At 37.6% G+C, this 144,179-nt stretch overlaps 1 protein-coding gene across 3 annotated transcripts; it reads left to right on the forward strand.

The window, feature by feature from the left end:
- Positions 1–13,552: 13,552 nt before the first annotated feature.
- Positions 13,553–105,559, forward strand: Cdh7 (cadherin 7). 3 transcript variants are annotated; one of them, XM_048363139.1, is made up of 11 exons: positions 13,553–14,081; positions 53,016–53,310; positions 55,201–55,320; positions 62,772–62,939; positions 66,505–66,692; positions 79,259–79,512; positions 91,001–91,137; positions 92,062–92,183; positions 92,837–92,954; positions 96,440–96,691; positions 105,041–105,559. In XM_048363139.1, exons 1-11 carry the CDS (start codon positions 13,872–13,874, stop codon positions 105,532–105,534), a joined length of 2,358 nt encoding a protein of 785 aa, XP_048219096.1. In that variant the 5' UTR covers positions 13,553–13,871; the 3' UTR covers positions 105,535–105,559. The 3 variants fall into 3 exon arrangements, with proteins under 3 accessions (XP_048219096.1, XP_048219097.1, XP_048219098.1); XM_048363141.1 differs by lacking the exon at positions 13,553–14,081 and adding an exon at positions 49,624–49,653; XM_048363140.1 differs by lacking the exon at positions 55,201–55,320.
- Positions 105,560–144,179: the final 38,620 nt, after the last annotated feature.

Raw genomic sequence — 144,179 nt, forward strand, 5'->3', positions numbered from 1 at the left:
AAAATTCTAGATTGTAGGATACCACTCTGAGAAATTGAGGATGTTTAGTATGAAAAACCTTGTAAACACTGATCCAGATGCACTGTATTCATAACACGGCTTTGCTGAACAGCCACTCCGTTGCACAACAACTTAAAAAAACAAAGAGGGAGGGGAGGAAAATGAGGAAGGAGGCTGGAGGGAGGGGCTTTGATTGGGAAAACGTCACACCGAATCCTCATTTTCACAACTAACATATACTAATAAACACCCTTTTTAAAAAGTTTTCTTTCTAAAAGAAACATGTCCGAGAGCTTAATATGAAGCCACGTTTTGATCACGAGAGGATGAGAAGGTTTCTCACAGAGAAGCCCTCATTGGAGCAAAAGACGCCGGGATCTATGAAGATGTAAAGGACTTTGGGGCTAAGGCAGTTGAGTTTGGGTGATCCCTGATGGTGGAGCGGAAACAGATCCTTAAATGAACCCTCTAGCGCGTCCTGAGCAGGAAAGGGTGTGTGTTGGCGTTGCAAATTGTTAACGGGGGGTGGGGTGGGGGGGTGGGGGGGAGCGAGTTGAAGACTTTGCTCTTGCAATTGTTCGCCCAGAAATCTGCATCACTATGGAGGAGGTGCGGGGGGGGGGGATGGGGAGGGGAGAATACACGCCCAAAGGTCAGGAGAGGGTGAGACGAGGTGATGAACAGATCTGCTGGAGGGAACCAGAAATCCGAGACGCGGGCAAGGACGAGCGAGAGCGTCCAGGGAAGCAGCGTCCGGCCCCTCCGCGCTGAAGATGAGTCAGTGACAGGAGAAGGACCAGGGCCACGGGCAGGAGGGGGAGCCGGGACGCGGAGCCCTTGGAGATCTCTCGCCCTCTCTCACCCCGGGTGACGGAACACCTAGTCATCAGCTGAAATCCAGCACCCGGGGCTCAGGAAAACAACCCCGCACTGCACTCCCGTCTGCTGGCTGCGGCGATTTGTCAATAACCGATCACCCCTCTTCTTTGCCTCCGCCTCCTCCTCCTCGAGATGGTCTCCGGTTCCCCCCTGCGTGGAAATCACCCCCCTCGGAAGTTCCGCCTCGGAGAGCGCAGCGGGGGACCGAGTCTTCTGCAAGTACACAAAGTAGAACTAGGGCAGTCGCGGGAGATGGAAAGGGCGGAACTATCCAGCCGGGAAACTGCAAGTTGCGCTTAGTTTTACGACTCGGTCTTCAGGCCTCGGGAGCTCCATTGATCTCCGGCTTGCAGGACGGGCTGAGGAGGTGGGGGCTGGCCCTCGGGGGTGGGAGCGACTCTCCAAACTCTCCCCGCTTCCTGCTTGGGGATGCAAACACTTGGTGCCCAGCTCCAGGCAAGGAGGGCTGCAGCCGCTCCGCCTCTCCACCCTGGGTTTTCCTGCGAAGGATCCATCTGCACTGATCTGTCTGGAGGGACTTGGAGGAGGGTGAGCGTGTAAGCGTGTGTGTGTGTGTGCACGCGCGTGCGAGGGGGGAGCGCGCTCCCGCGCGCGTGCCTGCAAAGCGGTTCCCTCTTGGCATCCTCTGGCAAAAGCTCTCTCCGGTCTCCGGGAGCTTCTGAAGTCCCCCGGGCTCCCGGAGGCGGCCTCGGACCTCGCCCAGCCCGGGTGTCTCGCGCGCTTGCACCCCTGCGCGCTCTCCGGGATCCGCGCCACCCCCCCCCCCCCCCCCGCGACCTGTCGCCCTCTCTCGGGCCGCGCGCTCCCGGTGGTGGCTCCAGACCCGGTGTGCGAGCTGCCAGCAGGTGCCAGGGGGAACCCGATCCCCACTCACTACAGGAGGAGGCAGAGGGACCCGGACGCCCCGGGCTGGGCAGGGTCCCCGCGCCCCGCGGAGTGAGCTGTGATTGGAGGACGAGGCAGAGCCGGTGCCCGCGGTGGCCCCGCAGGTGCGGAGAGGGCGCCTCTCCGTCAGCCCTGCGCGCCGGGCTGCGCGCCCGGGGGTCCCCAAGCGCCCTCGGGCGCCGGGCGGCTGGACGCGCGCGTTCAGTCGGATGCGAACGCCACGGTGGCGGGCATCTGACCCCTCCGGGAGGGCAGCGAGAGCCCGGGTAAGTGAGTGTGTGCGTGCGCGCGGGCGCGTGTGCCCGGGGCTGGGAAAGGCTTCCCGGCGCGCCTCTGCCGTGCGCCTCGGCCCGCAGGACGGCCGCGGAGCCCGCGGGCGGGGCTCCGTGCGGAGTTCTCTCGGCGTTTCCAACTTGCCGTGTGCTGCCTTGAACCCTGGCTCTGCCCAGGCGCGGCGAGGGCGCGCGCGCCGGGCTGCGGGGAGCGGGGGGGGGGGGAGGTGGCGCGGCCCCGTGAGCGGTGTGGACACGCACCCCAGGTGTGAGCGGCCCCGAGCGCGGCGTGTGGACACGCGCCAGCCGTGACGCGGGAAGGAGTGGAGGGCAGAGCGAATCCCAGCCGTCTCCAGCGGCCGCCGTCCACACTGGCGTCCGGCAGGGCTGTGCTTCGGGAGGGGAGGAGGGCGGGGGGGTCCCCGGCGGGGCTCCCGCTCTTGACCTCACTCTGCGAGGGGCAGGACGGTGCGCGGCCCGGGGGTGGGGGGTGTGCGCGGGGCTCCGAGGCCGGCCGGGAGTGGGCGCCGGGGTGCGTGCGTGCGCACGGGGCCGCCGCGCCATCTGCGCGGGAGTCTCTCGCCCCGCTGGAACTCACCTCGGGCTGCGCCGCCGCTGCTGGCGGCGATTCGCGTGCCGCCGCCGCCGCGGTGCCCTGGCGCATCTGCAGGAAGCTTCGCCTCGGCTCGTACCTTCGGGGTGCGCCCGGGAAAGGGCGCCCCGAGGTTCCGAAGGCATGATGGACTTCCCTTGGGGTCGCCCGATTCAAGGGTAGTGGCTGATTACCAGCCTGCCACTGTGGATTCCTGATGCCCAAGGAACTTTGTTCCCCATGCCTCCTTGGTTTACAAGCCTGACCCTCCGGATCTCGCAGCTGTCCTAGTTCGGGTGAGTAAAGCTGGCCACGGGTTCACCGGGTCCTGAGCGAGGGCAAAGTGTTCAGGAACCGGAGGAGAACTGGGGGCTCAAGACTTTGGAGAATTGCAAAAATGAACCCTCCCTAATGAATATCCCTAAAACAGATTTACCTTCGCCAGAAACACGGTGTCTTTATCAGGCCATTTAGGAAATGAACTAGCTGTGAGCAGGACTTCCCCTTCCTAATAGCTGTAACCACACAGATGTGTGCATTTGTAATGCGATGGTATATGAAGAGTCATGGAACTTTTCAATAGATGGTCTTTGAAAGTAACAGCCGCCTTTTTAAAGGAAAGTGCTCATAGATACAATGACAGCAGCAGCTAAATAGTTTTTAGAGGATCTATGTAAAGAGATGTTGTTACGGAGAGAGGGGAAAAAATAGCTAAGGAAACACACAAAGGAGTTACGTTTGAGCCTTTCAGAAACTTGCAAATTGCACGCTTTTTATAAGACAACCAAGAAGACTTTATGTTGACCCAAGTTCTTTTCTGATTTCTCTGTGCAAAAGAGAAATGTGTGATTTTGTTAAAAAACACACTTTCCTTAAATTTAGGGCTATTTGGAAAAGTATGAATTAAAATGCAAAAGCATGGAGGCAGGTAGTCAGGGTAAGTTGGTGTTGGTGTTGGATACGGAGTGGGTGAGTGGAAGGAATTAGGCTTCATTTGCTGTTCATGTTTTCATCTGGTAAAGCAAGTTGAAAGACTGTGGAAGGAAAAATAACAGAACCAGTCATTGGTATACAGCCTATCGCTTGACTAAAAGCTATAAAGGTTTGCAGCTTTAATAAAGGGGCCTGGTGCACGTAAAATGTGAGATATTATTGCAATTAAGGGCTGCAATAGGTCATTAGAATTGTGTTAACCATCAGTTGACAGACCCACAAGTCTTCTTAAGACCACTTTTATTGATTGCATAGCACCAAGCTTTTCCCTTTCTTATAAAAGGGTTCTCCTTGTAAAACATCTATATTACTGCAATTTACCCTTGAATTGACTGTGGATTTTAGTACCCAATGAGAAAGAGAGAGGAGAGCACATTTACTTGGCCACTGTTCAGTCTTTCTTGGTGTAAAAACCAAACTACTATCTCTTCTCAAGCAGTTTCTCTGCCAGTCTCCCTATTATTCTGCAGTTCTTGCTCATGTTAGTGGCAAAGCTGATATATAAACTGCTCATAATGCATTCAAATCTGAAGTAGTAAATGGCTCTTTGTGTTGAGTTAAATAGTTTGTCAACGCTTTCAGAAATTATTTATAAAGTAATAAACCCCAACATTGTTCTTTGTTATGAGTACTTACTGCTGAGTGATTTTAGTCTGCTTAGATTTTATGAGATTTTTTTTAATATCCATTGCATTTACAGTTTGTCTCACGTCCTAGTTTCCTCAACACACAAATGAAAAAAAAAATCCTGTGTGTGGAAAAACTATGATTGGGAAGCTTCAATGCCTCAGCTTCCGTTGGGAGTTCAGAAACTTCTAAAATAACTAACTTGCATCGTTTCATTGCAAAGGGACTCTGATGGAAGCTCCCCCCACCCCCACTCCGGCTGAAGGAATCAGATGTTCTTTGGTGCCTTGAGAAAGGGGAGGTGAGGACAAGGATAGAAGGCATGTGATCAGAGTCCTGTGTGTGACCACGTTGCCAGCCGCTGACAAGCACAGCCCATCTAGCTGCAAGCAGTGATACACGAGTGCCTCCCCTGGGAATTCGCTGGTCTTGCAGAGAGATGACCGGGGAACATCATTTCCCGCCCTGGCATTCTGCAGGTCCCCTCACTGAGAAAATTACCAGTGCAGATGCATGCGCAGACATCTGTCCATACATTTATTCCAAAATGTAGGAGGGCTTTCCATCCTTGCTCTCAGCTTTTGCCTAGTGCTCTTTGAAACCTGCTACCTTTCCCCCACTCAAGATAAACACAAGGGAAGGTTAAAATTTATACTAGATACAGGTAAGATTTCTCATGAGTAAATTAAATAAAGATAACCCTCCCCCCCCAAGCTATACCATTAGCATTTGTTATTATCTAAATTTTTACCTGGTTCAGAAGGATTGTGATTTGTGGCTTTATTTTCATGTAGATTTACTTAGGTTTCTTCTGGTTAACTCTACACCTGTATTCCTTACCTTTTACCTGTTTTCACTCATGGTAGAGGTAGTTTGTGCTTAGTTGAAACGGACTCTCTGATCTACTTACAGAAGTTTTCTTTCTGGGTTTCATAACCAGATGTGCACTACAAGCTATGCGATTCATTTCCATGGCCCCTGCCTGCATATTTAGGCCAGTTAACGGCAGGAGGTTGTGGTCTGTGGTTGTGCTGTTATCTGGACCAGGGATCTAATGGATTTGATCATAGTTGCTTTCAGTGAGAAGTCACATATCACAGAGAATCCCAGCATTAATAACTGAAATGTGTGTGTTTGTGTGTGTCTCACATACAAAGGAAAGAGTTCTTTCACCAGCATCGAAATTACAGAGTAAAATGGTAAATCTTAAGTAGTACAAAGATGCCTGTGAACTTAAGTGTATATTTTCTATATTATATACTGAAGATTGCAAATTTAAATCTAGAATAATTATAATGAGAATAATTTGAGAAAATCATCTTTTATAAGGAAGTATTTATAGTAACACTAAAAAGTGTACAACTTTTGGTACTTCGTTTGCCAAACAAAACTTTCGTATTCATATATATATTCATATGTATGCTCATACATATATATACAAATAGGTGTACACATATATACACATATTGTATTCTGAAGCATATTTTGACTTGATACCTAATTTCTAAAACTTTCAATCAGACATTGCTCAATTTTCACAGGAAATAGCGAATGTCTTGCTACTTCATTGCAGTAGGAAGTTATTTCTTTTTATTGCTGTGGTTAATTAGAAGGGTTAGTGCAGTTTTCAATTTGGATAATCCTTGCTTTCAATTTTTATACCTAATGCACACACAGAGAACTCTAGAGGCTCCTGTGGCCTTTGGCTCACCTGTACTTGTCTTTCTGAATGTTAATCACCATGATGATCCCCTACTTTGAGATTCATGGTCACAAACAGTGTTGATTATGCTTTGCTTTGAGGAATGATAATGTGTTCAAAAGATCATTCCTTTGTCTAGAATCTGGAACCAACCCAGATGCCCCTCAGTAGACGAATGGATCAGGAAAATGTGGTACATATACACAATGGAAGTTTATGCCTCTATCAGAAAGAATGACATTGCCCCATTTGTAAGGAAATGGAAGGACTTGGGAAAAATTATACTAAGTGAAGTGAGCCAGACCCAAAGAAACATGGACTCTATGGCCTCCCTTATTGGGAATAATTAGTACAGGTTTAGGCAAGTCATAGCAGAGCATCACAAGAGCCCAATAGCTATACCCTTATGAACACATAAGATGATGTAAAGATATTCATTATCAGAATGAACAGTTTTAAGCACTTAAAAATATTGATCACGTTCAGTTTTGCCCAATGCCATTACTTACTTCTGTGACTCAGGGATGTCATGAAGAATTTTGTCATTGGTTGTAAAGACAGAATGGGATTGGTGTAGGTTTTTATAGAGTTTATTTTAGGTCAAATATGTTTGTGGTTCTACCACTTCAAAAATCTTCAAACAGTAGAAGCAGCAGCAGAACTACCAGTTTCTTTTGTGTGTGTGTGTGTGTGTGTGTGTGTGTGTGTGTGTGTGTCCCTTCTGTGTTGAAGTGACATTCATTTGTCTTAGAAGACATAGAAACTATTCACAGTTGCTTAGATTATAATCTTAAAGTTGCATATAAAGTGTGGCTCACTCTCTTGAGAGGTTGTTTCTACTAGTGATCTTTTCTCTGGTATTGCGTTCTGACAATTGCTCCTTGGAAAGAGATCAAAATGTATCATTTTCCTTTGGGTATTTAAAAATGGATTATATCATTCCATTTAAAATAATTAAAATCAACACATTTTTACTTCTTTTTTTAAACTTATTTGCTGATGTTAAGCAAACTAAAATTGTGGACAGAGAAAAATCACATGGCAGGCATTAGTGGTCAGAAGTGGACTCTATCTAGGAAAAGGAAAACACTTGGGCAGGATCAAAGGATGGTATCTCTGTGTCAACAAAACCACCTAAAGGCTGGAATGTACCCATGGACCATACCTTTTTCCCCTAGATGAAACAAAAATCTAGGAAGTAGGAAATTGTTCTTAGAGAAATGATAATAGTTTTCATAGTGTCTCTAGCCACTGTGGTGTAGGTGGCAACCTTTTCCTTTTTAAATGAGGATGTTTGTTATTCTTCATCAATATTGGTTATCCCAATGTAGCTTATCTTTATAACAGTTTTGGTAAATTTTGTTTCCTCTCAACAGGCCAAGAAAATGGATTATTCTTTCATTTCGAGTTTTCGGTATACCCACAAGATCTGGTACTATTATGTTTTATAGATGAATCAGCAAGGTATCCAAGAGAATGTCAGTTACATTCTGGAGTCTTGTTCATCTTTATGGATAGCTCTAATTCTCATTGAATGATCTATTAAATACACAGAGAGTACCAAAACACCATTGACATAATTGCTTTCCTAGAAACACCCAATGGTTCTATCTATTTTGAGGTAATTGTGTCCTACCTAACTTATAGCTATCTTGTTATATTTTTAAGGATCTGTTGAGGCATATCTTCTTGAAATGAATATTATGAATTTAATCTAATCTCTGTGTCAGTGAGGCTTGAGGTAATTTTATGTCTGCAAACATTTTTAGACCTATATCGGATGCAAACTCCAGACATCACGAACAGTTGCCCCCTGCACTATTGTTTAGAGTAACCTTAGGTGTGTGAGTAACTTTGATTAGACATTGTCTATTTGAGTTGCATTAAAATAAATACCTTCCAATTTAACTACAAGTGCCAGAAAATCTAAACAGGTAATACATTTCCTTTTGGTATAATTTACAATCCGTTAAGAGCACAAATTATTTTTAGATAATATATGGCACTGTGGGTTTAGATGTGGATCTTTGGTAACTGAATGTGATATATTTTATTCTATTGTCATACTATTAGCATGCTCACTTTAATTGAAGTGGGAGAGAGTTGCAAAACTTTATACTTATTAACAATTGGTATGCCAGTGCATAAGAACATTGTTTGGTTAGCAAGTGACATTTAGACATTGTTTTTTAAGGAGAAGCAACACATTAGATTAAGAGCATGATCTAAATTGGCCTCATTTTAAAAGTGGTTTTGCAAAGATATTAAGTGAACTAGAACTTCCAGGATATTTTTATAATCATGAATTCATTTTGGTAAAACAATATTAGCTGTTCACATTAAGTGAATAAAAATAATCTATTCCGAAATAATTGTTTGACATTTAGTTGAACACAAAATAATTGAGGCAAAACGATAGCATGACACAGTGTTTTCAGTTCATATACATGATTAAGTTGAGTGATGGGCCTTGAACTGTCACAGTGGGGAAAAAAAATGTTCTAGATCTTCAAATCAACCTCTTTGGTTGACCCCTTTGGGTCTTCTGCTCAGATATCACCTGGTCCTTTTGCATTCATCTCAGATACCCTACATTTCGAGCTCTCCAGAAGTGAACACAGTTGAGCAGGAGTCATCCCAACCAGATGCACTTTATTCTGAGCCTTCTGTAGTGAAGAGGTGGCTAGTCTCAGCATTCCATGGGTCCTTCTTGACGTTTTCCCAGAAGGTCCAGATACACACTGCACAGTACAACCACGGAGGTCTCTGCTTCTCCCTCATGGGACTCCCATTTTGCCTCTTGTATGTGTGACTCAGACAGGAGAAGAGAGAAGCGAGACAGTGAGCCATGCAGAACTAGAGGGAGGAGGTAGAGGATTTGCTTCAGAGGGGAAATATTTTGGTTAGATTTTTTTGTTTGTTTCATCAGTCCATATTTAGCCCATTGTGTAAAGTTAGCATCTGTCATCTGTCCCTGTTTAGGGAGGCCTGAAAATACAAGAGAAAGCCTCAGATTCAGGCCTGGTGTTTCCATATAACAACCACACACACCAAAACGTAAAGGCTTTGTCAGCTCTCCGGGGTCCTTTCCTAGATGATAGCTCAGGCCAGAATGCGGTAGGTGGACCTGCTTTACCTCCAGATTCAGCCATGATTGAAAATCAGGGGTTTGGAGAAAGCTGGTGGAGAATGGAGACAGCTAACCTGCATCAGAGAACTCTCCTCTGCTGTCCTGAGACATATTCCTCATAGAGTTTGTAGTGATTGAAAGTGTTGCTAACTGTGACTTGAACGTGCTCATTTTGGATTAGTCCCACTGACAGCATTTTCTTACTTTTCCAAGTGCACTCCACAACAGATATTACCAATAATATACACAGAGCCAGTTAAATTATCCTGGTGTAGTATTGTAGATTCCAATGCTTAGTTTAAAAAAAAAAGGCTCAACACTCGGGCAAATTCTCCAAATAATGCAGAAAAGAAATATAGTAGATTTTTCCCCCCAAATGGCTCTGATTCATAAATGTGCTAGAATTACCAAAAATCTTGCTAATGTATTAGGTTTTATTCTTCCATATTAAAAATGAAATTTGTTATGATGTGAACATTATTTAAAGATGGAAAGGGGTTTTGAATGTTGGTTATACCCCTTAGTGTACATACCATAGATCGAAAGGTAGAGTGGGTTAAAACTGTTCTTCAAGGTTTAGGTTGACTCTGGCTCCTGTGAGAACCCTTAGATTAAATGGAAAAAAAAATTCTTAGGTGTCTTTCCTTAATTTTCTAGTATATCAAAGTTGTCACCTCTGGTGCCTCCTACAATTCCCTCCTTGTGTATGCTCTAGCTGCTTTGATCAACCTCTAGTCTTGTGTGAAAGAGAAGTAATAGTCAAGAGGATAGATGAGCCAATTAAAGACTAGCATCTCCTTGTCGAGAACAGTCTGTGTTTCGTAAGCAAACCAAATGCTTCTTTAATATTCTGTCCAACTTCTTAAATTTTCCTATCCTTTATATTTAATTATTGGACATATGCTCTTCATCACAGCTTTAAAATGCCAGGAAAAATCCGTTTTATATAATTAGCAAAAGCTTTTATTTCATATTAATGAGAAGTCTAGTATCTGTCAATGTGATTCTGGCAGACTCTTGATCAACACTTTGACCACTCTTCAGTCCTTTGCTCAGATATAACCTAATTCTCTGGTTTTACATCTCAGGGTTAGAAAGCTCCACACTTAGATGCATGCTAAAATGAACACACATACATAGAAGTTAGCTTCTTTCTCCGTGTTTGACTTGGCAAATCCAACAAGACTTTGAAAAACAGGTTACTCAAACACATTTATTTTGTAAAGGTGGAAAATAAAATTCCAGAGGAACCAAGGTCATACCTCAAGGTTGTGGATTATAGCCACAGTGCCCCGTGTTCATGTTGCTAGTTCAGAGTATTGGTTTTTGCTCTTTATGCATGGGATTTACTCCTCATCACCAAATGAACCAAAGCAAACTTCTGTCACTTGGACAGCAGTACAAAAAGTAATGGAGGGAAGGCATTTAGGAAATAATTACGTTGCTTTCACTGAAATTTTCTGATGCTTCTGTTTCTATCTAGATTTCTTGACTCATGAGCATAATTTTTATTTTCTGACATCAAGTAGAACTATCACGAATATTTTCATTTAGTACAGTAATTGTCTAAGATGTCTTAGGATTGGTAACATTAGAACAGAAAATAATTTCACTTCACTAATTAACTTTCCTTTTATCATCACAAGTTTCAGACTCAAAAATATCATGATAATAATCTTAGCAGCTATGTTTGATTTGCTTTTGGCTATGGCATATACTATCTTAGCATTGCTCTCTTGGTAGCATATAATAGATAAAATTATTTTCATTTACATTTTTGAGAGGTTGAACTGTTGTCCCAGGACTTCTTATAGTCACACTAACTCAAACCCTCTCTTCTAGAGTGTGCAACTCAAACGTAATGGACCCATGTTGGACTGTTGATTTAATGCAAACATCCACAGTCTTCACCAGTGTACTATTATCCAAATGCCTCAAGTTTTAATTTCTCATCTTCTCTTAATTCTATTAGTAGAGAGACTTATGATCACACCGAAACTCTGTTACCAAATCCATTCTATCCATACTAAGTGTGGCTAACATATCCTGACTATATTGCATTTAAAAATTACCCTTAGGAAACAAAAGATGTTTTTAATTTTGAAAGATCTTTCATTTTCTCTAGAGAAATGGGTGGGGGGGGGGGTGGAACTGATTATGACTCTCAGGTTCTCATGCTGAATTCAGCCCTCTGGCGAGAAATCCAAGAATCTCTCCCCTGCCCCACTGACTCGGTTAGATATTAAATGAAGGAAACAGTGGCTATGGCCATTATGAATATGGCCACTCCCATGATTCCTTCTCTCCGTGGCTTAAATACATACCCAATGCTTCATTTCCTACTTGTTTGTAGTACCTGCTTCTCTTCTCTTCTGTATCTCTTGATGTATCTCTTCTGTATCTCAGGCCTCCCGGGATCACAGTGAGATCGCCACCTAACTGAGGGACTTGCAATGGGCTTTTAAGACATGACACCAAATAACTTTAAGGCAGGGTAATTTCTAAATGGGAAACGTTGTGTTTCCTCTCATTTTAACATTATTTTAATCAATACATAATGATTTTAAATATTGTGATACATAGAGAAGATACTTAGGCACTTGTGTACACTATGTAATGATCAAATCAGAGCAATTCCAACATATCCACCACCACAAATGCTTTTTTAAATTGGATTTTATTGTCAAGGTGATGTACAGAGGGGCTACAGTTACATACATATGGTAGTGAGTACATTTCTTGTCAAACCCGTTTTCACTCCCTCATTTTTCTCGCACCTCAAATGTTTATCATTCCTTTATTTTTTGAAAATTCCAAGCCATCTCTTTTAGCTAATTTTGAAATATAGATGGGATTACTGTTACTATGTCATTTTATTGTGTTATTGCACACTGTGAATTCATCTGTCCATCAAGCCAAAATGTTATATCTCTAACCAAATCACTCTCTTACTGTCAACACCAGCCTGACTCATATTACCAGATTTGGGAAGAACATATTCAACTAGTTAATACGATATTACTAATCACTCTTTCTGAGGTTCTCAGTATGCATGGATATTGTGATAAGTCTATCATTCTGAAATGCCCATTAGAATATCACAACTTTATAGTTATTTATAATACGTTTTAATACATTTCAAAGCTAGTGGAGTCACTTTTGTCTAATATGTATACCGTTTAACCTATTTTTCATTCATATTTCTCCTACTATGTCTAACAAAAATAATATTCTACTGTATGTATTTTTTCTTAAACACTTTGACTGTCAAAACTTTTTCTTTTCAATAGCAGACATTTACATTTTTCCCCCCCACAGGGAAAAGTACAAAGATCAAAAGCTAATAGTAATATCTCATTTTCTCCTCTAGTTGGGAATTATCTTTTGGTTTTATATGGTTAAAATCAAATCTTTCCTTCCTCAACATACACACACACACACACACACACACACACACACACACTCTTCCATACACACATACTTCCACACACAAATAATTACCTGATCATCATTTTCCTCCAGTCTCTATCATATTGATTTATTTGTAGGAGACAAATTGAACTCAGAAAGTGAAACACAGTGATTTAAGTGAGCTACTTAACATAAACTCTCTCGTGAGTGAAAGTTTGTTTTGTAATTGTTTTATACCTTTTACGTAATTATAGTTCTGTGACTTTGGGCCATACACATTTAAAAAATAGGATTTTTCTGTGTGGTCACAAAGCAGTTCCTCCTGGGTACTGGCAAACCATGGATGGGGGGGGTGTTAAAGAATAGAGTTGTTTCCCCTCTCAGTTCCTCATCAATGTTAATTTAATTCCATTGATGATCATGGAGGTAGGCCCTACTATGCACAAGACAAGCTCAAAAATATCCCACCACTATGCAAATATTCCACAAATGTGCAAACGATTAGAGCAAAATAGCATAGTCTCACATGGTGCCCAGCTTCCATGACAATAAGAGTGGAAAGTATCGAGCTTTCTGTCTGATCACAATCAAATAAGAACACATCAAAACAGCTGGTGTTCTGTGACTCAGAATCGATCAACTGGTTCTGAATCACCTCATACTTCTTTATTTGTTTTCACAGTTTCACAGAAGACATTAAAACCAGCCTCTGTCCTAACCATTCGATTACATCGCTGCTTTGAGCTGCTAGGCTTTCACATTCTGTACCAATAAGCAAAACTAATTGGTATGCATATATATGCGCGTATATATGCATATAGGCTGATGTTAAAATGGTCTTTGTAATAATGCTGCTTCATTTGTGTGAAATAAGCCATATGCTCAAATAAAATGCTCCAAAAGTAACATGAAGTTCTAAGGCTGTGTGATGGAATGAAGATTGCAATGCATCAAGATTGTAATACTTCACACATATATATGTATAGGTGTGTGTGTGTGTGTGGTTTTAAATTGTGACGATTGTTGTATTTCTAAGTGTATCACTAATATATTTGTGATTATAAAGACAACACGCCAAATCAAGTTAAGTTAGTAAATAAAAGCACAATGTTCTTCTGTGTTCTGATTGGTGACCCGAGCTCTTCTCTTTGTTCTGATAGGAACTTCTCACACCATTTTTTGGCAAACACTATTCCGCACTGGTGACCCCTACCAATCCACCACTCTACAAATTATCATCTCTGGACTCGCAGCTGACACCCTGCCGGAGGCAAGAGCTACTAAGCCAACTGGAACTGTGCCTTTTCCTTTGTCAAGGTTTTTTTCTTACACAGGAAAAAGAAAGAAAAAAAAAAGGAGATGAAGTTGGGCAAGGTGGAGTTCTGCCATTTTCTGCAGCTGATAGCTCTTTTCCTGTGCTTTTCTGGAATGAGTCAAGGAGAACTCTCAAGATCCGGATCAAAGCCGTATTTCCAGTCAGGGAGATCTCGGACCAAGCGCAGCTGGGTGTGGAACCAGTTCTTTGTGCTGGAAGAATACATGGGCTCAGACCCCCTCTACGTAGGCAAGGTAGGCTTTTGGCTTGCAGATCTGCCAGTGGTTATTGTCAGGGTCTACAGTTGTATGAAGAACGAATTGTTTTTTGTCTTGTGGATGGGAAGCAGAAACGAAGGAGTTCTATAAAGTGTTGTACCATTGTCTACTTTGAAGTTGTATTCAAGATGTCATCTAGTTCAGTGGAAGCACATCTTAGAGAGTGGTGTTTTTACCCTTAGAACAGGAGAGGCATTCCATTGATGTTTCTTTTTGAGATTCTCTACTGTGTAAATTATGTTTACATATATATTCATATTATGTATGTATTTACTATTCATATATACATTTGTTATATAGCTTAGAAACAAAGTAAAATATATCTGTCTCTATTGTCTGTCTGTCTGTCTGTCTACCTACCTAATATAGCTTAGAAACAATGTGAAACAATTGAACTTAATGTTTCCAAAATATGAGCAAATCAGACTCACATTTGCAAATGGTCTTGTGGTTCATAGATCTCTGGGTTTTGTTTGTTTTCCATCCTCTTTAATTCTCCTTTTAGTTAAAGTGACTGTGAACAGAAGTCATCAGAAATGACATTACACAAATGACAAGCAGTTGCAGGGCATTCATTTGGTGGTCTGATGGAGATGGTTTTCTTAAGCTTTGTTCCTCATGTGTGTTTGGGCAGGACACTTTCATCTGAAAACTGGCCTGAAGAAGGACATTCTCTTTCCCTTGCAATCCTTAAATAATATCTGCAGTTTCTTCCTTTTAAAGATCTGTTAAGATTTTTCTGAATTTCTCAGATCGGTGTTTAGTACTAGTGAAAGTTTTGAAGGCAGGGCATAGTAAAGAGAAATCTACACATTTATATTACTTTTGTCATTTTAATGCTTCAGCTACTTATAAAATGAAGTAGAGCTAACTGATTAATTTATCCATAAATCAATTTTTCAATGGAAAAATCAAAAGAGAATCATGGCTTTATTATTCTATGGGCCAGATTTTCATATGAACACAGTTAAAAAGGGTAAACTTATTTTTGTGGATGGGAATCTACATAAACTAAGATAATTTTATTAATATTTTTATTACTTTTATTACCTTTGATGTGCTTTCTTATAGTATCTCTGTATTCTATAAATAGTTACAGGTACTACATAATAAAGAGCTGTTTAATAAGTTAATTTATCTAAGTAAATTATTTTTGGATTCATGCTAAATAGCATTTTTTCTTCTTTAAGAAAGCATACGTAAAATATGCAAACATGTTCTAATTTTTCCTAATGTTTTCTCGTTATCTTGCAAATATATGAAAAACAGCATAATTCAATCTCTTGACCACGAACCTAGCTCTTAATTTCATTGCTTTCAATGAATATTTAACAAATTAAGAATTTTCAATGTACATATCATAGTATACAATTAATTTTAAAGTGGTATTGACTATTAGGTGATGCCAAGTTCTTGGGAAAACAAACTTTTTTTTAGTTGTGGTGCTTGAAGTAAGTAAGGTTCTGGGCACTTTCCCAGAACTTCTTTGTACTCAAGGTTAGCACTCTACCACTTTGAGACACAGCACCACTTCTAATTTTTGAGTAATTACTGGGAGATAAGATTCTCATGGGGACTTTTCTGCCCTGGCTGGCTTCCAACTGTAATCCTCAGCGCTCAGCCTCCTGAGTAACTAGGATTACAGGCATGGCCACCTGTGCCTGCCTAAACATTTTTTAAACAATAATAATATTCACAGCAATTTGTCTGGGCTAGTTTGAGGTTTTAAATATCAACACAATTATACAATAGTGCAATAATTTAAAATTATTATTCAGAATAGTCTTTAGTCTACTCATAAGTATGAAAGTTGGAGCCTTCAGCTTATTTAAATTCCATGTATGTATGATGTGATTGGACAACATTGTTTGGTTTTGCAAGGAGAGACTGAATGCTTCCTTGATTGTCTTAGTCAAATCTGTACAACAACAACATGAGTTTGTACATATTTCTCTTTGCATGCTGTTTGGGTTTGAAACAGATGTTCTCTGTGAAATATTCAGGATGGAAATATGTTTTTTTTAAATTCTTTGTTTAAAATGCATAAAAGGTCAGAAAAATAATCTGAGATGATACTAAGATTCATAGCCTAGGAAAAAATTTAAAGTACCAGGCTCTCCAGTACCAATTTGTGATTCCTTAGAACGTGACAGACTGGAGAAGGTGAGATTGAGAACATGAGCTGATGATGTGATCCTTCATAGTTAGACAGACAGATGTGTGTGTGTGTGTGTGTGTGTGTGTGTGTATGTTAATGTGTGTGAATAAATACAGGGGATAAAGACCCTTTGACCTCAGTACATTTCTGATTTCATTTTCATGAGAGTACTGGGGCTAGAAGTCAGGGCCTAGGGGCTGTCTTTAGATTTCTGCTTAAGGTTGGTGCTCTACCACTTGAGCCACAGCTCTACTTCTGGCTTTTGGTGATTAATTGGAGATTGGAGTCCCATGGACTTTTCTGTCTGAGCTGGCTTTGAACGGTGATCCCCAGATCTCAGTTTCCTTAGTAGCTAGGATTACAAGTGTGAGCCATCAGTACCTGGCTTTTAGTACATATTTTATCTCTTTGATATATAAAATAAATGTATTTTCTTTGACTGTTAAGGGCTCTAGCACATTGGGGAAAAGAAGAACAGGACATGGAATTTTGGAAACAATGCTTTGGGGGAATGGCTAGGGAGAGGAACACAGGAAAGGACTTGAGAAAATGTATGTTAAACTTGTGGTGAATAGATTTTCAGTTGTTGATCATGGAGATGTGGCCTAGCTACTTACGTAATTTGCCAAATGTGCTGAAGAATTTGATAAATATGATTGCCTTTTTATCTTATAATGAAGAATGTAATGTATGTCAATTACTTCAGCTTTATTGGTGGCTTTACCATAGCCTATTGGTTGTACAGCTTGGAGTAAAATGCCTAAATATTATTATGCTTCAGTCCATTCACCTATAAAAGTGGCATAATGATATTTACCATCTAATTCTGCTATTTAATAAGTGAAATCAAAATATTTGTAGTATGCATCTGACTACTCTAGATATATTTTCTACTTCATTACATATTATTTATAAATTGAGAGTATAGACCATCCACTGTGTATATATGTGAAATGCTATATGTGTGGTCAATCAAAGTGGACACTATCCCTATATTGCATAGTATGTGTTTACCCTAAGTAATTAGAGGAATGATCTGTTTTGAGTGTATGCAGAAATTCAGAAATCATATCTCTAAATTTTTGCAAGCTTTTAAATTTGGAATTGGTATTAAAGGCTTTTGCCCGACAAGATCATTAGATGACTGGGGAATGAATAAAATTTGGTCATTAAAACAGGATAATGAGGCAACAATATGTCTTTCAGCCTTGTTATTTCAGCTAATTTACTGAGTTACAAAAGTCCATTGAATGGAGCTAGGAATACTTCACTGCAAACACCCAAGGCACAGATTTCTGGACCGTTTGAGATAATGGTAATCTGACTTTTACCATTGACTTTATATTGTTTTCTTTCACGTGATTGATGAGCTATTCCTCCAAAATGTGTAAGCTTAAGGAAAGTGTGTAGAGCTTACACTGACTGATTCAAAGAATCAGAGCTGAATTTAATAATGGATAGCACATATCTTCACTTGGGATATAATTTGATCAGCTGCTTAGCTTAAATGAGTAAGACTTAAGGACAGAGGAAATACTTTGACAGAACTCTAATTCAAAAGAATGATGTCAATTTATGCATACAGTACCTCTTGTTCAATGTCTCCCCTCCAACATTCTACCCCACCTGTCACAATGCCCTCCATCCTTCAAGTTACCTGGTTCTGTTGTCACACCCTCACTTTGGGTATCCTGACTCTTCACTCGCCTTCCCTTTTGCTCTCACTGCTTTTGCTCTTCATTGTACACAGAAACTCACATTTCCATGCCTTTCATTGCTTCAGAGTGAAATTCTCCAGCCAGTCTTTCCCTCATTGTCCTGTTGTTCATTCAAAGTCCCCCAACCATCTGACAAAAACAAACAAATAACGAAAAATCAGCTCTCTCATACCACCCAGCCTCTGTTCTAGGCATTAAGTGTTTTGCTTGTGTCCTTAAGGTAATGAGCTGTCTGCCTCGCTTGGCCACGCCCCCTTTCCTCTACTCATTGGGGGAATATGTATACCTATTTCTCCATCAGAAATGTAATGCCTAGAAATCTGCTGCGGTGGAAACTGTTAGGCAGCAATGCCCATTTGCGCTGTGGTACCCCAGAGGTGCCTCTCCCCGGGGGTTCTCTTCTCCTGGAGACAAAGCTGCATTCGCTGGTCTAGAAAAGCAAACTTCACATGAAAAGAGATGGCCTTAAATAAATACACTGAAAAATTACAATCCCCAGCAGGAAGATTGTACGTTAGGTACACACAGAAAAGAGAATAGTGAATTCCAAAATTTAATTACTTAAGAGAAGAATGTATTCTGCAGAGTAAAACCTACATTGTACATATGCTGGAGAAAAACAAACAGTGTTTCCTAAATATGCATTTTTCCTCAAGTCAGATCAAGTCTTAGGAGGAAACAAAGACAGACTTAAAAAAATGAATGTCTAGAAGCATAGAAACTTTATAACCAGAGTTAGGCTGTGAAGGCCTTGTTCTTATGTACTAGGTAGCCTGCTGATAATAGTGTGGAACCCCTACTGGTTTCAAAAGGCATCTGGACATAGATCAGCTCTGTGGGAGGCAAATAAGTTCAGATTTCTAGAAATTGCCCCTGGCAGTCATTTTTAGCTTTTATAATAATCCAGTACTTCTATAAGCTACTAAATGCATTTTCTCCACAAAAAAATCAATAATTCACAATGTTGGTTTTTTTTTACCTTATAGAAAATAGAATATCTTACATTGTGATACAAAGATACAGAAGGCCAAATTATATAAATAGGATGGGGCTTATTTTCAGTATTATCTGCAGTACAGTGAAGATAATTCCCAAAGGCTTTAGCAAATGGAACTGTGTAGATACAGGTTGGAGAAAGTTGGGAAGTTTCCATTAGATTCTTAATTGTAGCTACACTAGGTAGTCTTGATTAGGCAGCAGAGTTGCTCTCCTGTGCTTACCAAAACCACCTATAATTCTGTCTGTCTTATTAACTCTGTGGGATTATGCACAGTCAACTTGATACCTGTTAGGTGGCGAGAGGCTATACTTAACCTTTTGTATTATATTCATGATGTTTTAAGTATAAAAAGCAAGACATAGACTGACTTTTGGTGGTTCTATAGAAAGTATACTGTAATTGTTTGGTAAGATGTTTGTGCCAGGCCTATAGAAAGAACCAGTGAATCTGCCAGTGTCTGTGATTAAGACAGAACCAGATTTTTCTGGACAGTAGAGCAGGCTTGGCTGGTGGGAGGGCATGAAGCCTAGTTAGTATAAAACACGCATGTTGGCTTGATCATTTTTTTATGACCTCTTCTGACTGTAAGTCTTACATTGACTACCAGAAGAAAGCTAGTGGTATACTTAGTCTTGTATCCCAAATCTTTCCCTTTCAGGTGCTGTTAAATCCTCTTCCTTCTTCCTTCTTTCTGCTTCACATAATTACCAAATTCTTACGTCATGACAGACTTCGTACTTGACGGAAAAGTTAAAACTAATGTGATTGTTGTATACAAATCACAATCTGCTTGACAAACCAAGCTGGTAACCAGGTGGCAAAGAGAGGCAGTCAGTTTTGAGCCTAACTCCAGCTATGGCCATGGATCAGACAGAAAGCTAAGGCAGGGACCCATGAATTAATGTTGACGTGGAGGATGTAACTTTACCTGCAGCTTTTTTAAAGAATCATGCTTATGTAGCCCTCAAATAAAATAATTGTTTTGGTCTCAAAACTAGGGCAGAGCCTTCTATTAGAAGCTTTATGTAGTAAGGAGATGGAGTAGGGAGACAACCCTTACTATGGTTGCAGTTTCCTCATTCTGAGCAGGTCTCTAAAACAATTCGATATTTTTTCTCATTTAACCAGTTGCAATAGGTAGGATTTTTACATCCTTTTATTTCTGTTTATTTTTTATTTATGCAGTCTTAGTGATGAAATGTACAGTCTTCTGGCTTCTAAGCAAATCTTGTGACTCATGTCTAGTGTTTGTCCTTTACTTTTGTACTTTTGAGATAGGGTCTCACTGATTTTTCCTATTCTACACTCAACCTTGTGATCTCCCTGCATCCCTGTACTGAATAGCTGGGAAGACAGTTATGTACCACCATACGCAGCCAAATCTCACTTTGAAGTGATCTTGGATTTACCAATGACTTGAAAATTTTTATCCTTAAATACAGGTTCCCATCCCAAACTGTAATATCTTCTGTGACTACAGCACCAATTTAAAGCAGGAAATTAACATTGGTGCAACATCAATCACTACACAGGCTTCAAGTTTTACCGATCATCTCAACAAAACATTTCTTTGGGTTGGGGAAGAATGTCTAGTATTTTATGCTGTCTTACCTCCGGTCTGCTTTGGTTTCATGATCTGGAATGTTCCTTTATTCTTCAGTTGTAAGTACTGACCCCTATGTGTACGAGAATCTCACAATGTGAACGTGATGCCAATGTAAACCTGATCTATCTTTTGTCACTACTGAGGATTGGCCCCACAGTTTCATGGCTTGTTCATGAGGTAGACACCACTTTAGCCATTTCCCCCTACCCTTTTATACTTGAGTTTCTTTTGACATCGAGTCTACTATTTCTGCCCAGGCTAATTTTGACGGACACTTTCCTTTTAATGCTGAGATCGAAGCCAGGTGCTACGGCTGATGTTTGTGATATGGGTCTTACTAAACTTTCACCTGCCCTGACTTGAAACTGCAATCTTCTGAACTTGACCTTCTAAGTATCTGAGAATACAGGCCTGAGCCAATGTGTGCCGTTATTGTGTCTCTTGAATGAGACATTCCACGACTCATCCTTTTGGCTAGAATACTACAGACGTTAAGCCCTTCATTCTCATTGACTGGCATGAGGAGCTGCGGGATGAGGGTAGATTTTATTCCCGGTGATATTCACTTTGATTGCTTGTTTAAAGTGGTGCCTTCCAATTTTCCCCTGCTGGAAAAATATGGCATGAAGAAGTTTAGAAATTTTGAAAGAGAAAAATGATTATCCAAGGTACTACAGATGATACCAATGCAGTGATGCCTCAAAGAATGCCATGAAGATGCACTGAAGATGCATACTGGGCTTATCTGAAATCTGGGCAAACCCTCAATCTGTGAGGTCATTACAACAGTGCATACTTCTATGTAGGAATTGATCAGGGCTTTCAGAAGTATATCAATTGAGTTTGTCTCAGCAAACTTGATTATCATTTTCTTTCTGAAATTGTCAGCAACACGGCTCATTGTTGAGGATTCTAAGGGAGTGTTCTACTGATCTGAAGTTAAAAAACAAAAGCTCCTATTCAGTTATTTACAAAACACAATGAGCCTTTTTACATTGTAAGGATGAGAACTAGATAGCCTTTTATTAATAAAGCATGATTTCAAAAATATAGGACAGAATCTATAAGTTAAAAGAAATAGACAAGAAATTTCAATGTAATATTTTCAATATTTTATGCTCCAATCTATTCAGACACAAAATATAAACAGAGAATATGATTATATTTAATGCTGAATAGATTTAGTAGTAATGACAGTTCCATATAATTATTCTTCTTTAATCTATGAGATTATGTTTGAAAATCATTCCCGAGTAAATCTTCAAACGCCTTAGAAGTCAGAAAGCATATTCTTTTATGTTAGAGAAGTAATAAGTACATTTGAAAATAAAATACATGCATTTGAAAGGAAGTGAGAAAATTAGAAACAGATATTAGAATTGACTCTGAAAAAAGCTAGGATGCCTACCAGCATGTGTTTGTATGATATAACCCCTTTCTCTTTAAGTTCTAAATCTTTGAACAGTTTAAGCTAAAATTAACACTAGACTCTTTTCATAAAGAAAACCAGTGATACTTTGGCATGTTGCATCACGTGTTGGTGTCTGTGAGCTTCCATAACAAAAGACGAGGATAGGTGGTTTGAACAACAGGAGTCAATTTCTTGGGGGAGATGTGAGATCCAATATCAATGGGTCCAGAATCTGCGGAGGACTCTTCCTTGCTTGTGGAATGGGGTGGGTATCCTTAGACGGCAAGAGCTGGTGATGTCTCACCCCCTTGTCAGGCTGCCTGCTCTGTGGGTTTAGTTCCCCTCACTTCTGACCCAGTTCAACCCTAACTGTCCTATGCACAAATTCCATCCATCAGAGCCTAAAACATACGAATTTTAGAGAGCTGGAAGTCAGCTCACATACCTAAACTTTTGATAACTCATAAAAGTAGTAGTTTTAACAGCAATTCATTTCACCCTCTATATCTGCTTATTCTATACCTACTTGTTCAGCTAGCTATGGGTCAGAAATATTTGTATCAAAGACCTTCCATGTCATGATTCTCTAATAATATAACCGTTATTTTTGTAACTTTTATGCTATGTCACATATTGTAAGAAATCTAGAAGTGACATCATATGGGTACTCTTTGTAAGTTATATACAAATTCTCTGTTGATTTGAGAGATTTGAACTACGATGTATTCTTATACTCACAGGGGTTTTGAGAATAACGTTTCTCCTGAATACCATTGTTTTTTTGAAATTATCTTTAAGTAATTGTACAAAGGAGTTGCACTTAACGCAGTTTATGAATACAATATATGTCACCCCTTTCAACATTTCACCCATTCTCCTCTGACCCATCCCTTCCCTCATTCTTCTTAATTTTGTAGGATATACATGGACTCTTGACTGCATTGTTCTTCTCCTCTCTTCTTCATCTGTCCACCCCTCTCCCGTTGACCATATCCTACCCCCTTTTGTTGCCTGCTTCCTGGTGTTTTATTTGGCTGAACTTTGACTTTATAATGAATCGCACTATTTGAGTTTTTCCTTGAATCCACGCTTGTTACACATTCATGTACAATGTTATTTAATTAAAATATAATTTCCTTATTATTAATACAATGTGTATTTAAAGTTCACTGGCAATTAAAAGTTCACATAACACTTTAAAATATTTATTGGAAAAATAGTTTCATGAAAAGGTTTATAATTTTCACTCCGTTTTGCTTGAGAGTAGGTTGAGAGAGAATTGTCACTGAGCAGTCTTCTGTCCAATTGTCATGGAAAAGGAAAGGAGAAAGCCAAAAGTTATGGGTTGTGAGTGGGAGGTTACAAGCAAAAGAATATGATTCATCCTTGTCTATATTTTCACTATGCTTCCATCCTTGTCTTCTGTAAGAAAAAATGCAGAAGGGTAATTTCTCAGGATGTGGCTGTTTTACTGGAACAGTAATTAAAGCACCAGAACCAGAAAGATTAGCATCATGCCAGCAAGTTGTGTGTGCAAACAGTGCTCAATTATCTGATAAGAATGCTTCCCTTAGAATCTTTATTTATCTTCACAGTGAAAATGCTGACATATTTTAAGGTATTTAGCCCAAAACATACAAACAAAATTTGGCCAACACATACATAATGTTCAACAGATGTGAGTTTGAAAGGTTTATGATGATCACTCGTGAAATTAGTCAAACCACGCTTAAATTAGATTTTTTTTTCTGATTTGTGAGTCATTTAGGGTCCACACTGGAGCTGAGTGTGCAGAGAGGGAGAGATTACACATTATACACTGGGTTCTTTGGAATGAAAATGAAATAAGAGAAAAACTGGCATTTTCTTTTCCATAGCATATGTAAGAAACTCAATTCCGTATCGTACATTTTTCTCTATCCCTGACATAGTTTACATAATTTTCTGAACTGAAGCATAACAGAACTGATTTTAGATAGTTAACAATTCTGTCTTACTTGTTCAGAAGAAAGCAAATACTGGTATGCTCTAGAAGCTGAGATCTTATTTAATTATACCTGTGAAAGTCAAGCTTATATAAAGAGCTACACATTTTTTAACCAATTAAAATGAGTATTAAAGAAATAGATAAGAATGATCACACTGTGATAGCATATCAGGCAGGCTTTGTGGAAAAGCTAAAGTCTTGTCCAGAGACTTATGAAGAAAATGTCTAAGATAAAAAGCAAGTTTGCACACAACATTGTAAAGGCAATTTAACGAGGAGAATATTGAATATGAACTTCACATTGAAATGGAGATGGGTCTTTAGTACGGTGGAGAGTTATCTTTTTGGCAGATTGCTTTAACACTTGAAAATTGTCATTTACTTGGGCCCAAGCAGCTGTGTTCAGTGAATTTGGTGATGCACTTGTGATATGTAATGATCTGAAACAAGATTGCTTTACCCATTGATTAGATCACTTGTAGGAATTTTGAGCATCATTGATGAGGGAAAATAAACACAAATAAGGAGGGAATCAGGGTGAGCTTTAAACCTAGTGAAGTCACAGCGCCTGTGCACATTCCCAGACAGTGCGTAAAGATGGATGCCTTGTGATAATATATCCTCAGTGGTTCTTTCTGCATGCCGTATTTTAGCTTTTTTTTTTCTTGTGAAAGTTTGTTTTCCCTGTAAATTTTGATTGCATTGATGATGACCAACAATTCACAACACTTTCTTGGTAACTTTCTACTTTCCCAGAACACAGGCACACATCAGAGACAGAGAAATCTCATGGAGTCCAAAGTCCATCTTAGTCCAGAAGCTTCTACTGCTGTTTAACAGCTTTTGATTATTACTATTTTTCCAAACAATGAGTTCTCTTGCAGTTTAGTAAAACATTAAAAATGTGTCTTATATAATTTTGGTGTTAAGACCCACTTATGTCACACACACATATGATTTTTTTTATCACATTCTATGTTTTCTTAATATATCCAAATATGTGTTAATATAAAATATTTTCGTCATAAAGAAAAATAGCATAGTCTCTCCTTTTGAAAAATTTTAATATTAGAGCAGCTTGAGGCTTTAAATTTCATTTTGTCATTTTCTCGAACTTGAGAATTCTTTGCATAACCTGCCTGGTGGGGCGTGCTCAGCTCTGCTTCTTAGTGGGAGCAGCGTTGTCGTGGAAACGCACGCTGCAGAGTTAGAGGATCTGAGTTTGCCTATTGGCTCCACCACATAGAAATGGTGCAATTTCAAGCAAAGAACCTATTTTTCTCATTTTATTCACTTGTAAAATAGGTACAACAATGCTAACCTCAAAAGGCAGTGTAAACACAGGAAGGAACACAGAAAGAATAGGAAAAGCATAGAAGGAAGTAGAAATAAGAGAAGGTTGATTTCCAAAAGTCGATGAGCTTCCTGAGGAGAGGGGCATTCTCAGCGCAAGCGCAGTGATCCAGTACCCAGAGCTTCATCCTGGATGTCCGTGAAGAACACGAAACTGTGAGGCACTGTGGTTCAGGACTACTACCACCCTTAGAAATACATATCTAACCTTTACAATATTACAAGGCAAACAGGGTTCACTCCGAGCCTCCTCCAATTTCAAATGACCGCTTGAAAAGTTTAAATATTCTTGATCTCACGCAATTCATAAGCTACGATTTTCAGAACTGTTAGGTGCGTGCCTCTTTTACTTTCTCTCTCTTCCATTCTTTCTTTGCTTTTTCCCTCCTTTCCTTCCTGCCTCCCTCCCTCCCTCCCTTCCTTCCTTCCTTCCTTCCTTCCTTTCTTCCTTCCTTCCTTTCTTTTCTCTATCTTTTTGTTTTTTTTCTCTCTCTCCATCCCACCTTTACTAAGTCTCTCTCTCTCTGTCTATGGCAATATTAAGACTTACATTCAGGATCTCACAGTTTCTACACAGGCACCCCTTCACTTTAGTGATACCTCCATCTTTGTTTTAAATTTAAGACTGGTTTGAGTAGGTTCCTCAGCTTTTGCCTGAGTCAAGCATTAGTCCAAAATCTTCCTACCTTCACCAGCCGAGTTGCTAGGACAACAGTGAGACGCTGTCCTACCTAGCCTGGTGCTTGCTTGTTGAGAGTCTGCAATGGAACCATCAGAATTCAATTTCTATAATCTTTAATAATCCATAAGCACTTCAACACACAGAAATTAAGATTATTTTCTTAAAAAATAGTTATGAATTCTATCTTCTTTTAAAAACACTAAACCATTATTACATTAGGTGTTATTTTATATTTAATTTCATAGTTTTAAAGACAGCAATACAAGAAGTGGAAGTCGTTATTACATTAGGTGGTATTTTATATTTAATTTCATAGTTTTAAAGACAATAATATAAGAAGTGGAAGTTGGAGTTTGAGTTTAAAAATATGCCATAAAAGTAAACCGGTGAACATGTTAAAAAGGAACCTATGGTGAAATTAATATTAACTTTGAAAGACAGAAATCGATCTCTCCCAAACATTCTCCACAGAAAAATGTTAAATGGTGAGTGCAGTATCTCTTCTTCCATGAAAATCTCTGAAACTGAAAGCTGTTCACTTATGTTTCTTTTAGGTCTTTCAGCAGTCTCCTTCTCCAGTATGTTGAAACAACCATTTTCACTCACTGTGTCGTTTCTCCTCCAGTCTGAGGCTAGCCATTGCGGGCTTTACGCATTTTTTGGCTTCAGGCTCAGACTCTGCCTTCTACGTGACCTCAAGATCTCTATTATGGGTGTGGTTGCCTACTCAGATGTCTCTGGCTCTGGAGACAGGGAGCTAAGGATCTGAGATCTGGTTCTACCAACTTGACAATGTTGATTCACCAATCTTGTCATCCTCAAAATTGGTTTGATAGTCTTGACTCTGTTCCAAGATGGCACACACAGCACACAGAAGAAAATAAAAGGAAAGGACGCAGTTGGAGAAAGACCTAAGTATTTTTGTGGTTGTCAGGAAAGTTCAGTGCAGAAAACACAATTTTTCAACTGGTTTTCTGATCCGTGTAGAAAATAACAGGAAGTGGAAATTAGGTGTAAAGGACTAAGACTTTTAATAATATTATGTTTAAGATCTGTTTTATTAGCTCATAGGAATTGGAAGGGATCTTTGGAGTAATAATAAATGAGTAGATGATGCCAGTGTTTCACTTTGAGGAGATACTCTAGATGCTAACTTCATGAATCCAGGGTGTTCTGAATATGTTTCAACTTAACCACTCACCTAAAATGACTCAGCTTCTCTGGAAAAGTGGGTTTAAATAAGTCTAGTACAGTACAATGCTTCCTAGAACTCTGTGTAAGACACTCCATGTTCACTGCATAGAGAGCTTTCGTTAGGGACTTGTTATTGTTAATAATAGTAATACTTATTTTACTCCGCATTTGATTACTACATATACTATCACTGACCTGATTCAACTGTTTTCTTGAGAGCATATTGTACATACCTTGTACAGTCTAAAGAGAAAACAAGGAGAGGTCCAAGAAAAATTTCCGCACAGGATTCATAACTTGCTGTGCTTTAAATCTCCTGCTGTGGTTGTCTCATCCGTCACACAGGGACAGGAACACCACTGCTCCCTCCTCCAGTTAACCGCTGCTAAAGGCTTCCTAATGCCTACAGTGTTAAATGTTATGTTAAGAGTATTGCTCTTTGAAAGAGCATGTCCACTGATAAAACATTAAGACAGAAACAGAATTTGCAGCCCAATTTTATGGAAATTATTGCTGAATAATAGTTGGGCAGTGTGTTTTGCTTATTTCAGATGAGCAAGACTCAAAATTTGCTTGTCTAGTTTACAGCTCATGGGTTAAGAATCAAATCAGATTTAAAATGACCCTTGGACCCCTTTCCAAACCTTCGAAATAAAGTGTGGATGCATGCACCAGCACAGGTGGGTATGAGTACCTTTTAAGTCTTGAAAGACAATGCTAGCATTGTGAGTTTTCCAAGGGAGCAGAGATTCTAGAGCCATTTAGATTCAACTGCAATCAAGTGATTCTTAACCAAACTAGATACACAGGATTGTGCTATCCTCTTCCCATTTCTCAGTTCATTTTCTTCTCCCTCCCCCCCCCTTTTTGAAGACTATGCCTTAGGTCAAACTTCATTTACAAAAGGAAGAAATGCTGCTCTCTTTCTGTATTTTTGAGGGCACAATAGGCTAATCCTGTACATTTATTTATGTATTGCCAAATAATAACATATACAGGGTAGATTTAAGAACAGAAGCACATACATTAGTGAAATACAGAGTAAAGCAATGCTTTCTCAAAGGCTGGGAGGGTAGAGAGAAGAAGAGATATGGAGGTGGCTTCATATATACAAAGACTACCTGGTTTCTCATGCACTGTTACATGGAAGGATGAGGTTTTTGTCAATGATAGATCAATTTTCTTTCTTAATAATGATCTGATTTGATTTTCATTCTGTTTCATTGCTAGATAATGAGTAGTATATCAAAGAATTGGCACTGAATCTTCGGAAAGATGTATTTGATGTAATTGTTTAGGGCCCATTAATTAAATTGGCTCTACTTCAACTTCCATCTTCCTACACATGTTTCAGTTGTATTCAAGTTTGTGTCACTTACATTGAGAAGATGATAGCACACAACTGATAATGGAAACACTGATTACATTAAGAAATGCATCCACACTGAGATCATATGTTTTATACAGGGTTGCTTCAACCCGAACATCCAGACACTTTCCATGCGAGCGTAGATAACTATTTTTATCGGAAGCACATTCTATAGCTAAATCTAGATTTTAGTGTAAATTTGGAATTATTTTGAGATTCATAAGACTTTGAGATTCATGAGATTTCTTGAGAAAACTAAGATTGTGGGTTTACAAGTCAACAGACATTTAAAAAAATTATATCAGAATGAAAAGATGCAAATACAATTTATGAAATTCAAACACTTTTCATTCTTTTCTCCCTACTCTCTTTCCCCTTCCATCTATATTTTATTCACTTTTGCCATTCTTCCATGATATTTTAATACAGGCTTATAGAGGATATATATTAGAGGTAGCTTTTGTTCTTAAGGAGAAGAACCTTCTGCTGTTAGTTGATTCCTACTTATATGTAGCATTGGAATTTGTAGGGTGATGTTGTTGCTAAATTGACCCCATTGTTTATTGGATGAAGGATTATGGAAATTTGACTCTCATTTATGGCAAGGCCACTGAGAACACTGTAGTGGCTAATACTGACCACTGGTCTGAGGGAAATGCAGGGTTAGAATCATGTAAGACTCAGCACTGGGGTACAGATGGAGTAAGCTCTTGATCACTAGCAAATATGATGCTATGGGGATAAACTTTAGTCCATTCCCTCCTGTAAAGGGACCTTAGGAGTTTCTAGCTCCGCTGTTTGTTTTTAATGTTTGTTTTCATTTTAAAACACCAGATTCAGTAGCAATGATGGGTTCATTAACATTGAGCTCACCCACAGTAGACCATGACTCATGCGGAGCAAAGCTGAGCTGAAAAAGCACCAAGTGCCCTGATTAGTTACATCACATGCTTTTTGTCTGAAGACACCAGATACCATTTTATCCTCGGGGGGTCATTTTAAAAAGGAAGCGCACGAACAGAATCACATATTAGATATAGTAAGACATAAAAAGTGATTTACACTTTAAGAACTCAAGGGACACTGCGGCCTGCTGTACTGGATGGACCTCAGTTGTGTGTGTACAGCAGGAGATTGAATGCTTACACTCTGTGAGTGTGTGTGTGTGTGTGTGTGTACGTGCACGTGCTTGCTCACATGCATGTGCCTGCGTGCAGTACTACTGGAACTTGAATCCGAGGTTTTAAGCTCTTACTTGTTTTAAGCTCATGGCTGGTGTTCTACCCTTGTGCCACACTTCCACTTCTGCCTTTTGTTGTTGTTGGTGGTGGTTCATTGGAATTAAGTGTTTTCCCAGACAGCTCTGCCCAGACTGGCTTCGAAGTGTGACCCTTAGATCTCAGCCTGCTGAGTGATCAGGATCACAGGCAAGAGTCACTGGTGACTGGCTGAGACGTTATCATTTCTTTATAAGGGTGTTGAACTTCCCTGAAAGTAGTATTACAACAAAGCAAATAAGAAGGGCTGGGAACATGGCCTAGTGGCAAGAGTGCTTGCCTCAAATACATGAAGCCCTGGGTTCGATTCCTCAGCACCACATATATAGAAAATGGCCAGAAGTGGCGCTGTGGGTCAAGAGGTAGAGTGCTAGCCTTGAGCAAAAAGAAGCCAGGCACAGTGCTCAGGCCTTGAGTTCAAGGCCCAGGACTGGCAAAAACAAACAAACAACAAAGCAAATAGGAAGGTGGAGGAAGGCAATGTAGACACTGGGACAAGGTGAACCCAAGTCAGTGGAAAGAGACACCTGGGCAGTAGTGCCCCTGATGCATTGGGAATTGAATGCTAAGGTGCCGATTTGCTGGTGTGGGTGGGGAATGGATGAGAACGAAGGAAAGGGAGTCCATTTCTTCTAGAAGAGCTACATTCCCTGAGCCACAACACTATTCCTTTGAGAAAAGCGTTCTTTGCTGCAGCGGCATTGAGCTGCAGTTGCGATGTGCTGCAAGAACACAAAGGAGTAGAAGCCACACCGAGGTGCCTGCTGAGGGGTTGTCGCCATGACCGCTTTCATTCTCTTCCCTAGAAGTGCTTTTATGGATTTCTTGGGAAAAGCCATTAGACCGCCTTACTATCAGGAATCATTAGGTTTAATATCAGTGTTCACATTTCACATCTCTGTGCTTCCTCCTTTTTATTTTTATTTTTATTTTTACCAGAATACTTAGAACTTGATTTACTACCCATCCCTATCAACAGGGTCATGGAGTCCTGGGCATCGCCTTTCACTACGTATGACTAGAGCCTGTCTCTAGATTTGCCCAGCGAATGTCCCCTTGCTGGGCCGGCAAACCCTAGTTACTCACCTATGACTCACCTGCCCATCTGGGAACAGTGTTTTCAGGAGAGAGGAAGTTGAAAAAAAAAATAAACCAGACCACAAGGATGTTGAACTTCTGGCCTTTTCTATATATGTCATGCTGGGGAATCGAACCCAGGGCTTCATGTGTACAAGGCAAGCACTCTTGCCACTAGGTTATATTCCCAGCCCTCTATCACTATTTTGGTCAGTCATGGGGCTTCATCTCTGGGCCTGGGTGATGTCCCTAAGCTCTTCAGCTCAAGGCTAGAGCTCTACCGTTTGAGCCACAGCACCACTTCCTGTTGTGGCAAATTGTTATTTATCCTAACAACTACATTATCTAATTCAGAGCACTTGGTAATTGAAACTAAATCTTAGTAATCCAAGAGAGTTCCCCTTAATATAACAGAAAAGTAAAAATTCTTGAAGGTAAGAAAGTGACCCAAAAATGGGGGGAAAAAATCTAATGTTGCTTAGGAAAGAACATATATCACGTCCCCAGTGGCATTAGTTTCATGGTTCACCATGGAAGGGTTATATTACTTGTGTCTGCTTTTTACAGTGTCCAGGAAAGAGCACAACCATGTTGGTTGAAAATATTTTTACTTAGAAGACTGCCTTCTAAACAGAAAAATAACAATTATAATAAAAGTACACGGTTTGAGATGTGAACCAAAATGTGTATAAATTAAGGGATGTAATTTTAAATAATCGTTAAGATTTAATAATTGAACAAAGTAAGCCATTTTTATGACAATTAATACATTCACATAAATTTACTTTGACCACACTCACCCGGTCACCTGTCCCCTCTTTCCTCCTCCTCTATCTTCCACATCCCTAACAGTCCCTTTTATTTTCACGTTGTCTCCTGTATTTTTCCTAAATTCTATGAATAACAACTTAAATTCTTGGCTTTATGAATGCAGCTTATTTCACGTAACATCATGATAGGTACCTTCATCTATTTTCCAGCCAATAACTTGATGTCTTTATTTTTTATGGCCCAATAATGTGTTTGTATGGGGGGGTGCACGCGCATGCTATATTTCGTTTATTGTTCTGTTGATGGGCATATGAACTGGAAAATAACAATTTTTAAGCAACAGATTATCCTAAAAACTAAATACTCTATTTGAAGCATGTATTTACATTGTCTGTATGAAGTGTGTGTGTGGTGTGTGTGTGTGTGTGTGTGTGTGTGTGTGTGTGTGTGCATGTGCTAGGTGGTAATGAGGCCTTACTTGGTAGGCAGATGCTCTGCTCTATCCCTGGAGCTAAGTGTTGGTTCCAGCATTTCACTTGTTAACTCGAGATGGATCCTGCCTGGATTGGCTTTAAGCCTCACTGCTCTGGGTCTCCTCTATGGGGAGCTAGGATTTTCCATGTGAACTTTCATTATTCTCCAGTGTGTCTTGCACTTTGTTGTATGGAACTGATCCGGAACTCCAGGCTTGTGCCACCATCCCCGGCTTGTTTATAAGGTTGGCTCTCATCAACTTTTTGCCTGAGGTGGCTTTGAATTATGATCCTGTCTCTAACTCTCAAATAACTGTGTTTATAGGCATGAACCACCATGCCCACAGGTACACATGCTACTTGTAATATTAATTAACATGCAGCTTGAACTGACATGTAATATTTATTGCTATTTGGAGTGTTTGGTTCTGTCAGCCTGCTATATTGCATAGAATCAAAACCATGATGAGAGTTCAACTAAGTTGAAGCTGCCCATTAATACAAGCTGTAGCATGAGTCACCCTCTATCAGTTTGATTATAACATTCAGCATATTTTAATCTGGGAATGCATCGTAGAGGCCAGAGAGGAAATGTTTTTCCATTTCAGCCGTTTCACTGATGTCTGACTTCAGAACCTATCTTACATGTACAGTGATAACTGGGGACAGATAAGAGTTTTGTGCATTCTCATGCGGTCATAAATATGTGCATTCTGTAGCTTCAGTAATGTAAAAATTTGTCTGAAGATTTTATAAACCCCTGTCTTTGTGGCTAAGCCTAAAGCTCCCTCGTTCCTGGTCTAACAGATGACCTGTGAAAGCAGGGGGCTGTAAATCTTTAAATGCATTAGATTCTGAGCCAATTCCTCTGCCTAGAAAACCATAAATCTGTAGTGAAAATGTTTAATTGAGTAGATTAATATAATATCTGCAAAGGGATCGAGTGCCTGCTTAAAACATTGATGGAAAAGGACAGTTTGGGGGAATGACGGCTCTCAGGGTGCGATAATTTCCTTGAATCCATGCACATCAATGCTAACTCATTATTTCTCACCCAAAGATTGTCACGTCTTCTGTGTGTAGTTGAACCAAAACACATTAAAGATTGTCATCCTTAGAAATCTTTATTGACTTACGCTAGCTGGACGTCATAGGTGAAGCACAAGGAACAATATGTATAAATCCATATTTGGAGGGTTCCCATGAAGAGTCAGCGTGCACACAGGGAGGGTTGTTGAAAAAGCACAGGTGGGGTTGGCCATCAACAGTATGGAATAATTCCTTTCCTGGTGGCTTTTGTGGATACCATAGCATCTGCATGGTTCATAGAGGAGACTGGGGGACCCATCCTACTTAATCTAACAAGGATTTATTGCACATTTGGCCCTCATTCTAAAAGACATGACAAAAGACGACTTTGCACAATGAGAATGGAGATTAATTATCAATAAATGAACAATATTTTAAGAAATGCTTTTAATTTAATTTTCAAGATGATGCTCAGATGCGTGTAGTTACATATGTAAGGTAATGAGTACACTTAAGAGTACTCAAACTCTTTACTTCTTCCCTCATTTTTCTCCCACCTTCCCTCTTCCCCACCCCCAGTTGTACAGTTAGTTTACTCTACATCTCAGAAGACTTTGGGAGAATAGTTGGAGAGTAGGGAGCAGAGGAGTGAAATTAGCACCGTTTTGCATTCTGTGTCATGGAGTGGCTGTGCTCCCCACATCGACCGTGTCAGAATTAAAAATGTGTCCTATATCAAGAAAAGTAACAATAATAAATGGTGGAGGGGATGTGGGGGTTCCAAAAGGGAACCCTACTTCATTGTTGGTGGGAATGTAAACTGGTTCAGCCACTCTGGCAAGTAGTACGGAGATCCCTCAGAAGGCTAAACGTAGAGCTCCCCTATGACCCAGCAGCCTCACTTTTGGGCATCTACTCAAAGATCACAAACAAGAACACACTAAAGCCACCAGCACAACAATGTTCATTGCAGCACAATTTGTCATAGCTAAAATAGGGAACCAACCCAGTAGACGAGTGGATCAGGAAAATGTGGTACATATACACAATGGAATTTTATGCCTCTATCAGAAAGAATGACATTGTCCCATTTGTAAGGAAATGGAAGGACTTGGAAAAAATTATACTAAGTGAAGTGAGCCAGACCCAAAGAAACATGGACTCTATGGTCTCCCTCATAGGGAATAGTTAGCACAGGTTTAGGCAAGTCACAGCAGAGGATCACAAGAGCCTAATAGCTATGCCCTTATGCACGCATAAAATGATGCTAAGTGAAATGAACTCCATGTTATGGAAATGAGTGTTATATCACTGTTGTAATTACTTTCAACATGCCATGTGAAACCGTAGCTTCTATTGTTGATGATCCTCTTGTATCCCCTTCCTGTGGTTGTCCCCGCACAATCATTGTATCTTATCTGAGTACATTGGAAATCGTATATCAAGGTATTAGAACTAGGAAAGTGAAAGGGAATACCAAAATTGAGAGACACAGGATAAAAAGACAAACGACTACAAAAGCAATACTTGCAAAACTGTATGGTATAAATGAACTGAACAAGTCTTGGAGGGGGAAGGAGAGAGGAGGGGGAACAATGGAGGAGGTAACAATTAAAAGAAATGTATCCAATGCCTAATGTATGAAACTATAATCTTGCTGTACACCACTTTGACAATAAATAAGGAAAAAATTATAAAAATAATAATAAAAAGGAATTATAAAAAAAAGATAAAGCAGTTACCACCTAATTACTGCCCCTTGGCACTTCTGCTGTGTGAGGCAGGCATATCCTCTAGTTTTGTATCCCCAGTGTCTACACAACAAAACAAATATAGCCAAACAGCTACATTTCTGAAGCGACAGAGAATTCAGCAAATGTCAATGGGAAATAGAGGAAGGGAAGGGAAAGCAATGGTATGGAGGAGAAGAAAAGAGGGGAGGAGAAGGAAGAGGAAGAAAGGGAAGATGAAGGAAAGGGATAGAAAAGAGGGGAAATGGGAGTAGAATGGAGGGAAAGAAAGGAAGTGGGAAGAAAACAAGAAGGGAGTGGAGAGGGAAGCAAGGATGGAGGGAAGGGCAAGGAGGGGGCGAGCCTGAGTTTGTCAGCTTATGTGTACCACTCACTGTGGTTGTGTTGGGCCTGCTGTGGATATGAGCAGGTATGTTTATCGATAATCGCTTCGAGTGTCGAGATCATAGGGACCATCTGCTGGTTTGCTCAGCTAACACAGATGCTTGGGTCTCCAGTGGCTCCCAGCTTTGTGAAGTCACCATCTCACCGACCAGATAGAGCTTACTGATGAGGCTATTTGCCAGACATCTGTCCAATCCAGAAAATGCAGCAGTGAAAGCTACTTTATCTTTAGAGAAAGGAAATATATTTAAGATTTTTACCTGATGTTTGGAGAAGATGCAAGTGCCCAGATTATTATTCAAGTAGTGTATCAGTATTTTCAGGAAGAATTTATTCAGTTCTGCCACCCTTACTATTTCATTGATTTGAATGAATCTTCCCTAAAGTAGTTTGTCTCATTAAAAATCCTAATAGCGAATTAAGGGAATACAAAAAGCAACACATTCAGTCTCTTACCATCCTTTTTCTGTATTGTTATCATTAAATAGTTGTACAAAGGGGTTAAAATTCCATAAGTTAGGTTATGAGTACATCCTTCTTAGTAGCATCACTTCATTCTCTCCCATTTCCTCCCTCCCCTTGCCTACTCTCGAATTACACAGTTCCATTTGTATATAATGTGAACTGGATATAATGTCTGCATTTGGTCACCTCTTTTCCCACTATTCTTGTGCCTCTCCCTTTGCCTATTTCTTCATACATGCTTCCATTTTCTGGTGTTGGTGTTGATAAACAGCACGTTGTTTGTTCAGGGAAGTTCTACCTCTGGGTTCCTGAGTGTACCCTCCTGTAGTCAATTCGTTAAGTTTAAATTCTAGTCCTATTTGCTGGTTATAATACCATGAATATTTTTTCAGGACATTCCATTCCATTAATTTACTCTTTGAGCAAATAGTCATGGTAACACAGGCTATAATGCCCAGTGACTATGCAGCACGGATATAAATATGCAGCTTTCGTTCTCTTTCATAGAGGTTGAAATACAACAGACAAATAACCTGATAGGAAAGTTTTTAAATGCTCAGGTGGAGGATAGAGCACTCCAAATTGACCTGGGTATATCAGGCACAACATGGAACAGGAAGAAAAATTTCAGGTGAGTGTTGAAGGGTAGAAAAGGGTAAAAGCAATGTGAAGGATAGTGGGAAAGGGAGGAAAAATTGTTTCGTCCCAAGGGAGCAGCATACATGAACACTTGCAGGAGTGGAAGAAATAAGATTTGCATTCAGGTCCAGATGACTTAGATGATGAAAGAAAGCATGAAGAGAATTAGAGGCAGACACAGAGTGTGGGGCACGCCCGCATGGACGCCATGCATCATTATGAGGCTGTTCTAGCTGGCCCATCTCTTCTCCAGCCCTGGGGCCACGTGGCTGCTAGCCCCGCCTGCCTTCTCTGGGTCCAGAACCAGAAAGGCGGCTCTAATCAGCCCCGCCTCCCACCTCAGACCAGGTGTGCGCCAAGATGGCCAAGGTGATGAACCCAGAGGTGGTCCTGGGGACCGTGATGTAGATGTAGGCCGCCCCTTAGGGCGGTCCCTCAGAGCTCTACCCTGATGGACAGCTCAGGCATCAAATTCCAGTCCCTACCTAGGTGCACATACCCCTCCCTTTCCACCGCCCTCTGACCCATGTAAAAGAACAGCTCATTTTCTCAATAAAGGAGTCTTAGTGCTGACTGGCTCCCGGGCTGTCTGTGTGTCCTTCGTAGAGAGGGGGGCTGGGTGGCAGCCTGTCAGCCCTCTTTTCCTCTTCTTGGCCCATCCTGGTGGGTCGTTGTTTCCCGTCTGTCCTGCAGGACAGGAGAGTCCGGGAGGCTAAAAACCCCAGACAACAGAGGGGGACTGGAACCTAGCATGAAGTTGAATGACATTATACTGGCCGTTTTTGTTTGACCTTTTTCTTTAGTAAGTGTGGGGTATGTTCCCTGTAATGACTCAGAAAATCTGATTCCACAACATTCGAAGGCAACAGTGTTGAAGGAAGCATTGCTAGAGATAGTAAAGTAAATTTGCACTCAGTCACTATTCTAGGCAAGAGCTGGTAGGGGCTGCTGGCATGTGGTAATGGAATATGGTAAATAAAAATGCTGTGAGCAGAATAGCTTTGAGATGATGTAACAGGTAAATCTTGTCATGTTGGGATAAAACGTGGAGGAAGAAAAGGAGGTAGGCTGTGATTGGATCTTCAACAACAGCCAGTTTCTCCTTCATGTAGTGGATAATGTCAAAGAAGCAGATAGGATACAATGCTCAAATGTGGACATGTTAGATTTTATATTCTTTTTTTTCTTCAAATTTTTATTATCAAACTGATGTACAGAGAGGTTACAGTTTCATACATTAGGCACTGGATACATTTCTTGTACAGTTTGTTACCTTGTCCCTCATACCCCCCTCCCTCCTCCCCCTTTCCCTTCCCCCCACCCACAGAGGTGTTCAGTTCACTTACAACAAACAGTTTTGCAAGTATTGCTTTTGTAGTTGTTTGTCTTTTTTTACCCTGTGTCTCTAAAATTTGGTATTCCTTTTCAATTTCCTACTTCCAATACCAGTATACACGGTTTCCAATAAACTCAGATAAGATTACAGAGATAGTGTAGGTACAACCACAGGAAGGTGATACAAGAACATCATCAATAATAGAAGCTACAGATACACATAGGATGTTGAAAGTAGTTACAACTGTTTCCATAACATGGAGTTCATTTCACTTAGCATCATCTTATGTGTTCATAAGGGTATAGCTATTGGGCCTTGTGATGCTCTGCTATGACTTGCCTAAACCTGTACTAATTATTCCCAATAAGGGAGACCATAGAGTCCATGTTTCCATCTTCCTTCCTTCCTTCCTTTTCTTCCTTCCTTCCTTTCTTTCTTTCTGGAGAACCATGCATGTGACTCACCTCCTAATGAAGCACTGGCTATTTAAGCCTGTTTACTGACAGGGTCTCCTGAGAGTGAAGAGGAGTGGGAAGTACTCTGTACCCCACTTAACTTTGCATTATCTTTTCTCTTCTCTCTCTGTTACTATTCAATGAAGTAGTCAGAAGTACTTTTAAAACACTGTAGTACAGGATTTGAAGTCCCTGTTGAAAAGCCTTTGTTGTGGTCTGTTTATGAAAGTGCATCAATTAGTTCAAAGTTTTCCTAACCGAGTATGAAATATGTAGAAGACAATGTGCTCGTATAAGTCCATTATTTAGGCACTTTGCAGAGCAGAAAGTCTATTATTTGTATAAAAAGAAAGAAAGAAAAAAATGTCATTCAGAATCTTTTTTTTCTTTTCCTTTTTTTTGCCAGTCCTGGGCCTTGGACTCAGGGCCTGGGAACTGTCCCTGGCTTGTTTTTGCTCAAGGCTAGCATTCTATCTCTTGAGCCACAGTGCCACTTCCGGCTTTTTCTGTTTTTATGGTGCCGAGGAATCGAACCCAGGACTTCCTGCATGCTAGGCAAGCACTCTACCGCGAAGCCACATTCCCAGCCCCTCAGAAACTTTTTTTTTCAGAAACTTTTTAAATGAATACTTTCATTATTATTTTTGCTTACTTAGAGAACAACTAGCCTATACATTTTTAAAACTATTTTAAGGAATATCGAATCCCAACTTTCAGAATGACACTTCTATCTTAATCTCTGTGCTTATCATCTCTACTTGAAACAGGAATGATCTGAGTATACTTACACATATGGGTTTTATATGTGTACATATGCATATATGTTAATGCTACAAATCAAGTTAGTCTACTCTTTGCATATATTTATGTATCCTCATTTAGTAAAATGAGTCTGATCTGAAAGCTGCCTTTTCTATGTGATATTGTTAATCAGTAGCACCGACGGTATGAAGTCACACCTTCCTCCAGTGTCCTTCCGGGTGGTAGCCACCCTGTATTACAGTCTTTTTAGATGTTGCAAAATCTTGAATAAGACTTTATGAAGACTCTATAGTGGGTGATGAAGCATTATTATCACTAATTTCCAACTCTATATAAGAAAAATAAAACTACAAGTAAGTTTTCCACATTGTTAAGAAGCAGTAGAGCCATCGAGACTAGCTTCTCTCGTCCCAGCATTCCACCAGAGGCCACTGTGTTTGAACTTTCAGCTTCCATCCCACATAATCCCAATTCAGTAATGTTACGGTGTAGCTGGCAACAGTGATGTCTTCTCTCCTTTGCAAAGATGCAGATCGTTTTGAAGATTGGTAAGGAGCTGTGTGACTTGGCATAGCCCAGGGTGTAGCTTCATCAGCCTCCAATCTGTTCAGTAATTCTGTTTAAAATTTGTTTAGCATAGGACAGAATTCCCGAGGAAACCACACAACTTGATCAGCTAGTATTTTTCTGCTCTAATGGCTGTATACATTTTCCTGTACAACTTAGCCATTTGTTTCTCTTTCTAAGTTGCTATCTCTGTCTTTTAATTAAGTGGCATTTGACTACACCACTTGCTGTGTTTGGTATACAACTTTGTTTATACTGTACTTGTATAGTAGGTTTTAAAATTGTACCAACATTTTTGTAATGACATCTTAGATATTTTTCATAAGATCCCCTGAGGCTGACAATCTGTACAGTAAAACAACCCGTAGATGTTCTAACTGTACCTCATAGGCTTCTGCAGCGAGTCTCTTCCCAAAAGGAGTAAAAAATGTGTAAGGCGTCTTAAGGAATTTGGTTGATAGAATAAGAAAATGAAATGAACAGTTTTCTAATTTCTGTACTCTTCTTTCCCTTCCCCCTTTCTTTTTCCTCCCCATCCTCTTCTCTTCCCATCCACCCTTTCCTCTCCTCTACCCTACCTTACCATAGCTCATCTTCCCCACACCATATTCTTTCCATTTCCCTCTCCTTCCTGTCTTCTTTTTCTCTACTGCAAGATTCCACAATCATTCATAAATTAAACATTTATGTGGAAGTTATTGGTGTCTCAATCTCCTTCCTACAAAGTTTATGAGACATTTATTCAACAGAACTCTATAATGAGAAATCATAGGTGTGAACTCTTTCCATTTAAGTAAAATCAGTATTTCTCATAGTGCTAAAAACGATACTATTTACCGGCCAATCTGTAGACTATTGTTTAACAATTTAAAAAGGTTTTGATTGATGTTGTTGGATGAATAGATTACAATATCTGATCATGTTGTACTTATCACTAAAGTATGATTTCAGTCTGTGGTGTGGCGATTGAGATGATTTTGTCAAGAAAATAAGATTATCAGAAAAAAAAATCAACCTGTAGGAACACAACTAAATAAAGTGCTAACAATTATTGAAGCTGTTGTCATCATTTTTCTTTGGGTAACATATACTCTACTCTCTTTTATGTTCTCCTTATATGTTAAATGGAATTTTCTTGATTTTTTGCTTTAGGTAAATGCCAACTGTGGATAAGTATTATGGAATCCAATGGATTTATTTGTAGAAATGTTCTAGGCCATGTACTCTTGCTTTGCCAATTTGTTTTATTCTGAGGGCATACAGTGATGTTTTGAAGAATAGGAAAAAGTAGAGGCAGGAAAAAGACAAGACAAAGCAAAAAACAGTGCATGCAAAAATTACAAATCTCATATCCTTATCAGGATTCAAGATGCCTGCTAGAATAAATGACATCTTGCAATGGACACAGATAGCTGTTTTTCTTCCAAGGAAGTAGATAGGGGGTGCATTCCACTGGACACCACACAGCCAGTGGATCTGATCTTCAGTTTGGAAAGCTATTATGAGGATATCCCAAATTCTGAGCTAGAAAGAGATGAAACTATTCCATTGTAATAAGATGTGTATATAAATTATGTAATACTAGAATGATAAGAGGCCAGTTCAAGGTGTAAGCCGTTTGTTTGTGGCCTCATGCTCGTGTGTGTGTGTGTGTGTGTGTGTGTGTGTATGCCCATGTGCATCTGTACAAAGATCCCATGGCTGTGCTGTTAAATCTCTGTTATAAATAAAGAAATGCTGATTCTGCCTGTAAATCTTGATTTCTAATGAGAAGTGACACAGAGTGAAGGATACAGAGAGTCTGAGGACCATGGAGATAGAGTTTTGGGAGCTGCCAGCTGATTCGGAGTGCAGCCAAAAGAGCAAGGAGAGGTCAGAGATTAAAAACCTGAAAATACAGTTAGTCTAAATCCACCTGTAATGGTTGAACTTTTTTGATACAGAAAAGCAAAAGCTCCAGTTCTTTTAGATCATTGCTTGTGAGAGGAGGTGAGTCGGGGAGGGATGGGACACAACCAGAGCGATCGAGTGGGTAGAAATACCGTACCCTGTCATTGGAAAGTCTCAGATCCCAGCCTGTCAAACTATTGTGTGACATTTGGAATGATGAAATCATAGCATTCTTATGTAAAAATTTAGAGCAACCATGCCCGCTGCAGAAGAATTTCACTAGATGACTTTAAAGCTCTTTCAGTCTCACATATAGTGACACTCAGTCAATATTAGCTGTGACTATTATTACTGAATAAAAGAGATGCCAACAACATGGGAAACAGAATGGATAAAGGTTGAGGTTGATAAAAAGGAACAGGAAAGGACACTTCTTATCAGTAGCACTGGCTTTTCAAGTTAGATTGGATTGAGCTTGCACAGACATTTGGCATTATTTTTCTGTTATTAGAACTGCCCATTTCACATAGTATTACAAATCCAGGGTCAAGTAGCTCAATGAATAATCTTTTTTCTCATGTCTGATATATTCCCATGTGTGCCCATTGAGGTTTATTTTTTAAATCATCAAATGGTGCAAAAATGGTTTAGCTAGTATTTTTTGTTCCTTCATAGCAAAAGATGTTTAAGCAAATGGAAATAGCAATTGTAATTGCAATGCACCCACCCCAAATCATAGCCTCAGGCAACATTTTTCTGTGTTAGTACTTTTCTGTAGCACTCTCTACCAGGAAATCATTATCCTCATCACACTGCTGCAAGGAGTTTTGAGTAGTTTGAATCGAAATCGGATAATACATCTGAACCATGTATCTCTAATGTGACAGAGTGGCATACAGAGAAAATAGACAGCATTGTAAATTCCCAACAATGAAAGAGCCAAATGGGCTTTCTTAGTGTGTGACCCCAATTGGAATTGTGCGGATAAATTACAAGAATATACATAACATGCCCTGTTAAGTAAGGCTACTGGTCCTGAGAATTGTATGTTTTGGGCCCCATATTATATTGACAAAGCCTTTCAAGATACTTTGTGTATTTTCTTGACATACATTTTTAAATCATAAGCTAATTTCTTCTGTAGAGGGATTTTTTAAAAGTATATATCGGTATACATAAGTAAAAAAAAATCCTCATCTCTCCAAATGCCCACAAATAAATATTTTAATATCTTGCTTTGATAAAGCCATTTGTAAGCAGTCATTGTGACTTAGGGAAGGAGAATCTTAGAAAAATAGATGTTTGTGGTTCTCTGACAGTGGAGTATTCTGTATGTATTTTAGAATGTCCCTGGTTGTACCAGGATGTAAGAATTCCACGCATTCTATCATTTTAGAAATTATTAAAATGAAGTCTATCTCGGACTGGGTCTAGTGGCAAGAGTGCTTGCCTCGTATACATGAAGCCCTAGGTTTGATTCCTCAGCACCACATATACGGAAAAGGCCAGAAGTGGTGCTGTGGCTCAAGTGGCAGAGTGCTAGCCTTGAGCAAAAACGAAGCCAGGGACAGTGCTCAGGCCCTGAGTTCAAGCCCCAAGACTAGCAAAAAATAAAATAAAATAAAATGAAGTCTATCTCATGAACTGAAAACTCACCCATGCCTCATGCTGGTCCTTGATTTACTTTGTAAATCATTTACTGACTCCATATTTATTGACTAGATGAATGATTATAGCTCACTTGCGATCATGTGCTGAATAGTCTCAGATGGTCCAACATTAGAAAACATAGGTATCTCCTCCTGTCCCTGGATGCTCATTCTGTGTCTTTTTGAGAGGAGTTGATTTCACTATTACTAGGATTCTCTCCAGTGATTGCTGAAGACTTTATCTAATGCATCTTAGACCTTGATTGGATTAATGGATGACAGAGTAGGGTTCTAATATTTGCTAGTCATTTCAAAAAAGGACATCGAGTATACTACAATGAAATAAACGCGGCTGTTAAGAGATTGGAGAGCCTATTAACTTCAGTGTCTGACAGAACATCATCACTTTGAAAGCTAAACAAACCTGGGCAAAACTCAGTCATAATCCATCAAGAACATTATTCACCCTCTCTCAGGCTGTTCCTCCATATTTTGGCATGACCACCTTTCCCTGGGTGGGACTGTGATGGTCAGAAAACATTTGCAAAGACAGAAAACCCCTAACCATTCTCTCCAAGGAAAATCAGAGATGCCTTTCCAGGCACCCTTATGAGGAAGCCACGTTGGTGTGTCAGCCTACTGATTAAGTATTAGGATAGTTTCTGTCCGTTCTTTCTGTGCTACTATCTACTCCCATCCGATGTTTATCCCATTTGCTTTAGAAAAATTCATAAGATTTGTTTATATAAACTTCAATAGTTAGGTCATTCGATGCTGGGATCCAAATTGTTAGAAAGCAAGTAAACAAGAATGTGAAGATGGTAGAGGTGCAGAAATAAGGGCTCAAGGGGAAGATTTTGAATTTTGTCTTCACTTATTTCCCTATGCTTATTGTTAGTATTATTCCTACTTTATTCTGTCCTGGGGTTTGAACTCAAGGCCTGGGCATTGAACCTTAGTCAGTGTGTGCTCAAGACTAGTGTTCTACCATTTGATCCACAGTGCCACTTCTGGCTTTTTTGGAGTTGTTTATTGGAGATAAGTCTAAGACGCTCACAGACTTTTCTGTCCTGGCTGGCTTTGCACCACAATCCTCACATCTCAGCCTCCTGAGTAGTTAAGGTGTGAGCCACTGGCACAAAGCTTCTCTATGTCATTTGCTTGGAGGATATAGTATCTTTTGGTATTTTAGGTCAACTGAGTCAGATCACGGTCGTATCTATCCTCACACCTGCTGTGTTTTAGATGAAATAATTAAATATCCCACTGAAAATCCTGTCACGTGAAGCAGGTTCATTTATTTTTTTATTTAGGAAATATAAGTCTTGGTTGGAATTATGTTCTGTAAAATTTAAAGTATGCTTTTCAAAATTTGCATGTGTTCAGCAAATGGTAGCCCCAATTTTTCTGCCCAAGTTTTCTTTCTTTTTTTTTTTTATCGTATCGATAATCCCAAGTCTCTTCTGCCTTTGAAAGTAGCATCAGTAAAATGGAAAACATCTTCTTCCCAGAGCTTCTATGTCCTTTTTTCTCGTTAGGCCAGTGGTGCTTTCTTAAGGTGTAATACAGTTTGACCCCCCCCCCAAAAAAAAAGGTTTGACAAATGAAATAAAACCTGTCCTATACACACGTGTTCTTGGATTATTGTGTATTGGCCTCTGAGAAGCCTCCTGCGTGAGTGACCATACAGTGTCACTGTGGAGCGCAGAACTGAGGAGGAAGGCATGCAGGTAGACTTCCTGGGTTCACTGAGCTAAGACAAGTTTACTTTTTGTGCTTCCAGAAGGGAAACCCCGCTGTAACGTGCCCCCCGCCCATTTTGTGGGCCAGTTCATTCACAGTGTGAACTTGCTTTACAACAGAACATTTGGGAAGCATGGAACATGCAGAAGACATCGGGTGGCTACTGAATGACAAGCGGGCTCTCTATTGGGGTCATGACTTTTATGAATCTTGTCTCTTTCAGCGGTTGCTTCTCACCCACCATCTCCTACCCGGTTATGTAAATGTTACTCTGGGGTGCTGTCCACAGAATGAGAGGGTGTGGCATGGGGCCCGTGAGCACGAGTGTGCAGAGCAGCTCTGCCACCGGTAAGTAAGTGTGTGAGACCGGGCATTCATGATCCCAGAAAGCTCGCTTGGAAACAGGGCTTTTCCTGTGGCCACGGAGTGGGAAAATTATTGAAATAAATACCCATGGTGGAGAAAAAGAGAAGTGGGAATAAATTAGGCAGGCCAGCGTATGACACGAGGAGCTCGGGAGGAGGGTAGAGCCTTCAGACCCTTTTATGAAGATCTTCCTAATAAGCCTATTTGTTGCTTGTCCCGGTAGACTCATTGTACTGCCTCTTGGGCTTTTTCCTTTTCTATTTGCTAGCTCAGTGTTTTCTCCAGCAGTGGGTTTGCTCGTGTCTTTTCCTGCAAACTAGCACCTGCCACATTGCACTGGACATATTACCTTTCTATTACAATCAGCTAGATACTTCCAAGTAGCTCAGACTTCCCCAAACATAGACTCTTAAGAGCACATGTCCACTGTGTTCATCATTACTGTTTCGTTTTCCTAATACATGAGACCATTCGATGCAGACCACTGAAAATTATTGTCAATACACTAGGCTGTTTTCGTATGCCATGGGTGTGAATGACCTCTCAAAGGGTGAGGCATGAACTATCCAAGCAAGTCTTAAAAATGTTCTTGGGGATTCGTTTCCCCACATGCTGTCCTCCACTGGGTTGAGTATGTTCTCTAACATTATGGTGGGAAAATAGTGCTACAGGTTTGCTGCAGACAAGTCTTCAAAATAGTCTTCATAGAAGGGTTTGATCCGTTGGTCCAGTAGTTCCCAGTGATCTGAGAAAAAGGGTCAACTGTTCTCTTGTTGTTGAAGTGTTTTTGCATGTTGATTTGATTTTTAATAACAATACATTCTGTTGTGACTTCCTAACAATTTTGTAAAATGAAATGGAACTGAATTTCTAAATGATCTCCATTATTTTCATTGCGACATTGGATTCTTGTGAAATTACTTGGTTCTGTGAAATTACTGGAATAGTTGCTAATGTGCCTCAGTCTTTAACTCTATTTGGAAAATCGGACCCCTTTCTCAGTCAATGACTTCAGTGGGCATTGCTCCGTCTTCATGATGAGTGCTGTCTCACTAACCAAGCCCCTGTTTTTTAAAAAATGCCATGACTTTTCTGAGGAAGAATGAGTAGCTTTTCCAGGGGCTTCCCCTTACCCGCTTCTGTTTATTTGTTGCATTCCCAGCTCAGTGATTAGGTTGCTGTCCTACCTGTAAGCCATCAGGAGAGCATGTGGTCTGTTGACTACTGGAGTAATGTTGAGGTCCTGTTTAGTTGTCAGGACAAGGTCTTGGCTTTAGGGTGATTTCTCAGTGATGTGGAAGTTTTAGATCTGAATTGGTAATAGCACTTAGAGATAATATAAGGTCACTACTGTGGAGTTTTCTGCAAAGGAAATGAGAGACAGAGAGAGGGGAGAGAGGGAGGAATGGAGAGAGACAGAGATCCTCTGAGTTGTTGCTTGATCTGTGGTTTAAAAAAAAAGCAGTGGTTTTGAATGTTTAGCTCCTAGTTATCACATCATAGGCACAGATGTACACACTTTTTGAACAAAAGCAAAATGTCTTTCTCTAAGGAACATGGTAATCGACTGTGGCAATATATGCAAGCTTATAAATTTGAATAAAAAGTTTCATTTTTACATATTTTCTTCCAAAGACATTCGTTCATGTTATCCTTCCTTTTAGCTTTCAAGCCAAAGTGTGCGTGTGCAGATATGGGCCCGTATCAGATGAATAATCTGAGATCTAAGAATGAATAAGACATTACAGATGGAGGAGAGAAGAGATTCAATATCATACCCAGAGCTCCTTCATTTGGCCTTGAGGTGATGACATTCCACCAAGAAAATAAGTGAGGACCCAAGATTGAATGTTTATTACAGCTGAATAAGTTTGAGAATAAAAACAATCTGAGTTATCCTGTCCTTTTATTTGTGGTTGGTTAAATAAAGAAATGAGATATGCTTAGCAAGTTTAATATCACCTATGCATTTCCTAAATTATACCTTTTATTACTCTATGTATAGTAATTAATATCTAAACCTCTTAAACCAAACATCTTAATCAAAGATGCGTCACAGGTAAATTGTGTTCCATTATCCTAGACCATAATGATAATTATAAATTAGCAATACTTCAACCAGAAAGAAATGACTCAGACCCTTGTTTTCCTTTGCAATATTTCTTCAGCAGCTTGATAATTACAAGTTATCTAGTGGCATGTGGAAAATATTTATTGGAAGACGTAATGAGAAAAGAGATCTTGTAGGTAATGTGTGTACTTAAGAAGTATCATTTGTTTCTACAGTTTATATTTATGACTTTAACCTTGTAATAATCTGACATATGCCTTCTACATTTATTATTTTAAACTTGCAATAATATGGAATATACTCTTAACTTTAAAAATAAGGACTCTATAGTAGGTAAATTAAGATTAGAATGTTCATTGTGAATATCCTTTTTGATATAAATCACTCCCCAGTTGATAATCATACTGTGTAGATGATGACATCTACTTTGTTTTATTTTTAAGATGCAAAGGGATTTCACTGTGATAGTCTCATGCATGCTCACAGTATACAATGAACAAGTTCACTTGCTCTATTTCATATGCCTTCCTCCCTTCTCCATTCCCCACAAACTCTTCTGTTAGTTTTATTACATTTCAGTACTCTTAACCCTCCCCCTTACCGTGAGGCCCCTCTCTCAGTCTCTCATTTACACTCCTGTCACCTAAAATGCTGGTGCCACATCATCATCATCATCATCATTGCCCTCATCAATCATTTCATATCTCCTTATACAAATGAGCAAGAGCAAATAGCATTGACCTTGTAAGCTTGACTTAAATCAACATGATGATCTCCAGTTCCATTCATTTCCTTATACATTATGTAATTTTATTTTTTTCCCTTTGGCTGAGTAATATTTTATGGGAGCATGTGACTGTTTGCAGGGGAATTTTTTTAATCCATTCATTACTTGTTGGGTACCCTGTCCAGCAACAAAGTTTGGCTATTGTGGGTAAAGTTGTAGTAAACATAGGTATGCAGATATCAGGGTTGTACATTGATTTGCACTCCAAGGAATATTTTCCCCTTTAGTTTTAACTTTAGTTTATTTGTTTCTGTTGGTTCCTATGTTTGAACTCAGAGCCTTACTTTCTTTCCCTGCTTGCTTTCTACTAGAATGTACTCAACCACTGACCCAGGCCTCCAAATTGGCATTTTGCTGTTTAAATTAAGATGGAGTCTTGTTGGCTTTCATTAGTTTACAAAATCGAAGTCACTTTGGTGTTCCTCATATTTATATATACACAATTATAAAATAATGACCTTCTTTTGGGTGCTGGTGGCTCACACCTGTAATCCTGTTTAGGAGGCTGATATTTGAGGATTTTCTAGCATGGGTAGGAAAATCTATGAGATTCTTATTTCAAGTCAACACAAGAAAAGTGGAAATCAGGATGTGGTTCAAAGTGGTAGGGCACTAGCTTTAAGCAGAAGCGTTGTGACTAACCCACAAAAAAAATTACCCTCTGAGTTTATAGAAAATTTGTATGTCCCTCTGTGATTGTTTTTCTGTCTTATCAGTAAGGAGAATCAACTAAGAATTCTGTATCAAATATTGTGCTTACTTGAAAAAAAGTTTAATGTAATGAAAATATTTACTTGGGATACACAACACATGCTTTGAAAGTCATCAAATGAAAGTGAATTTTATGTGATGATTAATGAATTGTCCAAGTTTTAAATGAATATTTAGACTATCCTCAGGATCGTGCTTTAAAAGGATGTTTGGATGTGAAATACACATAACATTTAATGTTCTGTTCTGCCTTAAATAGGGTATGGATAGTTTTAATTTTATTCGTCTTATTTGTTTATTCCTTTACCTTTATTATAGGGGTAAAAAGTAGTTTTTCTAGACTTGGGTTTCCACTTTGGAACCTATAATGTCTAGGTATTTACAAAGTGTGTGTGTGTGTGTGTGTGTGTGTGTAGCTACACGGACATATGTGAAATGAAGTACCTCATTTGCTATTTCCAAATTATAGCACTTTTCTTTAGAGGATTCATTTTCAGCCAGAAGAGACAGCAGTTCTTCATTAGCAGTATGGATTTCCTACACCAACAAAGATTAGTCTAACTCACATAGTCCCAGATTTTGAATGTCTGAAACTGTCTGATAATTCGGAATCCATCTTACTGCTCTAAAGTTGGTTATTGCTTTTAGCCACAGATGCTTACAGTAACCTTGCAAGGACACAGAGTTTAGGCTCCAAGTAATTTTCTGCTTGTGAATTTTTGGCAGTGATTACAACACTATTGATGGTACCAGGTGGAGGGGAAAAAATCAGTGATAGGACATATTGCAAACTGCAAGACTCTTGAAAAAGTATATATGAAGTCTGTATGGGTATGTATGTACATCCATATGTATGTAAATACGTATGTATTAAAAAAAAAGGAAAGTAATAGCATGGAATCCTCTGAATAGAGAACAAAATAGCAAGAGTTTACCTTTAATCTCTTACACTGTCAGTAATTGGAAACAACTAACAATGCCACAGCAGAAAATACAGAATCAGGGGACAGGTGAAGTTCAGTTGTTGGTGTCTCTGGGACCCCTTTTCCCCCTATCTCCTGTGGGAAATACCTGAATCCCAAACTATGAAAGAGCACTCGGCTTTGTCTCCCGCCCGCAGAAGGCAAAGCGCGCTCTTGTGGATCGCGTTCAGCCGAGAAGAGAGTTGCCGAAAACCTCCCCGCATGTCCCCTCTCACGTGTCAGAGGTCGGCGCAGCAAGGAAGGCTCCGGGGAGACAGTCTGAGGTTTGAACTGGTCTAGCCCGCCCAGGGGGCGGGCAGAAGAATTTATTACAGGGACAAAGGCGGAAGGGGAGGGACTTGGGGTGACTAGCTAATTGGCTGAACTGGGCTGCCCATCAGGTGATGTCATGAAACTTCCTCTGTGGGCGGAGACCACAATCCCCCAAGGGCCAGGCCTCCGCTATTAGACATGTGGCCAAACGGAGAGAGGCGGGGACCTTGCTTCTCTTCCGGTTAAGGCCGGAAGGTGGGAGGGGTTCCCTCCCACACTGCTCCAGGGCTGGGGGAAGGGCAGCGTGAATCCCCAACATTCAGTCACTGCTAAATATTCTGAGAAACAATGGACAGCCTCCCTCCCGACCCTACCACAGGTATTCCTACTGTGTCCGTGGTCACCTGCGTGACACCCAGTCATCCCGGGCTGTTGCCCAGCTGGCACAGAAACTGCTCCATCAGGACAGAGACAAGGCAGGAGCGTTGAGAGTCTGTGAGTAGAAGGCTAAAAGCAGCTGACTTATGTTTGTTATCCACCTTTGTCTCAGGACTCAAGTGTTTCGATTTATGTTGCTGGACATGGTGCAGCTTTTTGTTATGTAATGGCAAGCAAAGACTCTTCTGGAATGTTCTAAAGAATGTGGATAGATACCATGAAGAAGGACTGAGCTAGCTTCAGAGGGTGCAGAGATGGAGCTTTGTTCCCAGCCCCCTTCTTTCCGCCGTTCACCTTTGCAGTGACTCAAAGTCCTTGCCTGAAGGCCTTGCTCACACAAGGCAGCCACTTCTGCCACCATGATACTTAGTACTTCCTCTACCTCATTCTCTTCCTCTATTAAGGGGATTCATGACCACACTCCTGAAATTTAAAGGATAGAGTGAACATGAAATAAACTCGGAAGTTCTTGATAATTCAACAGTAAAGATTTGCAAGTTTTAAGGTCCTAAATTAAGAGGCACACGTGTGTTTGTTTGTTGTTGTTGTTTTGTTGCCAGTCCTGGGGCTTGAACTCAGGACCTGAGCACCGTCCCTGGCTTCTTTTTGCTCATGGCTAGTACTCTGCCACTGAGCCACAGCGCCACTTCTGGCCTTTTCTATATATGTCATGCTGAGGACTCGAACCCACAGTTTCATGTATATGAGGCAAGCACTCCTGCCACTAGGTCATATTCCCAGCCCCCACACACGTGTGTTTGTAATCCTGAGAGTGACTCACAAAAATCGAGACCAACACCATAGCCACAGACTCCACCTGCACCCTTGTGTGTTAGCCACATGCCAAAAGTGCTCATTACCGAGTGCTGAAAACAAAACTCAGTCACAAGGTATGCCTGGGAAACAAAGGGTAAGTCAGGTATTCAAGTCCCCAAAGCAGTACCTAGGCCCAGCTCTCCGAGCAGGGTGCACAATCTCTTACAGAGAAGCATGGGGAAAAATTTTAAACCCTCTTCCACCCTCATGGTGAGATGAGAATGCTCTGTGCACACATTCATAAGGAGCTTTCTCTCTTTTTTTTTTTTTTTGCCAGTCCTGGGGCCTGAACTCAGGGCCTGAGCACTGCCCCTGGCTTATTTTTGCTCAGGGATAGCACTCTACCACTTGAACCACAGCCCCATTTCCGGCTTTCTCTACATGTTATGTGGTGCTGAGGAATCAAACCCAGGGCTTCATGTATACGAGGCAAGCACTTTACCACTAGGCCACATTCCCAGCCCCCAGGAGCTTTCTCTTTTTAATACTTTTAGTACCTTGTCTTTTTTGAAGAGAGCAAACAGACCTCTGTAGGTCAGTGGAAAGCCCAGGAATTTGGAAAAAAATGAGTTTTTAACATTCATGTTAACCAAAGTCCAGGATGATGGCCTTTAGAGAGGATGAAAGATTGTTGAAATGACGGATTGACTAGCGTGTTTCTTGGGTTATGTAGTTCAGGAAAATGTGTAATTATTTCTGAGTTCCCTATGGCTCTTCTGTTCAACATAATGTTCTGACATGCAGCGGGAGAGTTCCAGATAGGAAATGCAAATCCGGAGGTGCTGGCCGGTTGCGGAGACTGGGGTTAATCATGCAAATCGAATGCAGTTCTTGGTATTTCAAGAAAGGGTTTCATTGAAGTCCCATGCACGTATTCATTTAAAATTCCTACTTTAGACAGCAGTGTTGTTTCAGGGTTTGTTTTTTTTTTTTCAGCCTCAAAATTTAAAATACAGAACAGAACGAATAGACAGGTTTTAAGAATGGACATCCATCCACATTGGTTAATTACAGAAAGGAGTGTAAGGGGTCTGGTACGGGAGGGAGGCTACAAGGCACTTAAAGAAGGTGAGCTTTGCCTGCCCTGGTGCCTCGAATCTATCATCCCAGCTACTTTGGAGGCTGAGATCTGAGGACCACAGGTCAAAGCCAGCCCCTGCAGGAAAGCAAAAGGCTGCACGCAGAGTTGTGGATCAAGAGTTAAGACGCCAGAATTGAGGGGGAAAAAATCAAATAAACTAAGGAACAGAGCCCCATTTCTGAGTTCAGTACCAAGTATTAGCTCAAAACAAACAAAGAAGAATGCAGGGAATTGATGGTAAATTAAGTATTACAAGAAAACACAATTTATAGTCTATGGAATAACCCTTAGAATGGAATAGAAAAATTTAGTAATTGCACATGTTTACTGAATAGTGGCTTAGTTCAAAGAAGATGGCTAAATCTGGCAAGAGTAGAACAAATCGAAAGTCCCAGGACACCAGTTTTCTGACTTTGGGAAGAATATAAAATACCTTTGGAATTAAGACCATTTACAAGAAGAAATGGAATCATTTTGTTCTCAAGTGCGCAATGACACGTTGTAATCGCCTTTCTGCTTTGCACAATAAGCCTTCAGCTTATCTTTCCAAGAACAATAACAGTTCTTGTAGGCTGCCTGACATCGGAGTTATTTTTACACATGGGCACACGGCTGTCTCTCCTGTAAACTAATCTCCTCTCGCATAAATTTTTCACCAGCTGCACTCCGATGTTGATAAAGGCGATGGTTCCATCAAATACATCTTGTCGGGAGAAGGGGCCAGCTCCATATTCATCATTGATGAGAACACGGGTGACATCCATGCGACCAAGAGGCTGGACCGTGAGGAGCAGGCCTACTACACGCTCAGGGCCCAGGCTCTGGACCGGCTCACCAACAAACCCGTGGAGCCCGAATCCGAGTTTGTCATCAAAATTCAAGATATCAACGACAACGAGCCCAAGTTTTTGGACGGTCCCTACACCGCGGGCGTCCCAGAAATGTCTCCTGTGGGTAAGTCAGATGTGTGAGGCTGTAGTTAATCTTAGGTGGTGTGTCCATGGCCAGTGACCTGGAGAAAGGTTACAGGAACCCATGGGTGACACTCGTCAGTGAGGAAGCAAGAAATTGTGATAAGCATGATAGCAACCGGAACTCCCGCATTCAATGCATGACTTTATTTACGTGGAAAATTAGGACATATGGCTTAAGTATTTCTATCACATGGGTATCTTAAGGATTTGAAGAAGTTAAGTCTGTGTTGCATTTTCCCTGCAACATTTGTTTTCTTCTTAGGAATAATCATTATAATTGTGCCTAAGTTAACACCACACTTCCAGACAGCTTGGTGATGGTCTTTCGTGGATCTTTGTTCATCAGGATTAAGGTTCACTCACCCATGTTTCACTCCATCTTCATCGCACTGGGGCCTGCAGTGCCTGGCAGGGCGGTTCGCCTACCTTTGTGTCAGCTCACATATCCAGAATACATGCGTCATCAGCCATCATTTTGTTATTTTTCCCAAATGAGAATCCAAGAGCGAATTGTGCATAATAATGGTAAAGTAAGTAAGAGAATGGAGAAGGATGTTTTATTGGTAGCTTTTCTGGCATTTCCCCATTACTAGAAAAGTAGCAAGCAATGTGCTCCTTTTATGCACTTTATCCCAAACAGCATAAAGTCTGATGTTTAAATTTCTGGTTTTTCAGATACTTCTAGAATGATTTATGGTCAGTATGTACTTTAAATATGATGATTTCATAAAACAATGAGACAAGAATGGAAGCCAGTTAATTTATATACTTATTTTGGTCTCATCGTTTGTATTGATGGGGAAAAAAGTTTACTTAAAATATTATGAGAAATTATATCAGAACACATAGGAATTTTAGCCAATATTATTTGATTTAAGATAAAAGTTATTTCATTGGTTCAATTATTCAATAACATTTTCCACATGAAATTTCTAAGATGTATATCTGGAAAAGTATGAGAATTGGTGTGTCACATGTATACACCCAACCTGCATGAGGTACTTAATCATATTCATATTATAGTCAGAAAATTGTTAGAAACAGACTAAGACCTTAAAGAACTCATGATATTTTTTTGGCCAGCAGATAAAACTATATGAGTATCCACCTTTATACAATTAGGTGTGCATAAACATATGATCTAAATAAATATCAATATGATACTGAAAAGATTGCATTCAAAATGGAAGTAAAATGAGCAGATCTGAGTCAATGCTGTCCACATTAAATGAGCAGAAATATGTAACATATAATACAGAAACAAGGCAAAGAATTCTTTTTTATGTTGTCATTCTTTCCTCCTTTGGGAAGGGGAGATTAGTAGTTGTATTTCATAGTTTGTCTTTAAATGACTTGGCAGAAATAAATAATAACTAAGGAGATTGGAGAGCCTTTACGTATCCTGCTAAAATTCTTTGCACAATTAATGCAATATTAGTTTCTGTCTGATCTGTGTAAGCGACACAAGGAGGGGGCCCTGACTGACTTTTGGGTTCAGCCTGCTCTTACATCTTGCTTTGCCTTTGGGAGAGCAACAGAAAGTAGAAAAGACTCCTATTCCGAGAATTTCAATTCTTCCAAGTGCTGATTTTGTCCCACCCCAATATAGGCGTCATCATCAATAGTATTTTTGTGGTGGAGGGGAATATTTATATAAACCCTTTATGCAAAGTGCCTTCTTACTGTTAATTATTTATTTATTTAGAGTCAACTTATCCAAACAAAAAAAAAAACTAGAACAACTTTTCAGACGTATCGATTGAAGATAAAAATTAATGTAGAATAGAGCTAACAGGTAGCATTGGTGGTAGCTTGGCAGTTCTGCATTGCTGGCTTTGAAATCAGGTGTTCCTTGACAATTGTCATCTAGGGACTTCAGTGGTCCAAGTGACAGCCACAGACGCTGATGACCCGACCTACGGTAACAGCGCCAGGGTGGTCTACAGTATCCTTCAAGGCCAGCCGTACTTCTCAGTGGAGCCAAAGACAGGTAACGTGCAAGCGTGGACGCCCTTGAACTTGTCTCATTCCTTGGCTTAGAATTGCTGGCAGTTAATTTGATTGCCTATAGTTCGCAACAGACACCCTGTTTTTCATAGGTGTCTTTGATCGCACCAACTTCCTTCAAAATAGCATTTATAAAGGACCTAGCAACTTAATAAGAATCATTTGGTACCATCTCTCTGTGATTCCAAAGAAAATAATGAAAAACAAGAGCAATTGCTATACATCCAACAGCATTTTAGGTGCTATTAGAGATAACTTTATAAGAACATTTTAATTCTTTACCTGTGAGTTTTATTTTTTTGCATATTTTACTTAGCGAATGCTGGCAGTAGTCTCTGCCACAAAATAGAAGAGCATGTCAGTTCAGTTTGTAAGATGATGGATTCATTATTTTTTTCTGGAAAACCCACTGAAACAATGAAGATGTTGATCTGCTTAGTAAAAAGCAGTTATTTTGAATCAATTTGAAAGAAATATTTATTAGCTACAAACCTGAGGAGTAGAATATGTATTTCATGTGGTTTATTTGGTTTGCTTTTGCTTTTAAGCTGAAACTGCTTACATGAAATTTAGTCCTATCATGGAACATTATTGTTTTCATTACTATTAATACATTCGACTTTTCTAGTTCTTCCTATGTAGAATAGGTGCTTGCAAATACTTGGAAGTATGTGCTGCTAAGATTTTCTCACTGAAAATCAAAAACATTTCTAATTGAAAATAATTCTACCTGTATCAGAGTGCAGAATTCTTTAAGTATTCACATATATAATTAGGAATATTTGGTAGTACCTGACATCTTAGGTGAATAATTTAATGGTTTGGTTATGTTTTCTCTATTTACATAAAGAGAGAAGGAAAGAAAGAGAAAGAAAGAAAGAAAGAAAGAAAGAAAGAAAGAAAGAAAGAAAGAAAGAAAGAAAAAGAAAGAAAGATTATATCAATTTGCTCACTGCAGGAGGTATTTCCATTGCCTTTTGAAATCAATACATGATATGTTCCATAAACACAGAAGCAAATTCAATAGTAGTAGCTCATGCATTAGAAGTTTCAGGCATTGCAATGAATATTCGAATAGAATATTCGAATATTCTTTTGTGTGTGTTTGTGTGTGTGTGTGTGTGTGTGTGTGTGTGTGTGTGTGTGTGTGTGTGCCAGGACTGATGTTAGACTTGGGAGACTTGGGTACTTACTTTCCTGGTGCCTTTTTGCTCAGAGTTGGAGCTTTACTAATGAGTCACAGCTTCACTTATGGCTTTATGATAGTTAATTGGAGATGCCATTGTCATAGACTTTTCTACCTAAATGGTTTTAACCCCAGTCCTCAGAGCTCAGCCTCCCGAGTAGCCAGGATTACAGGTCTGAGCCACTGGAGCCGACTTTGCAATGAGTTTATCAAGGTAAAGCTAGATCTTGGAAAGCACCTGGAAAGCCTAGAGAAGGACTAGGTATGATAAAGGAAGCACTGAGGGAGAAGCAAATGAAGTAATTGCCTCAAGTCAGGAGTCCTGTGAATGCAGGAAATCTGCTCATGTTTGACTTAACTCAGACATCTACCTTTTTGTCTTATATATCTCCTTTTTTAAGACTAAAAAGACATTGACAAGTGTCTGGCAATTTGCTCAGAAATTACACATTCTGCATTAGGTAACCTATCCAAAAATATCATATACTCATCTCAAGGGTTAAATATTTTGCTGCTGCTAATGAGTGGTTTGTGATTTTCGTCTTGCAGTAAGATAATGGAATTTTCCTATGAACCCATGGAGGTAAAACAGCAGTTTAATGACTAGATCAGATTATTAGTTAAATACATAAACTTAATTTTAGGCAAGCCCTGTACCAATTGTTTTGTGATCATTTTAAGGTCAGTATGTAACTAAACTTTGCTCAGACTAGAAAGGCCTTGAGTTCTAGAACCTTCTGTTTCAGCCTCCTAATTAGCTGAGATTTCAGAAAAGAGCTACCACATTCAGCTTAAGTAAATGTAGTTTTAATTTTGGAATCTAGAGGATCATATCCAATTAAAGAATTTATTTCGTTAATACTGTAGCCATGGCAGTTATTGGAAACTCTCCCTCCACAGTTTTTTTTTTTATTGCAAAGAATATATAACCATTTTTGTCCTCTCAGCTAATTCATGATACAAAAAATACACTTTCTGAAAGTAAAAATAAATTGTATCTTTTCCGACAAAAGTGCACTTTTAAGCCCTCCAGGGCACAGGGAGCTGTAAATCAAGTTTCATTTAGTCCTCTTTACAGGGTGACAGCAAGATTCTTATCTATGGGAGAAATAACATTATTTCCTACTTCTCCAGATCTAGAGGTTTAAAAGAATAAAGCAAGATTTTGACAGGGAAAATGTTGAAAATATGCTAAATAAAGAGTAGTAAAAATAGGTTGAGTCAGTCACTGTAAGATACGTTTGCATAAGTTTGTTTAACTGCTAAGAAAGTAGAGTCTTGAAACCGTAGAGAATGCAATTCACTATAGCACTGTTTACAGACCAAATGACCAGAAGGTAAATCTGTTTCTCCCTCAATTTCTCCTTCCAAAAAGGCAGAATAAGAGCTTTCTCCAACGCCAATGCTAACAGTTTACCTCCACAGGAAATAAAATCACACTAGTAACAAGCTAATGCAACATTAAAAAAAGAACTAGACCATTCTCACCTTTGTAATGTCCACAGAATTATAGGAAGATAGGTTATTGCTAGGTTTGTTGATAAACTCTGTAACCTGTGAGAAAATAAGGTTCCACTTATAGTTCTATTTGGTAAATGACTGTGCTACTTAAACAATTCAGAGTTCAAAGTATACAGCAGAGCCCTTTAAAAATTGTCAAAGATTTATAATGTAATCAGTAGACCTTTAAACCAAGCAAATGATCAGTATGAGCAAATTCTACCACTATCACGCTAGCTCTGGACAATGGATTCATTGCAGAGATCAAGTTCATTTAGGAAAACTTTCTTGAAGGTAAAGTGGTGTCTGCATTATAGGTTGCATGTGGAATTTCTTCTTATATTTTTATGGAAGTAATGTCACCATTATGAATCACTCTCTCCACATAGGACTCTCACTCACATTCCAGTCTAATTTTATGGCACGGTGCATCTTAGAGAACCTAGGCAAATGTTGCTAAAGAGGAACCTGCCCCCCATTCCCCCCCCCCCCAGGCCCCAGGTGAGATGCCAGGACTTCTCTTCTCATAGGCTCTTTCTTTCCTGACAGCTTTGTGGACAAGTGTAGGGTTTTCACAACTGTTGGGTTTCTCTGTGTACACAGACACACTTATACATACACACATTCCTTTTATCATGTTTAAGTAGTTGTACATGTGAGTTGCCATTAATGAAATAGTTCATGAACACAATATATCTTGATCAATGCCGCCCTTTTCAACATTTTACACCCAGTCCTTTATCTACTCCTTCCCTCACTCTTCTTAATTTTGTAAGATATGCATTCGATTCTTGACTGCATTCTGTATACTTCTCCTATATGCTACTCTTACAAGAAGATGATGTAATAAAATTTTGAACTAAAAAAATGGAGGGAGAAAAATCACACTTATTCAGGAGAGATTACCCAAAGTTTTTGCTAATTCTAGCTTTGAAAATTTTTATTCCCAAAATATTTCTTAGGTAATGAGAAACATTCTCTTAAGAGTAATATATATGTGTGTATATATAGATAGATAGATAGATAGATCACTTAATTTTATTGCCTATTTTAAAATGAACTCAAAAATTTTATTCTAGTATTGAAAAATTATCATCAAAGAATTCCTTGTAAATGATACATATGTCTTAAGTTTTTATGCTCATTCAAGTTTCTGTATTCCTTTAACATATAACTTTCAAGATTCATGAATAGTTACTTTCCTTAAAAGTTAAGGCTGCTCTTTTCAGGATCTATTTCACCATGACCCAGTTTTTCTATTTGTTTTCTGAGCTTGTATTAGTTCTGCAAATTTTCATCTATAACCCAATATATCAAAAAGCATTGAACCTAAAATCTCTTTTATATAAACTAATACATTTATTTGTCCAATGCCACTTAAGTCTCAAAGGTATATTCGACTAAGAATGAGGTATATTCACGTAAGAATGTTTTGTCTATATCTTTTTCTACTTTCCTTTCCATTTACTTTCTAATTAACTCTTTGTATTTTAAGGTTTGGGATTTAAAACATTCTTTCCTAATTTCCGTATTTATTAGTATATTTCATCCCAGAAGAGGGTCTTTGGTTTATTATGCTTGATTAGACATTGAAGAGTGATACAGATAAACATTTAGGGCTCCAAATTGACACGAGTGACCATTGTCACCTGAGGAGATTGAGGACTGATGAGATTGTATTATCAAAATGCAGGTGTTACTTTAGAGCAGTGTTTGGCATCTCAATTCTTTCTTGAATATGTGTTGTACTTGTAGCCTTAGCTCACATACTACATATTAATGGAAGGTAAAATTGAATAGATTCATTTGGGTAGGAAGCATTATTGAGTAACTTTAAATATTAATTACATATATTGTTAAAAAACAAAATACTGTGTATCAAAACGTACTCAGTTCATAGCCTGTTACATGGAAATTTATTTTGAAGTTATATTAATTGGCAGATTTATATATTCACATAAACTATCATTTTTAAAGTAGGTAGCAACAGATCTGAAATAGTGCCCACGTAAAAGAAAACCAACAGTATAGATTATTCACTAATCTTTCACTTGTGGACAAAGACTCTTGTCCACCACCACTGTCTGTCAAAATTTGATTGCGTTCCCCCCCCCCCACCCCCATAGCTGCAGCAAGTGGCAGTAGCTCATTCATAGTCCTCACCTCTGACTCCTGTTATCAAGTAGATAGATAGGAGCCTGGAGGGAGCCAATGTCTCTTATCTCTAATTCTGTGGTCTTGGAAAACACTTTCTCTTACCTATAGCCAATAAAGGCTGTATGGGAAGAGCACCAGGATTTTGGAAAGTTAATGAATGCAGATGACAGTTGCCATTTCTAACTAAAAAAGAAAATATGTCTTCACTTGATTAGATACTGGAAAAAAAAGCTAGCACTTTACTGGAACATGAATTAGGTTATGTCTTCCTCCGGATGGGATCCAGTGATTGTGGACACACTTACTTCAAAGTTGGGACGCACAGGAGCCAGGCTCCAGCAAGCTGTCCCTGTGCTCTGGTGATCTCAAGAATGATTCTTATTTGTCAGAGATAGCTCAAAATCCTAAAACGATGCTATAGCAACCAAATATGCTCTAAAAACAAACAAAAACAAACAAACAAGCAAAAACGGTTCTCACGTGTCATGCCTATACTCCTGTCTACTCAGGAGGCTGAGATCTGTGTATCAGCACTTCAAAGTCAGGACACACAAAAACATTTATTTCTGATTAACCAACAAAAAGCCGGAAGTGGAGCTGTGGCTTAAGTAGTAAAGTATGAGCCTTTGGGGAAAAGCCAAACAACCCAAACAACAACATGTGCTCAGGGACAGCCCCCAGGGTCAGAATTGAAGCACCAGGACAAGCATAATAAAAATAAAATAAAATACACTTAAAAATCAATAATTGCTTAACATTAGAGTATTGTGAGATTGTTTTCCTGGACTAAAAAGCATATAATTTTGGAACAAAAGTAACACACAACAATATTTTTGTATTCACAGAACATACATAAATGGGAAGTTCATGTTCACACTTCATTCTAGCCTTCCGTGTATCTATGTGACTATATATCTGTCTAATAAGTAAATATAGTGATATCTGAGAATTCTTCCTCAATATTTACAATTTACATTTAAATGTAAAAATAGCATCATCCACAGACCACTAGTCTCTCCCTCCCTCCCTCCCTCCCTCCCTCCTTCCCTCCCTCCCTTCCTTCCTTCCTTTACTTCTTTCTTTCTATTTTCTTTTAGTGTGTGTATGCTGATCCTGATACTTGAACTTAGGGCCTAGGCACTGTTTTTGATCTGTTTTGTTCAAGGCTGGTGCTCTACAACATTAGTCACAGCTTTACTACCAGCTTTTTGGTGATTATTTGTACATAGGAGTCTCATGGATTGTTCTGCCTAGGCTGACATTGAACTACAATCCTCCCATCTCAGCCTCCTGAGGAACTAGGATTACAGGCATAAACTACACACCCAGCTAGAAATCTAAGCTGACGGAAAATTCTTAGTCTAAATTCAAATTTCCCCAATTATTCAATTTGGAATATGTTCAGTAGTTGAAGGACATGGAGTTATCCTTGCCACGTGCAGTCATTTGCAAACTTGGTGATGATTTTTAACATTTGAAAAAAATGTTATTAAAAAATCCTTTTTATGCAGACAATTAGAGGTGTGAAATCCAAGAAAGTAACATTGGTTAGCAGAGTTCCATCAAAGTATGCTGTATTTGCTTTACGTATGAAACTGTAACCTCTCTGTCTGTACATCAGTTTGATCATAAAAATTTGAAAAAAAATTACAAAAACAATTAGGATTTTTCCCACTGTTTACTTGGGATATTCTAGATCACTAGGAATCACAGTAAACCTGAAAATATCATTCTTGGCTGAAATATACACAAGGAATGAAAACAAAAGAGGACTTGAATTTTAAAATTAAAACAACAAGTAGACATGATAAAATCCATATTTTTAATATATCATATGGGTAAAATATATTCATTGGTCAAATGCTCAATTATGGTTGCTCAATCAAAATAGTTACATAGAAAATGTTAAGAGCAAAGAAACTCAACTCTTACATTACAATTTTTTTTTTAAAGTGAGAGGGGATTTGGGAGAGTGAGAAGATAATTTTCAAAAATTTACAGTGTTAAAGATGCGTAGTATTCATAAACTATTCTTTTGAATGACAACTTCTTTGTACAACTCCTGAAAGATAATTTTACAAAGAGAGACAAAGAAAAGCAAAAATAGATATGTAAGCTCTAGACATCTTAGATAAACTTTTGTGTTGTTTGAAGGCAACAAGCATTCATGAACCCAAGCATTGTTGTGGAGCAACTAGAATTAGAAACACTAAAGAAAAAACATGAAATATTTATAGAATATTATGACACTGACAAGAATACTTAGGTGGTAGACACTCATTGACTAGATACTTGTATAACCTTGCAATTTTCACTGTACTATTACAATCAATTACAAGCCATGGATAGACAGTGAAATGAAGTCAGTAAAAACTGAAGATAATTTTGTCATTTTCAGTATAAAGAAGGCCACGTTTTCTGTCTCTCAGTGCTGCGTGTAATTACCATATATATTTGATCTTTACCTGTGCATCAAAATGATTAGAAGTAAATAAACCAAACAAGAAAAGGCAGCCACTTGTATCAGTGTTCATTGTTAGTACCAATGCAGTGATTCATGATGCATTTTACTGGGGTTTGAAATCTTACAGGAGTCATCAAGACTGCCCTCCCAAACATGGATAGAGAGGCTAAAGACCAGTATTTGCTTGTCATTCAGGCAAAGGATATGGTTGGCCAAAATGGCGGGCTGTCAGGAACAACCTCAGTCACTGTGACACTCACTGATGTCAACGACAATCCGCCTCACTTCCCACGAAGTAAGTGTTCATTGCCTTCAAGAACTATTTTTGTTTGCCTAAGAAAAACATTCTAAATTATAATTTGAAGAATATTTATTAAGCAAAAATTGTCCTACTGCATTCTCCCACAACTGTTATGTATCCGGCAATAATGTTAACTATACAATATGTGTTTATCAGGTTACCAAGCCACATGGAGCCAAATGTCTTAAATGGGAGTGATTTTATTTTCTTTTTGGACATATTGAACATGGACAAATGTTAATGGCATTTATTTATTTATTTATTTATTTATTTATTTATTTATTTATTTATTTATTTATTTATTTTTACCACAGACTTAATTTGTGTTTGATTGTTAGAAAGATGATGGTAATTCCTGTAACTGTTCTTCACCCTGAGAATATTACTTTGTTTGTAAAGACTAAATCAAAACTTCTTCTTCATTCGTGGAAGTAATTTTTTTTTTTTTTTTTTTGGCCAGTCCTGGGCCTTGGACTCAGGGCCTGAGAACTGTCCCTGGCTTCTTCCCGCTCAAGGCTAGCACTCTGCCACTTGAGCCACAGCGCCCACTTCTGGCCGTTTTTTCTGTATATGTGGTGTTGGGGAATCGAACCTAGGGCCTCGTGTATCCGAGGCAGGCACTCTTGCCACTAGGCTACATCCCCAGCCCGTGGAAGTAATTATTGACAGGTATTAACTATAGAATGTTAATGGGATTCCCTTCAGCATATTCATAGATGTACATTTTGCATATTGTATTAGTTTATCTATATGGTATATTCTGTTGTAGTTCGACCACATCATTCAATGTTTCAAAAGAAATCAATTGAAAGAATAAGAAAAACACATTTCTTCAACCTCAGTTCTTTCTTGACCAAGGTGGATTTTGATTTACTGAAGCAAAAGACAACAAACAAACAAACCAACAACAACAAAACCCTCTATATAGAAGTGTCTCAATGTCTTCTTTAAGACATTTAATCTTGATTTTTTTTTCAGTTGCTCCCTTTTTTGGCATGTTCTTTGATTTTTGTAATAGTGCTGAAGAAAATAAAACTTTCTCATTCCACTGTCTCTAAAATGCTAGTCCAATAAAACAGGGAACTACATTTAAATTTTGCAAATATTCCATAACAAGGAAGCTTCATGAAGAACCATGGAAACCCCTTTATTTCTTCAAATAGTCTTTTCTTAGATATTTCATTTTATTCTTCTCTTATTTTTTCATTATGTATATTATGCAATGAAAATCATAGTGCCTCTGGCAACATAAAAAAAGTTATCTCAAACAGAACAACACAATGCCTATGTGGCCCTGGTCATATGAAATAATATTTATGGCAATGAAGCCCAGGAAATGGAAAAATTAGTTGTTTGTTTTGCTCTGTTCATTTGTGTATCTTTGGGATTGTAAGTAGAAGCACAGAAATGGAGGGACAAATAATAAACAAATGCAGAAATAGTACTCTCTGGACAATGTGTTGGAAACGAGCCATGCAACTTGTGGGTGCAGAGGGGCAGGAAACACTTGGAGACAGCAAGGGAAGGGTTGACCCTGTCCCGAAAGAAATGTACTCATATCTTGACAGTGTTAACTGTAACCTCTCTGGATATTACCTTTATAATAACAATATTTGTTTAGCTTATCTCAGGATTATAGCAAGCAAACTGCTAATCTCAAGTGTGCCTATGATGATCTGTCAGTAGAAGTTTAGTGAAGGTTAATAATGTAATTGTCTTGGACTTATGATAAAATTAACTGCTTGATGTGTCTTTAAATCCGGATGACAAGAACTGATCCTCACAATTCTTGTGGCTTCAGTTTTCATGCTTTTTGGGGTCACATTTCTAGCTTACTAGGGTTTCCCCTGTGTACTAAATGGAAGAGAACCAAGGCTTTTCCATTGACTTTTTTTTTTTTCCTGCTACCTTGGATTTTCTCCCTCAATTTAATTCCCATTCCAACTTGGGAAGTTTCAAATTTGACAAAGGACACTTCCATGTATAGAAATAATAAACACCCACCACAATCATTTTTATAAACATAGGAAGTATTCACAATCTTTAGAAAACACAAAAAGTCTGAGCCTAAAACTAGAAAGTGATTCTTCAGCAGAAGAATGCTGTCTACATCCCTGTCAAAGAATCCGTCCTGTCTTCATAAAAAAGTACAAATGAACTACACTTAAACAGACTTGCTAAATGGAAATGGAAATAAGACCCAAGAGGCATGAAAGTAAATGATCACAAAAAGGAACTAAAGAAGAAGTTCACTGTTCTGGGGGGAGGTTGTGCTTTCCCCTTCGTCTTACTCTGAAATAATGTTGTGTGCTTTTTAATTTTTCTTAAGTTAAAGTATGGTGAAAAGAGTTATAAAAAGATTTAAACAGGGGGCTGGGAATCTGGCCTAGTGGCAAGAGTGGCTTGCCTCGTATACATGAAGCCCTGGGTTCGATTCCTCTGCACCACATATATAGAAAATGGCCAGAAGTGACGCTGTGGCTCAAGTGGCAGAGTGCTAGCCTAGAGCAAAAAGAAGCCAGGGACAGTGCTCAGGACCTGAGTTCAAGGCCCAGGGCTGGCCAAAAAAAGATAATTAAATAATATTTGAAAGTTATTTGGCCACTAATTTTGTTTATCCTTGCTTAAATAATATCCCCCATGCTCTTGTACTATTGTGCCTCAAATCCATTCTCTATAAAACCCACCAGGATAATTCTGATCACTGGTAAATTTATTTATTTATTTGTTTATTTATTTATTTATTTATTTATTTTGGCCAGTCCTGGGCTTGGACTCAGGGCCTGAGCACTGTCCCTGGCTTCTTTTTTGCTCAAGGCTAGCACTCTGCCACTTGAGCCACAGCGCCACTTCTGGCCATTTTCTGTATATGTGGTGCTGGGGAATTGAACCCAGGGCCTTATGTATACAAGGCAAGCACTCTTGCCACTAGGCCATATCTCCAGCCCCTCATTGGTAAATTTATAAACTAAAGAAAAGTTTAATAATTTCCCTCTCATCCTTTCATATCTAGTACTGAAAAATTCTTAACAAAGAATACTAAGTAAGATGGCTGCTGGTTGCTCAGACCAAGAATCCTGGCCACTCAAGAGGTTGAGATTTACAGTAGTTTTGACGCTAGTCAAGCAAGAATATGAATCCCTGAGATAAACTAACATTAACTTGTTGGAAATATTCAGGCATACTCTTGGCCAAATAAAACCAAGTGTATATTATTTTATGTGTTAATACAGAATATCCATTATATACAATGCTTATAGTGATGATATTTTAATTACATTGAATTTATTTTTAGTATTAATAAAAGTTCATTTCTTATTACTAGCAGTAGGGGAATAGAGCCTCTGGTCTTGTCTCTCTTCAGGCTATTTATTTCTCCACTGAATCCCTAAAATCAATCACTGAATGCTTTGTGAAATTCATCTCTCATAGCATCTTGCTTATTGAAACATGAAAAAAAATAAATCTGGCAAAATTGCTGCATTAAAAATTTTAGAAATTAATGATGGTGGTTGGCATGGTGTAGGGTTTTATTCACATCTTGTTTTGAATTCCCCAGGGTCTTACCAGTACAATGTCCCCGAATCCTTACCCGTGGCCTCTGTTGTAGCCAGAATCAAAGCTGCCGACGCAGATATAGGAGCTAATGCAGAAATGGAATACAAGATTGTAGATGGCGATGGACTGGGGATATTCAAAATAGCTGTCGACAAAGACACCCAGGAAGGAATTATTACTATACAGAAGGTAAGGCTGGCTGCATCCTTGTTTGTGTTATTTATTTTTTTCTTTCTACAAGGACAATACCACAGGCAATTTCATTCTTGTGTGAGGGAAACCGTAAGAGGCAAAGGGAATGGTTAGATGGAATCATTGCTCTTTTACCTTAAAAAGTCATGTATTTTAGGTCTCCGTCATAAGGAAATGTGAATGACATTTGTAATAATTTTCATCAGTTCTGCTGTCTGAATATATCTGTATGCATTTCTATAGCACTGTAATGATTAGACATTCTCAAATGTGCTATTTAATATGCCTGCTTGAACAGAGAAATAGTTTATTTCTTGATCAGTCCAGTAATGAAGCCCTGTGTTCGACTCAAAGACATTTTATGTAAAGTAGACACAAGCACTACTGTTTATATATATAATTGCTACATTAGCAATTATCACTATGTAAAACTCCTTTAAAATATTAAAAAGGGCTGGGAATATGGCCTAGTGGTAAAAGTGCTCACCTCATATACACAAAGCCCTGGGTTCGATTCCTCAGCATTACATATATAGAAAACGGCCAGATATGGGACTGTGGCTCAAGTGGCAGAATGCTAGCCTTGGTCAAAAAGAAGCCAGGGACAGTGCTCAGGCCCCAAGTTCAAGCTCCAGAACTGGTAAAAATAAATAAATAAATAAAATATTCAAAAAATCCCTATCAGTTGCATGTAGAAGTTCTCAATTGCTTAAATAGAAATAAAAACACAGTACAATTGACAACAGCGTTTGTATGCCACAGTAAATTTAAATATATCACCATGACTGATAAAACAATAGATATATTTTACTATATCTTCAATACATAGAATGATACCTGATGTATTTTAAATAAAAAAAGAAGTCAAAGGTACTATATATAGTGTCATATGTAATTTGATATATAGCAGTTACTTAAATGCTAAATATTATAAAAAAATCTGGCTTCTTGAAAATTAAATCTGTACCAGGATGGCAAGCTAGGTGTATAGCTCTGCAGTTAACACTCATCAATAATTAACATACCAATACAGAAAGTTTTATTTTAGTTGTTATAATAAATCATGTGTGATTTCAGGCCAAAAGATAAAACACTGCAGTGATGATTTCCAGTGGGTAGCTGCTGTTTGTGCTCAGCTGTTAATAATCTTTGAACAAAAGTTTTAATAAGTAGGATAGGGAAACAGGTAGCAAAATGTATGGCTTGGGGGTCTAAAATAAAAGGTATGCTATAAGGTAACACCAGTGCCCCAATATTTCAAAGATGTGTGTGAAATCAATCTGCCCCAAGTTGAGAATTTTTGAATATATTCTGAAATTATTTTTATTGAGCTTATACATGTATGTTATATAAGAAGATGGCAGGAATCATGTTTGTGTATTTAAGCAAGTTTCAAGAAATTGTTGTAGTAGTCTCAAATATTTACATATCTTAAAACTATGCAAGGTGTGAAGTATGATACAGATTCACTCACATGTATATTTTTTGTAACTATATGCATAAATGTCTTATCTGAGAAGTGGGGAAGAACATCAACTCTATTCTTTATTGAAATAAAGAGTTACAGATTTTTTTAAAATAGAATTGTGAGCGATTACTCTTAAATATGTAAGTACTGTTCCAATGACTACATAAAATAGATGATATCATTAAATTTGCAGAATGAATGAAACAAAAAGTTTATATGGAAATTCATATAATATACAATTTAATCATACCTTCTCTACTAAAATAAATTTAGCCTAGGTTTTAAAAACAGCTAAAAGAATAGTGTTAGTTAAAATAATGTGCATAGTATTTCTTGGCTATTTACAAATGCTGGCATGGTGATGTTTACAAGCAGTGTCACAGGGATTGCAAATTCACAAAGTGAATTTCGCTTGAGTAAAATCTGTGGTTTTCATTCCACCTAGAATTCCTCCCTAATACATTTTCATTTCTGAATCTACAACTTAGGGCCTTTAGTAAGTTTTGTCTCCTCCATTGAGACAAGTCAATTCTTCCTTTAATATAGTTTTGTTTTCTGTATAAATTCTCAGTTGGAATTAACTATGGAATTTTTCTTCAGTGTAACACATTACTAGAGCTAGAGTACAGGAAAATAAATGAGCATGTTCAAAATGCATTTCCTTTGAAGGATAAATACACTCGCAATGCCTGGCACCTGAACCACTTGTTTTGTAGCTCACATTGTCGCACATCCAAGAAGACAAACATTGCTCTCCCGAGGACAAATGTGTGAGATCTGCACAATGCCCCCTTATGCACACACACAGCAAGCTAAAGGAGGTCAAAGAATAAATACAATTGGGGAAGCAACCACAGTGCTATCTTCCTCCAAGTGCCATGAGGGAGAGTTAGGTGCATACATGTGGGATACGTCAAATCAGTTTTTGTACGTACTACTTGCAATAAAGAGGGGCTGATTCTAAAGGCACGTGTGTTATCACACTGCTTCTTAAATGTGTCACTGATGTGTGGTGGAGGAAAATCACACTGTTGGCATTTGCAGTTTATTTATTTGTTTCGTGTCTCATGACCTCGTTCCTCCAAAGACTTTACTCAATTAATTTAACTGCCAAGTATAGGTCGTTCACAGGGTGTATACCAAAGATACTCCTCCATTTGAGGAAGAAAGGAATAAGTTTTTGATTATTTTAGTGAAAAGACTGAGATTTAAAGAGTAAAAAAAAATGACACTGATTTGGTGGACGGTTGAATTTCAGGCAATTTTTTTCCATTCCATTATTTGGAAGCTACCATGACTATGTGCTTCCACGTGAGCATATTCTTGTTTCAGTATGATCATTATGCACATGTGTCATCAGCAGAGGCTTGTTATCTGCTTATCACAACGTAAGATTAGCTGTGTTCAAGTAACCAGGATGAGAGATTAACAAAAGATTCCATGAAGAAAGGAAGGAACAATATTAGCTGAATGATGATGGTAATCTAAATGTCACGGCATGACAGATACAATTAAAACAGGCCAAAACTTAGTACACGTGCAAGTATTTTCTGCTTTAAAAAAATTGACAGCAGGGGCTGGGGATATGGCCTAGTGGCAAGAGTGCCTGCCTCGGATACACAAGGCCCTAGGTTCGATTCCCCAGCACCACATATACAGAAAACGGCCAGAAGTGGCGCTGTGGCTCAAGTGGCAGAGTGCTAGCCTTGAGCGGGAAGAAGCCAGGGACAGTGCTCAGGCCCTGAGTCCAAAGGCCCAGGACTGGCAAAAAAAAAAAAAAAAATTGACAGCAATGTTCTCAGCATCTGTGAAGAAGACATTTTCTAATAAATGCATCCTGAAATTTACATGTTTAAATAAAAGTAGAAAAATCCTTACTTCTGTCTTTTAGTGTGGTATATAGATTAATAAATGAGTTTCAAAAAGCAGAATTCCAAGAAAGAGATGCTTAAGAAATAGGTATGTAATAATTTAGCCTTAAGGACAAGGTAAATGTTTCAAGGTTTAGTCAATGTTAATAGTACTATGTTGTCCTCTAGAATAAGAATGTGAGGAATGTGTGGAACATGTTATTTCTGATGTGCATGCATACAGACACCCTGACTATACAGTTGTAAGTAAAGGTGTGAAGCTCAAGTAAATGATCTGGAATAAAAAAATTATAATGAGGCATCACATGCAAAAACCATGGCAGTCAAAATTAAAGGGTTGATTGAGAGTGTACTTGGAAATCATATATGTATACATAAACTGAACCTGACAATTTTGTTTCATGAAATAGGGGAAAACTGTGAAAACAAAAACTGGCCATAAAGCAAGAATTTCCAGGATGAAAGTATATTTGAGGGGTTAGAAACGACTAATAAAAAAAAACCCAATCCTACTCAATAAGATTGAATATTCACGTACAGAAAAAGGATTGAATATTACATCAGCCATTTAGAAGAAAAACAATTGATCGATCTTAGATTGGAAGGTTCGAGAGACTCAAAACTATTTCCATATGTATACTTAACCTCTTCTTCAGGAACTCAGTTTGGTCATTCAAATCTCTTCTTGCCCATTTTCCTAAATAATGCTTCCATGCCGTGTCAAAATCTGAAGCTATCTTTTCTCAGCCCTTTCCTCTCCCACATTTTATCTGTAATTTATTGCTGCCTAACAACCAATCCGAGGTCAGTGCTTCAAAAGAAAACAAACATTTTTCAGGTTAGCCCAGGCTGGGCTTTTTTTCTCTTCATCTTCCCTGTTCTCACACAGGTAACTGGTCATTACCTGGGGTGTGCAGCTAGGGAGGTATTTGTCCCCAGGAGGGAGGACATGTACCCGCACAAGATACTCAAAAACCTAGGCTTGAGCCTATGACTGATGGTAGGTAGTCCCTTAAAGCTGATATCTAGTCATGAAACAACAGCGTTCTGGTACATCATATTGACAGAATCAAGGAAAGGAAAAATCCAGTTTCTGGTAAAGAATCAAGGAGGACAATGCATGAGAAGAGAGAAAATAAAAGCAATTTTAAGCACAGGAATAGACAAAAAAAAAATACCTGAGTCGCCACAATGATACAGAGAGGCTCAATAGCTTTAAGCAAGTAAGATTATACTGCCAGGAAATGACATTTCAGGTCCCCAAACACCTGAAAAGCAATACAAAATAAAACAGAAAAATCTTCAGGGAGAAAGGATTTCTTTGATTCCCACTCTCAGAGATTTCAGTCCTGGGAGCCCACTGTGGTGGGTCTGTGATAAGTCAGAGCAGGTGTATGGCGGAGAAGTTTGAGCAGATCTGAGGACCTGATGGTAGCCAGGAAACAAAGGGAAAGAGCAGGGCTGTCAGTCATGAAACACCGCAAGAACACCCTCCAACTGGGTACCACCACTGGGAGTTTCTTAAAACTCCCAATGATGCTCTAAATTTATAAATTTGTCAGTAGATTAGGTGAAGGGCCTAATGATTCATTCAACAACTAGATTTGTCACCAATGACTACAATTGATAAGCTTTTCTATGGACATTCCATATACAAATAATGGAAAAAATGGCAAAAGGAAGATTATAGATAGGTTTTGCTAAATTCCACCTCATCTTCTTTCCTCCATCAACCCAAGTTACAAAGAGTTTATTTGGATAAAGATCAATAAATATTTTCCACTGTTTGATGAATGTCTCTAACAAAATATTTGCTGAAGTATCTCTCGATCATAATCTGGATTCAAACCTCCAATAAAATGATTGCCTGTGACAGTAGGGACTGAAGAGGAATGCATACATCAACATAGAAAATGAATGCCGGTCCGGTTCTGTATTTGGATAGAAAAGCAGTCATTGTAAATGTAGTCATTTAAGGTTTAAATTTTTGTGTTATTGTTTTGTTTTATTTTTGCTTGAAAATCCTAAAAGACTACCTAAATTTATAGTATCTGGTTCTCTTAGACCAAACAAAGAGAAACATGGAACCTGTGAATATTTTACCTCACGGGAAAAATGCAAATGTGCTGGTGTGATTTCATTAACCAGCCTTAAAAAGGGTAGATTATTCTGGGCCATATGATTTTACTCACTATAAACACAAAGATGGATATCTGAGGACAGCAGGTTAAGGGAGGGTTAAAAAGGAGAGATGAGCATAAAAAGATTAAATGCCCAGCTTTTAAGATGGAGCCAAGGGCTCAGAGCCAAGAATACTTGTCTCTAGAAATTGGATGAATTCTCTCATGGGGCTTCTAAGAAGGAATGAAGCCCATTAATATCTTGATTTTCAACTTCTGACATTCAAACCTATAAAGTAATAAACTTGTTAAGTGATTATATTTGCAGCATTTTTATCGTACCGGAAGGAAATTAATACGAAATCTAAGTGGGACATTTCAGTGGGGGATTGAAAGCTAACCCAGACAACGTAACACAATGAGAAGGGAAGGCGGGAGGAGCTGAGCGTCCCAGACAGCTGAGCCAGGCCCACTGCATGCATTGGAGCATCCTATGTGGTTGCCTACACAGTGAGCTGACAAGAGCTCTAGCTTTGTCTTTGTCTGTTGAGCTCACCTGTCCATTACAGCTGGCTCTTTCCTGCATCGTGTTTATAGGATGTTTTCCTGTATCCTCCATACCATCACCTTCACCTTCCCTTCTACTGTTTCTTTTTAACTGGAGACGATCTGCGCTGTTTCCGACTCACTCTCATTGTTTGTATGTCGGTGGAACACAGCTTTTGAGGCGGCACTGGAAAGTTTGCTAGCATGTGATAGTCAGCAGGAAATCCACACTCGCTTGACTCCATTGCCAGATCTTTCCAAAGAGCCTATGTAGCTCACATGGTCTCTTAAGTCAACCTGAGAGCTAATAAATAGTCAACAGTTACTAGATTCATGTTATAAAATTACCACAACCGCTTTGACAAGGTGAGGACTGTAAAAATCGGCATTGTTAATGGGAAAGGCACTTAAAGATTTGTGATGCTAAGTGTGTGTGTGTGTGTGTGTGTGTGTGTTCATCTGAGAATCTGTAACATGCAATGTGTTATGTATTTGTGGTCATAGATTTGAGGAATCATATGTATACACACACACACATACACACACATCAAGTGGTGGCATGCAGTAGATAGGCAGGTAAGAACTCCATCACCTGAGCTATTGCTTGCAGCCCACTTTGTGTTGTGGGTATTTTCAAATTAGGCCTCACCTTTTTGCCCAGCCAGGGATTGCTGTTTTCCTAAGGACATCTCCCATACGGGTAGATTTACAGCATGAAGCACCACATCCTATTTACATTTTGAGATGGGAGCTTCCTAACTTTTTGCCCTGGGTGCTTTGAACAATTATTGTTATGATGGGGTTATAAATGTGAGACACTGTGCCCAGTGAGGATATTATGCTTAGAATAATTTGGAAAAAATGTGCATAGCTTGTTATAGTTAAGTTACAATGTTAATTTAAATATTTTATGTTAATTTAAGCACTGATTTTAATAATTATAAAATATTATTGAAAACACTTATCTGGAAATTGACATTATGACCAATTAGAGGATTGTTTTCAACCAAAATATTAAATTATGTCAGCTTATTAAAAGTTAGGTAAATAAAATTATATTAATGACATCTACCATGGATATGCAAAATTTATAGCTTGGGAGGTCTTATCTCAAATACTTGGTATTTGAGTCCAGTGTAATGACACAGACAGGAAAAAGTTAAATTCCTCAAGAAGAACCCACGTAGAATAATTAAAATCTACAGAAACCACCCCCAGTCTTCCTCCTCCCACCAGACACACGAAGCAGTAGAACTCTAGGAATTCACATGTAGTTTCCATTCAGGTAGAATGATATCTGATAACTAATGATCCTATGCAATTATAGAGACATATTTCTGTTGAGGTACCTTATTCATAGCTGCAGATCATTTTCAAGGTTCTGAAGGGATAATTTTTTTGGAGTAAAAATTATCTTAAAAGGAGAGTTTATAATATATATTTATTATTTAATGTTACTAAAACACATTGCAATTGTCACAGTAAAAATTGTACTGGATAAGATTAAACAATTAAAGAACGTTTTATTCAAAGCTATTGCTACAGAGGAGAAAGACAGGTTTAGACTCAGTCTTAAAATTTTCACTTTGCTAGCATAAAGGGGCTGGAGATATTTTAGAAGCTGACACTGGAAAAGGGGCTTACTGTCTATATATATATATTTTTTTTTGGCCAGTCCTGGGCCTTGGACTCAGGGCCTGAGCACGGTCCCTGGCTTCTTCCCGCTCAAGGCTAGCACTCTGCCACTTGAGCCACAGCGCCGCTTCTGGCCGTTTTCTGTATATGTGGTGCTGGGGAATCGAACCTAGGGCCTCGTGTATCCGAGGCAGGCACTCTTGCCACTAGGCTATATCCCCAGCCCTATATTTTGTAATCTGCTTTATCCCAATATCAAACGTTTTAATAAAAAGAGGTACTTTTGAAGGTGCAATAGGATTCCTTTCCTTTAAAGATAACCATCTCCTTTTCCACAGAAACTGAGGTAGAGAAGGTAGGGGCCTCCATCTTCCTAACTTGTCTCTGCTTTTTTTTTTTTTTTTTTTTTTTTTAAGGGAGAAAAGCATGACTACTTTTCTAAAGTAAATGCTCTGAGGAAAGGGAATTTTAAATATATTTAGGCTGAGAGGAACATTGAGGCTGTTTTGGTTACAACTCAGGCAAGAACAAAAAAAGTTCCAGCAGTTCAGTTGAGCATAATAAAGACATGTTTTGCTTTTAGAAAGTAATTGGCAAGGACATTAGAACTCTTATGATTATATATAAATGTGAGAAATATTCTTGTAGAGATAACTTATTCAACGCTGTAGAAATACATATTTGGTTTCTCGGTAGGTATAATCTCATGTGAGCCATCTGTTTTGGAAAAAAAAATGTAGGATTTATATATCTTTGGTTGAGAAGTAGGGAGAATAGTAAACACTACAGAATGGACTTGATCTAACAGAGAAATGAAGTCTCCAGAATCGAAGGAAATGCATAGAGTTTCTGTAAAAATGCAACATCAACTATGGTATATGAAATATGTAGATATCAGCAGACATACCATATTGCCAGTAGATCATAGCATATTAAAATAGCAACTCCAGGATGGAGAATTTCCTGCTGGATTTCATGTGGGTCAGTTTCCAAAACAACGACATCATTTTCCATAAGCAAAAACCTTCTAGAAAATATTTTGGTCCTGACTTCAAAATAAAAAAGCTAAAAATGGCAAGAGGAATTTTTGAGATTTTATTAGTTGTTACTGTCTTTATGTTTTAGTTCATCAATAAATGTTATAATCTGACTTTGTCAAATATAGACCTAACTGCCAGACAGGAAACACAATATGAGCCAGTTACATTTACTTGGAAAGTAATTTTGTCTTTTGGTTTTGTAATTTCAGTTGGATTTTGATTTACAGTAATTCAGAAAAAGGTAGCAATCTTACTCATCCATGATTCAGTCTTTGTTTTCTGTTTTTCCCCAATTAGAAAAAATAATTTTTTTCTTTCAAATTTGTATTATCAAACTGATGTACAGAGAGGTTACAGTTTCATACGTTAGGCATTGGATACATTTCTTGTACTGTTTGTTACCTTGTCCCTCATACCCCCCTCCCTCCTCCCCCTTTTCCCCCCCCCCAGGTGTTCAGTTCACTTACACCAAACAGTTTTGCAAGTATTGCTTTTGTAGTTGTTTGTCTTTTTTTACCCTGTGTATCTCAAATTTGGTATTCCTTTTCAATTTCTTACTTCCAATACCAGTATACATGGTTTCCAGTATACTCAGATAAGATTACAGAGATAGTGTAGGTACAACCACAAGAAGGTAATACAAGATCATCAATAATAGAAGCTACAGATATACATGGGACGTTGAAAGTAGTTATAACTGTGATATAACAATTGTTTCCATAACATGGAGTTCATTTCACTTAGCATCATCTTATGTGTTCATAAGGGTATAGCTATTGGGCCTTGTGATGCTCTGCTATGACTTGCCTAAACCTGTACTAATTATTCCCAATAAGGGAGACCATAGAGTCCGTGTTTCTTTGGGTTTGGCTCACTTCACTTAGTATAATTTTTTCCAAGTCCTTCCATTTCCTTACAAATGGGACAATGTCATTCTTTCTGATAGAGGCATAAAATTCCATTGTGTATATGTACCACATTTTCCTGATCCATTCGTCTACTGAGGGGCATCTGGGTTGGTTCCAGATTCTCGCTATGACAAATTGTGCTGCAATGAACATTGTTGTGCTGGTGGCATTACTGTGATTTTGTGTTTGTGGTCTTTTGGGTAGATACCCAAAAGGGGGGCTGCTGGGTCATAGGGGACCTCTATATTTAGCCTTCTGAGGAATCTCCATACTGCTTGCCAGAGTGGCTGAACCAGTTTACATTCCCACCAACAATGAAGTAGGGTTCCCTTTTGGCCACATCCCCTCCAACAATTGTTATTGTTAGTTTTCTTGATATATGACATTCTTACTGGGGTGAGATGGAATCTCGATGTTGTTTTGATTTGCATTTCTTTTATGGCCAGTGATGTAGAGCATTTTTTCATATGTCTCTTGGCCATTCTCATTTCCTCATCAGAGAAGTCTCTTTGCAAGCCTTCAGCCCACTTGATGAGGGGGCTATTGGTTCTTTGCAGTTTTGTTTTGGAAGAGAGTAATTTTTTTAGTTCTGCATATAAGAAAAAATAATTTTTAAGAACTATTGGAATGGAATACCAAAAAGAATACGTTAAAGTACATGGAAATTATATAGAATTTAAATCTCCATATCTGTCTATTAAGAATTACTGACACACAACTGTGTTCATTTTTTTTACACATAGCAGAACATTTTTAGTCCTCAAAGCCTTAACCTACCTAAACAGCTCTTATAGGAAACTGGCAAGCCCCTGTCCCAGACATTTATTTTACCATTAAATTTTATCACCCTTGGTGACAATGTTATGAAGAACTCTCCTTCATAGTTTGAGTACAAACTGCTGCTTCTATGACAGTGATGTCACTTGACAGATGAACAAGCCTTTCTGAGAAGCCCCTGAAAGGCTCTGAGACAGCTCTATTTTGGATCTAAGTGACATATATCTGATTTCTATGTTTTATCTATCCTGCTTGTTATTTGCTGTGTGGGTGACAGAGTAACAAAATTTGAGGTTTAATTTAATTTCATAGTTTTCAATTACTTGTACTTTGAAAGACTGAAGAGAATTTGGTTAGTACTTTTATTCTTTCCCCTCTGTTTATCTTACCTCAATTATCATTGCCAAGTTTTGAGTGTAAACTTTATCATGAAATATAACAGTTGTATGATTAATTGCTCATGTGCAATTCAATAATGACAAAGAAAACCAGGAATTAAAATATTCTTGCACAATCATTTTCTTCAATTTAACAGACTTTTCCATCACAGCACTCTGGTTTTGAAAAGCAGAATTATAGCTTACTGTGATATGGACTGGAAATACTCTCATGTAGCAATCTCTTGTCTGTAATCTTGATTCGAAGCCTTTCATATGTATTATTTTATTGTTCTATAATAGGTTTTGTTCCATAATAGGTTTTAGGCAACCAATCATGACGCCAGCATTGCATTTCAACATGACTTTGTAGTGTCCAGATGTTGGTGCCTCAAGCATCTGCCTTTCAGATATGCTTAAAACATAATTTGGTACAAAATAATTGTACTTACTTCTGTATTAAATGTTAAAATGTTCTGTTGTGCAACAAACTTTTAATTGAATATAGACATGATTATCTCACACATAGTTGTGGATTTATATTCATTTGAAAGGGAATGATAATATAATTTTTAATACATGATTTATATATGTTTGTGTAGCCATATGAGGCATGTATATATGTGCTAACACTTTTGATGTGAAACATAGTACATAGCATATGCTACAGTAGATGCCATATATATGTATATATATATATATATAATGTAGCATATATTCCTTGTATTCTGTTCACTTACCTATATTTTACATTTTATGTTGGTTGATACTTGGAATGAGTTGGTATAGTTGTACACTTATGTCTGGGCTCAATCGTATTCTTAGATGTATACTAGGTGCGTTTTCCTTATACGTGGTTTGTTGTACATAAAATAGAAGTAAGTAAAACATTTATACTATTTGATGTCATATATTTCAAGTTATTTCTTGATTTTAGTAATTTCTGTATTATATCATTGTATAGAGAGTGATTGGGAGTGGAATTTGTAATGGTCATGTTGAGATTGAAAGCCATGAAAAAAAAAAACCATGGAATTCAGGTCCATTAGGGAAAGCCGATTACTGTCACAAATATTTCCACATATTATGCATATAATTATTACTGTTATTGACAGATGGCATTTCAGTGGTGCAACACTTAGCTACTTTTGAATTTCTTTTGGTCAGTTCCTTTATGATTTATCTGTGAGGAGCTCTTTATCATGGTTAATCTTTTCTGAAAATTAAATATGTAATAGGGAATCTAGACCACAAGTTTCAGTCATCTAACATAAGTATTCAGTGCATGTGTATGGATTGGAGAAAAATGAAAGCAAGCTGAGAAAGCTTCACAGAGCATAGCTGTTTTCAGTCTGGACAATCTCAGTGTGACTGACACCAAAACTACAGTTTGAACTCCTGACTGTTCAGGATCTCCATGTAGGGCCCAAGTCAGTGTGATTCCTAATGCGAAATTGAATGGAGAGTTACGTTTCTCTTCCTTTTGCTTGTGAACTTGAGTAATACGCTTGCATGATGTGCTTGAAGAACATTAATAATGATGTCTTGTTGGGAAATATTCTTCAACATGATGTCTCTCAAATGAAGATTTCCATCTGTCCCACAGAGAGCTCTAAGTTAGCTCAGTAGCACTTACCATTGTCTTTGAGCCAGAGCAGCAGCCGGGTCCTGATTGGCATAATTACTTATTAGTTATGAATGCTGATGGTGCAATTTTATGGCAAAGTCCTTCCTATGCTTATTGACATTCATAAATGAAAAGGCTCCGCTCTGCTGACTGTCTAATTGGTAATTTAATTTTCCTAATAACTGTCCTTACAGGAACTGGATTTTGAAGCCAAAACAAGTTACACGCTCCGCATAGAAGCTGCAAATAAAGATGCCGACCCCCGTTTTCTGAGCTTGGGGCCCTTCAGTGACACAACGACTGTGAAGATAATTGTGGAAGATGTGGACGAGCCCCCCGTGTTTTCTTCACTCTTGTACCCCATGGAGGTGTCGGAAGCAACCCAAGTTGGCAATATCATTGGCACTGTCGCGGCTCACGATCCAGATTCTTCCAACAGCCCTGTGAGGTAAAACCTTGATCTCCTCTTCTAGTATTCTGCGTCAGTGTACTCACTACTTCTGGAGCAATAATGATACTCTGTCGTGATTCTTAATTCATAGCAAATACATACGCACTTATGTATGTACAGAAGCATCTCATTTACGTATGAAATCATCTCAGCAGAAATGAAACGGGATCAAAACCATGTAGGATTTTTCTAACTCAAAAAAGTCATCTAGTTGCCTCCAAGGTCATTATCGTGGAGCAGAATTTTTAGGTACCATTGACATGCACAGACCTTAGCTGATAGCTGTTTAAACCAGGGATTGATTAACTCACTTTTTATACTGATCTGTTTGGACAGTATGTGAATTTTTTATTGTTGCTACATACAAAAAATGAAATAATTTGGGGCCAGGAATGTGGCTTAGTGTTACTGTGCTGGCCTCGCTTGCATGAAGCCTTAGGTTTGATTTCTCAGCACCACGTACATAGAAAAAGCCAGAAGTGGCGCTGTGGCTCATGTGGTAGAGTGCTAGCCTTGAGCAAAAGGAATCCAGAGACAGTGCTCAGGCCCTGAACTCAAGCCCCAGGACTGGCAAAAAATAAAATAAAATAATTCCTTATATATGCATAAAGAGTTCTTAAAATACTTGTTGGGCAGCCTTATAGCTAGATTTTTCATATTTTATAGTCAAATAATTTATTTGGGTCTAATATAGCTGTTTCAACTTTTTTCTAATATGCCAAATTTCAAGTTTGTTCATTAAGCTATCAGTCTAGAATCTGAGGTCTGTCTGGGAGCAAATGAGCACGGATATGTGTTTCACCTGTTAAGTGATGCAATCATTTCTTCAAAGAATGCTATGAATAAAATGTAGTTGAAAAATATAGACAGTGTGTTACAGAATTTGCGCTTTCAAGTGTGAAAATGTAATTTTCAACAGAAATTATGAGGCTATAAATCAACTAGTTACATATAATATGTTTAACTTATAAGCTAGCCTCAGATTTTTAGGTTTACTGTTTTGAACTAAATCGTGGCATTGTCTGAAAAGTTTCAGGGAAAATATATGTAATTCTTCAGTGAGTTTTTCCTTGTCCTAACTTTAGTAGGACCTAAAAGAGTAGCTATGAACTCATATTCCCTGTTTCCCCATCTCTACAAAATGCTGGAGGTATCTGAATGGTTATATTCCGCATAGGAGGATTAACACTGTCTAATCATACAGTCTGTATGCTAGAACAATTGTGAGTCCAAATTACACTTTCTCTTTCACTGTAGTAAAATAGATCCCATTGTCCAAAATAGTTCTCCATGTTCATCTTTGTCCAAGCTACCTGGGCACAGGGACTCGGACAATCTTCATTTTGTGTTTTGTTTCGACATTCCATGTTTTGTAAGAACATTCAGGCCTCCTGCCCTCGTGAACATTTAACAACAGCAATGTAACAAGCATGGGTGTTGTGTGTCCTTATCCCAGCACAGAATGGCTGGTTGTCTTCATGGCCCCTTCTCTCTCTCTTTTGTTTTTTGTCAGCTATGGGACTTGAACTTGGACCCTGGCACTGTCCCTGAGCTCTTCAGCTCAAGGCTAGTGCCCTAGCACTTGAGCCACAATGCCACTTTAAGTTCTTAGGTGGATAATTGGAGATAAAAGTCTCACAGACTTTCCTGCCCATGCTGGCTTTGAACCATGGTCCTCAGACCTCAGCTTCCTGAGTAGGATTACAGGCGTGAACAACCCACATCTGGCCAAAAGTGTCTTGTCTTTCCTTTGCTCTTCTTTTCTTCTCTTTCTTTCCCTTTTTATTTTTCTTTATTCTTGCTGGTCCTGGGGCTTGAACTCAGGGTCTGGATTCTGTCCCTGAGCCTCTCAGTGCTCAATGATAGTGCTATTCTACTTGAACCACAGCACCACTTCTGGCTTTTTTTCTGTTTATGTGGTACTAAGGAATCCTACCCAGGGTTTCATGCATGCTTGGCAGGCTCTCTGCCACTAAGCCAAATTCCTAGCCCTTCCTGCTCTCGTATTTGTTGAATGACCTAGGAGCTGTTACTAAATATCCTGTGATTTTCTGAAACAGTAAAAAGAAAAGGTCAGTGCTGAGTGCTTTATTCCAGGAGCTTTGTGGAGTGTTTTTTGTTCCATTGCATAAGAAGGAGAGGTAGATGATGCATTACATTGTGAATTTTGACAAATGCTATCCAGTGTTGCCGTTATATATTATGATTATATATTATGAGTATTGTGGTTTTGCATGCCATTGTACTCCAAGATCAATAAAGTCAAAGTGTACATACTTTAGAGTGAAGACTAACATGCATACACTAAAAAATAGATAATAGTAAATAATGCATGTAATTAAATGCATATTTTCATTGAAAGATCAAGTAAATTCCAAAAGGTCATCCTTCAACATAAGCATGGTTGGTAAAATGCCCCATCTTTTGAGACACCATGGAGCCCGAGTGTAGCAGATGTCTTAAGAGCTTCTTTGTGCTTCTACACATTTAGAACTTGGTAGTTCTTTGATGAATGGAAAAGCAGTATTTCTTCCATTGTAATCATTTTAAATTAGGACAATAGTACTAGAAACATATAAAAAAAAGCACAACAATTGGATAAATTTTAACTTCTTATGCAATACTGAAATCTAGCCTATGACATCTTATGTTTAGAATATATAATTCTTGATGGAGCAAGAGATTTGAATTCTAGAAAGAGATATGTCCTGTCCCTTCAGCAAGAAAAAAATAGAAAATCTCTCCCACCTGATCCCTAGCTGGCATACATTGGAATTTTTTTTTTTAACCTTCTTCCCTAAAGTGAAAATCAAAGGCTAAGTGTAGCTCCTCTGTGAACATGTGCTCTTTGCTGAAGAGAAACTGGGGCAAGCACATGACTACTAGAGCTTTGGCATTTTAACTGTTTGCCAGTATAATACATATCATTGGAAATCTAAATGAATGTAGAGGCCAGGACATGTCCGTATTGGGAAATTTGATGTTTTTGTGTGTGTGTAGGTTTTTATTCATTTCCCCCATACAGATAGTTAATGTAACCTAAATGACTATTTCATGAATACTTAGCCTTCCTTTTTCTCATGGAGAAATAAAAAGCAGAGTCAAATATAAAGACCAAAATTAGACAAAACCTACAATGACTTGTAACATTTTATAGCAAAAAAGGTTACTGAAAGCAAGCATGTTTTTACTTTTTATTAATGTGAATGTTGTCCCGTCACACTAAACATCAGCCTGTATCTATGGCACTTGGAAGGATGGACACACTCATCTACGGACACACCATTTCTTTGAGCGGTAGATACTTCACTCCTGAGCTTGTCATCCACAACATTAAGAGCTACCCGAGCAGCCTAGAGATCCAAGGACTCTGCACTCATTCTTTATGTCACCCGTGGCAGACTGATCAATGACTCAATATGCATTTATTAAGAAATTGCTCTGAGCAAGACATTGGGGAAAATGCTCTATATGAAACAAAGATGAATAAAACATTTCCTCTGAACTCTAGGAATATCCAAGCTCAGTGAAGTAACAAGATCCCATAAAAGTTTAAAAAAAAATACGAGGAGGATAAAAAAATAGCTGTGCAGTAACAGGGCACAGTGTGAGAGAAATTCTACGCACAGTGCACTCCCTGGACATGTGACTCCATGCGAATGAGTGATAGCCTAAGCATGGCAGGAGCTGGACAAGCCAAGGAAGTATGATGCAAAGTATGTCTGTGTTTTATTTAGTCGTGCGATCCGAGCCTAGTGCTGAATTAGGAAATCAGCAGATTCATTTCCGCAGGCTACAGAGCAATCTCCAAGATCCAGTGCTAAAAATAGCCAATGACTTGAAACATGATTGCATTACAAAGGTGATGGCTTATTAAGAAAGGAACACACATCATTTTCAGGATTTCTATCTACTTAAACAGAGAACTATATCCATACTAATATTCAGAGGTACTCAGATACAGTTTCCCAACCTTAGAGCCCTGTTAGCATGGTTGGTACTGTATGTCCTCACCTGAAAAGTCATAAAGAAGGTTTGGAAATGACATTATCCAGCGGGCCTAGTTTGAACACATTTGTGAGGTCTGAATAATTCAGCGTGTGTTTTTCAGTGCCTGGCATGCATTCACACATCCCTGTGCATTATTCTAAATCACTTAGAAATATCTAGCTTTTATAAGGCACATAGTATACTAGGAACTCAGAAAATGGTATTAACACCAAAGGTGGGTTATCTACAAAGTAGCAGAAATCAATTCTGTATAGACAATGTGAGCTTTCTTTTAAACAGTTGTTCATTTTTTAACATAATTACCACCAAGAAATGTAAAAGGAAAGTGAAAACAAAGGCATTTGTTTTGTTAGACTAGTATATTTACTATGTAGAGATTATTTTCAAAACCTGTTAAGTAGGATATGAGTAATTTATTTTCTTTTGTGCATTACATTGTTGTATAATTAGAGCAGCGCTCTCAACAAAGATCTGAGTTAGCTTTTTGAAGACTTCACACCAGATGAATTATCTTAAATTTCCGTGTTTCTTAATTTAACCCTCACACTATTTTCTTTAGACCTATTGAAGCAGTAGATTAATAAAGCAACACTAAATTCTACAATCTTTTTCATGTAAGTGAGGAAGAATCACCCATGAATTCAAAGGTTAGGGGAACAGCTACTTACCTACCTTCTATTGTCCTGGTAGCAACCCTTAATTATAATCGACAGAAATTAGCTAAGGTAACCAGTAAAGAAGTTTGAATATTTTTAAATAATTGCAGCAAACTCAGAACAAAAAGGAAGAAAAAGAAAATTTGAATCATCTGTCTTCAGAAGAGAGAGAAGCAAGGTCCCCTTCTAAGTAAGAATAACAAAAACGAAGAGTCTTTTTAGTATGGAGCTGCTAAGGATAAATCGAATCCAACCCTTTTCTTGTGACCTTGAGGTCAGGATTCAGAGTTTTTGAAGAGGTTTTGGTTTATTGTACAATGTGGGCCATTTCTAACCCAGAATGTTCTGAATGTCTATTCTAGTGCCAGGACTACATGAGCCTGAGAAAGTATGAATTCCCCCAAAAGATCTGGCTTGCTCTTATCAGAATAAAGCAGGCGGAGGGGGGAGGACAAGCTGAGTATCCCCTGACATTGTGAAGGGTATTCTGCCGTTTTTTGGAAGTACTTTGCTTTTCACTAAATAACACCAAGAATGGCACTTTTGTTTCTGCATTACTAATAAATGTGCTTGTGGTCACAGAGCTGACAAATGTTATTCCAGTATACTAGTAAAGTATAATAGTTATATCATTGTATGTATGTGCATGTACATCATGTGCGTGCACACACATACCCTCTCTCTCTCTCTCACACACACACACACACACACGCACACAGTGTTCAATGGCTCCCTTGTTTCTATTGTTCAGATTTGCCCTTGCTGATTTCCTTTGCCATGTGTGAAGTATTGATGATGTATTGTGCTCACCTAGACCCCGCCAGCATGTTCATATTGTGACCAAATTTGATCACTGGTGACTACAAAGAAAAACATCCTCATTAATCTCACTGGCTTGCCAGTCACATCCGTGAAAATAAAAGGCATTTGCACAGAATTTGTTTTGTAACAGATGTGTGGAACAAATAAGAAACACAGAGGCATCAAGTACTTCACACCCCTCCTTCTTCTACATCTATAGAAGAGATCTTGAAAAGTACATTACAGGGGCTGGGGATATGGCCTAGTGGCAAGAGTGCCTGCCTCATATACATGAGGCCCTGGGTTCGATTCCCCAGCACCACATATACAGAAAATGGCCAGAAGTGGCGCTGTGGCTCAAGTGGCAGAGTGCTAGCCTTGAGCGGGAAGAAGCCAGGGACAGTGCTCAGGCCCAGAGTCCAAGCCCCAGGACTGGCCAAAAAAAAAAAAAAAAAAAAAGAAAAGAAAAGAAAAGAAAAAGAAAAGTACATTACACCCGGGGACGAGAAACCCTTGTATATCACATTCATTTTGAAGATGAAGAAACACAAAATGCAAATGCTGAATTGAAAGTCTGCAAAGGAGCACAAGTCTGTTGAAGGGTCAGGCTTATAACGTTACCCTTTAGGTCTGTGTCTCAGTTCCTGCTGGCCTAAAGAAGGATCTTCGGGTGCATTCCACGGAGAGCACACACTGCTGGGTTTCCAATAAGGGCGGGACACCTGTTATAGTTTGAATAGCTTGCCATGTCAATGGTGGTGAATTGACTTCAAGGAAATATAGTTCTTCGATAATTGAGAAGGAAGAAAGACAGGAGTACAGACGAACCAATATGAGAAAGGCAAAGAAATTAGGATTTATTTGATATTCCAGTCATCCATGTATGTATCAGTTTGGACTGGTGAGAAGTTTACATAGCATAGAGTATGGGTGAGGGAGAGACACTAAATCATAGAACTGTAAGTGTCAGAGACCAAAAGCGCAGTGATAAGTATGAAGAACACTGAAAAGATGGATCAGATATACATATTTGGAGTCATACTTCCACTCACTATCAATGTTGAGATTCAAAAGTCCAGTACTGAAATAGGTCAATAATGATGCTTGCTTCCATTAGCAAGAAACAGTGTTCTCATAGTGACAAAGAACAACACAGATGACTAGCTATGAAGTCTGGATGTATGGTCTCATGTGTTGAATGATTCAGCAGCTAAATGCCAATGAGGACCTTTGCTTTCTTAAAATCAGGCATATTTTACCCCATACATACAAGATTGCTTCTGATTTTTTCTGTCACTTACTGGTACTTGAATTCAGGGCCTGGGCATTGACCCTGTGCTTCTTTTGCTCAAGGCTAGCACTCTACCGCTTGAGCCACAGCACCACTTCTGGCTTTTTCTTTTTATGTGATACTGAGGAATTGAACCCAGGGCTTCATGCACTCTACCACTAAGCTACATGTCCAGCCTGAAGCTCTTGTAACTGTGATTCTGTCCCTGGTAAAAGAGACCAGAAGGAGCAGAAAGCCAATACCATCTCCATTCTTGGTCATCAGTGAGGTTCTACCAAACAAATTGTTTTACATCTCATCTTCTAAATCTTAGCCATAAAAACACTATGTCCACAAGAGAAACTAGGAAGTGTACCTTTTCAGCTGGACACTTGATTATCTCGGACAAAATCCCCTGCTTGTAACAAGAATTTAGCCCAATAAGATATTGGGCACACAAACAGGAGTCTCTGCTCCACATGACCTTACGTTTGTTGAGAATTGAGGAAGAAAGGTAAACTAGGTTTTACATATTCAGTACATTCTGAACGTGAGAAAACTTGAAAGACTATTTGGGGGGAAATCGGGTGGGTCTGCCCTGGGGTAGATGAAGAGTGAATGGAGGATGACGCGGGCTTGTGTAGCAGACGCACTATGGTAGGGATAGGTTTGATGATGGACAGTTCTCTACAGAGCTGTCTGCAGAACCAGTGGGCATCTCCACTGCACTGCAAGAGTGTAGAAGTGGTCTTCCGAACTGGTTTCTCTAACATTCAGAGGCCAGGGCTATTTTTTAGGCTCTCCTTTTGCAGAAGTAAGCTACATCCATTGAGGATCCACACACCACTGTTAACAGCACCAGAAATTGCCTTGGAGGAAATGATCATTTGTGACTAAGAAAGCCCTTGAGGAAGCACTTATCTTCTCACTTCCGGCCCTGCTTCCAATTAACTAGCCAACATCAGTTCTCAGGCTACAGGGAAGGAGATTCAGAACAACAAAAAGCATAGTCCTCCAAACTGTGGGGGCATTTATTTCTTCTCTTTGGTTTCAATCTGCCTTTCTAGTATTCTAAAATGGACATAAATATAGATGTCATCCTTAAAATGATTCTAATTATTTATATTACTTATCTAATGATTTTTTTTGTTATTGTGATGCATTAGTTAACTCTTCAGAGCATCTCCAATATTTTTCCATGTCCAGAGGGTCTGGTAAAACACGATGGCAGGTTGTTAGAATACTGTTTGTCAGCAAGGCCGGCGATTAAGAAGCATAGAAACAAACACTGGTGGTGTCTTAGTCTCCGCCATTCCTCAGGCTAATGTCACATTCTTTCCCAAATCTCCCTTAATGTCCTCCACTTTATTTGGCCACACAAAAAAAATCATTCATCCTAAGACTTCATCATATACTTGACTATTTTAAAGATTATTTATCTATGTAGCAATTCCTTAAAAAAGTGTCTTTTCATAACACTGAAATATGACTTAATGTGTGAGGCAATGAAATAAAGACATGAGATGAGAAGCAATGATAAAACATAAGTTACAAAATATATATGTATATATGCATATGTATATATAAATACACAAACATAGATGCAAGGGTAGTTATGTATGACCATATTCTACACTGAAAGGTAAAAGAGTATTATAACTCTGTAAAGATACTTGACATACTTAAGTCTGGGCTGAAATGCTTATGATGTAGAAGTTATAAATATTTGAATGATAGAAACTTCAAAACACAGAGAGGTCTAGTAATTTTTCTCTACAGTGAAGAGAGCCTGAAAACATTTATCATATTAAATGAATTCTCAAGTAAAATGTCTTTTATTCTATGCTGCAATCTTGGAGGCTATTGATAATAGAATCAAGTTGTTTATTTATGGTTTTAGCTCTTTAGGAAATTATTTGAGCCCATTTTTAAAGAAACTTGTCAAAATCAATGACTTTTCTCATTGGAGAATCTACATGTGTATCCTTCCAAGAATATGCTCTTATTAGGTTAGTAATTAGCTTAACCGTTTGAGAAAATGAGCACCTGAATGTTGTAGTATAGGCTCAACTTCTGAAAGAGAACATAGGTAATGAATTATCATCTTTTCAAATAGAAATACCAGTTTTTGGTTAAATATGTAGAAAAAGTATATAGTTAAGAATATATGCTTACATACATGGTCTTGTATGTGCAGTAATATGTATATATTTATATTCAAAGTATGTATATAGTTACAGATACAAAAAGAATCTTGTTTAGCAAGGCACATCAAATACTATACACCATTAAAAATAGATGAGCTCTTAAATTCAAAAATTAAAATATAAGGGTGGGCACAGCAGTTGGACAAGTTTATCTAGCACCACAAAAGCAAAGTTATCTTCAATAGGTTACATTCTGTATGTTTTGTTTTAGAAGTCAGTTTCAACGAGATTGAACTTTGATGATGGAGAATAGAGAAGTATTTTCCATGCCTGCCTGAGAGAATCTGTAACACAAGAGTATTGTGGTGATTAACCAGTTCCACTTTCTGATTTCAGTGGTGATTATATGACTAGCGTATGCTTAAATTCAAAGAATATTTTGACAGAGAATAACATCTGCTATTTAATAACAGTAGTAAAATTTTAAATTGTGACTTATCTTTTCCATTATAATTCTTTTCAGGGAAGTGTAAATCCATTATTACTATAGCCATCCTAACAACAATGCATATTAGAAAGAGATTCTTTAGGGGGCCTGCATTTTGGCATTTTCTTTATGCTAAAAAGTATTTCAGGAATGACAGGATGAATAGCCTCATTACACCATTAATAGCATTACATTCATCATTTATTTTTTGAGAAAGTATTAAAGCTATTGTCCAACATATCATTTACTGTATGATATAATCTAATAAATAGTGTATTCTCCTCAAGTTTCAAGTTAACGTGACCCATGTGACTACAGGACCATAAAGAAAACAATGATGTTTTACTTACAAGGCTCTGCCGTAAGGATTCCACTCTCCACACACTTATACTATGCCTAGATTGCTTGTTCTAGAAGCAACTTTGATTACTTAACATAGTGTCATGAAAGGAACCATATTTGCCAGCACCAGTTTGTTACCCTGGTCCTTCCCATGTCATCTATGCAAAGAAGATATTTAGGAAATGGATATTCTTCTTCCATTCAGTTTATCAAATGCCTACCTCTCCAGCTACCATTTATCTGAAATCTCTTGAGAATCAAACCTAAAAGCTCATCCTACTGAAACATGTATTAATTCCCGCAAGAGACGATTGGTTTAAGCCAAAGATGCCATGTTGCCCTAGGCATATACACTAGGAGTTATAGTAGTTAGGGCCACAATTGTAAGAAATAAGTAAAAAATTAAAAAAAAATCACACTGACACTGAACAATGTTAGATGCATCAGTAGGTTGTAGCTGCAGGAAGGAGGAGAGTTCTTGGAAGGAGAGGAAAAGATAGCGGTAAGCCTATTTCCCAAAGCTGGTTATCTGTACGTTTGAAAATTAAAAAGCTGAGTGCATATTCATTAAAAAAAAACCAGAGTCACAAAATATAGTGGAACATGAAAAGTCTGAATTGACACCACAGGCCTCACGATTGAAGTCAAGGTGACCCAGAGATGCAGATGCCAGTATGTTCCATGTTGGGGGGGAAGTTTAGTCAGTTACTGAACGTCAGGTCTAACCCAGTTCTCTGTGTACTTCTTAATTTTTCTTCAGTTGGGTCAATTGTTTCTTTGATTATTTCTTCCTAAAATAGAGCCTTTCTCTGACCCACCCCACCAGGAAAATTGTAAGAGGAAAGTAAAATAATAGAAACTTTTATGAATGGGTAAAAGAAATGGTCTGGAATTGTTTTTAGTAATATTTGTATTGCAACTAGCGATGGAAAGGTTGTTTTTTTTTGGCGGGGGGGGGGGATTGTGGGGCTTGAACTCTGGGCCTGGGCATTGCCCCTGAGCTCTTCAGCTCAAGGCTGGCACTCAACCACTTGAGCCATAGCACGACTTCCGTTTTTTTAGTGGTTAATTGGAGATAAGAGTCTCATGGACTTTTATGCCAGGGCTGGCATTGAACCACAATCCTCAGATCTCAGCCTCTGAGCAGGCAAGATTACAGGCGTGAGCCACCAGCACCCACAGCGATGCAAACTTTAAGAGCTCTATATTCTAACAGGTATTAGAACGCTGGCCACGTACTTTCATGGAAAGATTCCAAATATAAAGGTACCAAAAACCAGATTGATATTATAAAAATAAAATATGGTAATACCATAAGTATACAGTAGCATAAGTATATATTATATATTAGTATAACTATATGAAAATAACAGGCTATCTGAATACTTAATTTTAGAATGACCCATAAACATGAACAGACTAATATCCACTATAAATTATATTAGAAGTAATAAAAACAGTAATAATTACCATTTTACTAATACCATTAATTGATGTATTACAATGTCATCTTAAATATAATAGCATATTCAAAGCCACAGTGAACATAAAGATACATTAGAATTCATTTTAGAACATCTGGTAGTAGAGAAAAGATATTACTTTGAATGCGACCCAACAGCTATGCAGAAAATTTAAACAAGGCTTGCATTTCTGTTCCTAACAGAACAAATCAGCGTCAGCAGGATTTGGTGATTAGCTATGTAATTAACAAAATAATTTTAACAAAATATAATCAAACATGAAAGCTAAACTTTTAATTTTCAATTAGGTATTCAATTGACAGAAACACAGACTTGGAGAGATATTTCAATATCGATGCCAACAGTGGAGTGATTACAACTGCTAAGTCTTTGGATCGAGAGACCAATGCTGTTCATAACATCACAGTCCTAGCAATGGAGAGCCGTAAGTTGTGAGGTTCTGAATTGCACGATGATGGGATGGAGTGGGAGTCCAGAGAGATTATGAGATTATGAAATCAGCTTACTTGTATTAGGTGCACAACTGAATTGAACAAATCCCTGAGAATCCAGAAACTCACAGAGCTATAAAATAGTTATGTTCAATAGAGTTACTTGCTAATATTTGAAACATTGATGAACAGAGGAGACGAACATAATGGTTTTTCATTGCCTTTTGACATATTTTTGTGTTCTAGTCAAATTACTTATTTTGAGAGGACGCTGATAAGGAGTGGATAAAATAATTTGTAAGAATTAGGAAATTAATCAGTAACAAGCTATCTAGGTTAGAATATTTTGCTACTGAATGACTTTTAGTCCCTGGTGAGAAAACCGTTGAAAAGAAGAATTAATTATTTTCAATCTATGCATTTCATATTTGATAAGGCACATACATACAATGCATGTGTATATAACTATGTTTGTGTAAATATGAGATATTAGCTGAAAAAATATGATCTTGTGTGGCTTACTGTTCATTCTTTTTCCAAGAATTTCCTTATTGGTGACTAAACACACACAAATATACATGCCACATATACTGTACATAAACTGAATATACTTTTATGCACATATAGATATATAAAGATACATAGACTACATACATGCACAAATACCCCATGTATATATGTGTAACTTATATGTTACAGACACAATTTCATTTATGTATTTAGATCAGACTAGAGCTCTGTTTAAATAACATACTGTCATGATTTCTGATGTTGAATCTTGTGATATGGAACACGTTTACCTGACTTTCAGTATACATTTGGATGCTTGTCTTGTTCCTATGTATCTGAGCAAGAGAGCAGCCGTGTACTAGTTTTTTCTAATTGAAAATTCTAATGCAATTTTTTTAATTTCTTAGAGAATCCCTCCCAGGTGGGCAGAGGCTACGTGGCCATTACTATTCTCGACATTAATGACAATGCACCGGAATTTGCCATGGACTACGAGACCACTGTCTGTGAAAATGCACAGCCAGGGCAGGTAGGTTCCCTCACAACTTTGCTCTCTTTGTTTTTGATTTTCTTTAAATTGTCCAGCAGCGATGCCTTTGAAATCATCCGGCTTTAAACTAGCCTACAATCAACTTGTTTCAGCAAAGCTAATACTTTGATGTGTTGCACAAACTAATATTAAAGGAACTTTCAAATGCTGGTTTAATTGAGTGATGAAAGTTCTTGAGAAATAGGAGACAGATATTATTTAAACCCTGTTTAATGGGTAAGGCCATGGATTTCTTTAAGGAGAAATATAGCATATTAAGCAAGGCTGTTTCCCATGTTCCACTGCAGGGCTTACGTACCTTGAAGTTGTAAGAATTAAGTACTGTGCATCCACTTGGCTTGCTCATCTGTATTGTTGGGTGTCTGTGATGTTTAGGAGGATGTGTAATCAATTGGTGCAGCTTGTTTCTGAGGTTCACAAAAGTTAGTTCAAACACACACTTTGAAAAGGCCATGGTTTGTTTATCTCAGCCCTTTCGTAGATTGGGTTCACATTGGTACACCTGATTCATTTCCTCCAACTTATTCAAGAAGATGACCTTTATTATGAGCGCTGAAATCATTCTTCCCTGCCTCAGAGATTTTCCCAGAGCACACCAACGCGCCTTCCTGTTTTCCATTCCCTATTCCTAGGTTATCCAGAAAATCAGTGCTGTGGATAAAGATGAGCCATCCAATGGGCACCAGTTCTACTTCAGCTTAACAACAGATGCAACAAATAACCACAACTTTTCACTGAAAGATAACAAAGGTAAGGCATCATGTCATAAGAGGAGAGCAAATGCAAAAGACTCTGTAAGCAAGAACTGTATCTTCCTTAGGAAGGTTGATTGTGGATTTTTTTTTCTTCTTTATTTTTCTTTAAGAAAAAGCAAGGAAAAGCATTTAAAGGACAATGAGCCCCTCAAATAAATTTTAACTGTAGATTTTTCTGTCATGAAGAAGAAGCTACTATTTAAACCATCTTAGTCCTAAAGCCTAATGGAGAACTTAGATCTAATTCTCTCTTTTACTCTGGATATTTGCCTCCTTATTGAGACACTTTTTTTAATCCAATGATCTAATGGGTTGTGTAAGTTGTGAGACATACACAGAACTTGAAACATGAGAAAAATAATTGCACATCACACAATTCAGATGAATTCAATTATAATTTAAATTTAGAAAAATAACATCAGTTATTTTGGCATGAAGATAAAAATGACCCAGGTGCAGAAAATTAATAGTAAAACAATAATGTGGCCAAAATAGTAATAATAAAAGAAATTCCTCTCACATTTTCTTGCATCAACATTAACCACTCAGAAATTTCCTAACATTGTTACAGAAAAGTTTTTAAATGCCAATAAAGAGATTCTGTTTTTTCTCAATAATATGTATTAGTAATTACAAGAACTTTATTTATGTATTTATTTAGTCAGTCCTTGGAGTTGAACTCTGGGCCAGGGAGCTGTCCTGAGTTCTTCAGCTGTAGGCTAGAGCTCTACCACTTGAGCCACAGCACCAATTCTGGTTTTCTGGTGGTTAATTGAAGCTAAGAATGTCGGAGACTTTCCTTCCCCAGCTGACTTTGAACTGTGATCCTCAGGCCTCCACCTCCAGAATAGTTTGGTAACGAGTATGAACCACCAGCGCTGCTAGGCAATCATAAGAACTTTAAAGAATATACTCATTAAAATAATCTGTTCCTATATTTTCTAGTTACACAATTGCATATGAGGCTATTTTAAGATTCAAATATCAGGGGGAATTGAGTAGTTTTGTTAGCCCCATCCTGTCAGAAATGAAGGGTTCTGAGGTTATTGGCCCAAAGCCATTCTTCAGTACCTTTCTTTAGTGCAAAAAAAAAAAAATACAAATAAGCTTAAAAAATTCGATATGGAAGAATCAATTGTCCTGGCTCCCTTCTCCCCTTAGCTAGAACACACTATTGTCCCTTTTAGTAACAGAAAAGACAGCGCATTCTCTCTGTGAGTAATCCCAGACTCTGATTCAATCATACTTGGGAAACATCATTCTTGATTCTTTGACATATCCCATACAAACACAGATAGAAGAAGGCAGGATCTCCACAGGAAGAATACAAATCTATCACTCAAGGGTCATAGTGCAATACCTCCATGACTGTTGATTGCTGTATGTGTATACAAAAAAAAAATGTCTGAATGGATGAGACCTCTGTTTGATCACACCTCAGCTGCTTCTGGCCCACGGTCCCAGCTGTCTTCTGTCTTGGGGAGCAAAGGTGGAGTGTTGTGAATTTCATTACCACATTCCTGAAGAGATGATTTAACAGTTCCCTTTGCACATGCTGGGTGCTTCAGCTGGTGCTCTTTCCTTTACTGTGTATACATGAGCATACACATGTGACTATGCACACTATTTTGATGTCTTGATATCTGCCTTGCTACATTAAGAATCAGCAATTTATAGAACTTTTTGTACGACATTATAAACACTTACAGTATCTAAACCAATGGGAGGGAAGCCATCAACCTGTGTATTATTAATAATAGTATATACTCAAACTGTGACTGCAAACATTTCCATGCTTAAAATTTTCAGTATCTTGGGGCTGGGGATATAGCCTAGTGGCAAGAATGCCTGCCTCGAATACACGAGGCCCTAGGTTCGATTCCCCAGCACCACATATACAGAAAACGGCCAGAAGCGGCGCTGTGGCTCAAGTGGCGGAGTGCTAGCCTTGAGCGGGAAGAAGCCAGGGACAGTGCTCAGGCCCTGAGTCCAAGGCCCAGGACTGGCCAAAAAAAAAAAAAAATTTTTTTTCAGTATCTTTTCAAGTCCATATATTTCAAAACAGTAAGATTCTGTTATATAAAAAAAGACATTAGGAAAAAAACCTGAGAAATCAGATATTTTTATTATTGTCTCTATTACTGCAATTGATACTTTTTCAAAAGTTCACCCTCCAAAAGCAGTACATACAAGACCATTTGGTGTAAATCAACTGCATAACTCTTGGGGGGGGGGGGGAGAGGGAAGGGGGAGGGGGAAGAAGGAGGAGGTAACAAGTTGAACAAGAAATGTACCCACTCCCTTACATATGAATCTGTAACCCCTCTGTACCACACTTTGACAATAAAGAAAAAAGTTCAATAAAATAAAAGTCTACCCTAAGCTTTCAGTGTTGTTTTGCTTGAGACAGAAATGAGGTTTGCCTACTGTCTACAATACCATAAATTAGTTCAAGCTCACATTGGTTACCTGACTTCATGACCGGCAAGAGGAGGATGTAACTAAAGCTTACTGAGTGGCATTATGATCTTGATATTCCTTTTTTGCTTTATATCTCCATTAATCTAAGGATGTCATAACTTTCCTAATTATTTATCAAAGACAATGAGTTACAATGACTTAACAGTTACAAAAAAATCTATTTCATATCAGGAAATTATAGCTAAATAAATCCTTTTGTAAACCTTTGTAACTAAGGTAGCTATATTTTATGAAATCAAATGATTAGTTATTGAATACAATGGCTTGTTTTATTATTAAGAAAATGTTTTAAAACTTGCTGTTAGGGAAAGAGTAAGTATAGGAATATTATTTCTAAAAATTATACAATAATTTTTCTCCTACATATCTGTGTACAATAACTTCCTCTGTGTTAAAATTTCATCACTGAAGGAGCTGAAGGTGATGGTTACTGGAGGAGACCACAACCATCTTAGGTTTTTTTGTTTTTTCTTTTCTTTTGGCCATAACAATGAGATTGAGTGACACATTCCTAGAACATACTCTCTAAGGAAAGCATGCCTGCAAATTCAATTTCAATAATAGCACATTCCTCATAACACATTTTTTTCTCCACGAAGCTTAGACCTTGTCAAAGAAAAGGTGGACCCTACGTTACACTTGGGTTTCGTTAAGAAGAGAATAACCTGTTCACTTTTGCTATCCCTTCTACAAGCCTGTAGTTTGAAACGCAAGATGAGTACAAGTAATCTAATGTTGATTATTTTTTTTTAGGAAGTTGCACTAACAAACTAGATGAAACGTACAAGTTTTCACATCCAGTTTATAGTCGTTCCTCTGGCTGTGTGTGCGGCGGAACATCCATGTCTAACGTGCCAAGCATAGCATTCTGTCCACCAGATCTCAGCGACATCTAGCTTGCCCTAACTTACGAATGCAAGGAAACAGAGTGGCAGAGAGTTTGGGAAGACGGGTTGCTGCGGGAGGAGCCTTGTGATGCGTTTGTTTTCTTGATCCTAGACAACACCGCCTCCATCCTCACCAGGAGAAACGGCTTCCGGAGACAGGAGCAGTCGGTGTACTACCTGCCCATCTTCATCGTGGACAGCGGCTCTCCCTCGCTCAGCAGCACCAACACGCTCACCATCCGCGTGTGCGACTGTGACAACGACGGCGTAGCCCAGACCTGCAACGCCGAGGCCTATGTCTTGCCTGCGGGGCTCAGCACCGGGGCCCTCATCGCCATCCTGGCCTGCGTCCTCACCTTGCTGGGTAGGTGCTGTCTCCAGGTTGGCTTGGTGCAGAGGAGGTACTGACAAACATCACCACCACCACAGCGCTCCTATGATTCTTAGGCCTTGATAATAGCTTTTTGAGAGGACAGGGGGAAAAAAAAACAAAAACAATGTTTCCCGCATAGTCTTCTGATCACGTGGAAAGACATACTCTCTGGCGACAGTGTCCAGTGCTGTGTGAACTATACACAGAATAAAAAGTGAAACAAACGAATGGCCTGGGAATGTGGCTTGGTGGTAGAGGGCTTTCCTAGCATGCATGAAGCCCTGGGTTCGATTCTTCAGTACCACATACGCAGAAAACAGCAATAACAACAGGCTAGAAGTAGTGCTGTGGTAGAGCACTAGCCTTAAGCATAGACAGACCCATGGACAGTGCCCAGGCCCTCAGTTCAAGCCCAAGGACGGGCCAAAGAAAGAAAAAAGTAGAATAGAGTAACACTAATTTTATTTTTCAAAACAACAGCAAAGAAGCATGCCTCGTGCTTCAAATTTATTATTATTTTTAAATTTAATTTGCGTTGCTCCAATTTCTTTTCTTTAGAATTCTTGAATCTAGATCCTCTAGATTAGAAAGAATGCTTAAGGTTTCCATTATTTTCTTATTTAGAAGTTATGGCTTTGCTGTCAACTTTTTCAGAAGATATTTAAGGACGATTTCCTATATTTGTTTGAAAGTTGTAAAACACTGTAATCATAGCATTACTGCTAGATTCCTAAGAATAGGTGAACATAGTTAACTGTATTTCCCATGATTATTTGGTCATCTGGTGAAACAAGATTTATAACATACTGGGTTGCATTGCATAAGACATTATGCTGCATCCTTTTAAAAACTGAGAAACATCTAATCTGGCCATCCTCTGATAGGGTTATTCTAAAGCCTTTCTCCTTCACCGTGTTCCTTCAGGCAGCAATGAAAAGGAACAAGTCACCTTGCACCCAAGATTATGCTGTTTTCTTAGGATTTAATGGAATTCGTAAATCCATGTATGACCTATTTTAACAAAAGTAGCATTTCCAACTGAAGTTAAGTGTTCTGTGATATTTACCAATTAGATTTGTGCTGGGCTACTGTTTTCTCATGACTATAATCTTAGCAATTTAGGAGGCTGAGGTCTGAGGATTAGGAGTCAAATGCAATTAGGACAGAATGACCTGTGAGACTCTTAGGTCCAGTTAACTAGCAAAAAGTAACAAAACAAAAAAAAATGAAGGTATAACTCAAGTGGTTCAGTGCCAGCCTTGAACAAAGAAGCCAAGCACATGAATGCTGAGTTGTAAGTTGAAGCCCAGAATTCACACACTTAAGACCCAGATTTGTGGAACTGAGTAAACCTTATTTCTACCTCCACGTACACCAGGTCTACACAAAGGGAATCAACGTTCATTTCTGCATAGCTGCTTAGTAGTCTTAAAGCCTGAAATAATAGAACAAATATCATAAAGTTGTTGTGAGAATTAAATGAGATAATTTATGTAAAGGACTGGGTGGCTACCACATAGTGTACATTCAATCTACTTTTAGTGTGATTGATGAAGCCAACATCCTTCCCCTATTAACCAGGCTAAGACCTAGTTAGACATACATTGTAAATAGCCTCATGAACATAGAAGTTATTATCTTCAATAACTACATCTGAGCAAATAAATCTAGATGAATATAATTAAACTTTTTTTCTTCCGCAAGCTTCACAGGTGGTAGAAACCTCAGAAATTTATTAAAAATGACAAGAAATTCTCAGTTAAAGCCTGCTTAGAATATAAGCAGTCAGAGTAATTTGAAGGATAAAAATGTAAAGGAAAGAAATATCTAAGCTGGGTGCCTATGGTTCACTCCTGTAATTCTAGCTATTCAGGATGCAGATCTGAGGATCCCGGTTGGAAACCAGCCTGAGCAGAAAAATCTGTGAGACTCTTTTTTTTTTCCATTTATTTATTTTTTATTTTTTCTATTCATCTGTACAAAGGAGTTGTCATTTATTTATTTTAATAATTACTTACTTACTGTCAAAGTGATGTAAAGAGGGGTTACAGTTTCATACGTAAGGCCATGGGTACATTTCTTGTACTATTTGTTACCTCCTCCCTCATTCCCCTCTCTCTTCTCCCCCTTTCTCTCTCCCCCCATGAGTTGTCCAGTTGGTTTACACCAAATGGTTTTTCAAGTATTGCTTTTAGAGTCATTTGTCTTTTTATCCGTTGTCTCACGATTTTGATATTCCTTTTCACTTCCCTAGTTCTAATACCAGCATATACAGTATCCAGGTACTCTTGTATCCCCTTCCTGTGGTTGTCCCCGCACTATCAGTGTATCTCATCTGTGAGACGCTTATCTCCAATAAACTCCTCAGAAAAAGCCAGAAGTGACCCTATGGCTCAAGTGGTGGACCACTACCCTTGAACACAAACAGGCTCAAGGACAGTGCCCAGGCTCTGAGCTCAAGCCCCAGGACCAGAAGAAGAAAAAAGTTCACTGTGAATAACTTTGTATTGATTGCCTGGCCTTCAAAGGATGATAAGAAGCAAGAAAATTGCATATGTCCACTTTATAGTCACAGATTAACCTACATAAGATTTTTAATTCCCATCATATTTAAAATTAGCAGTCTTCAACTTTCAAGCACAAAGTGAGTTGAAGGGAATGGCTTTGATTAAAATACACTGTATTCATAAACTACTTTATTAAGTGACACCTCTATTGTACAACTACTTAAATATAATAAAAATTTGGAAGAAGGCAAAGAATAAGAGGAGTGTTAGAAGGTATACTGAATATTTTAAAAAGTAACCAGTTATCTGAAGCAACATCCATTAGAAGAGAATTAAAAAAAGGAAGATAAAGCAGTTCTGCCCACATTTCATTATATAAAAAATGAATTGACTTGTGAATTTTGAATCCTGTGTGTCTGTTGAAGCTTACGTGTCTTGCTTCAATTTTAGTAATACTGTCACTTGTGATTTTGGTGTTCTTTGCGATTTTGGCTCTTTGAATATCCTTTTAGTTAATAATCACCTAGTTGGAAAGAGTGGCACTGAATAAGATGCTTTATCTTCATAAACTGATGTGCTGAATTTAAGCCTCTTTGTAATTTATTTAAATATAACATCATCATCATCATCATCATCATCATCACCATGAAGATGTCAATGAAAGTCATTGAAGTAGAATATACTTCTACCCATTCTTCCATACAACATATGGAGTGTGTATGTTAGTATACTTACATTTCAATAGACTTGAAAAAGTCTTTCAAATCTCACATAAGTGTGACTCTTGTTTCTATTAAACATTTTTGTTTAAATATTTACCAATTAGAAAAGTTTCATTTGCCTTCTAAGGAAAAAATTTTATTACTTACATTTTATCCATTGTTGAAAAATCTTACAAGTCTCTATATCCACAAGTGAAAAAACAAACTAAAGACCAAGACAGATCTGAAGGAGAGATTTGTGATTCCATTTTTACACTGATGCTGTTCGATTACCAGCGTTTCTCCATTTCATCTCAGAGTAGTGATCCCTGGTTTTTATTTCCTATCCTATCATAGTGGTTAGAGTTGAGTGTGATTTTTTTGCACTCATTTGTGTCTGCCATCTCCTTCACAGGCTGGGTTTTCCTGCCCTAAGTGCTGAAGACACTACATAGTAGGATGTGGACAGAGTTCCCATCCTGGCATATGGCCTGATGGTTTTTGGGGTCTTTTTGTTGTTGTTTGTTTTGTTTTTGGTGAACTAGTAGCACACTCTTTTTAACACGTTGTTTCTAGATACCAATTAATCTTGTCTCTAGACACCAAGTAGGAGAATTATAACTCAAATCTTTATAAGTTTACATACAAATACCACAAGGAAACAAAGAAGGGGAGATGTCAGACATGGTGAGGAAGATTTTGAAATTCAAGTTCAATTAAGGATGCTATTTAGGAAGCCGATCGATTTTGAAGTCTTACAAAAGGAAAACACATGACGAGTTTGTGCTCCAGTTATGTGACACATTAAAGCGACTTGTAACTTGACAGAAACTGATTCACTGAAGATACTGAAATGTTAACACTGGAAGGCATCCCAAAAAGTCAGCCCTAGTCTAAACCTGGAAGTCAAGGAGAAAAAGACAGGTATAGTTAGGTTTGGCAGTTTCAAGAGTTCATTCAAGTTAGAGGCTAGAAGGGGATAAGATGAAAGGCCTTTTCCATTCACAATCACTAATTCTGGAAATAACAAAACAGAAAATGAACATTCTATATTACACGTGTAAATTTTTCTTTCTCTGGACTGAGGATTCATTAGATTTGCATGCGGAAGTGCTAATCCTTTTCTAACATCTGTCCTAACTTTATGGGTGACTTTTCCTTTCTGATTTCTCTCAAATTCTGTTGTTCTTCACACTTTTTAAATGTTATTTACACCTGAATCCTCTAAATGAAAGGGAAGATCCAAAGAAAAATAAAATGAGGGATTTCCTTTGTTCATACAGAATGCAGCTCCAATAACAGAATCACCAGATTTGAATGCTATGAAAGCATGACTGAACAGCTGCTTCTATGATTCTTTGTGTAGAAAATATTCCTCCATCTACTGCAAGATGTTTTAATATTCTAAACTGTGAACAAAAATTATCTCATGTAGCTGATAATAACATTGACTTAATTAGGCATTTTATCAAAATTGAATACATATTTATTAACATACATAGTAATTTTTCCAAGAGGCCAAAATAGAGAAAAATAATTGTATGAATTACTGACATATTAAATAATAACTTTAGTAGATTTTAAAAAGTAGTAGCGATAATTCAGCTTCACTATTACAATTACACATCTAGAAAAAGTACAGAAAAAGATAACTTATATTGATACAGAATTAAAAAATTTTAATGAATGAGTATATTTAATGAGTATAGAAGGTATAATTTCTACCTTCTATTATAAAATTTTTACTCAAAAATGTACATTTTTTGTAGATAATCATAGATAAATCCTTCCATAACGCATGAGGAGGCTTGTTTCTACTTACTGAAATTGCCACAGCATTTGCTAAATTAAATTTTCTTATTTCCTATTTGGATTTCATTTTCTAAGTAATTAAAGTCCTGTGACATTCCTTCCACCTCTTTGCTCTTCACACATAATTAGGATTCGTCTGACCCAGTTTTATAAACTCGGGTTTAACAAGGTGTTTATTTACTGTGCATAGTTGTAGCTCTTCCAAAGTGACTGGGATGGAGGCCTGACATTTAGCTGTCACATGTCTTTTCATTTTGATTTCTAAAGTGCCAAGTCTGAAGTCTATTTTTCTTCTCGTTACTGTGGCTACTTATGATTTTGTTCAACAGAAAAATGTGTTCCTGGTTTCATAAGTGATGGCAAACATTCCTGGTGGAAGAAAACACACTAAATGGTTGAGAAAGAATAATGGCAGCTCCATGTAAAAATTAAAAAACAAACAAACAGTGCTTACTGTGATCTATGAGAAGAGAATTTAATACATTTGGTGGTGCATTTGATTGTCATACAAACAATAACAAACAGGCTATCATTAGTTAATTTCTGGAACAAATGAGTTCCTCTTGCACACAACCATGAAACCGAATGTATGGAAAATGAATCACATTTTATAATTTCATACTATGAGCTGGACCTTGCTTAATGTAAAGATGAACAAAGAGTTTCTTAGACTACCACTAATAGCTGTACTTATTCTATGAAATATAAATATATGCATATATATACACGTATGCATTACACACACATATTTTTTTCAAGGAATCACACCTAATGCTCCAATGTGAATCAGTATCAGAGTCAAAGCACAGGCAAGACTTGCATGAGAAAGTTCTTGCTATTTTTCCATTTGGGTTTTCCAATTTGACAGTACACTATGTCCTGGAAATACTAAAGGTCTCTGCTGCCATAGTACAGGCAACTGTGTCTTTGATCTGTTCTACATAGTAACTTTATCGTTTATTTCATTAATTCCAGCTGTCTGCCTCAGAATATGCTCCAATTAATTTTGCCCTTGAGAAAACACACAAGAAATTGTGTTTGTTAACTTTGAGCACAAAATTTAATTAAAAACAAAATATAACCTACAAATGTTACACAAGCAATATTCATTGGTCTTAACTCAGATTTCAGCAAAAAATGTACTATTTGTTTGTTTATATTAGTTGAGACATGATGATAATCTTACTCTCCTCTTGGGTGCTACGATTATAGGAATTCCCCCCACTCCCGGCCTGCTTTCCTGTGGAATCATTCTAAGCCACCAGTTGAAACGAAGAATTGTTTACAATATCCTTGTTTTGAAGAAATAAATAATTCATTAAACTTGTAATTTAACTTTTACGTAAGTCTGAAAACATGAAAATGACTAAGTTTTACGCACCTGCTTACAAATCTCTAGGTCACAATTTTTTTTCTTTTTGTACCTTAGGTTAAACTAGAGACTGAAAGATCCACCCCCAGGAGTGCCCCATGCTAATGCCACCCCCCCCCACATTTGTTTAAGTCTTCGTCCAGTACCTGCATTACTTAGTTAACTGGCACACCTGGAGGCAGTTACCTCCTGCTTCACTGAGGTCACATTCAATTCACTTCACCATACCTCACACCTTTCCCTATATAACCCAGCCCAACTGGAGACCCAGCTCTCTTTTCTTTTCTTGCATGCCCTCTGTCTCCCCATGCCACCATCTTGTATGGGCTGGGAGTTTTCTCTCCCCCAAATAAACTCTTCTCTGTTTGAACCATGTGACAGGGTTACTTTCCATGTACCTTACAGAGACATCAGTAGAAATACCAAATCCTGAACCATTTGTCCTTCTTACCATCTCTGCCCCTGAGTTAGTCCCTCTTCATTTTGTCCTGATTTTTTTCTGCGTGTAATGTATCCATGGCTTTTCTGTTGTCTACATTCCATCTTTAATAGCTAGTTTTACTTTCTTAGTAAAGAAATAAAGTACTTTACAAAAGTAAAAGTACTTAATGAAAATAAAAGTAATTTGTTACCATACTAACAAAGAAAACAAAGTAGAGAATATTGCTCTACTCCACTGCTTCAGCACAAAATATTTTTCTTCACACAGGTGTTATCTTCATAGTCCCTCCAGCAAGCAGTTAAGAGGTGTTCTGTGTAAAAATTCAATTTAAAATTTTATTTTTATGTGCACTCACATAGTTAGAAATAATCTCATTAAAATATTAAATGATCTAACATTCCCAAACATTAAATTTTGGAAAATGAGGAATAATCATAATGTATGAATATCCTTATATTTCCTATTACAATTTCTTAGTAGCTCTAAAGTCTGTGGCTTTTAGACATATGGGGTGTGTGTGTGTGTGTGTGTGTGTGTGTGTGTATGTGTACAAAGAATTTTGAAATATTTGTTTATTGTTATTATGGTAATGCACAGTTATTTCCTGTACATAGTCAGGTAATGAGTATTTCTTTAGACAAAGCCACACTTTATTGACTCCCAGTTTTCCTGCCCATCTCCACCCACAAGTTGTGTAGTTCATTTTCAACATAGTGTCTACGGAATATCACCCCTCATTTTTTAACATTAAAAAGATAGCATGCTAAGTTTGTTTAATGCCAAACACTATCCAGTTATGTTGGTCTCATTTGGTCTTAATTTTGATATATGGGGGAGCTTCCTAATGCTAAAGGAGTGATTTATTTCTCACATCTGTCTTTAGCTGATGTTAGCAATCTCACAACCTGGATGTAAGTGTAATACACGAAGACCAGTTCAAGATTTTCATACATAAAAGTGGGACTCCATTTATTACAGACAAACTTTTAATCTGTGTCTATGGCCCGACACCTCAGTTCTATTTAACATCTGAAGTTCACAGAGAAGGACGAGACATTCTTCAAAGACCCCGAGCAGATGCTTGTAATCCTTTTCCGTCAGAATATACCGCTGGTTAAATTAGACCCAAAACATTTAGGAACACTTTTTTTTTTCTTTCCAGCAATTAAGGAGTTCAAAAGGATCTCTTTGTGTGGCATGGCTTTGAAATTATTATACTGATACTGAACTGGCCTTTCAATTTTCTCTGTCAACCAATTTCAAGGGTACAGAAAGACATCAATCCTGAACAGGTGCAGGCAAGGGTGTCTTGATGTATCAAAGTGTTCTATTTTGGAAGGCATTTTTTTAAGCAATTTTAGCACATCGACTGCTGTGAATTGTCACGTAAGTAGGAGGCCAATTCATTTCCCTGTCTGTGTCAACATCTGAGGCCTCATGTCACCATTCCGAATCCCAGGCAGTGAGTGTCCTGAAACCCTTCCCTTTGTTGTCTCCTTGTTCCAGTGTTGATCCTCCTGATTGTCACCATGAGGAGAAGGAAAAAGGAGCCCCTCATTTTCGACGAAGAGAGGGACATTCGGGAAAACATCGTCCGCTACGACGACGAGGGCGGAGGAGAGGAAGACACGGAGGCCTTCGACATGGCAGCGCTGAGGAACCTCAATGTCATCCGAGACACGAAAACCAGGAGGGACGTGACTCCGGAGATTCAGTTCTTGAGTCGACCGACTTTGAAGAGCATCCCGGATAATGTCATTTTCCGGGAGTTTATTTGGGAGAGACTGAAAGAAGCCGATGTGGACCCGGGGGCTCCCCCTTACGATTCCCTGCAGACCTACGCGTTCGAGGGCAACGGCTCGGTGGCCGAATCCCTGAGCTCCTTAGATTCCATCAGCTCGAACTCGGAGCAGAATTACGACTATCTGAGTGACTGGGGGCCTCGCTTTAAGCGGCTGGCGGACATGTATGGCACCGGCCAGGAGAGTCTGTGCTCTTAGCCTTGGCACCTTGATGTCAAATGTACTGAAGGAAAAGGAACAGCCAGAAAGAGAGAGAACAAAAAAAAAAAAAAACCAAGGAAGATCCAACCCATCCTGTGTTGAAAACAAGAACTCTCCTGGCTGGAGAACACTGGTTGTAAATAGTTCTCCACTTTTCAACGGTTTAGTTTTCTGCCTTGGTGTGGGAATATCTGCTTTACACTTAGCCAAGGGACTGGCACTGGCCATAGCTACTGATCATTTTGCAGGTTTGGTTTGGGGTTCTAAATAAAAAGAAATGTGTGGTGGTTTGTGAATAGATAGCTACTCTCATCTACCTGCAATGCTCCCTGACCTGGACGAGGAACAGGGCTGGGAAAAGGTCCTGAACGGACCTTCCCGGCACAGTTCATGAGCAGAATGGGACAGGATGTGCCACTGAAAATCCTGAACTTCTTACGTTCCCACGCTAGGGGGGCAAATTCAATTTACAGTCATGCTTTTAGATTACTGTATGATAGAATTCAGCAGAATTTTATTGCTGTGGGTTAGAAAAAAATATTTTATTTAGCAATACATAAATTCTTGGACTTTCTGACTCAGATGCAAACCTACCAATAAAAGCCAATGAAATTTGATTGAAGGCCGCAGAAACCATTGCATTGCCAATAAATTATATGAGGTGTTTCAAATAGAAGAAAATGGTAAATAATTCTTCAAGTTTGGAATCGCTTGGAGATGCTTGTGTAGGGATTTTAAGAAACGAGTTGCTGTCTATTTGGTGATTTAAGAAAGTACCTCTTCTGATTTGTACAGGAGAATATTGTATTTTTCTGTTTCATTTGACACATAGTGTGATACTTATTTCAGAGGACCAGTCTCTAGTCCATCCAGGTTCCATCTTAATGCCTCATAACACTAAACTCATTGGTTCATGCTGGTCTTTCTCCAGCTTGAGCTTAATTAAAAAGGTAAGCACGGAAATGAAGAATCAATGGTAGACTAATGGAATGCAATCGCTGTTCACATTTCAGCAAGGAGCATGTATTCAAGGACACATGCATTGTTCTGCTGAGGCATTAAAATCACGCAACCACTGGAAGACAGTATTTGTGTTTCAAAAAGACTTCAACAGGCAATGCATATTTCTTTGATGCTCAACTTATTTTCCAAGGTCATGTGTTCCCTATGCTCCAAACACTTTCAAGAATTCAGTTTCCCAATCACTTCCTGGGAGTAAATATGTTGAGGTTGATAAAAGACCAAGTGTAAAAATCCATTTTAAAATTATAATATCAATTCCAGCCCATCTTTCAATCAAGATGTGCACGTGGTCCCCAGAAGCCGAGCTATGTGTAATTTTCCCGGTGGTTTAGAGGTGCCAACGTGAAGGGGGTCATTGCTAGTACCCTCATGTGTTCAAGATAGATGAATATCTCAGAATAATAAGACTTTTTTTTAACAAAAATAATATTTCTACTTATTTTTCCTAGATCATTCCTAGTTTAAAGTGCACATACTCAAGTAAGAATGGATTTATTTTCCCTTACTTTCTCCTTTGCAAAATATTTCACTGTTGGGCTCCTAAGAAATCTATAGCTAGTGGACATGGTGTAGGAAATTGTGTTCTAAATGTTCTTTTTTCTCAGCGCAGACACTAGAATGAGAATATTAAAGTGCTAATTACCTGAAGAGAAACTGTGTCGGACTTTGTAAATGTGCAGTCCACCTTTAGAAAGTATGTGAAAGTGGCCCTCAGCTTCATAAAAATAAATGATTTAATGAATTTGACTATCTTCACACACTGCTTTAATCTGAATGGAGCTATTTCATGAAAAGATAGATATGCTTCTTGCTATATTATCATACACATGTGTAACAATTTTATTACATAGTAAAAGATTTTGACTATGACTTTGACTCACACATGAAACCTTCTCGAATAAAACCACCATAATATGTTTACTCGGTTCAATAAAATCAGTGTGTGATGGGAAAATTAGATAAATGCTAAATCAACAAGGTGTTGAGAACAAGGTGTTGAATAGGTGTTCAATAATCTCCTAGATTTCTGGAGGACTATAGTTTAGCACATATAGATTATGATGTAGAAATGGATGGTTGTGGCACATACCTCTAAATGAAGGTTTGGCTATACTTTAGAAAACAGACATGATATTATGCTTTTCCACTTTTGAATACACACACATATTTAAACATACATACCTATATATAAATATCTATAGGTACATCTGTATATAAACATACATATATCTGTGTGTATATGTTGGATTTGGAAAAGACAGACCTCAAATTATCTAATGAGTTAAAATTCTTTCATATGTTCAATTTATATTTATACAAAAGAGATTATACCAATACAGAATTGAATATATATGATGTACTATAATATTGTTTTTTGTATTTGTTTTTTTTGCCAGTCCTGGGGCTTGGACTTCAGGCCTGAGGACTTTGCCACTTGAGCCACAGCGCTACTTCTGGCTGTTTTCTATATATGTGGTGCTGAGGAATTGAACCTAGGGCTTCATGTATACGAGGCAAGCATTCTTGCCACTAGGCCATATTCCCAGCCCTATAATATTGGTTTTTATGGGTCACAAATTTTTTATTTACTTTTCATTCTAAAGTCTAATGACATATTTGTTTATAGAACATATCGCTTGATAAGGTTTTATTTGCAAATAAGAGATTGAATCAGATTATTAACAAATACAATCTTAAAGTTAATTAAAATATTCCCTAGAAGTAATTTGCATGAAATGGAATGGAGGTGTGGCTTAAATGTTAGAGCACTAGCTGAGCAAGTAAGCCAATTGAGGGAATGGTCCTGAGTTCAAACTCCAGTTCTAGCAAAACATCACTTAAATAAATCTCTTTTGTTTATTTATGTAAACTTACTATTGTACCCAAAACAGCCAGAATCACCACACGAGATTCAACATTTTGGTAGATATCAGCTATGGTAGGAATATTTAGTCCTCTATGTAATCAGCAAATTCTATCTTTTCTTTTCTGGATAATCAGTTGCTAACATTTAGTAGCACTCCCTAATATTTTTTTAAAAGAAAACTGTGACCACAGATACTATGAGTGCACAAACTATCAAATATTGAGATGAATAGAATTTCTTGTATGTCCTAATGTTCAATATAGATGTGTGAAGTGATGGTACATTTGAAGTCCTTGGGATGACAAATCAGAGAACTCAAAGCATTATGGGAAGCAGTGGCTTCACAATTTTAAATTCAGATAGTATTTCAAGTAATCAGTAAATTGAAGTAGTTTTCATTTATTCAAAATTAGGAACCAAAAAAGTTTTTTTTACAAAATTTCAGTGTGCAGAAATAAGTTTATTGTGAAAACTTTAATTCCTTATAAAACATTCTGAATTGCAATTTCTGAATGACTTTAAATCAGCTTACAATACAAAAACAGAAACTTATCATGAATGAAGGTAAAATTACCATCTTGGAATGACAGATCATTTTTCTTGTAATAGTCTAGGATCATCTGTAATCTGAAACCAGGAAGGCTACAATAGCAAAAATGAGACATGTGGAAGCAATTTATAGATAATTCTTTAAGCAATCTATAAATAGAACTGGCAACTCTTTTTCTCTGCCATAAAACTTTGCTGAGATTGACTGTAGTTGAATTTAGATAACAAATGTGTACAGAAGTTGCTGTGTTTAGCTGGTTTTTCATTCTGACCTCTCAGAATATTTAAATTATTTTAACTTTGTGCACAATAATATTTACTACTTGGACGATGAACAGACAGACAGTTATTCTCACATAAAGGGCACAGTTGTATAAAGTGTCAAAGAAATGTATTTTCTTGTGATAGAGTGTTATTTGCATTTATATTCAAATATGAAATCTAAAGAAGCTTAAAATAAACTACATGATTAATGTATAGCCAGTTTGTTTTCAACAATTTAAAGTCTTTAATCACTATCAGAACTATTAAACTTCAATTTTTAGTTTTAACTAATTTGATGTCTATTGATTTACAAGCTGTTTCAGTTATTCAGTTTAATTAAATCACCATTCAAAGGTTTATTTACATTTGATATGATTTTAACTTTAACTTTTTTTTTTACTCTTTTGGATCAGAGATAGGTGAAAGCAGATGAAATTTTTGTGACAGTTAATAGAAGAATCAGTTCAGTTTCTGTTAATGTACTTGTTTATTTGATATTTCATATAAAGCCAATTATTTCAAAATTATTATGTATTATGGTATACTGATGTTTGGTAAGAAAAGCTAACACAATCATGTTAGATAAGATTAACATTTAAACATTAGATTCAGTTGACCTTTTTTGGGGAAACTGGTATAAACTTTCAAAAATATTGGCAGAATGGGTAACAGTGTGTGAATTTTAGGGTATAATTCTGGTGACAAGTTTTGAAGCAAGAGGAGGCCCTGTGTAAGACAATGTGACTCTTGGTAATCATAAAACATTCAGAATTTAACAAGAAAATGACATGCGCTTGTTGATTGGGAATCATTGAAAAGTATATCTGAAGCAATAAGAAACAAATGAGTCTAGTATCACCTGCCTGACATTAGTATGTAATGTCACTTCCCAAATGACTGAGTGATGATAGACACATGTTAAATTTGTAACAGTCTACTAGAAGGATATTGGTAACTGTGGAGAGAGCATTCCACTAACTTATCTATAAAATTGTTTTACTACTATTATATAGATGTCATCTCATTGTCAATACAAAATATTTATTATGCAATGTCATTGTGCTTTCTCTTTTTGAGTATCAGTAAAAATCCTAAGAAAAAGTCTAGGTCAGAAGTTAAATTAAAAAATGTTCTTCTGAGCTTTGCATCCCATTCTAATGCTCTGAAATTTTATATATTCATGATTTAAATAGAGTTAGTGATAGTTTTGCATACTTCAGAAACTTGTGGGAAGATTAAATGAAAGTGCAATATTTGCAGTGAAACACTGGGATATGAGGCTTTATAAGGACAGTTTATAGAAATCGTATATGAAGTTTGATTTTACTTATTGTTTTATAGCAAAGTTAAAGCCTGTTTAGGTAAATGAGCATTAAACAAAACAAAGGCAGTGAGAACCCAAAATTTGGAATGAAAATTGAAAAAAAAGAGGTGATTTACATAAATATGAAGTATGATACTCTAAAAATAATGTAATGACATTTGAAAGACTAGATAGTAATTAATTTGATCGTTTGTAAGTGTTCAATATTAAAATGGACAAGGAGTAACAACAGAGAACACCATTCATGGTGAAACAGTTGGAGAGAAAGGTTTATAAATTATCTTGATCTCACTGAAGAACACAAGTGAATTTACCTAGGGAAGATTATCTTTAAAAGAAGGTACAGTTCAATGTGAACATCAAATGATAGCCTAACTAGCATGTGCAAAGCATAAATGAATAAGAAAATAGATGGTTATGCAGCCATTTGGAAAAGATAAAATGGATTTCAGTGGATTCAGTGATTTTGCAAGTCATAGTGACATCTACATAATTACTAATTCATACACTCAGAAATTAGAGTAGAATAACATTGACCTAACATAAAAATAACTTGAATGAAATTAGCATCATTCTGATTACTCACTATCATTTCCAATATGTTGCAGTGACATACCTTATTCTTTTATAAATGAAGAAAAGGAGACAGGTTCTAATGTCTCATCTCTGTAATCCTAGCTACTCAGGAGGTTGAGATTTGAGGATCCTGGTTCAGAGCCAGCCCAGTCAGGAAAAGCCATGAGATTGTCATCTCCAATAAACTACTCAGAAAAGGCCAGAAGTGTCGCTGAGGCTCAAGTGGTAGAGAGCCTTGAACACAAAGAGGCTCAGGAACATGACCCAGGCCCTGAACCTGAATTCAAGCCCCAGAGCAAGCCCCCGCCCTCCACAAAAAAAAAGATAGAAAAGAAAATTTAAAAAAAATAAATGGAAGGAAAAATCTATATATGACTACTATTCGTCAATGATGTTCAAATCAATGAGTAATTGTTGACAAACACACTCAACTATTAGTATTAGTTGCCCATTTCAACAGATATCATAAACAATTACATTTATAATTATGTAATAAATGAGAATGGTAAAAAGCAGACGTGTGTACTGGAAATCATGGATTTGGGTTTTTTTTATTTCTATTAATTAATACAGGCTGAAATTAATAGTTTTACAATCAGGGTAAGTTATATGATTCACTCTCCTGCCATTTACTACTGTATTTTTGTGAGCATAAGCACATTGTATTTATATAGCAAGAAGAAGAGTATGTTGTATATTTTGTATGATTAGTTTTTACAGCAATCAAAATTATAAGTTAGTAGATCACATAAGTATATGACCACTGCATAGGTGTGTGTACGTGTGTGTAAGCCCATCGAAACACACACATATACACACACACATAGAGGGAAGTGAGACCTTATACTTTATATATATACAATTTGAGGACACAGTTTAAATTGAAGTAAATGTCTTTAAATACTTTATTTTTAGTGGTTAAGTTCATTTGGGCTATACATTCCAGACTCTACAATCAAACTATATGAAAATACTGGAAGAACCAATGTACATTTTAAAAGCTTCTCTATTGCAGATTTTAAATTCTATTCACACAATGAGCTGATGAAATAGAAAGCTTATCTATCAATGAAACCATTACTGGGTACTTACGAGATTCCTCTATACTTATATTAGAAGAACTAAATTCATTTTTACAATTGTAGGCTTATGGGCTACATCAATATAATACTTTAAAAAAGAGTCTCAAAAAATGTGAATTCTGGGCTGGGAATATGCCCTAGTGGCAAGAGTGCTTGCCTCGTATACATGAAGCCCTGGGTTCTATTCCCCACCACCACATATACTGAAAACGGCCAGAAGTAGTGCTGTGGCTCAAGTGGCAGAGTGCTAGCCTTGAGCAAAAAGAAGCCAAGGGATGGTGCTCAGGCCCTGAGTCCAAGGCCCCAGGACTGGCAAAAAATAAATAAATAAATAAAAGATTTTAAAAAATGTGAATTGTGTTGACCACAGAGCTGATCCTGAAATCCAGTTCCTTGGAAATGAGATATTGGGTATAACGCTGGTAGCAGGATGTATGTCATAATATGGAGACGTCCTGTATGTGTTGGTCGAGCAATACTGTCAGTGAGTGACTGTGTGAGACTTTATTTAGCACATGGAGGAAACAATGTGCAGCTCCCTAGTAATAGAATGCAGAATGTACATAATCTATGCAATGAACTTGAGTTAACAGTAGAAAAACAAGGGGTAGTAACCTGAGAGTCCAGCATTCTGTTCTGATTATTTAGTGTTGTTTGCTCCATTAAAAAAACAAGAGGAGAAAAACCATAGCCCACGAGACTAGAGAAGAAAATACTTTCAACCGTTCCTGAAATCTCAGAAGACCCGAGTGACGATGTGTCACTACTCTAAGTGGATGCTTTGAATTTATACCTCCTGATATCTTAGTGCAGAAAATGGATATTGTAATGAATGTCTGATGTTTTATTTCCAAATGATTGATTTATATACAATTAGTAAAATAAATGTTTTCTGTATGAATGTCATGTTAATTCCATATATTCCTACTGTTACATTAAGGTCTTTACAAACCTGTGAAGTAGATAAATTAGGTGCTCATTAAAAAGGGGGCATATCTATTTAGTGGAGGAAAACTGGACTATCAAATAATTACAAAGTATCCAAGAGAGCATAAAATAAATCATACAGATGAAAGAAAGAAAAAAATCATAAGAAATTCTTAAGACTTTTTGCTCATTAACTTTTCCATTATCAAAGACTTTCAAGTAATAGTGTTCTGGTTTGGACAGATAAGAGAATGGAAACGCATTTCAAAATTGGACTCTCCAATTTAATTTCGCTTTAGGTTTTTACAGTCTACTCGACATTTTTATTTATTCTTTTGAAAATATCTCAATTTTGAAAATGATGTGTTCTGGATTTCAAAGGATAGCAATAGTGGAAACATTTATTCTGCCTATCACTGTTGACTATCGTGATTACCCTGTTCCTACTATCTCAGTTGTTTATATCATCCAAAGACAGGAAAATATCCCAGCAATATGTCAGAATAGATATTCCGAGTGGTGCCATCTCTAGAGAGACACATTCGGAATTCATTCTTCTCACTGAAAAAGATGAAAGAATTCCCAACAAGCCACCTGCCTTTGTACAATTAATGGATCCCTAATTAATTAATTTAAAATGAAGGGAAATAAAATAGAGCATGAGAAAGCTGAAGTCTGGGAAACGGACGTTCCAAGCCTCAGGGCCGCTTCCGGAGATCGGAGGCCCGCTCTCCACTCAGAACCTGGTGGGACACCAAAGGAGACTTGCGTGAAGACTCAGAAGTGATGGTTTTCATCCCCTGCTACTCTGAATTATTTTCAAACAAATATAAATTAATCAAAACTCACCACCCATACACGAGGAACTACTAAGTGGGTATAAAAGAATAAAAATCTGAAGAATATCAAATACTGCAATTGCCAAAGCACTAAAAGACAACACATAAAATGTGTGAAGAAACAAAACGATGAATTAAAGCAGGAGGCATAATGAGGTTGTCAGTGGTGTGGTAAGCTTACACAGGAGCTAAACTCTGTATTTACTACAGCACAATTCAATGGTGGATGTCACACACACAATGTATCCACTTACAACAAGAAAAGTGACATGAAATGAACCAGAATACATACAAAAACCACAGCATGAGGCAATCCACAAGGAAGTAAGAGATAGCGTGAATGTGCAGGTCTGACATGCATGAACCCAGGGCCTTTGCAAGTCTGACATGCATGAACCCAGGGCCTTTGCTTTACTCAGCTGTTTTTTTTTTTTTCACTTATGCTGATGCTTTATCACTTGAGCCATACTTGCACTTTTTTTTTTTTGGCTACTTAATTGCAGATAAAAGCAATCTCTTGGATTTTTCTGCCAGGGTTAGCTTCAAACTGCTATTCTCAGATCTCAGCCTTCTGAGTAACCAGGATTGGAGGCATGGGGCAGGAACCAGTGGAACTTACCTGCTTTACATGTGTGTTATGATACCTTTCAATGATGGTTTCCCTGTGCCTTTTAATACACTTGTTCTAATGCTCAGGAAATCTCCAGCCTTACAGCAAACAAGGCTCAGACTGCTGCATTTATTCTGATTAACAAAAAAAGTATTTACAAAACTTTTTACAAAAACTTTATAAGTTTTTACAAAAAATGTTATAAAATATATGAAGTTTCACTTTTCGCTAAAATAAGTGTGTATATTCATAAAACCTTCTGTCACACCTATGAGACATGAATGTGACCCCCAATTCAAATTGAACCAAAATGAAGAGAAGAAAATACCATACTGTAAGGGCCATAGATGCTGGAGTGCATTTTTCTTTTTGGTTTGGTTATAGTTTTGTTTATTTCCCTACAAAGTGCTCTCTTCCTATTTTCTGAATTCATCAAAAAATACAGCACTGATTTGCTGTGTGTCCAGAATGTCACTGAATTATCAGGTTAATTCTTCAACTTTCAACTGGCCTTTTCCATATTCATTTGATTTTAATTCAGGGTAAAGATTGCTGCTTTTGTTTGTTTTGTTTTGTTTTCCTTTGTTCTGTCTTCATTTTGGCATCAGAAAAAGGTCACAAGTAAGGATGTTGAAGATGTTAGTGGCCACAGTTTTGTGAATGAAACAAATCGTATGAACTTAAACACATTTTTTTTTCTTATTCATTGGAGAAGAATTAAATAAAATACCCTCTCCTAGGACATGGTGAGTAATGAGAGTTTGTTCGGATTTCCAGCAGGTCAATGGGAGCCAAGAAAAGAGTTGACATGAGCAGTAATATTTAAAACCACCCTAGTTTTCTTTTCATGGGGTGAAAAGTTAGCTTTCAAAATGAGCTAAGTAAAAAAAATAGAGTTTTTTTTTCCTAAATGAGCATATTTCTTATTCTTAAATTTTGTTATGCATTGTGAATATATACATATACATATATATATGTATATAATCACAAAATGCTTAATTCTCATAACCATGCCTTGCAGGAAAGTTAAGAACACTACTCAGGTCAAGGTTATTTCATCAACAGTGGTCATATCTTTGCTGAGGTCATCCAAGTCCCTGTATTTATTCGCTTATTCCAGACTATTTTGTAAAGTATCTGTTCTGAGGACAGTGTTGATTATACAAAACGGAGTTAAAAGCGCATACTCAGTCCACCACTACTAGATAGTTTTCTTTGAAGAAGTGGTCCCTAGGTGTTTTGCTTTTTAATCCATAGTAATATTTAATCACCAAGGACAGTCATGTGAAGAACACACATTTCAATAGGATTTGGACGGTGTATTCTTTCTGAGTTTATTGGCATTGGCAGCTCTCTAATTCAAACAATCCTCTTCTGACCACCGGCACTAAGTCCAGGACGATGCTTACAGCGACTCTGTCAGATTTCCTGATGTGCGAATGAGAAGACGACATTATTTATAGGTTGGTGCTGCTGGCATAAATGCATCTGACTTTTCGCTACATTGCTTAGGAAACAATGTTTAATTTTCAGCAGTGTGAGGACAAAACTTCGTTGAGAGAGAGAATTTCCAGCTGTCTTTTGTAGTTTTCCATGAGAGTTATATAGATGGATAAGCTCTCCACACTGGTATAAATGAACAAAAATTTAGCTGAAAGGTACTTTTTTGTTTTTACAGAAGCGTGCTTGCTACCTAATGTATACTGAAGAGAAAATGAAGTGAAAAGATAACAAAGGATATTAAAATGTATGTGTAACATTTAATGATAAGTTTTATTTACAGACACTGTGGTTTCTTCCCACAAGTTATTTATTTATTATGAGAGAAATGTGACACAGCAGAGAAATCAGATAGACCTTGAGTTAACCCAGTAATTATTTGTTCACTGCGATTAGGGAATACTGTTATCAAATGTCCCCTGGAAAGCTGTACCCAGAAATACTAATCACTTTTGTGTTGCTCTGGACAGATATGTATAACTTATTTCTAATCAGGAGAACAAATACTGGAAGCCCCAGCTGAAGAACACAACATAAAATAATACCTGTTTTTTTTTATTAAAATATCAACGTCAATAGATAAAGGAAAAGCTAAAGAATATTCCATAGACAAACAAAGACAAATAAAATGCAAGCATATCTAACATTTGAAGGAAAATTTTAGGATGTATTTGTGAAACTGAAACCTGAAGATTAACTTGAACTCCCTTAAGAAATTTTTCCCTTTTTTTGTGGGGGGCACAAGGAGATAACTTATGAATAACAAATGGAATCTTTATAACAGAAATTGGATATTGCAAGTATCTTAATCCTCAAGATAAATCAACATAGGTAAATTAAATAAAATCTAGTATGGGACGGGCACATGGCTATGCTGATGTATACAATAGAAACTTAGAAATAGTTTTGATGGTGATTACTAAAGAGCTATTGGTCTTTTCCCATGTCACGTTAAGTTATTTGCTATAAAATTCTGAGAGATAATTGATAAAGTATACATCCTCAATGGTGAGATATCAACTGAGATTAATCTTATAAACCAATTCACTTTGAAAGAAACTTCTATGAATGTTATACCAAGCATGATCATTTTTCCTATGATGAAAAAAACTTACAAATAGCATATATATCCACTTTACATAAGCTTATGTATTAACTTGATCATTTTTACTCTTCTCTTAACTCTAGAAATATGACTTCCTTAATAAACACTGTAAAACATATAACGTGGTCTATTTTTCATTTCTCTACAAAACTAATAAATGCCCTAATGATGTGAGCTATTGATAAATAAGTGCTCAAATATCTAGTATCAAAAAACTAAAGTTATGGAATATATTAGAGAAGCAAATTTCTCTTAATCATTTAAGATATGTTTATAAATAAGCAAATTAGAAGTGATGGCACATGCCTTCATAAAATGTACTAAATTAAGAAAAATCTTACCTTATATTCTTTAAAAGCTGCAAAAACACAGGATGTAATGACAATTTTATATATAACTAACACCATTGGTAACCTTATGTATCTTTTCCTGGAAGAGCTTAATTAAATTATCTCGCTTTAATTATTAATGTGTATACTATACTCAAGGCAATATCAAACTTTCATTCTGACTTCTAGAAAACACTTAATGATATTCAAAACAAGTCCGTCTCAATTTCTGACTGCTTCTAAAAGTTCAAACCTAACAGAGACTTTCTTAACCCTTTTACAAGTCGTTTAAGATAGATGCTAATAAGGTAAGTATTTTTTCTAAGCTCTTCTTTCAGAGATAACTAACAACTCTTCCGTGTGTGTTTTCCTCCGGTGAGGAGTTAAACTGCATTGATGAACTGCAGGTCTGTGCCTGGAGGTTTGAGCTGCAGTTACTGACATTGTTTGCATTGAAGGAACTGAGGGAGAAGGAAGGGAGTGGCTGGGAAAGGGGAGGGTGCAGAGCGCGCATTTCCACAATCCAACAAAGGTACAAAGTATCTGTAAGATAGGTTGGAGAAAATTTCAAGTCTGTTTAATGGTAAAGAAATCAGTTACTGATACATTTATTTTGAGCAGTTTTAAGGGCGAAAATTTGCTCATGTTTACTTAATCTCACTATTTGAGGAGAAGAGACAGATCCAAGAACACTACTGTCCAACTTTCTCTAGCACTAATAATTGGGGAAAAAAAACCCTCCTGAGAAGGACAATGCGTTATTATAAATGTGTCCATTTAACTACTAAACCAACCCAGGATTATTTTTAGATGTCACAATCTCAAGCTGAAAATCTGAATGTTGATTCTATTGCTCTGCTGTTACAAGCATAGAGATGTTCACTTAACCTTTCCATGATTAAATATCTGATTTATATTACTGGAGAGTTGTGAGTCATCTACATTCACTGATTTCTAAAATTCATCTGAAAAGATTAAGCATTTTCACACAAATAAAAAAAACTTCCTTAATCTATATAAATTCCAGTAATGAGATTTCTAAGAGAAAGACATTCTATCAGAGATTTTTATTGTTCTTATATCCTAAGTCTCCATAACTTCCTGCACTGAATTTTTTAAAATACATGATAATAAAATGAGCACAGTAAGTTTCAAGAGAGAAACAATTTAAAGTCGCCCCAGTCCAACTATTTTACAGAAGGCGAACATTCACAGAATGCAGTGCCTAAGAACTGCCTAAAAGCTTCATGGAGGAGCTGAAATCTGCCCAGGAGAAATGAATTTCTATTAAAACACAGAAGAGAGTATTTAACTGTACTGATTGTCTACTCTCCTTGGAGACAACTTCTTTTCAAGTAGTAGTGATAGAGTTCTTTTCACTTAAAAAATGCTTTACTTTCGCTCCTCAAAGAACTTTTCCTTGCTTTACAGTAATATCCACAGAGAAATAAAAGATGCTTTGTGTGATATTACATTGCATTTGACATTCAAGGACACTGTGACAATTTGTGAATTACATAAAATTAAAACTTTTTTCCTAATCAAAAAAAAAAGAAAGCTTGAACAATTTCTGTGTTTCTGTTCTTTGTACAGATTTCCTCATCAAGGCTAGAAATGACAGCCGAGAGATTAAGTAAACATACTTTAAACTTCTTCGTTCTAAATCATTCACTTACTTGTATTATATAATAAATGTAGTTTAATTAGATCACTAAATTGAAACATGTGAATATGTATCTTTAATATATTTAAAACATTTGAAAGTATGGGGTCTGGGAGTATTATCTGTAGGAAAAACAACGGTTTCTCAACTACAGAAAATATCTATATAACCTATGTTAAAAAATAAATAGAAAATACCATCCAAAAATAGAAAATACCATCCAGAAATAAATAGCAAATACCATCCAAAACTAAAAGAAAACTTAAGATATGTCAAGGATGTATTAGTGAAAAGTAGTTTTATTTTTGTAGCCTCCAGATGTTGAAAGGAAACATACCATTTTACATACTCAAATAATATAAACCAGAAAGGATTGCTAAGATTCTTGATGTATTAAAGACTGCAGGAATAATAAGTGAAAGAGAATACCTAGATGGAAAACACGATGTACTTATGAATCTGTATGTGAGTATGTACATATAAGTTCACAAAATATTGTATGCATGCACATGTGTATGAACTTTACTATTATACTAAAGTCCAAGAGTCAGGCATCTCAAGTAGCTTGTATTTTATATTTTTAACTTGCCAAATGATTAAACACAGCCTTAGAAAATTCACTTCTCATTTCTGTCTCAGAGGTAAAATAAATGTATTGATACCTGAAGACATGTTTCCCTTGAACATTATCAAACTAAAATAACAAGTAATCCAAATTTTTGCAAAGCCTGAGATTATTAATCTCTTGCTGATTTCTGAAGGTGAATTGCTTTCTTAGAGTTCAGGAGAAAGGAATGGCCCCTTTTATTTAAAATAGTGACTTAAGTTTATAGAACTCTATGTAATTAAAATGTGTCCAAAAGTCCATAAAGGGTTTACATTTATTTCTGGAAAAGATTCCATTATTGAAGTCCATTTAATTTTGTCAATATTTATTTCCAAACATTCTATTACATTCTAAAAAGCATTACATGAATATGTGTTTCAGGAGTTTTCTACTTTTAATATCAGTGAAGTTCCTCCGTTTTCATTTCATCATTGAAGTTGTGGCTTTAGCAGTTGACACACGTTTTTGTGTGGATCCTTATGACAAAGCTCATAAAGATGTACTGGAAGGCTTCTGTGAGCATTTCCACAGGTATCTTTGCACCCTTATGTAAAAAAACATTCCTATAATTTTTGTCTGTTTGTGGGTTTTTTTTTGTTTGTTTTATGTTTTGTTCTCGGGGGAAGGAATAGCCATATGTATCTCAGACTGGTCTGAAACACGTTCAGCTCAACCTGGCCTCAACCGAGGCCTTTCAACATGGTCCCAACCGAGGCCTTCGACACTATAAAATTAAGGGTACTGCTAGAGCACTGAAAACTGTACTTTTTTCCCTCAAACTTTGTGTGTAGTGCTAAGATAACAGAAAATAAAATTATTTACTTTTTAATATTAAATGTCATTTGAAAACAACAAAAATATATTTGAATGTATTTGTCATAGACAGTAGGTTAGGATCTGAAGTGTGTGTGTGTGCGTGTGCACTCGCGTGCCCTCAAGACCTCTAAATAGCTCATATTGTGTTAATAGTGCTCAAGATCCATTGAAGAAATTTTAGCTTTATGTTTACTGCATTCAGCGTACTTTGGAAAAATGTAAAAGTAGACAGAAGAAAATAACAGGTACTGTAGCAGGCAACAGGTTCAGCACTTTTGAACTTCTGAAGCAAGCATAAAATATATGTAGAAATAAAAGGTGAAAATGTAGTTGGCAATTTTCAGCAGCATGTCTGCATTTTACAAGGCCGCCTGACCACAGAGCAAGGCAGAATGTAGGATGGTTCACACATCCCACGACTCTTTCAAATCTTGTACTCTTTGTCCTTTTATGTAAGATTTCTTCACTCCAGCCTCTGTGAAGACTTCATGTGAAGTAAGTGTGGCATTTATGCCATAAAATGTGTGAAAGATGAGCTGGGTTTAATAAATCATGCAAATTATATTTTAGGACTTGCCTTGTAATGCCTTCTTGTAACAGCACAAATAGTTAGATTACCATACTACCAAACATTATGAAAAGAATAATTCAGAATTTCTCTAATAGTCCTTTTAAGAAAAGTATTGTGTTAATGTATATTTAAAGGCTAATTAAAATTTATTTTCCCATATACATGACTTAACTCTTGATAATCACTATGTCGCAGAATTTGACTAATTAGATAAAATGTAAATGTAAATAATGACCATATCGTGAATTCTATAAATGATTTTAGTAGTTTTTATCAAGATAATTCTAACAGACAAATAAAGGCCCATATTCAACAGAAAACTCAGAAGAATTGTACATACGTGCTCTGAGCTCCTGTAAATCAAAAGGACATCGATATGCTTTTGAGAAACAATGGCACAGAAAAAAAAATATCCATTATACAAAGGAGGAACTGGAATAGAAAGAGGATGGCCCAAAACAAGTCAGAAACTCAGAAAGACAACACTGTGCCCTGTGGCTTCATTTCCAGTAACCAGGGAACGGAGTATGTGGGTAGCACCATGTTTTGGATGTAAGATCCAGTGTGTTAGGCAATTCTATTCCTGTGGCCCTTGTATCTGAGCCCACGTGGCCCTTTTTTGTTGCCTGTAGCTTCCATATCCTCAGTCGTCAGCTTGGTGCTGGCAACTCCAACATGTTTGGACATCCATGTTGGCTTAGTGTTCAGCTTCATGGTGCCTCACGATGTCCTCGAAGAGGACATCAGCAAGAACTCTGAGCCAGTAGTACAATATTTGATCTTCCAGATTTTCATCTGACACCTGGGTGGGATTCCTTCAGGGCCCTGTCATTCTTGCTTTCTTCATGCTTGAAAAACCAGCATGCAAGGACAAAACCAATGTGCTACCAGCTCCAGATGGCCTCCTTGAGCCAGGGCTACAATGACATCTGATGTCACATCTGATGGCTGGACAAGGTAAAATAAATCCTGGTGAGACAACTTCTTATGCTTTCTTGAGCAAGCAAGGTGCCTCAGAGTTGGTCTTCTCAAAAGAACATATTTTCTATGGGTATGCTTTTTCAAGACATATAATGGATGGGGTCTGTCTTATTTCTAAGGTACCTCAGGCATCTTTCATATTGTCTCAAAAGTGTTCATTTTTTTTGACTTTTTAAAATTTATTTTTATTGGAAAGGTGATAAATGGAGGGTTTATAGTTACATGGGTCAAGTAGTGAGTAGATTTCTTTTTGAACAGTGTTACCTCTTCCTTCATTTTCTCCTCTCCCAAACCTTTTCCCCCAACTTGTTCAGTTCATTTTCAACATAGTTTCCAGTGACTATCACTGCTAAATTAGTTTACGCTTTTTCCCACTATTTCTGTGATTCCCCATACCCTCCTTCAAACAGATAAATTTATATACAAGAAAAAAATACAAAAATCAAAAACAGAGACAAAAGAGGAAAAAGAAAAAAAAACCAAAACAAAAAGCAAAAGCAAATTATGGTAAAGTCTAGGATGAAAAGCGGGGGGGGGGGGGGGGTGGGAAAGAACAATAGTAATATGTACTTAGGAGTCCATGACTACTTCTGGAGTTTTTCCTGCTTTTGTCTTCTGGCTGAAAGACTCTAATCATTTACACAGTGAGACCAAAAGAGGATATTCTTAGGAGAGGATCACAAAGCCTCAATAGCTATGTGATAATACAAAATGGTATTTATCAAAATGAACTCCAAGAAAAGTGTTCAACTTACTTTCACTTTTTCCACGTCTCTGCATAAACCAGGCCTAAGCCAACACTCTAACTTTGACCTCTATGCCTACCTTTTTTTTTTTTATTATTTATGTCAAAGTGATATACACAGAGGTTACAGTTTCATACTTTAGGCATTGGATACATTTCTTGTACTGTTTGCTACCTCCTCCCTCATTCCCCCCTCCCCCTTTTCTTCTTCCCCCATGAGTTGTTCAGTTGGTTTACACCAAAAAGTTTTGCAAGTATTGTTTTTGTAGTCATTTGTCTTTTTATCCTGTGTCTCTCGATTTTGGTATTCCTTTCACTTTCCTAGTTCTAATACCAGTATATACAGTTTCCAATGTACTCAGATGAGATACAGTGATAGTGCAGGTACACCAGAGAAAGGGGATATAAGAGCATCATCAACAATAGAAGCTACAGTTTCACATGGCATGTTGAAAGTAATTACAACAGTGATATATCACTCATTTCCATAACATGGAGTTCATTTCACTTAGCATTATCTTATGCATTCATAAGGGCATAGCTATTGGGCTCTTGTGTTCCTGTGCTATGGCAGCCTAAACGTGTGCTAATTATTCCCTATGAGGGAGACCATAGTGTCCATGTTTCTTTGGATCTGGCTCATTTCACTTATGCCTACCTTTTTTAAACACCTTCCTGAGCCCCAACTTCGGAGTGGCCTTTCAGAACATTGCAAGTCTTCCAAAACTTTCTACATTGGCTTTTTGCTACCAAATTATAGTGTAAAACTATTTAAAAGCAACTAGCAATAATCATGCAGTAGCCTGAAGGTTGGTCTGCCTTGTAACCACCTTCATGTTGTCAGTAATCCCATCACCTCTTTATTATTATTATTTTTTGGTCAGTCCTGGGCCTTGAACTCAGGGCCTGAACACTGTCCCTGGCTTCTTTTTGCTCAAGGCTAGCACTCTGCCACTTGAGCCACAGCATCACTTCTGGCCATTTTCTATATATTTGGTGCTGAGGAATTGAACCCAGGGCTTCATGTATACGAGGCAAGCACTCTAGCCACTAGGCCATATTTCCAGCACCCCAGTCACCAGTTTAAATACATTTTCAGAAAGGTTTCAGGAAATGAACAACTTGTCACCGTGTTCCTTGACAGATGTGACTTGAATGGCATCTATTACAATTCCCCGTCGAGTCCTGGTTTCCAGCAGAGGCCTCTTGAGCCTGGACTTCATTTTCTTCCTTTCTATCAGCATCATTCTGATCTCCTGAGCTCACACACCAATTGCTCCTAGCATACATTTTAGGAGTTTTCTGACATCTTACGCGGTTTATCAAATTCCTCTCACAAAGTTTCTGAAGCACCTTATCACATAAAAAGCACAGGGATAGCCACACCTCTTCCTTATCGTTTTCTGTATTCATTCCTTATGTGTTTGTTGCGGACAAAATGCTTGAGCGAACAACGTCAAGAGGGATTATTGTCTCTCATTATTTCAGAGGGTTCAGCCCATGGTTTTTTGGTCCCTATGAGCTCGAGTGAAGTGTCATGGTGGTGGACTCGTGGGCTAGGAGGGCTTCTTCACCCAGAGAAGGACAGGAAGGATGCAGCTCTCACAGCCAGAGCTCACAGGAGACAGCGCTGCCTCCTCAGGTGTCTACAACCTCAGCAAGCAGAGCCATACACGAGCCCCTGGGTCACTTCATATTAAGGAAATGATGTGATAATGATATGATAAGGTCTTTTGAAAGTGCTGGCACCTCTGTTGTAGTGTGTGTGGTGGGGGAAGGAGTTAAATGCTCCGCACTTCCTAGGCAGGGATGCTACCATTCGAGCCACACTTCCCACTCTTCTCAATTCAGGTAATGTGTTTACCAAGAGACAGCCTTAGACACTGTGCCTTTTGTTCATGTCTTCTGCACAGCTGGAATTATGTGTCTAGGTAGCCATGCTTTGCTTGTTGTGCTTTGCTTGTTGTTTCAGATAGAGTCTCACTAACATTTTCCCCCAGGCTGCTACACCTGCGAGTCCTCTTGAATAACTGGGATTACTGGTATGTAACACTGTAGGCAGTCATAAAAACAGTTTTTCTAAAAATAATTATAGCCTTTATTTAGATTTTAAATTGATCAGTCAAACTCTAATTAATGTAATTTGTGGCATTGGAGAGTTCAGCTTAAGTCTGGAAGCATGGTACAGTTGAGAAAATCCCAACCTAGCAAACAAAGCCTTACGTGCAAACTCCAGTAGGGCCAAAAGGAAAACAGTAAGAGTTGAAGCTAATAAAACTAATTTTACTTAGATTGGGAAAAGATAGCACAATCAAAGCATAAATCCTAAACCATATGTTCAATAAATCTATACATTTAATGGCAGGTTAAATGTCTGATGTTAGTTAATCATATCTGTCATAGTCAATTGCACAGAAAACTTCTCGAGGCAAGAGAAAATGTGTTCACTAATATTTTCTTCCACTAAATAAATGTTAAGTCTTGCTTGTAAACTGCATATAGCACATGCTTAAATTATTTTCAGTTGAAAAACTAGAAGCAATGGTGGTGAAGTTGTTTTAACATAATTTTAATAGCATAGTTTGAGCAACTAGTTATTGAGCCATTCACTTATAAGGATCAGCCACATAAAGTCCAAAGGAGTATAAAAATCATGGATATAGGCAAACAAGACCTGCAGATTCGTTTAAATATTCTACAAATACTTCTTAGTTTTTCCTAATACTGTAACACATAGTGCATGAAATCATTTGAAATCTTTTGTCTCCTATTATTGTGGAAGCCTTCCTGTATAATATTGCATCCATATGTAAACATTGTGTATATATGTGCATACATACATGTATATATACATATATGAACATAAGCATATATATTCACATATATAGTCAATATAAATATGTGCTTACAAATATATTCTCTATATATGTATATGGGGAGGAAAGAGAGAGGGCTATGTATACTGTGTAAAAGGATTAAATTCAGAATTCAGCAATCTCTTACAAATCTTACCAATATCAGCCTCCATATTTGCTGGAATTACAGTCATGAGCCACCAGCAACTGACAGTGAATTTTAACAATTAATAAATCAGTAATAAACACAAGCCTCAATAAAATCACAAACCTTATAAATGACACCTGTAGAAGGATTATACCCAACAACTTAAAGACATACATTATATTTTAATTTTAATGTTCACCTTGAGGATGTTTGTTAATTAAACAAAGCCAAAATGTGGTGTCATCTAGCTTAAAATAACTTCAAATTAGGAATTAGGAGAGAGTTCTTTGAACAATTGTTTATCTTATTATTATTATTGACATATAACTATTATTACTGTAGGATCTCTTATTATTGTTGGATATCGTATTATTAAGGATATTAAAATTATTGAATACCTTAAATATCTGATAATGACATAACAATATTTTAATTTATTAGGTACAGCTAGAATAGTATGTGCAGAGACATTGCCTGCTTAGGTTTCAATTCCAAGACCACTTCTTTCTCTTACCTATGATCCTTTCAGGAAGCCACTGTTCTTCTTGTCTTATATATTAGTTTCCATTTTCTGTGACTTTATATAAATGACATGATACTATTCATAATCATTTCTAAGTGTCTTCCAACCAGCAGAATCATTTTGATATTTGTCACTGTATAGTTGAGTAGTTTTTCTTCTTGATCTAGACTATTATCCCAGGTACAGATATACAAATAGGTGTTTCTCCATTCTTCTCTCTGTGGACTTTGGATGCATCTCCAGTTTGTGGTTAGTACCTATAAAACAATGGTGACTATTTGTTCATGAGAATGACTGAACATAGTCTGAAAGCTGGTGCTTTATTGTTCCAATTAGTGCAAAACTCATATAGATGGAAATTCATAGAGAGCATACCCAGCCTTACACTGAAACAACCACAAAGCCACACCATACATTCTTGGGGAAGTCCCTTGCCCCCTATCTTGAATAGTGATACTCATACTTCTTCAAGTAAACCATATCCCTTCCTATTATATCTTCTGTGAGCCTCATCCCACAGTTTACTTATTTTGCATTCCTAAAGAGTAGCTCATAAATTAGATGACAAGAAACCTGTAATGATTTGTTGCATGAATTTAAATTTAGTAAATGTAAATGACTGTTCTAATTTTCAATGTACTTCCCATACTTGGGGTATAAAAGTATTCTCTCCCTTATGATTTAAATTGTGTAACACTTGTTGTTTGGGTTTTATAATGCCCTTGCTTGAAAGAAAACCAACAGTAGTATGCGAAGGACATACTATTTGCTTACAAATTACTGGCATATGAGAGGAAAAGCCTACAGCTTTCTTTGTCCCAAAACACTCCAGAATATGCTCTGCTTCTTCCCCATGTATAAAATCTAATCTCCATGAGGGCCCTGGTTTTCCTGCTGCAGCAGAGCAGGCAATATCCTGCCCAGTAGGAGAGTTATCTGAGATGATTTAATCTATGTAAAGGTCTTACTATTTCCAGTAATAAAAGGGAAAGGGCCACAGAACTATAGTTCTATAATATGTAAGTCACTCCTTCCATTAAATTTTTTTTTCCTACTCAACGACAGGATAAATGGAAGATGTAGTTTTAGTAAATACTAATTAGAAGTACTAATCGTATACATTCTTGTTATTATGAACAAGTATTGTTCAAGAAAGCAGCACACTAAACAGTTGAAAGAATCGAGAAAGACTTTGTGCACGGCTAGCAGCAATGGAAAAGGGAAGCCACATTCAGCCTTGGCTTAACATTCCCCCAAAATAAAGGACCAAAGGACTTGAGAATGGATAAGAGACAGGGTTGGAGGGTTTGGTTTGGCTAATTTACTTCAGTGGAGGAGAAATTTCTCCTATCATGACAGGTGGTGGGCTTTTACAATGTGGGCAAATGAAGGTCAAAGAGGGGAGGAGGGGTCCCTGCTCCTGACGGCTTAACTTTTAGAACAAGGGCTCCCAGGTCTTTGGGGAAGATACTATTGAGTTATAGAACTGGCAAGAGCCTTTTAAAAATTTACATCTCAAAGGGACAGAGAGGATTAAAAAAGACAGGGTTTCTACAGTAAAAGTTCTAAGAAAAGTGAGTTCAGAGGTCCATAGTCAACACAATGCCCTTCTGAAACATAGTCAAACCAAGGAGAAACAGAAGGCCCTCTTAGTAAGTGGTTATAAAGTAATCACAGAGCTTTTAAAATAAGATTTGGTACTTCCAAGGAAATGCCCTTCTCAGGGTTAAAAACAACAACAGCAAATCTCCTTAAAGGAATCATGAGAATTACATTTTTTAAAAAATGAGATTAAAATTCTAGGCATGTTAGAAACAGAGAAAAGCAGTCAAAAGAAAGATAAGAAGTTAGCTCTTGAGCCTGTTGGTATAGAGCCTTCTATAGTCCCCCGTACATGACTGACCCCACTGGGTTTCTAGTTAGCAATCTTGCAGTATGATTAAAATCAATGATTCATATATTTAAAACACTAGTGGCCCATAATTGGTATGCCAGTAGCTTTCTATTACAATTAACTTTTTTTATTCTTCCTATCTTTTCTCCATCCACACCTTCCTAAAACCATGCCTCAGAAACTCTTCCTCTTGGCTTTCAAGCCTAATGAATTAGAAATGAAAAGGATTTTAGGAGATAGCCAGCATCCCAAATCCTTTCGCTGGCCTTGAAAGAAACGTTCTTCGTTCAAGAAAAATAGAGAGCTCCCAGAGTTACAGAACAGTTTATGTTTTTAAACTGAATCACACAAATGAGGTTTTGATAGTCTCTCTCTCTCTCTGTCTGTCTGTCTCTCTCTACCTCTCTCTGTCCTGGCTTGTGATCTCTGAGCTTTGCATTTGCTAAGCAGGTTCACTACAGCTAGAATATATTCCCCCAACTTTTTGTTTCAGTTATTTTTCAAATAAGGTCTCTGTTTACATCCAGGCATGACACTTTATTCTCCTGTGTAAGCAGGATGAGAGGTAAACACAGGCACACCCAGATTTGTATTGGTTGAGATGGAGTCTTGGGAACTATTTGAAAGGCTGGCCTTGAAAAGTATTAGCCAGATAATGTTAAAATCATTGGTTGTAGATAACTCTACAGGGCAAGAAACATCCTACCACTGAAAAAGAAACTTTAATAATTTAATATTATTGTGGAGGAAAATAGCCTGTCATTACTGTTAACATTTGCCATATCAATTAATGAAAACTTATTATTTTGAGACAGTGGTAGGAAGTGTTTGAAGTTCAAACAAGTTTTATAAAACTACAAACTCTTTGATGGGACTTTGAATATATTTCTTTCTTTGATGGTTAAATATAATCCCTTGGGAGAAGACTGTCAAAATGGACACCATGTAAACTTCCAGCAGAAGGGAAATGTTACATTAAGGTCTAAATTATGACTAACTATAGAAATTGTGTAAGTCATATTAAAGTTACTTGGAAACTGATGTGATTTCTAAAGTATTTAAATGCCGTCCTTTGTGGCTGAGGTCAAATACTAAGGAAGAACCTCTTGTTGAGTGTTTTTTTTTGAAGTATTCTATAAGGAAAAAGATGATTGTATCAAGTATGACTTTACATTTTTACTAGTACTAATAAATCTGAAGGTTGATGAATTTAAATATCCTTGAACTAAAACAACTTTTATATCCACATATTGACGATAGGCCAGGGTTATATTGTGGGTTACATTCCAGTTGTTGATGTAAAACTTCCCTTTCTCCCCATAGGCAAATTTTGTTTTGAAATTCCACTCAAATTTTCAGTTATCTCTTGACAAAAGTATAATTGGAAAGTTTTCCAATCAGTGGTTTTACTTGAAAACAGAAACACCAGGGTTGTAATAAACGTAATAATGATATAAGTCCCACTATTTCTACTAGTGTTGATAAGAGTAAGTTAATAAAAATATGACTTGTTCCTAAACACCATGCAAACAAAAATGATCGTGTGTACTAAGCTACCATTCAGAATGTAAGCAATTAAATTTAATTAAAACCACTTAGCTTTTAAGTAAATTCCCATTTTCTTTTCCCTCCGCATTATTAGTTGATTATAGAATACATTCTAAGTCCCTCAATTAGTGCCATGAGAGTTAGTTGTCCTACTGTTATATAAAACCTATTGCCATTAACTTTAATTTCTCATTTTTACTTCCACTCTGTTGGCCCTAAGCCAGCATTTTAGTGGAAATGTTGTAAAATCACCTTTGTGCAGATTGCATCTGGCAAATAAGACTGCCTCTACCCTACTACTGATAAATAAGCAGATGTGTTCAGAGCAAGGTATATTGCCTTCATTTATCACTGGTAAGAAGTGAGATTTACTGCCTAAGTCTGTATTTTCCTCTTCTTTCCCTTTCTTTTTTGCTTTGTTTAAAATTTTCACTCTGTTTTAAACCCCTAAGTCCATCTGGAGTCAAACTGTTCTAGTCCTCTCAGATATTAGTGTGATCTGTGTCTACAAAACAGAATCTAGTTTAGCTTACATAATAGTTCTGGATATTGTCACAAATTTTAAGCTCCATGTGACACTGGTCTTTAAAGGGTAAAACAAGGCTGAATGTGATGACACATGAATGTGACCCACACTATTTAGAAAAAAAAGTTTGAGAGAATTGTAGTTTGAAATAGCTCAAGTAAAAAACTAGAATAAGCTAGCTAGACCTAGAGTAAGCTGAGTATCATGGCATGTGGCTATAATTCCATTTAGGTGGGAATCATAGGTTGCAAGATCATTGCTTGAGGAAGACACAGATCAAAGTATGAGACATTATCGGGAAAAAAATAATAACCTGGAGCAAAAAGGGCAAGAGGCATGATTCAAGTGAGGGAGTAACTGCCTAGCAAAGACAAGGCCCTGAATTCAAAACCCAATCCCACACAAAAGCAAGCAGTATCACAAAACAATGCAAATGCAAAGAATGAGGAATGTGTCCTGCAAGAAAAATATTTTATCATGTTTCTTGATTTTACCTTGGTATTATTTCTCATTGTCTTAACATTTAGGAGAACATGATTGGGGATGTACTTGATACGGGTATAAATTGAACCCCCCCTTTTTTTTCTTGGAACATTCAAGAAGTGTCTAAATTTTTACTCATGTGAAATGTAGAAAAGTTTATGGAATTTACAGTTGGGCTATTCAGGTTAGATACCATCATTGTTTCCCTATAATACATTTAAAAAACAATTACAGGTTTTATCTTTGAGAGGGAAATTCTAATGTGAGATCAGAAGAACTGCTAAGATAAGATTTCTAAAAACCTGTTGTGTTTTGAGGGGTTGCTTTATATTAGAGGAAGAAATACATTGAAACAAGTGTGTCTTTTGGAAAATCAAAGATATCTTGGATTTCTTCCTGAAAACTCTGCTGTGTATACAGTCATTACTTTGTGTTCTATGACTAGCAAGGTTAAGTTTCTCTTGGCTGATCTTCAAGGCAGAGGCTACTTTGTAAATGAAACTTTGTATCAATTTACTTATTGTCATTATTATCTTTGTTAAAATTTCATTTCCATCAACATTTTTGTATTCTATTATATTAAATCCCCAAGCCACCAATTGGATTAGTAGCAACATTGCTTGTTGAACTAAAACTGTAGTGGTTTTAGCAACATAATTACTACCACCTAAAATTATATTAATGAAAATAATTAAGGCCTATTGACAATATACACAGTGTCTATATGAGCTTGGACAATTAAGTTCATGAAAGTACTCATTGACTCCAGCCCCAGAAAGGCATATGCTGAGAAAGTGAATAGGATTGTTTTCTTTTCCTGGGAGAGGTGTCAAGAGGGGGCTTTGTAATTTATACAGCCTCGGCTTTCCTGGATGTACACAAAATGGAATTTTTATCAAAATGTAGCCTGAGTCATCAATGCATTCCTATAACTTAAACGAACCCTTTCTTCATGGAACTGGGTAATTTATCATACCCATTTAGAACAGTGGGCAGAATTAGAAAGGCACAATTAAAAAATGCTGTGTTTCGCAGACAGAGGGAATACAGGAAACACATGAAATGAACAGACATGAAGAACAATGTAAATTACACTCATACATTATAAGTATAAACGAAGATGTCTATTTTTAACGTGGGTGAAAGTTCTGTTGTGGAATTTTAATTCTTGCATGGTCTAGGTGCAGAATTCCTATGGAGGAGAAACGAAAGCCCACGATGTCTCTGGCTACTGTGAAGCCTTTGTGATCTACATGACAAGGGAGGATACATTTAGGATAAATGTCCACAGTGAATCAGCAAAGAGATCATTTTTGTACAAAAATGTGGGAATGCACAATTTGAGAAATAAGATTCAGAAGTTAACACTGATGTAGGTCAGTGTTGGAATTGGAATCCAAAGTTAAAGGAATTATTGACAATTTTAAATGTGATCAATTATTGCCCATCAATTGTTCTTTACCTCAGGCTGTAATCTGAAGAGCGCAGGTCTGAGAAGTTCTAATCTTTCAATTTACAATCTATAGATTTGAATAAAGATGTACAGGAAAGTAATCGAACCAAGACTAGGGGTTGCTTCTTTGCCTCATTTTGCATACTTAGTAATTATTTCATCAGATAGGCAAGAAAAAATTGATGCACAGTATGGACTTAGAGTTTCGTTTACATATCTATGTGCACAAGCATTAAGAAATATTAAGATTGGAATATTAATAGTGATACATAGAGATGATGCCTCTATCTTAGGAGGGCTAGCAGGAAGAGGTTGCCTACAGTCTTCTTCCACCAATTCAATTTGGTCTCTTTTTCTTCCCATATTCTCTTATCTTAACATATTGATCACCAATTTCCATCCCATTTTCTTCATCTGTAAATAAATGAAATGATACTTGAAATGGCTACCATGAGATCTAACATTTGCATTGTTTCCTCCCTTCGTAAGACACCTAGTAGCTTCTATAGTGATTTTTATGTGGCTCTTAATAAAACCATTTTACTGGCACCAGTATATTTTCTTTAGTCATGGTTTTCTTCAAGACAATGCTTTTAAATTCTGGTGCTCTTACTTTGCTATTCCTCCAATTCTGCAGTTTTAATAAGTTTTTCCTTTTTCCTTTAATGCTATCCCCAAAGAACAGAAGCTAACTTTTCGCATCCCCTTAGTATTAAATATTTAATGGTGTTTGAATTCTAACTTCTTAAGGAGGCTTTAAATCATTCTGTAAATACGCTAGTACAAATCATAAAGGTTTAGACCTCTGCTAGACTGAAAAAATAAATAAAGGCAAGGAATTAAATTCACTACAAGCTAAGTACAGTTAGTTGCCCAGCATTTTATACGATAGGAAAAAAAATAATGTATTTTCATTAATTTCCCTGGAGTGAGAAAGTTTTTCTACTAATCACTAGTTAATGATCATAAAGCACATGGAAACTATGTAAGTGCTGTATATACTCCTTATAATGACAGAACCTCTATGACTCTTTCAATTTATATAATCGTTTAACAACATGTGAAAAACCTTTATGCTAATTGCTTAACATAGTCATTTACTTTGCAGGGTGACTGCTGGTATCCTGTCAGAAAAATATACACATTCTCTCAGTTCTTGTCCTATTGCTAGCCTGTTACCTCTGCATTTCATATTTGATTCTGACTCTAATCATCTCTTAACTACCAAAAGGACATCTTTTCCTTCAATGGAGATATCTAAGAAATGTCCCATTCATTCTTCCTTTAGTCTCTTGTATTAAATTTAGATTTTAGTAAGCTATGCTGAATATTTAAGCTTTTAATATATTAACCAAGTATTTGCATATATTTAACCTCATACATATCTGATTCTGACTGAAGGCCAGCCCTTCTTCTTATGACACAAGTTGAATTCCCTTGTGCCCAGGTTGGCTGCACATTTTATGTACAAATTTTGAAACACTTCCATTGAAACATAAAATGATGACTTAATGCTTCTACAGACTTCTAGGGGTGGGAAAAATAAATACTTGGCATAGTACCAAATACTGGTCTAGATTTGTTAGCTTTCTATTTTAGAATAGTATGAAAATTATGGACATTTTATTCTTTTTTTGCCAGTCCTGGGCCTTGGACTCAGGGCCTGAGCACTGTTCCTGGCTTCTTTTTGCTAAAGGCTAGCACTTTGCCACTTGAGCCACAGTGCCACTTCTGGCTGTTTTCTATATATGTGGCGCTGGTGAATCGAACCCAGGGCTTCATGTATATGAGTCAAGCACTCTTGCCACTAGGCCATATTCCCAACCCCGGACATGTTTATCTTTATCTAGCCTTTTGTTTTGCATATGTAGATGCCCAGATTAGCTGCTATAATGTGTGGTAACCTTCTAATCTCATGTGCAGACCCATTCCCTGGGTGCACAATTCTGTGAACTGTGCAGCAGTCAATTAATCCCTGAGCATAGGAACCAGAATTGGAGTCAAGTTAGGACTGTGCTAATGAATGCATACGGTTTATTGTCATTTAGGATCATTTCCTTTTGTATGCTTAGGTGAGGGCTCCACCGTTGCGCTAAAGCCCCTGCTAGTACTCCATATGTAGTGCCCATGTACCACACGTGACATGGGATCAAGGATGTTGGTTAGCATATACGGTTCTGAGTTTAGAGTCATCATTGTGTATGTTAGTGTATTTAACACGTTCATAGCAACTTATTGAGGGCTAAATATCACTCATATTTAGTGCCTATCATAAAAGTGATTAAACATTGAATCTGTTTCTCATACATTTCTTTATATAATTGCCTGCATCCTTGTAACTTAGTACTTAAGACTAATATTTAACTGTTGTTTGAATCAAATGTCAAAACAAATAAGAACTTACCTTAAATAAGGAATATGGCTCAATAAACATGTCCCTTCTTGACCCACAGCTTCACCTCCTTATTTTCAGCTATCAAGAGATAGAAAACAATTTCTTTAAAAAAAAAGACTGGGTGTGTATTGAACATGTGTACATTTAATTTCATTCTATTGTTCTCTTAATAATGCAGTGTAATAGCTATATAAATTATTTGCACTCTACTAGGTATTCTACATAATTCAGACATGGCTTAAATTGATAAGAGACCCTGCTCAAGTTACATGCCAAACCTTGTCATTTGTATGAAGGGTATGAGCACACAGGATTTGGTATTGGCAAGGGAAGGGGCTGTGTCCTAGAAGCCAGCCCCTGTGACACTGAGAAAGCATTGTTAGGACTCACCACAGTTCAAGACTTTGCTCTTAGTTATGGTAAACTTTGGTTTAGAATAAAAAGGTTGACATGAGCCACAGTCTCCATAGTTCTATTTTTTTTGGCCAGTCCTGGGGCTTAGACTCAGGACCTGAGCACTGTCCCTGGCTTTGTTTTGCTCAAGGCTAGCACTCTGCCACTTTGAGCCACAGCGCCACTTCTGGCCATTTTCTGTATATGTGGTGCTGGGGAATCGAACCCAGGGCCTCATGTATATGAGGCAGGCACTCTTGCCACTAGGCCATACTAAGACAAAATGGCTCTTTACGGAACATGAAACCCTTCCATTCTTTTTGGACTCATGGCTGTCTACTACAAGAATCCTGAGTGTGTGATTCCAAATTTGACGCAAACTCTGACTTGTGGTGGTTTGCATTATTGTCTTTCTTTGTGGTGCTAAGCTTTATGCATGAGTCGATAAATGTTCTATCATGGAGCTGTAGTATAATTCCTGCAACAAACATACAGTATCACTACATCCTGGTTCTCCTAACCCAGAGAAGGATAAAATAACTTTTAGAAAATGAGTAACAGGGGCATAAGGATTCTTCTAGAATGTGTAGAATCGCCTCATCAACATGACAAGGTGATGTTGATGATGACCAAGCGATGATCTGACCTACTCGGAATAAGATAATGAGCTTAGTGAAGTTGTATCCTGTACCCAGCACTATACCCAGTGATTGACCTCACTAATCTCATTTGATTCTTACAATGATTCTCTGTTCTAGGAAGTTATTTACGAAAGGTGAAAAAAAATGTATTTACATAGAACTTGACATATGATTAACAATCTAAGGAAGTTACAGTTCTAAATTCAGGAAGCTCATATTAAGGAAGGTGGCAGTCTTATGTCTTCTCAAAATAATTGACCTCATGTAGGTAGCAGTGAATATACTGGATATTGTTGAATCTGTGGATATAGCAATCATGAATACAGAAAGCTGATTGTACTTGATCTATATTCATATTAAATTCTTACTTGTATGATATAGACAAGTTTACACATTGGGGAATATTTGGAAAAAGATAAGAACATGTCCAAGTAAAGGAATGACTAAGATGAAAAATACAAACCCAAATATACATTATCAAGGCTTGGAACGCAATAGATAAATGAACAAATTCTAAATGATTGAAAAGAACATGAAGGTAGTTGCAAATAATGTTCAATCAAGAAATGCTTGTTCATTTACTGTTTCCAAACAATAGCTTTCCAATTATTCAAATTATAATCATAAAATAATATTTAGTGGTAATGACAATAATGTTGATAAACCAATAGGCAGGTGAAAAATAGGGACCCTGAATCTCCTTGGGGTTACACTGGACCATATAGGCATGTTCTAGAGCAATCTGGTGAACCCCATAGTTGAATTATATGTCTGCACCTTGGTCTTCTGATTTCAAAGTGGCTTTCAGTAGATAAAGGGTATGCGTAGGTCTCTTCTATTGACTGAGTCTTTTGTCATGTGCTTCAATTCAGAAGGTAATATGACTGGACTGAATATCGGTGAAGTATATAGGCTTGAACAGCAGGTATTGTCCTCTTCCTTTCAGTAAAATCAGACCAGAGCAGAGGATGTTGCATAGTAAGTGCACATTTATGATGGACATGTAAGATCTAGCATAGGCCTCCCTCACAGAATTTAAAAAACAAACAAACAAAACAAAGGCTGTCCTGGCCATTCACTTCCCATTCTCCATGGCACCATGTTATTCTTCAGTAAGATCTGTAGAATGTTTGTTTGCTTGGTTTTATTACCATGCATGGTAACTTATTTTGGCTTCATACCGATTTTTCTTGTTATAACAGTATCTTTAGTCATATTTACATCTCTCTATTCTCTGTCTGAAACCTCATCTCAATAACTTCTGTTAAAAATCCACAATGGTTTTCTGAAAATTGCATGTGATTGCAAAACATTCCTGAATAGAATCTTTCAGATTATTTTTATTTAAAAAGTTGATTTCCTGTAGAACTAGAGATGCTGACATATTTTCTTCCATTTGTATGGGGCTAATACATTGTACTAAGTATGTAAGATCTGGTCTACCAGTGTTTCATCATAGAAACTTATATTTTCTTAATAAAAAATATATAAACAAATTCATTCAATTCACAAGAGGATAGATATTTCATTGTTGGTGGTTTAGGGTTTTATTTTCTGAAATAACTAAAGACTTGTGTTTTCATGAGTCTTGATGGAACCTCCTACAATTAAATCAGGAGCCCCTGCTGTTATAATTCTTGATTTTTATTTATCTAAGTTTGTCTCTTGTTACTTCTTTACTTAATTTCTAGCTATTCCTCAAGACTTAGATGAAAGTAATTCCTTTGTGTAAATCTGTGTGGATGGCTTATACCATAACTGCATAAACTTGATAGAGAGATTCTCCTGCCATCTTGACTTTACCTTTTCTCCTAATGGATTTGATTGGTTGCATCTCTTTTCCACTAACCCACTGAAAACAGTGGCTGTGCCAAAGGTTATAGACCTCAGGTCAGTAACAAAAAATTAATTCATAGAGTGTGATTAAAAATTTTTTTAGGGCTGGGGATATGGCCTAGTGGCAAGAGTGCCTGCCTCATATACATGAGGCCCTGGGTTCGATTCCCCAGCACCACATATACAGAAAATGGCCAGAAGTGGCACTGTGGCTCAAGTGGCAGAGTGCTAGCCTTGAGCAAAAAGAAGCCAGGGACAGTGCTCAGGCCCTGAGTCCAAGCCCCAGCATAGGCCAAAAAATAAAAAAAAAATTTTTTTTAGAACACAGGAAATCAAATATATGCTGTTAATCTTTTGGATGAGATCACAAAAAGAGACACACGAAAAAATAACGTTAGAAAAAAAAAACCCTAGAAACAACCCAGTGTCATGTTTTCGTGACAGCATTGTGAAGGAATTATTAGTTTATGCTGATATACCTTGATTTTTCCAATGATAACATAGCATTGCTTGTCCTAGTAATTGCAACTCAGGTTATAGGATTTCAATTAGAATGAAATGGCATACAGTATTTAACATGTTATTCATAGATTACAAGTGTTCCTTAGAGACTATTATATTCTTATTTTAAGGAGTCAATTTCTGTTCAGATCCAGAAATCAAACAAATATTTAGAGAACCTCTTAGTATCTTAAATTCTTACTACTTGTGAGGCTCAATAATCAAATAGAGAGTAGAATACTATTTACAATCTATATAACCTGGTGCACATTATTATTATAACTTCAAATAAAGAGGACTGGAATGTGGCTTACTGGTAGAGTGCTTGCCTAGCGTGTATGAAGCCCTGGGTTTGATTCCTCATTACCACATACACAGAAAAGGCTGGAAGTGTGCACCATGGCTCAAGTGGTAGAGTGCCAGCCTTGAGCAAAAGAGAAGCCGAGGACAGTGCTCAGGCCCTGAGACCAAGCCCTAAGGACTGCCCCCCCCCCCACAAAAAAAAGTCTCATAACTGCAAATAAAGTAATGATGGTTTATAAAGTTAACACACACACACACACACACACACACACACACACACACACACACACATTGTTGCTGCTATGGTTAAGATTTAAAAAGTCATAATGACTCAGTCCAGTCCTCCTCAAGTATAGTATGTTTGTTTTGTTTTGTTGGTTTTTGCTGGTCATAGGTCTTGAACGCAGGATTTGTACACTGTCCCCGAACTTTTTCATTCAAAGGTAGATCTGAAGCACTTCCAGTTTTCTGCTGGTTGATTAGAGGTAAGACTCTTCCAGACTTTCCTGCCCATGCTGGCTTTGAACTGCAATCCTCAGACCTCAGCCTCCTGAGTAGCTAGGAGTATAGGTGTGAGCCATTGGCACCCGGCTTTCAAGTAAAATATCCTTGAAAGGCTTTTATTTCCCGCCTCCCCCCACCAAAAATGTCCAAGGAGAAACAAATCTAGACCCATAGAATATCACTGTAGAAAAAATTACTATAAATTTTACCATTCTTTAACAACACAAGTCATTGTTTGTACTGTACCTGTTAAACTCATTTTTGTTTTGACACTTTGTATGCTAGTATACCACAGTATAGCATGGAGCTCATGTAATAAATAGGATCATTTGAGAATTAAACAACACTTTAATAAATGTCATATCATCACCTTTAGGTGTGAAAGTACCATCTGCTCTCAAGTGAAGAAGTTACAAAATATAATGAAATACACGATGTGAACATTTTTTGAAGCAAAATAAAATGCATCTTTCTGAGTGCTTATAGGCAAGGCAATTTTAGAAATACTTAACATATTTTGGATTCATTTGATTTTTAAATAAATTATGTATGGTTCACTGTAAATATTTTGTTTTGCTAGGTGTAATTTCTATACATTTTAGAGCAATAATTTAAAGTATGTAGCCGTACAAGGTAAAATAATATTTTATTTATTTATTCATTTATTGCCTGGATGCTGTTGCTGACAAATCTCAAGTACTTTCCTGCCTAGGTTGACTTTGAAACAGGATCCTTAGAGCTCTGTCTCATGAGTAGCTATGATTACAGGCATGAGCCAGCGTAGCATAGCATATCAGCAGAATTTTAAATCTTCCATTAAAATGTCTTATTGTTTTGATTTGTACTTTCTAAATTCCTGCTAGTTAAATTTAATTATTATGTTTTTATTTCTTTATGGTCAGTGACTAATTATTCAATGTGTTATAACTCATACGTATAACAGTAGTGCTTTAAATTTACATTTAAGGTGCTATTTTATTTTACAGATCATTATAAAATTATTTGGTAATTCAGATACATATAAATAAAATTATCTATATTTAAATGGACAATGATATTTTGATCTATGTCCACTGTGACATAATCAAATGGAGCAATATAGGATGATGCAGGGTAGAGAGTTTCACTTTTGTATGATAACAGATTATTAGATTTTAATGAAGAAGTGGTGCTGTGGCTCAAGTGCTAGAGTGCTAGCTTGAGAAAAAAGAAGCCAGGGACAGTGCTCAGGCCCTGAGTTCAAGCCCCAGGACTGGCAAAACAACAACAACGACAAAAAAAAAAAAACAACCTACTTAATGCATGTGTGAATTGAAATTCAAATAAAACTTTCTATATTCCTATTTCGGGCTATTGTACATTTAATCATTCTACCCTGAATATAATGTGTAAATTAGCATTCATACTGATTTTATCCTCTACCACACAGTCAGGAAGGGTGGTCTCTATGCTGAAATATTTCCTGAGAGTGAAAGAAGACTCAGTGTTCAGTCGTGATTTAAAATAACAGTGCCTGAAATTAGAAGCATGGAATTCTTGAGGGATTATTCAATTCTAATCTGACTAATTTAATTCAATTTGTTCAATTTTTACCTAATTGTGATTCTTTTTTTTTTTTTTTTTTTTTTTACAAAATGAAGTGTATTCATAGGGTTCATGAGTTGGTGAATGGTTTTCTATGAAGCTCAAAGTAGGAAGCTGTGCTGGAAAAAGTAAGATACATTTTAAAGAGGATCACACTAGGACAGAAAACCCAAGTGAGTCAGAATGCTAAGTGATGATTATCGGGAAAGGACTGAGCTGTGATAGATTTCAGTAAAATTCATGTTGTTATGAGTTCTGTTTGAATACATTGGTTTGACAACAAGTAAATTATCAAAGATAACAATCCTACGATCATCTGGGATTGCTATGATAAACAAAACTAGTAATTTTTATTAGACAAAAATATATTCTCCCAAAGATGACTAGTTCCAGATAAAATGATGTCATGTTATATGACAAGGGAGAAGTTAAGTAGCAGGTGGATTTAAGTTGCTAACTACCTGAACTGGAACTGAAGACAGGAAGAATATTCTGGATTAACCCTGGTGTAGGCGATGTCATGTGCAGAGGACACATTTCATGGGCCATTCACTGCTGGCTTCTGAGAGCAAGCAGTATGTCCCGGTTAAAAACTCATGTTTTGCTCAGAAGCATGTATGTCAGCCTGCTCACCCTCTGGACTACATGCTAAATTATTATTATTTATAGATTATAGTCCTCAAGTTATGATCATCTGTTCTATCAGCAATAGAATACGAACGCTGGTAGGAACCTACCACCATGTGCACTAGACATGTTGTGTTTCTATTTGTTTCATCATTTGATTTCAAGATTTCTCTTTTTCAGATAGGAAACATACAGAGACCAAGACGCCATTGCTTCAGATAGGATACAGTTCCGGGATGAATCAAAGGCTGAATTGTGGCCAAGACATTTGCAGTGTCAGTCTCCCGCTTCCCCTGACTTCCAGAGGGAAGGGCAGAACTCCCCACAGTGGCAGAGAGAAGTGGCTCAGCTTATGTACTACGTTCTTCCAGGGCACCCAGGGACATGGCAGGGTAGTCCCTGTGTTCAGAAAAAACATTGAACTTAAAATATATACATACATGTGCTCACATTTATCCTTGTATGTTTTAAGTAAAGTAGGAAAAGTTTTGTGTTGGGGGGTGTACAGAAAATTAATATAATATTGGTGATCCACCTATATCTTTAGTTTCTTAAATTAGTGACAGAAATAATCTACTAAGGACTGAGTAACTATTGTCAGGTCATTTATTGATTTCTGTCCAAATATTGTTAAATCTAACAGAGCAATTACCAAATATTTCCTCTGAATCTTTCTGTACTGGTGATGTGACAAACTTGTGGTTTCTACAGCTCTGATAAATCACAAAAAGGCCAGTAATTAAAGCTATTCGGAAAAGACACACAACATTCTGAAAGACTGAATCACATCAGGGTATTCTTATTTTTTTTTAATTCCGAACAGAAAAATGTCAATTATAAATGACCTAGCCCTCAATCAGTTTATGTGTGGTGGGTAGAATGGCCCCATGCAGGTCAACTGCTTGAATAAGCTTGGCAAGGATTCTTCCTTCCAGACTCCAGTGAGGAGAACAGCCATGCCAAGCATTCGAGGCAGAGAACTGCCCCAGGGGAGCAGAATTCTAGTACAGAGAAGCTAGGAGATGATACACAGCCATGGGCAAAGTGCACAGACCCACTAGTCACTATTTACTCTCAGCAGAGCCGTGAACACACTGAGATAGAGTTTAACACTTGGTATGTATCACAAATCCTGGCTAAGAGGATGACTATCAGTTGCAGAGAAAGAGGCATCTTTCTCCTTGGTCCCATCCTATCTTCTTGTTAAGGGTTAAGAGGAGAAGAAAGCAGGTGCAAATTATTGTATATACCATAGAATGGAGAAATATTAGGGTGAATCACAGGAGGATTAAGATTTTGAAGTGATGACACAGAACAGGGTGTATTGTACACATCACTACTTTCTGACAAGATAAAGTAATATAAATACTTTACCGAAAATTAATATAAGGGGAGGAATGGGTTGGGAAGCATTGATGGGAATGTGGAAAGGGGCAACAGCGATCAAGATCAAGATGGAGTATATTCATAAGCTGCTTTGTACAACTTTGAACAAATCCCTTTGTACAATTACTTAAAGATAATAAAATATTTAAAAAAAAGTAAGAGTTTAGCATGCTCATAACAACTGACACTGAAACCATGACAAAGCAAAAGATGAAATCAACTCAGAACATTTACTTCAGTGTGGAAAAGGGCCCTGTGATTTCAATTCCCCTCCCATAATCTTTCTGCCACCTGGCTCAGTCTGAACCTGAGCTGTGATATTCTCAGTTTTCCGTTGCCAGGAAATGTGTGAAAGGGAAGGTCGCAAAATTATTTATTTTAATGCTGCCAGCTTCTGACAATTTGCATTCTGACTTGGATGTCAGCAAGGAGCTGCTCCCTTAGCAGCATTCCTCTTGTTATTCTAAGTGACTTAGTTTTCATTTGAGCAAATATTGGAGTAAGTCTCATACATTTCAATTACAATGTTTCTTGTCAAATACCTGTAAAAGTTTATTACTGATTTGAAGGTTTTATTAGATTTTTTTAAGCATGTGTTAAATCTGAAACCTGAACAACGATGTGACTAGCTTGCTAAGTTATATGAAAGATATTTCCTTGTTCTTTCTTTTGCCTTTAATAATTTCCTCCTCATCTCCCATATGTCTCTGTGGATGGCTTCCTTCTCCTGAATTGTTTCAGTTAAGCATTCACATTCACACAAAAGTCCCCTGTCCTTGTCATTATATGGTAGTTTGTCCTAAGAATTTAAAGACCTCCGCATAGAAAATCTGAAAGGTTAACGGCAAATGAAATGGTGCATTTCGGTGTTACTGAGGACTTCATTAAAATTTAGTACTCATTATAGCTCTTTTCTAAGACCCTAAGTTCCCTTGAATGGTATAGCTCTCTCTTCTTGTAGTTTCATTATAACTCAAAAACTTTGTTTAAAACATCTTTTGTCTGCATCTTCCAGCATGAGACTTGTGACTAAACACCACTAAAGACCGCTGACAGGGGTAAGAGTTACCCATTGAGAGAAATTTTGTCTCTTTTCGAAACAGCTTTCAGTGAGTTTCCTTATGTATTGAGGGAGCATGTAATGAAAGCATGCTTCTGTTCATATAAGGATTTAAGCTGCTCCTATGATATAATTATTTACTGTAATTAACGTATGCCAGTATGGTTAAATTCCTTTGTACAGTTCAGACATACTTTAACATTGTAAAAAGAAGGAATGACAGGAAAGTAAAACAGGGCATCTTGAAGGTCAAGTATTATCTGGTAGGGATGTCCAAACAGGAAGGGTGAATGAAGGTGAATAGAGTTGAATTCATTTACACACTTCTGTAATAATGGAACACTAACCTATTGAAATGGTTTTAATAAGAAGGGTAAGTTTGATTGAGTATATTATATGTAGGTACCAAAATGTCATGATGACACACAGTCTTATAAAACCAATATATGTAAATAAAAACCGTTTTAGAAAGAATATTGGCAGTGCAGGAAATTAAGAAAAGAAATTAAAAATCATTAATTATCGATGTTACTGAAAGATCAATTTCTATCTTCATTTTGTTTTATTTGTCATGTGTTATATCTCTAATAGGTATAGACAAGAG

The sequence above is a fragment of the Perognathus longimembris genome, chromosome 15, assembly GCF_023159225.1.
Source record: "Perognathus longimembris pacificus isolate PPM17 chromosome 15, ASM2315922v1, whole genome shotgun sequence".
Lineage (NCBI taxonomy): Eukaryota > Metazoa > Chordata > Mammalia > Rodentia > Heteromyidae > Perognathus > Perognathus longimembris.

Coding starts and splice junctions, on each gene's coding strand:
- Cdh7 (XM_048363139.1), top strand. CDS start 13,872: ATGAAGTTGGGCAAGGTGGAGTTCTGCCATTTTCTGCAGCTGATAGCT. Junction 55,321..62,771: donor CTCAGTGGAGCCAAAGACAG/GTAACGTGCAAG, acceptor GAAATCTTACAG/GAGTCATCAAGACTGCCCTC. Junction 92,184..92,836: donor AAAATGCACAGCCAGGGCAG/GTAGGTTCCCTC, acceptor CCCTATTCCTAG/GTTATCCAGAAAATCAGTGC.